Source organism: Oryza sativa, chromosome 7 (genome assembly GCF_034140825.1).
Source record: "Oryza sativa Japonica Group chromosome 7, ASM3414082v1".
Classification (NCBI taxonomy): Eukaryota; Viridiplantae; Streptophyta; class Magnoliopsida; order Poales; family Poaceae; genus Oryza; species Oryza sativa.
This window is the reverse complement of record NC_089041.1, coordinates 16,028,464-16,145,090: the sequence shown is the minus strand read 5'-3', so window position 1 is coordinate 16,145,090 and position 116,627 is coordinate 16,028,464. Positions and strand designations below refer to the sequence as shown.

General features: G+C 41.3%; 8 protein-coding genes, 2 long non-coding RNA genes, 1 other non-coding gene and 1 pseudogene across 31 annotated transcripts; 7 read left to right on the top strand and 5 right to left on the bottom strand.

The window, feature by feature from the left end:
* The first annotated feature begins 39,335 nt into the window (after positions 1-39,335).
* LOC107281508 (uncharacterized) lies at positions 39,336-42,248 on the top strand. Its single transcript, XR_010742337.1, has 3 exons — positions 39,336-39,762; positions 40,846-40,937; positions 41,887-42,248. It is a non-coding gene; the product is annotated as an uncharacterized lncRNA (long non-coding RNA).
* A 6,445-nt stretch (positions 42,249-48,693) lies between these two features.
* LOC107281553 (disease resistance protein RGA5-like) lies at positions 48,694-51,890 on the top strand (annotated as a pseudogene).
* Positions 51,891-53,199: 1,309 nt separating this feature from the next.
* LOC107276053 (uncharacterized) lies at positions 53,200-55,013 on the bottom strand. 2 transcript variants are annotated; one of them, XM_015790011.3, is made up of 4 exons: positions 54,733-55,013; positions 54,201-54,359; positions 53,903-54,118; positions 53,200-53,783 (listed from the first exon to the last, which is right to left on the bottom strand). In XM_015790011.3, exons 1-4 carry the CDS (start codon positions 54,952-54,954, stop codon positions 53,442-53,444), a joined length of 939 nt encoding a protein of 312 aa, XP_015645497.1. In that variant the 5' UTR covers positions 54,955-55,013; the 3' UTR covers positions 53,200-53,441. The 2 variants fall into 2 exon arrangements, with proteins under 2 accessions (XP_015645497.1, XP_066168605.1); XM_066312508.1 differs by having other exon boundaries at positions 53,903-54,058.
* Positions 55,014-57,654: 2,641 nt separating this feature from the next.
* On the bottom strand, positions 57,655-61,436 carry LOC4343150 (uncharacterized). 4 transcript variants are annotated; one of them, XM_015790009.3, is made up of 4 exons: positions 61,268-61,425; positions 59,024-59,202; positions 58,156-58,908; positions 57,655-58,087 (listed from the first exon to the last, which is right to left on the bottom strand). In XM_015790009.3, exons 3-4 carry the CDS (start codon positions 58,883-58,885, stop codon positions 57,906-57,908), a joined length of 912 nt encoding a protein of 303 aa, XP_015645495.1. In that variant the 5' UTR covers positions 58,886-58,908; positions 59,024-59,202; positions 61,268-61,425; the 3' UTR covers positions 57,655-57,905. The 4 variants fall into 4 exon arrangements, with proteins under 4 accessions (XP_015645495.1, XP_066168604.1, XP_066168603.1 ...); XM_066312507.1 differs by having other exon boundaries at positions 59,091-59,202; positions 61,268-61,407; XM_066312506.1 differs by lacking the exon at positions 59,024-59,202 and having other exon boundaries at positions 58,156-58,923; positions 61,268-61,436.
* Positions 61,437-62,494: 1,058 nt separating this feature from the next.
* Positions 62,495-67,576, bottom strand: LOC4343149 (uncharacterized). 3 transcript variants are annotated; one of them, XM_015789416.3, is made up of 14 exons: positions 67,349-67,576; positions 67,111-67,235; positions 66,805-67,006; positions 66,496-66,570; positions 66,317-66,409; positions 66,179-66,219; positions 65,635-65,748; positions 65,069-65,183; positions 64,785-64,975; positions 64,597-64,713; positions 64,221-64,301; positions 63,851-64,086; positions 63,557-63,596; positions 62,495-63,422 (listed from the first exon to the last, which is right to left on the bottom strand). In XM_015789416.3, the coding sequence occupies exons 2-14, from the start codon at positions 67,141-67,143 to the stop codon at positions 62,847-62,849; spliced, it is 1,914 nt and encodes a 637-aa protein (XP_015644902.1). In that variant the 5' UTR covers positions 67,144-67,235; positions 67,349-67,576; the 3' UTR covers positions 62,495-62,846. The 3 variants fall into 3 exon arrangements, with proteins under 3 accessions (XP_015644902.1, XP_015644904.1, XP_015644903.1); XM_015789418.3 differs by having other exon boundaries at positions 67,111-67,195; XM_015789417.3 differs by having other exon boundaries at positions 67,111-67,208; positions 67,349-67,529.
* A 1,154-nt stretch (positions 67,577-68,730) lies between these two features.
* Positions 68,731-70,916, top strand: LOC9268176 (uncharacterized). The gene is made up of 3 exons (XR_010742360.1): positions 68,731-68,972; positions 69,247-69,364; positions 70,379-70,916. It is a non-coding gene; the product is annotated as an uncharacterized lncRNA (long non-coding RNA).
* A 621-nt stretch (positions 70,917-71,537) lies between these two features.
* Positions 71,538-73,549, bottom strand: LOC107275504 (uncharacterized). The gene has a single exon (XM_015790487.3). It carries the CDS (start codon positions 73,506-73,508, stop codon positions 71,595-71,597), a length of 1,914 nt encoding a protein of 637 aa, XP_015645973.1. The 5' UTR covers positions 73,509-73,549; the 3' UTR covers positions 71,538-71,594.
* Positions 73,550-78,253: 4,704 nt separating this feature from the next.
* Positions 78,254-80,921, top strand: LOC4343147 (uncharacterized). The gene has a single exon (XM_015790920.2). It carries the CDS (start codon positions 78,342-78,344, stop codon positions 80,670-80,672), a length of 2,331 nt encoding a protein of 776 aa, XP_015646406.1. The 5' UTR covers positions 78,254-78,341; the 3' UTR covers positions 80,673-80,921.
* An 8,272-nt stretch (positions 80,922-89,193) lies between these two features.
* Positions 89,194-96,494, bottom strand: LOC4343146 (endo-1,4-beta-xylanase 1). 6 transcript variants are annotated; one of them, XM_066312460.1, is made up of 11 exons: positions 96,180-96,355; positions 95,606-96,085; positions 94,688-95,052; positions 94,471-94,612; positions 93,759-94,123; positions 93,522-93,681; positions 92,779-93,116; positions 92,500-92,677; positions 91,828-92,361; positions 90,587-91,639; positions 89,194-90,262 (listed from the first exon to the last, which is right to left on the bottom strand). In XM_066312460.1, exons 2-11 carry the CDS (start codon positions 95,711-95,713, stop codon positions 90,008-90,010), a joined length of 3,498 nt encoding a protein of 1,165 aa, XP_066168557.1. In that variant the 5' UTR covers positions 95,714-96,085; positions 96,180-96,355; the 3' UTR covers positions 89,194-90,007. The 6 variants fall into 6 exon arrangements, with proteins under 6 accessions (XP_066168557.1, XP_066168558.1, XP_015647402.3 ...); XM_066312461.1 differs by lacking the exon at positions 96,180-96,355 and having other exon boundaries at positions 95,606-95,795; positions 95,866-96,010; XM_066312463.1 differs by lacking the exon at positions 89,194-90,262 and having other exon boundaries at positions 90,362-91,639; positions 95,606-95,795; positions 95,866-96,085.
* A 2,515-nt stretch (positions 96,495-99,009) lies between these two features.
* LOC4343145 (phosphatidylinositol/phosphatidylcholine transfer protein SFH11) lies at positions 99,010-104,571 on the top strand. 3 transcript variants are annotated; one of them, XM_015790169.3, is made up of 13 exons: positions 99,010-99,637; positions 100,451-100,678; positions 100,853-100,952; positions 101,130-101,396; positions 101,744-101,821; positions 102,404-102,505; positions 102,599-102,648; positions 102,717-102,825; positions 102,930-103,007; positions 103,506-103,580; positions 103,809-103,907; positions 104,001-104,071; positions 104,165-104,571. In XM_015790169.3, the coding sequence occupies exons 2-13, from the start codon at positions 100,500-100,502 to the stop codon at positions 104,211-104,213; spliced, it is 1,257 nt and encodes a 418-aa protein (XP_015645655.1). In that variant the 5' UTR covers positions 99,010-99,637; positions 100,451-100,499; the 3' UTR covers positions 104,214-104,571. The 3 variants fall into 3 exon arrangements, with proteins under 3 accessions (XP_015645655.1, XP_015645657.1, XP_015645656.1); XM_015790171.3 differs by having other exon boundaries at positions 103,809-103,917; XM_015790170.3 differs by having other exon boundaries at positions 99,502-99,637; positions 100,456-100,678.
* Positions 104,572-106,327: 1,756 nt separating this feature from the next.
* LOC4343144 (uncharacterized) lies at positions 106,328-111,500 on the top strand. Of its 8 annotated transcripts, none has more exons than XR_010742586.1 (10): positions 106,328-106,452; positions 106,532-106,660; positions 106,794-106,833; positions 108,422-108,497; positions 108,570-108,764; positions 108,857-109,066; positions 109,947-110,338; positions 110,432-110,479; positions 110,579-110,655; positions 111,088-111,421. XR_010742586.1 is itself a non-coding variant. In XM_015792123.3 (8 exons), exons 1-7 carry the CDS (start codon positions 106,410-106,412, stop codon positions 110,298-110,300), a joined length of 1,047 nt encoding a protein of 348 aa, XP_015647609.1. In that variant the 5' UTR covers positions 106,328-106,409; the 3' UTR covers positions 110,301-110,338; positions 110,432-111,500. The 8 variants fall into 8 exon arrangements, 2 of the variants coding, with proteins under 2 accessions (XP_015647609.1, XP_025882821.1); XR_003243469.2 differs by having other exon boundaries at positions 110,866-111,421; XR_010742585.1 differs by having other exon boundaries at positions 110,432-110,655.
* Positions 111,501-113,694: 2,194 nt separating this feature from the next.
* TRNAP-CGG (transfer RNA proline (anticodon CGG)) lies at positions 113,695-113,766 on the top strand. Its single transcript has one exon. It is a non-coding gene; the product is annotated as a tRNA-Pro (tRNA).
* The last annotated feature ends 2,861 nt before the right edge of the window (positions 113,767-116,627 follow it).

Below are 116,627 nucleotides of genomic sequence, written 5' to 3'. Positions count from 1 at the left end.
TCTCCTGCAACTCTGTCTTGTTCTCCGGGGCCTTGATCTTCTTAATCGCATTAATACTCCTTTGAGTTATCTCAATTCCCCTCTCATGGACAAGAAAACCCAAGAACTGGCCAGCCGATACACCAAAAGCACACTTTGTCGGATTCATCTTCAAGCCATATTTCCTGGTCCTCTTAAAAACTTTTCTTAAATCGGCTATGTGGTCTTGTATCTCCTTAGAATTAACAACCACATCATCAATGTAGACCTCAACCAACCAGCCGATCAGATCATGATAAATATAATTCATCGCCCTTTGATATGTGGCTCCATCACTTTTTAATCCAAAAGTCATCACGACCCACTCAAACAAGCCGATTGCACCAGGATATCTAAAAGCTATCTTATGAATGTCTTCCTCTGCCATGAAGATTTGATTATATCCCGCATTTCCATCCATAAAACTTAATATCTTATGTCCCGAAGCAGCGTCAACCAACTGATCGGCCACTGGCATTGGATATTTGTCCTTTGGGTTAGCTTTATTCAAATTTCTAAAATCAATACACACCCTAACCTTACCATTTTTCTTGATAACAGGAACTATACTAGAAATCCATTCAGCATATCGACAAGGACGAATAAAACCAGCATCGTATAAGCATTGAATCTCAGCCTTAACAGGTTCGAGCATATCGGCTTTGCATCTTCTCGACGGTTGCTGGTGTGGTCTAACCCCCGGTTTAATAGGTAGCCGATGTTCAATGATTGACCGACTGAGCCCTGGCATCTCGTAATACTCCAAAGCGAAGCAATCTCTAAACTCTTTCAAGAGCTCTATAAGCTTGGTTCTAAACTCTGGGGATAAATTCTTGCTAATAAATGTCGGCCTTGGCCGATCGCCTGGACCTATATCTATTTCTTCCAAATCATCGGCCGACATAAAACCTTGACCTTGCTTGTCATCGAGATCATCTACCGTGTCCTCGGTGTAGACGTTTGAACCCTCCACGACGCCCTCAAAGTAATAGCTTCGGTTCTCCATCTTTGAGTGGCTGTATATCAGAATCGGATACTTTTAGAAAATCTCCATCCCAAACCTTTCCAGATAAACAATCAAGGCCATCCATCTCCCAAAGAGCTAAATCGGCACTGGCAACATTAACTGACCTGTCGGCTGGCACGATCTCTATTTTGTCGCCTTGCCACTGAATTAAGCATTGGTGCATAGTCGAAGGAATACAACAATTGGCGTGAATCCAATCCCTTCCGAGCAACAAACTGTAAGAACCCTTCCCATCGATGACAAAAAACGTAGTAGGAATAGTCTTACTGCCGACTGTCAGCTCCACATTTAGAACACCCTTGGTTTCCGATGGATTGCCACCAAAGTCCTTAAGTACCATATTTGTCTTGATGAGGTCCTCGGTGTTTCTACCCAACTTCCTGAACGTAGCATAAGGCATCAAATTTACCGCAGCTCCACCATCGACCATCATCTTTGACATCAGCTTCCCATTGACGTAACAATTTACATACAACGGTTTAAGATGCCGATTGTCTGTCCCCTCAGGTTTCTCGAACACTGCCTGTTCTGGTGACAGAACCAACTTAGCCGATTCCTGTTCCACTTCTTCGACATCGGCTTGATCGATTCCGAACTCAGCTGGCAAAGTAAAACCATGTTAATTGGTGCTGTTACAACACTCTTCCCTTTTGCCAACTTCTTCGCCTCATCAGCTGCAACGTCATCGGCTGCATGAACCTGATTCTTAACACGGCACTCATGTCATGGTCTTGCTTTCCTCAGCCGATGGTTAATTTCTTGTTCAACCTTCTGGAGGCGCTCCCTTCTCCTCAATCTTTGAACCCTCCTTTTTTGATTCTTCGTGAAAATACCAGAAGGACACCATTGATTCTTCCTGGTTACCTCATCCTCTTGGCCACGATCTTGATTCACAGGACCCAATCTTTGATGAACAGAAACTCTTGCCTGCCTCAGCCGATTACCCCTGTTATATGATCGGCTTGAACTCTCGACAATATCACTGCACCCAGGGCAATTTTCAATAGATGGCAACCTCATCCCTTCATTCCAGCAGAATCTAAAAAACTCACAACCCCAATGAGGATCAAAGCCATCATCGTGTTCTTCATAATGCTTGTCCTTCTGCTTGTCATATTTCCTCTGATATTTGTTGATAACCCTAGCCGAATTCACCTGAAAACCCTTTGCACGGATCCTGTCGACTGTCTGGCTAGCTGTATGCACCATATTAATAGGAAAAGGATTGCCATCGACCTTCATCGGCTTCTTGGAGTCATCGAACTTAATCTTGCCCCCTTCAATAGCCACCTGAATCTGCTGTCTAAAAACTTTACAATCATTAGTAGAATGAGAAATTGTGCCATTTGCAATACCTCTTCTTGCCCAATTCCTCAGCCGATGGGATCGTATGACCAGCAGGAAGTTGAATTTGCTTCTCTCGGAGTAGCAGATCAAAGATCTTATCAGCTTTAGTAATATCAAAATCATACTTCTCCTCTTTTTCAGAACTTTTTACCCACTGACATGGTATAACCTTTTTGCTCCTAACCCACTCGGCTGCAGCTATTTCAGAATCATCATCCTCATCATCCGACGCATACATATAAGGATAAACATGATTAATCTTCCTAGAGTTCTTCCTAGCTTCCGCAAACCTTTGTTCATGCAAAGATACCTTCTATATAAGGTGCGACAAGCTTTCAAAATATTCCAATGAGAACTTCTCCCTAATCGGAGCAATCATTCCCTGAAAAGCCAAGTCGGCCAACTGGGCATCGGTCAAGCTCAAGCTGTAACATTTATTCCTCATCTCCCTGAACCTTTGAATATACTCATGCACCGGCTCATCATGCTTTTGCTTGATCGACGTGAGATTGGACAACTTCATCTCATGGACCCCACTATAGAAATAATTATGAAACTGTTTTTCTAAGTCGGCCCAACTGTTAATTGACCCATGCGGCAAAGAGGAAAACCACGTAAAAGCCGATCCAGCTAATGACAACCGGAGCAATCTAACCCTCAGAGCATCTACAGCCGATGCCTCACCACACTGAGCTAAAAATCGGCTTATGTGCTCATAGGTTGATGTAGTATCTTGTCCGGAAAACTTTGAAAAATCTGGCACTTTAAACCGATGAGGTAGAGAAACTCTTTCAAACCACTCATGATAAGGTTGTCGGTACAAGTTTCCAGTTTCCTTTGGTTTGAGCCCAAATTGCTCCCTCATCACATTGGCTATCACATCGGCCCATGGCCGTTGCTGAGGTGTCCCCTGAGGTTGTTGAGGTGTAGGCCCGAACTGATTGTACTGAGGAACCAACTGGGGCTGAGCCGATTCGGCCTGCTGGTACTGGACTTGCGGTGATGTAGGCTGATATTGATAATTCAAATTGCCTCCCTGGTAATTGTGAAGGTTCGGTTGGATACCACGCACCAAATGCTCAGGGATCACTTAGGGTACTACTGTGTCATCTGGCTGCACGTGATGGATCAAGTGCTCTGGGACAACCTGATTTGGAGCACACTGACCAGCGTGCGATGCGAATCCAGCTGATACATCCATTAAGCCCTGCTGCCGAGTCGACTGAACGACCTGCTGTCTCAACGGCGTCTGCTGAATCGGCTGTACAACCGGCCGACTTGGTGGTGTTTGCTGGATCGGTTGCGCGACCTGTTGGATTGGGGGTGTTTGTTGAACAGGTTGCACAACTTGTCGCCTGGGTGGCGTTTGTTGAATCGGCTGCTGCTGAGTTGGATCAACCGTGTTCCGAGGAGGTAAAAACATAGATGCAACCTGATCCTGCGTTAGCTGGGTCACATTTGGTCCAGCATGGTGTGGTTGCTCTCTCACCAACAGTTGGGGATTAATCAATTGGCCTGGAGCTGAAAGTTGCACAGCAAGCGTGGGAGCCGACGCTGGTGCCGTCGGCTGAGCTGGTGATGGGATGGGAGGAACTGCCTGAATAGATGGCTGAGCGTCGGTGATCAAAGGACGATAATTTGGGAAGACGCCTCCTTGTAAATACACTGGGCCTGCAGCCTGATGCTCAGCTATTGAACCATCGGCTATCGACTTCATCATATTTGACAAAGTGTTAACCAACACCCCGGACTGATTGATCAGAGCATTGTGAACAGCATAGTCGACCCGATCTTGGAAATTGTTGAAAAAGTCTTGTGCCACTTCACTATTCTGATTAAGATTTCCTCCTTGCGACCCCTGAGCACCATCACCTTGAGCTCCATGCACTCCATCACCTTGTACTCCATGGACTCCTTGAGGGTTGTCACCTTGATTTCCTAAAGAGCCGTCGGTAGCACCTTTGATGCTTGGCTGAGTCGAGCCATCTGGAGCTTGTTTCCCCTCTCCATCTTTAGAAGAACTAGTCCCAGAATTATCAGCAACCACTTTTATTTTATACTTTTGAACAAGTGTCCCCTTACGGGTCTGCATGAATGAATTCAGGAACTGATCCCGTGCCTGCTGCAGAGTTGCTTCAAACTCCGCCTTCTGCTCAGGCGTGAATTTCTCTGGATCAATCAGCATGACGTTGTCATCAATAATGTCAGTCAATCCCTGCTTCAACACCTTGCCTTTAATGGAACCTGGGCTAGATGGCGGTGGTGGCTATTTTTCGGCCATGAGGAAGAACTGTCATCTGACTTCTTAAGCGTCCCACTGGGCATGCCAAAAGCGTGTTGACAAAAACACGAGGCCTGGGAGATCTGCTTAACTCCAGTGCAGGTCCAAAGCTCGCCTTCGGATGTATGAGCGTGCCAGTTGATTTGATCCTGCAATAAACAAGAAACGAAGACAAAGAAACCGTGGTTAAATCTATAAATGATAGCCGATCGGCTAGATGCCGATGACATATCATTTATCTCTGAGCCGATGTCATATGTGAATCGATCGGCGATCATCAATAAGTAGCAAGAAACCAAATCTACTCGATCGGCTGTAGATATTAACAATATATAATCTTTATATCGATGTATACTTAAATCAAGTGATTGGGATAGATCGGTCACCACGCCGAGACAGTATAAATTACTTAGATCGAAATATACATTAACAACAAGATTATATATATGTATAGCGTAGCCGATCAAATAGATCTAGCATGTATCAGCTAATACTCCGATACCACTTTATATTAAGATATTAAAGCAAGTATAATACTCAAGTAGAAGCTTAACGTATTTAGATGCAACAAGATCTTGATATAAAGGGCAGACTTAACATGTCAATTAAGCATATAAAACAAATATAGTTAAATCAGATAAGATCGGCTGAAACTCCGATACTACCCTAATCAGCAACCAAAAAGCAGGCTAGAGATTATACTTTTAAGCACGACTTAATAGATCAAACTCAACTGATGCAGCATTAAGTATGAAAAAAAGAACAATATCTAGACAATCAAACCGCTGGATGTTTCATAAGGTGTTAGACACCTTATATAATCTAAATCAACATTGGCGTCTAACCTAATCGGCTGCCTTCCTTAATAGATGTTGGCCGATTATAGGTTAGATGACGATATTGCCAGAGATTATGTAAGATATATGATAACTCGACAAATCACATAAACAAGATTAGAGTATCGTAAAGATGGAAGCACTAATCCCGAGAACGCAAGTCATCACAACAAGTTTTACCTCTTGTTGAAGATCGAAACCGATGCAGCTCAACCCGAAAGTAAGAACTCGTCAAAATAAAACTAAAGCAAAAGATGGCGATGCGCCGAAATTGTATTGAACGTGTGTGTTCTAAATTACATAGGTCTCGGGGTCTATTTATACCCGAGAATTACAAGATATGCCCATACCGGACACGACTGTTATCTCTAACAAACTCTAAGATATCACAAGTCTTTACGGCAGACTTTTGCCCACACTTATCTATAAGGAATTTACATAAAATGTCCTAATTAATAGATACAATTGTCTTCCCAGGACTCTATCCGTGCGTGGCAATCATCTTGAAGCACATCATCCTGAACCCAATGTCGTATACAAGTCATATTGTCGGAATCGGCTACACTGGCTTACCTAGCCCGACTCAGACTCAGCCGATCTCATCATAGCCGATCTGGACTCCAATCGATTCCTGCTCTGTTTTCAAACTCAATCTCCGCTTCCGACTTTGCTTCGATTTAATCCTCTTTCCCAACGCCGATGTTACCAAATTTGGTTGTTAACACAGCCGTAGACCCGCGATAGATCGGTTAGATCTCGGCCGTCCGTTTTGATTAGATTAGATATCGGCCGTTCGTTTCGTAGACCGCTTCCGTGTACCCGGTCCACCGTGAACCCGAGCCGCTGACGCAATAAATCCTTTTTCCTTTTAAAAAATAATTCTTTATTGCGTCATAATCCAATTAAAATCCAAATAACTGATTTAATCCGGTTTAATATTTAAAAAATCATAACTAATTCATCTTAGCTCGGATTTAGTTGGTTCAAGTCTCTAAATTTTTCTAAAATTGAGATCTACATGATAAAAATATTCACATGTGCTGTTTATGATTGTTTATGTACTGTTTTGGTGATTTTGCTCTTTTATGCTTAGATTCCGATGTTCCCGGAGAGTCCGATTTTGCAGGAGAAGACTTTGAAGAGTTCCAAGGCCAGCAAGGCAAGTCACATAGATCCCAAACAACCCTTTGAACATGTTGATCCCGTTTAAAACTATTGTTTCTATTCAACTATTGCATTTATTTTTGAATGTCACTGGGTGGGAATACCTATTGCCTTTGTCATAGCCTTTGTTATTGATTACCTATACTTTGTCACTTGGTTAATAATTGGATTAGCTAGAACAATATATGGTTTTAGCTAAAGTGATTAGGATGCTTAGCCATGCTTAGAGACATTAGCTCATATGAATGGGATAACTAATGATTAATTAAGATGCCAACTAAAACTTGATAATGGTGAGTTGTGAGCGCATGGTTTTGATGGTCGTGCTCATATCAATTAAGGACCGGTTCACGATTTTCGGTTGTGAAACATTAACCGTGCCAACCACAAGCCAGCGTGGGCAACGGCTTTACCTTTTGTGTAGTATGGTTCATTGTGGAGCACCAGACTGAGAAGTGGCAGAGCTAAGCCCACGGGGGTCGCTGGGGAGTCCATGCATTGTTTATGAGGGGGTGATTATGATCCAGGAAAGTGTTAACGACCAAATTTGGTAATATCGGAATCGGAGATGAAGATTAGATCGAAGCGGAATCGGGGATAAGGGTTGTCGCGGAAACAGAGTAAGAATCGGCTGGAGTCCGGATCGGCTACGAATGGGATCGGCTAAGTCCGAGTCAGACTGGGTTAAGTGATATGGCCGATTTCGACAATACGACCTGTGTACGACGTCGGGTTCGAGTTGGTGTGCTTCAAGATGATTGCCACGCATGGATAGAGTCCTGGGAAGACAATTGTATCTATTAAATTAGGATATTTTATGTAAATTCCTTAGAGATAAATGTGGGCAAAAGTCTGCCGCAAAGACTTATGGTATCTTAGAGTTTGTTAGAGATAAGAGTCGTGTCTGATATGGACATATCTTGTAATTCTCGGGTATAAATAGACCCCGAGCCCTATGTAATTATTAACACATGTTCAATACAATTTCGGCGCATCGCCACCCTTTTACTTTCGTTTTGTTTCGACGAGTTCCTGCTTTCGGGTTGAGCTGCATCGGTTTTGATCTTCAACAAGAGGTAAAACTTGTTATGACGGCTTGTGTTCTCAAGATTAGTGCTTCCATCTTTATGATACTCTAATCTTGTTTACGTAATTCGTCGAGTTATCATATATCTAACATAATCTTTGATAATATCGTTATCTAACTTATAATCGGCTAGCATCTGTCAATAGAAGGCAGCCGATTAGGTTAAATAACGTCGTTGACTTAGATTATGTGATATATCTACCACTCTATGAAACATCCAGCGGCTTGATTGTCTAGATATTGTTCTTCTTTTCATACTTAATGCTGCATCAGTTGAGTTTGATCTATTAAGTCGTGCTTAGAACCATAATATCTAGCCTGCCTTCTGGTTGCCGATTAGATTAGTATCGGAGTTTCAGCCGATCTTACCTGATTTAACTATTTTTTATCCTATATGCTTGATTGATAGGTTAAATCTGTCCTTTATATTAAGATCTTGTTGCATTTAAGTATATTAAGCTTCTGTTTGGTATATTCTGTTTGCTTTAATATCTTAATATAGAGTGGTATCGGAGTACTAGCCGATACATGCTAGATCTATCTGATCGGCTATGCTATGAATATATATAATCTCACTATTAATATATATTTCGATCTAAGTGATTTATACTGTCTCGGCAAGGTGATCGATCTATCCCAATCACTTGATTTAAGTATATATCGATGTAAGGATTATATGTCATTAATATCTACAGCCGATCGAGTAGATTTAGTTCTGATTTGCTTACTAATACTTGCCAATCAATGCACATATGACATCGGTCTAAAATAAATGATATGTCATCGGCACCTAGCCGATCGGCTATCATTTATAGATTTAACCACGGTTTCTTTGTCTTTGTTTCTTGTTGATTACAGGATCAAATCAACTAGCACGCTCATACATCCGAAGGCGAGTTTTGGACCTGCACTGGAGTTAAGCAGATCTCCCAGGCCTCGTGTTTTCTGTCAACAGAAAGGTGCACTACTTTGAATTGTGTTATGCAGAGAGTATTGTCACAATCTCTATTCGGGTACTTGTTAAGTATCGCGACGCATGGTTGACATGATGTTGAGGTTGTGTCTTGTGGGTACAGTGGTACACCTCTGGCCAGAGTAAAACTATTCGAATAGCCGTGCCCGTGGTTATTGGCGGGTCTAACAATGTCTTTCGTGATTAGTCTCATATCTCTCACCATAATAAATTATGATGATAATAATTTGTTTAGCTCCTGGTTTGGAATGGTATATTCCTGGTTTGGAGATAGAACTGTGCAGCCGGGATTGGTTGTTCAGAATGGTTGGGCCTATGCAACGGGTATATTGTATAGCGTTGGATTAATATTGTTTAATTAAATACTTTACTGTTTTATTAATTTCTGAAGTATTTATTAAATGCCATTTATGCAAATGAGACTATATTATGCCATCCTTTGTTATCCCTTGCATTTGCATATTTGCTGCATGGCTTGTTGAGTATGTCATATACTCACCTTGCAATCATTCATCAGAGGAGGAGTTCTACAGTGATGCTGAAGGTGTGGAGGATTAGGCGTAGCCTTGGTCAAGCTGCTTGTGGGTTGGAGTCGCCTGCGTTGTTTCTCTTATTTTCCGCTGCTTAGATATTTAATGTTTGAGAGGAACTATCTACCTCTGTAATGACTTTATATTCGCCTATTAATTAGATTAATAATTGCACTCTATTATCAATTTGTTATTGTGTCTCTCGGCTGATTCCTGGACGAGGGTTTTACACACATGTAAGCGTTTGGAGTTTTGGATAGAAATTCCGGGCATGACACGTACCCTTCTTCCTCTTCAAATTCCTCATTTTGCCCTAAATTCTCAGATAATTGACAAAGGAGCAAAGGAGAAAATCATGAATTTGAGTATTTGATCTCAGCTTCTTGCAATACCAAATTACAACAAATACGCATACCTACTAAGCTGAAGACCCTAATGAACATGTACTTGAATGTTGAATCTGAGGACATCCAAGCATCCGCGCGGGGGATCACGACTACTCACCATTGTGGTGACGACGGAGACCCCGGCGACGAGGGAGGTGGCGCCAGCCCACGTAGAGGGTGGCGACGGAGAGCGGCCAGTGGAGGAGGAGCTCCAGCCCAGTTGAGGCCGCGGAACTCAGCGGCGTACCACTGGTGGAGCCGCACGAGGGGCGGCGCGACAGCGACGGCAAGGGAGAAAAGCACCGCCGCCGTCGAGAGGAGGCCCATGGTCGCGGTCAACTTGGATGGATGGGCCCGTCCATCCGGACAAGTTGGGCCCACTTGAGATTGGTAGGGGCATAAGCCCAAATCTATACATTTGTCGATAAATTTTCTTCTAAAAATTTGTCAAATATAATTGTAGTGTAACTCTACACTGTAACTACAATATAATTACGCTGTAACTTACATATAATTACAATGTAACTACAATGTAACTTGCATGTAAGTAAGATATAACTTTAGAAAACTTCCGCTTGGACACCGCTCACGCAAAAGAGGAATCATGAACTCGCAACGTTTGTTTGGCTGAACTTGTGCATGCGGCATGCCATCGAACTAATGCTTGCCGTCATCTACCAGCATACAGTGCTTGGCCATCATTCATGCATGCCATGAAACATCAAACGAGGACATGTTCGGCTATGCCCTGTGCCACTTTATGCCTGCCCTTCGTCTGTCATCTACTACGCATGAATGAATCGTGCCTGTGGCCTGCGGACGTCGAAAGAAACATAAGCATGAATCCCGAGGTTTATCGAACGGTTCAAAAATCTTTGTCGCCAGATTTATAGCAAAATCGATTAACTTCTAGGGGCTGTTAGCTCCTAAAAAGTTCTTACATGGCACTAGTTGAATGTGAGTGCAAAATGAATATTGGTCCACTATTTTACATTGCAATATCATGCATATCTGTTTAGCCAAAGTCTGGTTGGTGTTATTGTGTCACTTGCAAAGACTTCTAATATATGAAGGGATATGAGAGACCACTTTTGTGTTATTTTAGGTTCGCACTTTTCATTCTCTATTGTTAGTCAAGGGTAGATTTCAGCCATGTTCAGCGGCACAAAATCTTCTTCATTTGCAAAAGTGCAATGTTTGATAAGATTTCTTTCAATGTTATGAAGGAGATTTAAGAACATTATAAGTTTTACCCACCTCTTTTTAGCCATGTTCTTTTGCAGGAAACCTTCCCTCTAGGGCTGTCAAAAAAAGCTTGAGGCTCGCGAGCTGCTTGAGCTCGGCTCGTCCTAGGCTCGATTCGAGCTCGGCTCGAGCTCCAGACGAGCCGAGCCCGAGCCTCTCCCTAAGCTCGCGAGCTTTGTCGAGCCGAGCTCGAGCTTCTAACGAGCCTAGTAATATATAATTTTTGTTGTTATTTAATAAATTAGGAGATCAAATATGATATTTGTGTGTCTTATATTGACATCATATATTTATTTTGTGACATCATATATTTATTTTATTCTTTTTTCCTCTTCTATTAATATGATGAACTATAAATTAATTATTTTTTTTAAAGATTATCTTAGAAATATATATTGTTTTGCTTAGAAATCAAGCTCGGTAGTTGAGCTCGAGCTTGATCGAGCTCGGGCCGAGCCTATAAAATCTCTCGGCTCGAGCTTGTATCGAGCTCGAGCCTAGACAGACGAGCTCGGCTCATTGACAGCCCTACTCCCCTCCACACGCAAAACAGAACGATGAATTAATGCATGATTAATTAAATATTAGTTACTTCCTCCGTTTCACAATATAAGACTTTCTAGCATTGCCCACATACATATAGATGTTAATGAATCTAAACATATACATATGTCTAAATTCATTAACATCTAAATGAATATGGGCAATGCTAGAAAGTCTTACATTGTGAAACGGAGGTAGTATAAAACTTGAAAAGTGGATTAATATGAGTTTCTAAATTTTTGAAAAAAATACACTGTTTAGGCACAGTTTGGAAAACATATACATGGAAAACGAGGGACATAAGTTGAGAAGTTTAGGCTAAAGAACACAACCTTGGACTCATAACTACCAAACTACACATTTCTCATGTACTACATGTGGATCGAAAAGAATCCCTCCGCTGATATTTCATATAGCTTGGACTCATAACTTCACAGGAATATAGTCATCTTTAGGCCAAGTTTAGTTCCAAACTATTTCTTCAAACTTTCAACTTTTTCATCACATCAAAATTTTCCTACACACATAAACTTTCAACTTTTTCATCACATCGTTCTAATTTCAACCAAACTTTTAATTTTAGCGTGAACTAAACACACTCTTAATTTGTATGTCCTATCAATATATTTTTTAAAAATGGAGACAATGGTTGCGTGCCTAATAGAAGAATATGGAGATACAAACCATTTCCTTTGTATAAAAAAATTAAATGTAGAAATACTCTACCTTTTGAAGTTTAGTTATGACATACTCAAAAGCCTATTCTACTGCAGTGAGGATATAGCTGCTGTTTTTTCTCTTTTTTTTTGAAGTCTTGCAGAGCATCTATATATAGCTGCTGGTACCTATAGCAAGGGCATTGCCTCGTCATCAGTGGAGCAAATATGTGCCAAATTTCTACTTGAGAGTTGCAGATGATAGGGATTGGAGGTGTTGGGAGTCGAATTGCCTCCATGAGGCTAAGTAAGTGCTCAGAATTTGTTTCAGTGCTAGAAGATGAAGTATTGTGAGCATCGATCGAGAGTGGTGACTAGAGCACTGGACTAATGCGTAATGGCGACTCGCTTTCCTTGGCCCCCAGAGTCCTTCTGTAGTCTGTAGACACTTATGTGTGGATGGCTTCATCGCTTCCTCTATCGATTTAGTTGGGCAGCATATCGATCGATCATGCCACAGATATGGATCTCTGATCTCCTGTCCACAGGGATGTATGGAGGAGCAGAAAGAGCAGAGACAAGAGACAACTACTGAAACAAGGAGCCCGGTAGATCAAAAGAAAATTATCCCTTCGTTTCTAAATATTTAACGCCGTTGACTTTTTTAAATATGTTTGACCGTTCGTCTTATTTAAAAAATTTAAGTAATTATTAATTCTTTTTCTATCATTTGATTCATTATTAAATATACTTATATGTATACATATAGTTTTATATATAGCGGTGCCTTGCTCTATAATTGTCTCTAGGGCATATCACCAACACCCAGCTCTCCTTCCATCCCATTAAAAAACATAAAGGAGTGAGGGAAGGCAGTTCTGGTGAGTCCTAAGATACATGTGCAAATTGGCCTAACTATCTTCTCAATTTTAATTATCTAAAGGGATAAGAAAAAACTCTCTCCGTTAGACCATGTGACTTATGAGATAATAAAAAACAGCTTCTAATAGCATGGGACCATAAGAACAATGAGCAAATTTTGTATCTATCAAGTTAGGCCATATGACTTGGGAGGTGTTGAGAATTGAAGTGTCTTCTCGCATAGCGTTTGCACTAAGAGCAAGGCTTACAAGCAAGCGAGATTAGCCACTACACATTGTTTCAATCTGACGTGGGAGAGAAAAAGCAGATGTGAGAGAAGGATGCCGGCACTTCCACAGTTGCCCACTCGGCACAAGAACTTGGACCATCAAGAGAAAGGAGGTATAGGCAGTGTTTAGTTCGTGTGTCAAAATTCTTTTAAGTATACGGACACGTATTTGAAGTATTAAATGTAGACTAATAATAAAAGAAATTATAGATTCCGTCTGTAAACTGCGAAACGAATCTATTAAACCTAATTAATACATCATTAGCAAATGTTTACTGTAGCACCACATTGTCAAATCATGACGTAATTAGACTCAAAAGATTCGTCTCGCTATTTACATGCAAAATGTGTAATTGTTTTTTTTCGTCCATATTTAATGCTCCATGTATGTGTCTAAATATTTGATGTGATGGAAAAGTTGAAAATTTGAAGAAAAACTTTTGAATCTAAACACGGCCATAGTGCAAATGAGTTGCATCAATGTCCCGATAGTGGCAACACTCTTAGCTCTTCTCTATATCATGCAAAGAAATATATAATTGTAATTTTGAGATAAGAGATTGGGGGATTATGAATTGAACTTCCATTGAGTTGGGTCTCAATGGCTTATATATTGTGTGCATAAGAGATGAAATACCTCAAAACTGTTATGTTTTTTATGGACCTGCTCCTAACTTGGCACGTGCTCTTTTGCATGCTGAGTTGTGGTGTTTAGCCGAGGCTCGTGGACTATTTCTTTTTTATTGCACAAGAGCTGGGTGGTTTGTGCCGTGGTCATTTTTTTTTCTTTAGTGTGTTTGGGATTGCGTTTGCGGATACGCATGGTTCCTAGAATTCAATGTGCGTGTTTGGTTTTGTACCTGTGGTTCTATCCCATCTTTCTTCTTCTTAATATAATACTCCCTTCGTTTCTAAATATTATGTTTAACCGTTTATCTTATTAAAAAACTTTTATAAAATATGTAAAACTATACGTATACATAAAAGTATATTTAACAATGAATCAAATGATAAAAAAATAATTAATAATTACTTAAATTTAAATTTTTTAATAAGATGAACGGTCAAACATATTTTAAAAAAAATTAACGGCGTCAAATATTTAGAAACAGAGGGAGTAATACTCAGATCTCCTGCACCTTACAGAAAAAAAATATCTCTAGTGCCCCTAGATACATATACATTTAAAAATAATTAGATCATAGATCATCACTTCACTGTCTTGGTAAGTTAATTTGGATAATCGGTAGGATATGTCCATTGGAATTATCGTTGTCACGTGATGTTTTAGTATCTTCCATATATGAAGCCTAAGAGCATCCCAGCAGCTCATTTAAATTTGATCCTCCATATGCTTATATGGATGGCCATCTAAAAAGATTCCTTATCCATATTCCTTCTCAGTCCAACAGATAATCTATATTGCATCTTCCATATCACACCCTCCTATATTTTACTAATATTTTTCAACTAACCATACATTGTATGTATTATTTTTTAAGAACTATATTTTAAACAACTAAATTTTAACAGTGTTATTTATTCCGAAATCTAAATAAGTTTATTTAATTGGATATATTTTTAATGGTCCGGATATTTTTTTTCTCCTCTTCTCTCTACTCCTTTTCTCTCCTCTTCCCCATTCCTCTTCTTCTCTCCTCTTCTATTCCTCTTCTTCTTCTTCTCTCCGCCCAGCGTGGAGGCGGAGGCTGGCGGCCGCGGTGGCGCGACGGGCCTAGCGGCACAACAGGCGCGGCGGCCGACGGGGGCTGCGGCGTGGCGGCATGACGGGTGCGGAGGCGCCGCGGCCGACGGGCACAGAGGCGCGACGGCCGGCGTCGGTTGCAGCTTCCAGATCTGCTATGTCTCTCCCTCTCCACCCTCAGTCCATAGTGAAAAATGCACATCCGACCAGCGACGACGACGAAATCGGGGGAGGTCGTGGCGGAGGGGAGGTCAATCCGGACTCTAGATGGGGGAGGGGGATGCTGGCGGTTACAGGATGTGGATGATGGTGACGTTTCTCTCTCCCTGGATGGAGGATAGCTAAATTTGGATGCTGGGATGGAGTATCTGCTGAAGCTCATTTTTCTTCTCCCAACCTCTATTTTATGGATAGAGGACTGGATGGAGTATCTGCTGGGATGCTCCAACTCAACTAGCCATAGTATAGAACCCGCCATTTGTTTTGTTTTTGAAAAAATGGCATGCCATTCTCATTGATTCGAGGAGTTTTTCTGCATGTGAAATCTCATCTTGTATAGAGTTCAAGCATGCTAATTTAATTAAGGCCATTGCCTGTTACTCCCTACATCTCATAATATAAGGCATGGTTAAATTTGGCACAGTCTTTAAAACTAATCTTTAACTTACAATTTCTCATATATTATAAGGTTTATTGCAACAAAATTATAACCATCTTAAAGTAAATTTAAATATCAATCAAATGATACTAATTTTAACAAATAAAATTTAATTTATATTGTAATAATTGTTGGTCAAATGTTTTCAAAGTTAAATCTTGAAATATGTGCACGCCTTATATTATGGGATAGAGAGAGTATATCTTTTTTTAATTCACATTGCCTGGTATATCTAACTAGAGATCAGAATTGTGGGGCGGTACAAACCATATGAAGTTCTACAAATTACCAAATTAAGGTTGATACGAATAGTCAGGTTAGAATTATATTTTATCTTTCCAATACATAAAAATGTACTTTCTGCCTCTGTAATTAATGATGTATGAGTTCTCCAGACCATATGTAGGTTTTTTTTTTCATACTAAACAATGCTTGTCCAAAACAAAAGGGCTACCCTGCCATTTGTGCATATATATGGAGGCACGCACTCCTTCTGTAGTTGGTTGAGTGTAGCTGGATATGAGTATTATCTACATTTCAACCAACAAAACACTTCAAGTATGGATGGTAGGCGCCAGTGCTACTGAGAACGGGAAATTATATAGTCTGTTTGTGTTTTGTTGATCAGTTAGTTTGATCATATGGATTGGGAGATGTCGGCGATTGCAGACTTGTAGTGATTCCTTGATCCACATTTAATTTACTGTACGCCGACGTGTAGAGCCCACTGGCAACCTCCCTTCTGCTGATGGTTATGATTTCGGTTGCCACGCTATGGGCCAGTTTGGTCATATGATCTATGAGACTGCTTGCTGCTTTCTGAAAGTAGAAAAAAATTGGAAAAATACTTTTTTTAATAATTTGCGTTTATATACTTGCATGAAAAAGTTTCACACAAATATACCTCTCCCGCACGATGGTAATGTGGGATTGCACCTTAAGCGCGGCGTGGGTGTGCGGGATTGGAGGCCATGTCGGTCACGCTGGGTGGGTGCGCGGCACAGTGTCGGTACCGCGTGCTGAACGGGCGGCACCCGTTCGGTGGTGAGGAGTGGGCGAGCAGGAACGTGGTGGAGCGCGGGACCGTGTCGGTCCCGTGGCTCTGAATCACGGGAACGGAGGAACACGCAGCGCCTGCTTCACAAGACCTGCTCGGTACCGCGCGTTTAGCCGGCGGGACCATGCTGGTCCCGCGCCTCGGTTCTGCGGGATTGTGTTGGTGCATGTTCGGTCCCATGCTGTACCCCACTGCCGCACTTATGGCGTGGGACCGACCCGGTGCCACTCTCCCGGTTTGCAGGACCAAGCCGGTCCCACTCCCCTGTTCCGCCCCACCTAATCCGCAGCCACTTCCGCGCCCCCACGCTGCGCTTTTCTCGCGCTCCCGCGTGCCCAATGCGCCAGAGAGATATATTTTCACTAATTCTCCCCACTCATGTATATAAACGCAACTTATTAAATATATATATATATATATATATTCAAATTTTTTCTGCTGAAAGTATATGCCTGAGAGCTACCTGCTCTTTAGTTTTGATAATTTTTAACTGTCTCGCTGCCAGCTTGGCATGTTTGACATGGTGGTGTTTGCCGTAGAGAAAATGAAAACATGCATGATTAAGCTTTCATGATTGCTTGTACTACAAACTTATTTTGGACAAAAAAATATTATAGTGGTATGCACAAAATTTTGTTTGCGCCTATGTCATAATTAAATCACACCTAAACGTCTTGCGATGATATGTATTCACTACCACCTTGATCTAGACAGCTAAATCAAGATGGGTTTCGTAAGATTAAATCAGCTAACGGAGTCAATTTAGATGAAACAAGGATAAACACAAGTCTCATGAGTAAGCGGAAGGTTTACGGGATAAACCTTCATAGAGATTTCGCATTCTCACAGTGAAGGCAGACGATTTAGACACAAATCAACAAAGATAGACAAAACAAGACTAAACCTAAGCAAAAAAGTAGTTGCGATATTGAAAAAGTGATTTAATTGGCTAATTGTGTTGAAAGTGGATTGTGTACTCAATTAAACTAGCCACTTAGTCGTGCGTTGCACGACTTTGGGTGCCCGTAATGTACAATCATACTTAATTTTGATTTTTTTTTCTTTTACAGAATCATACAACTTGATAAACTATTAGTTAGAACTATAGATTCAACTCAAGCTATATTTGAACTGAAGGTTCAAATAATATGTCCAGGATCAACCTCTTCCCGTATACCATCAAAAGATGAGAATGTTTACTCAAAAATATGATGCATAAGGCATAAAATAGTCAAACCTAACGCAATACACATTAGCAAAATAAACGGCAATCTAGTCCATGATTTGAAACCAACACAAATTGCTCAAAGATCATTTGACCTCTGAGTATCTCAAGAAAATAACATAATAAACATCCCAAAATAAAAATGCACAATTTTGTTATGAAGTGTAATAAAAAATCCAGAGTCATCACAATTAGTGTAGTTTGTCTGTTTGTGCATTGTTGCCAACCAAAAACCCTTCAGCCCAAAGCTAAGGAGGATTTCTCAACTCTTCCCTGTAGGCCTGAGAAAGTAGATATGATTGACATTTACTAATTACATAGGCTAAATGCAAAGTCAGAAATTACACTATTCAGGTGATTGGTGTACAACTAAAAAGGTGCCATCGATGTTTGTTGTTAATTAACAGGTTAAGGTTAAGGTGCCATCAGGCCTCATGAACACACCAGAGAACCAATAACATAGTGACCATGAGCTGTTTGCTTGGTTTTTAGCTTCAAAACTCAGAAGGCAAAAATATTAAAGTGAACAGGTAATAATAGATATTCTATCTGCTTAGCATTTAATTGTGTCCTAAACTTCTAATACATCGATGTCCTTGATTCGCATATTTGCACAACAGACTGACGCAGGGCAAGAAACCAAGTGTCTTTTACTGTCATCGAAGGCACATTAATGTCAAACCAAACCTTTATATCATTGCTGATGATGCTAAAAAAAACCATCGTCCAAGAAAAAAGAATCATTTGAGTTGGCTATCCGCCTTTAAGATTAATATTCCCTTGCTGAACAAAACACAACAACAATCCTTTTTTTTTAACAGAAACATAATTGTACATGTGTTTTTTAATATATTTTTATAGCATTGCTCTTTGTCAATCCATCCTATTACTGATATTTTTTTGACCTTATATGTAGTTCCCGGCTACAGTGTGAGAAAGCAAAGATAGGAGGTGATGGGATTATCTGAGTTTGTGACTTACCAAAATATTTAGTTGTGATCCGATGCTGTTTTGGAGCTGCGATTGGGATTGGGATCATGGGATGGGGATGGGGATGGGGATGAGAAAGTGAGTGGAGGGTGCGTGGAGGCGAGGAAGTGGCGGCAATGGGTGAGGGGAGGAGGCGGTGGACTGTGCGAGGAAGAAATGCCGGTTGCAGAGAGGGGGAGGGGAAACGACGCCGGGGGCGGAAAGGAGAAGGCGACATCATGGGAGTCGGGGTGGATGGAAAGGCAGATGAGGAACTTCGCCGGATGGTAGAGGGAGGATCTGAGGCGGTGGGGTTGCGCAAGCGACGTGGATATGGAGGGGGCGAGTGGGCGCGGTGGAGGAGGAGGCAGAGGAGGCAACGGCAATGGGGAGGCGGCGGCGATGGGTTTCGGGAGGAGATGGGTTCTGCGCTATTTTTTTTCTTTTTTGTATCCTCTTACCTGCTCCGTGGTTCTCTTTATCTTTATATACGTACACGACGCTTCGGCTCCATGGCCCATAGGCCGTTTGCCACAATCTGGAGGATTCTACCATTGACCAGATTTTATTTTTCAACTCAACTTTACTTTGCATCTGATGGCAGCTATTGATTTCCTTATATGTATCCAACGGTCTGTGTTTAATTGATGACCTGGCACAATCAGGATTGGAGAAACTTTAGTAATTTCACTACTTTAGATTGGCCTTGGCCTTTGTAAAGGAGTTGGTCTTGCCAAACACTACGTTTAAGCTTAGTTCGTGGTTATTGCGGTGTGTAATATATGGCGATCCCATGCCTCAGTGGGACATATATAGTTTAGTACTACCCACGAAAGACGATTACTTTTTATGGCATACTATATAATTTTGTTCATGCACATTAAACAGTCCTCTTTTCTGAATTTAAAGAAAAGAACACAAACTGAGTCCTCATAGTTTGGATTCACACATCGATGTGAACATATATAGTTCTTGGTTTGTGTCGCCCACCACATTGTGTTAATTGGAGACATTGGTTGGGTGCCTAACACAAGAGGCTAGAGATGCACACCATTTCCATTGTCTAAAAATAGTAAATAGTGGTGTACTAGGTGCCTTTTGAAGTTTTGCAAAGACATAGTCAAAAGCCTTTTTTTTAAGGGCAGTGAACACGATAGATGGTGTTACTTCTCCTTTTAGTAAGGCCATCTATAAATATAGCTGCTGTGGTACCAAGCGGCGAGGGCAATGCCTGGATATCATTGGAGAGTGTTTGATTGGATGATAGGGATTGGATGTGTCGGGAGTCAAATTGCCATCATGAAAGAAATTGATCGTTCGGTAGTTGTGCTAGAGCTAGAAAACTAGGAAATTGCACTGTTTCATATATTGGCGGTGGCTCCTATCTATTGATCCACTCGTACTACCTCCATATTTCAATATATATCGTCGTTTACTTTTCTTTTTATCAACGTTTGAGCATTCGTCTTATTCAAAAAATTTTGTAAATATAAAAATATTTAATTCATTCTTAAAGAACATTTAGTAATAAAACAAGTCGTAATAAAATAAATGATAACAAATGGTCAAACATATCTCAAAAAGTTAATGACATCATATATTAAAAAACAGATATAGTATATTGCACAAGAGGACCTTTTTTTTGGGGGGGGGGGGGGGGGGGGGGGGGGGGAAGCACGGTAGGGGAAGCCCCCACAGTTGTTTAAAACTTTATTAAAGAAAAGTAATTACAGCTGGTTCAACCAGTTTATAAAACTTGATCTCTCATCTAAACTTAAACGATGAGCAAGAAGGGATAGATCATTCCTAAAAGAATGTCATCCAAGAAGGAACAAAAGGTATAATATTATCAAAGATGTAATCATTTCGCTGTTTCCAAATATTCCAGGATGCATATAAAACCTTCTCCAGGAAATGCGAAGATCGATAGGAGGTCCTTGTTTGATTTAGCATATTTTCAAAAGACAAATAAATATCCCAAACTATTCCAAACTGTGCCTAACACTCAGTACTAAAAGAACAACTGAAGAAGTGGTGAAAAAGAGTTTCTATTTGGCCAGAGGTGCACAGGACACAATTTAAATCACTTCCAGCAAGCGCACATAATTTTCTATCAAGCATATCCTGTGTGTTTAACCTGTCAATCATAAGGAGCCAACCAAAAACCTTAACTTTCATAGTACACTTACTCTTCCTGATCCATTTTAGGTAAGCAGGAGGCTGCACATGCAGAAAATTTGTAGCATAAACCTTTCTTGATGAATACTTATCATTACCCCAAATATAAGACCAAATATCAGGTTCATTAGATAGCTGTTGAAAAGGGTCATCAAAGATTAAAGAAAGATATTCCTGATATGCCTGTTCTGACAAGGTAAGTCCTTTAGGGAGGTCATATGAACTGAATCCTTTTGATTCTTTGCAAAAGAGAAAGCTCTAGGATAACTGGTCTGTCTTATCTAGTTGTTCCAGAGATCAACCCAAAACAAGCAGGTTTTGCCATCACCAACTGTGCATTGAGAGAGACCCCTAAAGATATCAACAAATTGAAGAACATCTCTCCACCAAAAAGAACCTTTAAGGTATAAAGCATGTGGGACCTTATCAACATAGTAAGAGGACCTCAAGGTGACCCAAGGGATAGGATGTCTATTATAAAATTTATGCAGGTTTTTAATTAGTAAGGCATTGTTCTGTAGCCTGAGATCAATAACTCCTAACCCCCCTTTAGATTTAGGCTGACAGACTCTATCCCAAAGAACCAAAGATTTCTTGCTAGAATTGATATCAGATCCTCTCCACAAACAATGTCTTCTTACCCTATCAATAGATAGAATGATATATTTTGGCAATGAAAGAGTACATATATAATATGTGGGCAAAAAAGAAAGCACTGAATTGACCAGAGTCAGTCTATCCCCATAAGAAAGGAGAGCAGAAGTAGCAGACAACCTTCTTTCAACTCTATCCACCAGAGGACTGAAATCTATTACCTTGGGTGTAGAGATACCCATTGGTATGCCTAGATATGTAAAAGGCAAGTCTCCTACCATGCATCCAAACATTTTAGACAGATGCTCAACTTTCTCTCTGGCTGTACATTGAGAGGAATCATGCACGACTTACTGAAATTGATTTTGGAACCTGTTGAGGTTGTCCTCACCCATGTATGTAGCAAAAAATCAAGGATGCTAGAGTGCATATTACTTCCGGGGCTCCTGAAAATTCAAGCCCAATGTGGTGCTATAACTCTGCGAGACAAAGGAGCCTGATTGATACTCCCTTTGTCCCTAAATTTTTGACGCCGTTGAATTTTTTAAATATGTTTGACCGTCCGTCTTATTCAAAAAATTTTGTGAAATATATAAAACTATATGTATACGTAAAAGTATATTTAACAATGAATCAAATGATAGGAACATAATTAATAATTACTTAAATTTTTTGAATAAAATGAACGGTTAAACATGTTTAAAAAAATTAACGGCGTCAAATATTTAGGGACGGAGGGAGTATTTGGTAGTAAATGCTGTCTGCCAATTTTCTAAAAGGGTTACTCCATTATAAAATTCAATATTTGTAATAAAATTATTATCTTAGAAAATTGGCAGTAAGCAGACAATGTTAGGCTCATGGTGAGATGAATAATTTTGGGGAGAAATAAATGGCAGGTCGTATAATGAAAGATTCAAAAGGAGAAATTAAAAGAGGAGAGGAGGAGAATTTATATGCAATTGCCATTTTTTCCATTGATTTAAAGCTAGGAGTGACAGCCTAAAGCTAGGCAGGTTTTGCGTTGGGCTGAATGAGACACAATATACAAGGGCCAGCAAGGAGGCTCATATTGCTTGTTATGATGTGGCCACACTCCATATAACAGGTGGCAAAACTTTTGTTGTTTTTGTTTCGTTTGCGGTGCTAGGAGTAGCAGCTCTTTGTAATTCAGCTACTTCGGGCTAGGATGATATACTTTTTTAGAACTAATAAGACTTGCTCCAAATAAAATTCAGAAGTGATTCTAGCTAGGTTTTTTTTTTGGGTGTGTGGCTCACAATAACTATGCAGTTATCCTACTTGTTGAAGCATAGCTCAACAATTTGAAAAGATGGCTCTGTTTCATTAACTTTCAAAAAAGATAAATGTCTTTTCTTTTGAACACAAAGAAAATGAAAAAGTTTATATTTGTTCTTTACTGCAAATTACTATGTATATATATTTTTCTAGTTTCATATTGTATTTGCGGAGTATTTTAAACTCACACTTATGTTTTTTATTTGGTTTTTTTTAGTTACAATGTATCTACGGCATGCATGCGTGGACAAGTAGCACCCTTTGACCTTCACATTTATGACAAATTTGAACTAAACTTATTTTCGTAGCAATAAAATGGTACATATCATGTGTGGTAGTAGATTAGTTATTTGGTTTATTTTGTAGAAGTTTTTTATGGTAGCATATCTATGCATGATGTGTGGATAGTTATCATTATTTACTTCTTGTTGTGGATGTTTGGATGTTCGTAAATAAAATAGGTTTTCTGTGAAAAAATTCAGACTTCAGATTATTTTGTGTAGTAAGCTAGAATTTCAGATATGTTGACACCTGGGGCTTATATATAACTATAGTCTTCCTTAGTTTGTATCTCCTAGAAATGTTGTACTAATTGCAAAATTGGTTAGGTGCCTAATTAACATAAGAGGTTACGCAAACCATTTCTATTGTCTAAAAAAAGTTAAATGAATACATATTAATTCTGTTTTTTTATGAGTTATAACATACCCATAGCCTTACATGTCTCTACTACTTTAAAAGCGAAGTCGTCCTAATCCTCTGGTTCCCCACTATCGTAGTTCCCATACAGAAAACTGCACTTAAAAGACACCGCATCCAAAAAAAAATAGAGTTTGCACATGAAAATCAACGTACCAGAAAAACCAGATAGTATGTCATAAAATCATATCTATGCTTTCCTCGTAATTTCGTTGCAACGCACAAATATAAGACTAGTATGGTCTTAAAGAGAGTCCCTTTTCTAGTGTAGCGAAGATAGGATAGCTACTTTCTTTTATTTATTTTTGAGAACACATATAGCTGGACCTAGCTAGCAAGGGCTTCGCTAGAAATCATGGGAGAAAATTGGTGCCAATATGTTAGAAAATTAGATAGTATAGGGCTTGGAGGTGTTGGGAATCAAATAACACTGGACGTTCAGTAGTTGTGGCAGAGCAAGAAAAACTAAGAGATGTTAGGATGAAGGGCAATGGAGGCGTGTTATCCCTGTTGGAGACAGCAACAGTAGCATGGAGTTGTCTCTACTGAAGACGGCGAGAGCGGCGTGAACCTGTCCCCGCTGGACACAGCTCAGGCACCGTGGGAAGGAGGGGGGCTCCTAGCGCTCGCGTAAGTGCCAGCAATTTAACTGGCGCGCGCGTTAGCTGGGCCCCGTGCGCTTTTTTTTTCTTTTTTTTAATTTTTTACGATGTGTTTTTTTCTTCTATTTTTTTAATCTTTCGCATACCTCTTTATAAATATTGAATTGAAAGTTTTTAATTTTGACTTGAAAGTTTTGAAATTTGACTTAAAAGTTCTCAAATTTTGAATTGAAAGTTTTCAAATCTAGGTTGAAAGTGTTCAAATCTGGATTGAAAGTTTTCAAATTTTGAATTGAAAGTTTTCAAATATGGGTTGAAAGTTTTAAATTTGAATTGAAAGTTTTTCAAATTTGAGATGAAAAGTTGAAAGTTTTCAAAATTTGATTTCAAAAAATTCAAATTTTGAGTTGAAAGTTTTCAAATTGAAGTTGAAAGTTTTCAAATCTGGATCGAAATTTTTCAATTTGAGTTGAAAAGTTTTCAAATTTTAGATGAAAAGTTAAAAGTTTTCAAATTTTGACTTCAAAAAATTTAAATTTCGAGTTGAAAGTTTTCAGATCTGCGTTAAAAGTTTAAAATTTCACGTAATTTTCAAATTCCCAATAAAAAAAGAAAAGGTTAATTAATACGGTTATTATAGGAAGTACGATTTTTGCTCCAATACCGACGTCGGCATGTGCCTCCCAACGGTTTTTTTTTTGCGTGGAAAAGTAGGAGTTCTTTTTCGCTGGTGGGCCGGTCGGAATCACACGCGAATGACTAGGCCGGAAACGCACGCGAGATATCTAATTAGCGTGTCTGCGCTGATTAGCATTCTCGGGGAAGGAGGCCGAAGCCCCGAGTTCATGCTGATGCGCAGGGCCGTCCCTATGGGCGTGCAACCAGCGCGTCCGCATAGGCCTCTAATTTTCAGGGGCACCGTAGGCCCAAAACTTCAACACTAGATATACAACTCAATAAGTAAATTGGTAGCCTAACTAGTCCCGAAAATTTGTTATTTTTCTTGTGTTTTGGCTTCGATTACGTCTTTGCCAGTTCGCATAGTTGCGCCGGTTCGCAATCTTGAATCGCCTCCTACTGTGGACCTCACCAATCGCCAATCGCAACGAACGAGAGGAGTAAACGATGCCTCACCTCTTTCTCTCGTGCGGTCGTGCCGCCTGACACCTGTCGCGTCCCTAACCTAATTTTTTCTGGTAATTTCTAATCCGGTAATCCCTATTTTGGATTATCATTTTAGGCCATTCTAGATTGCTATGAAATATATTATGGAGTATAAATTATTTTCATATTATATCATCAATTAAGTTTTTATCCTTCAACTTTGCACGGGGCCCCCGAATTTGACGGGACGGCCCTGCTGATGCGGCAGCACGTCGTGGACGACGGGAGCGTGCGACGCAGGATGGAGGCCGAGGTGCCGAGCTATAGCCGTGACTGGGAGTTTGCAGCGGTTGTAGATTCTATCTAGATCTGGGACTAGGATGTGGGAATGGGACTTGGGGTTTGTTTTGTGTACATATGAGCACACTAAATGTGCCTTCGTTGGGCTTTATTTTCTGTTTCGGCTGTGAGATAATGGGGATGCAGACATATGATGGTGTACTCAGGGCCTCATGAGGATACGGGGACAAAGACCATGTGAACATCCCTAATCCTGCCCCCACACGATGAGGGGACTTTTTTTGCCCATCAAGAGCCCCGTGGAGACTGATTTAGTACTTATAGACCTTAAAAGGATTTTTTTTTCCACCGGGTATCAGGGTTATGGGCCCCATTGTCATCCCTAGTCCTATCAGGAACATTGTTATTGATCACTTCTTGGATTCATTTGGCATGTCAGCATGATGATCCTCCTACCACTATATGACGACTTCCCTCATCACCCGTGTATGGAGCATAAACACTCAATGAGACAAGGGAACACAATATGTTGAGGGAAAAAACGTCATTTGTTAATTGTAAATAAGTTTGGTCGATAATTTTCGAATTAAGCCTGTATTACTGCTTCTCAAATTGGTTTTAGTTGTAGTATGGCATGTGGGGTTAGCTCATGACGACATGAACAATTTCGGGGAGAAATAAAGAGAGGCCGCATAATGAATGATCCAAGAGAGAGAAAAGAAGAGGAAGATAATATATAAAAAAAACGTTGTGATAGATTTTGCAGTAGCCCGTTAGTGAAATTGTTAATTTTGTATTGTGTTTCAGCAAATGACATCCAAGTTAATTTGACGCAGCAGTCATCTGATAGGCAATAGCCAAATTTGCTATTTATTTAAATGGGATAAAGAGCAAGTGCATATATATCATTGCAGCCCAAAGTGGCTCAGGTTTTAGTTAGTGACAAAGCCGGATGAGAAACTGTATAACCTGTTAGGATGTAGCCACACTAACCTGTTAGATGGCAAAAGTTTTGTTGATTTCGTTTCTTTTGTGGTTCTAGCTAGGCATAGGAGTTGTTGGGAATTCAGCTAGTAACGCTGGCATCATAGGCTTGTCTACATCTAACAAGACAGCAGAGTTTGTTTGGTCTGGCCTACCACAACTATGCAATATCCCTCCCATTGTCTCGATGAACGTCCGTAAGGGCTCAATAGTGCCACTGTTTTCTACTCACTAGTATGGGCTTGGGGATAGTTCAACACAAGCTATATAGAAGGTCATTACGAGTTTCGTTGATCATATCCAAACTGTAGACTACTTGTACAGATGATTTTGAAAATAATAGTACTAATTAAGTTTTGGTGTTCTTTAGCATGGAATATTTGTTTATTGGTGTTTATGTATTTTATAGGAAGTTATTTGGATGTTTGAAATTCACCAATTTTATCTTGTACTACATCCAATTTTCTGAAATATTACTTAGTTCATAACATATATAAAGGTTCAAATTGTGATATATTTTTTGTCAATGTCCCTAGGTTGTATTTTGATACAAAGTAGTAAATGATCATTACGTATATATCATTTCGAGAAATATGTACTGAAAAGATTTTTTTTATACTGACAACAAATATAAAAACTATCTATATATCTATCTATCTATCTATCTACCTTATCCTTATCCATATCTCCCTCTGTCTCCGTCATTCGACATGCTCCTTGCCTCGTCCACCTCTCCATCCGCCTCCCCTCCATTTCCCATGCCTCCCCCCTCTCTCTCTCTCTCTGTGTGTTGTGTTACAGTTGGTGTGTGGTTTTCTCCTTGGGTTGGTGGGAAGCATGGCGGCGCCGTGATCCGGTGGCTTCTCCGTTGAAGGATGACAACGACGGGAAGCATGGTAGGCCACGACGACGGTGACAGCGAGTGAATTTAAAACCGGTGGGTGCTTTAACCCCAGGAAGATGAACCACTGCTACAAACTCCTAATGGGCTTCAGCTCATAGGTGTCAATTTATTTAAAACTGGCACTTAATGAACCTTTTCCCACCTTTCAACAACTACAAGTGTCGGTTCTAGAGGAAAAACCGACACCTATACTATATGTGTCAGTTTTCAAAAAGAACCAAGCCGAGCCAGCGTCGATCTTATCCAACCCTCTCCCCATCCACTCGATCCACCTTACCCTTATCCATCTCTCTCTGTCTCTGTAGGTCGACATGAACCTTGCCTCCTCTACCTCTCCATCCGCCTCCTCCTTCTCCTCTCCATCCGCCTCCCCTCCACACCTCGACAGTGGCAACTCCTACAGATCCGGCTATGGGAATGTTATTGGGTCGATGACGGTCTGGGTGTGATGAGTAGCGGCTTGATGAACCGATGAATCGAGCTGGCCTTTTTTGAATTCTTAGAACATCAAAGGTTATCGGTTCCTAAATTGGTACCTTTAATTCCTCCTCATAAGTACCACCTACGAGGTACCGGTTAGGAAATCCAATACCCATGTGAGGTTCCCAACCAGCACCTATTACCATTTATGTTGTAGTGAATGTAGGTATGCCACTGTATATTACCATGCATTGCTTTTCATGTGTGTCGTATATATGTTTGTGAAAATCACATGGTCGATCTCCATCATTTACTCTTGTAGTATTTGGTTCTGACCTCGTCCTAGAGCATTAATTTGCCATGCCTAACGCTCAAACAGAACAGTATATATATCTATGCTAATTATTACTACGCTCAAGCAGGCCATGTCTTTGGTTGGCCTTCATCTCCTCCAGAGAGCCCTGTCATGTGTCAACACCTCTTATGTATCTATGCTAATTACTAGGCATCAATGAGTTAACCTGTCGGTGTTATATCATCCTCTTAGATTCTGTCCATAGATGGAAAGAAACTTTGATCAACTGAGAATGGGTGGCGCTAGGAAGATTGCCACGTTCCTGGGTAGATCAGCATACGCCGAGGCCATCAGTTGCACATGTAATGCTGCTTACAGAAGAAAAATCTACCACTAGTATGGGTTTTCGACTCTGTGCTCTCTTCGGTCTTAGTAGTTATAGAGTCCATCCTCTCAGAGAGCCATTTGTGGTCTTTAGCTACCGTTGCTGCTTTTGGAGTTTATTGGGAGTGTACCGTGGCTCTGCCCCTTCCTGCTGTTTGGAGTTGCGTTTAGCCGCCGTAGAAGTTTTTTCCTAGCTTCAGCTTTTGTTTTTTTTTCTCACTTCCCTTGGCATAAGCCAGTCTGGCTGATTGTGTCGTGTAACAAAAACTCTTTTTCTTTTAATATATTGACATGCAATCTTTTTGCGCGTTCGTGAAAAAAATACAAGAATACTTATCAAGTTCATATTTTTCCGATACTCTATTTGGATCTTGTCCAACCATATTCAAATCGTACAAATTTATTAGTGATCTATTATCTTGAAAGAGTGTCATTTGGATGTTCATGCCTGGGGGTGGAAACGAGCTAGGCCAAAGCCTGCTCGGCTCAGCTTGCAGTGGCCCGCAACAAATTAGACTTAGCTTAGCCCGGCTCAGTTAGAGAAAGAAGCTAAAACTTAAGATCGGCTCAGCTCGTTTCCTGGCTTGCAAGCCTTCCTGTTGAAATACCTATAGCTTGGGTTTGGCTCTATTGACTTACAAGCCGAGCCAAGCCAGCCAAGCTCGAGCCAAGCCCCAGCTTTTTTCCCACCCCTATTAATGCCCCACAATTGTGACAACTGGCAACGTTAGCTCTGCTCTGTATCATTGAAAGAAATATATAATTAGATCATAGGACATCATTTCACTGTCTTGGCAAGTTAATCTGGACAATCAGTAAGAGAGAGATGCGAATGTAATCCTCATTGTATGATATGATGGGAGTGTTGTAATTGGTGAGATGCACTCCTTCGGGAGTTCTATTAATATAGCCTGCGTCGCAACTTTCCAAACCCTTCAAATATGAAACCACACGGTCCATCTCTAGCACACGCAAGGTGACAACAAGGTTTATGTATAAATCAATCTATAGGTTACTCATCATGGTTGGTTCTTGTTCATATGGATTCGGAGGTGTCGGGAATTGAGGAGGCTACTAGATCTAGATTTTGTGTAGGCTATGAGGAAGATCTGGAAAGCAAAATCAAAATTACTGGACAATCACTAGGACACCTTGTAGAGTCCACTGCCTACCTCACTTCTGTGCAATGCTGCAGGTTTGCAAGCCTGCAATGCTCTGTTTAGGAGATGACCAGAAGAGGGTGCCTGAATAAAATGCATGCGCAGGAAAGAGCCCTTCCGGATGAAAATATATGCCATCGGAGAGCTATTTTCTTCATGGTGGAATATTTGGCTTGAAAGAAATAGAAGTATCTTCCAACAAGATCACTACAACGATCTCTGGGATGCAAATCTTATTGTGATTAAGGACATAGACCAACGGCCAACGCACTCTAGCATATATTTGAACCACCCTGACGTACTCTTTCTTTTTTCACTTGTCGTTTCTATTTCATCTGGACTGTTATAACTCATTAAACCTGCTTTTCTGGTTTAACTCTTTTAATTTACTCCTTAATATATCAGGCGTAGCTCCTTTTTGGCTCATCAAAATATAAAAATAAAAATGTATGCCCGAGAAAGGACCTGAACTTTTTAATGATTTCTCTTTGCCTAGTTAGAGCAGGTACAATAGCATGCTATAAACCAGCTACAAACATATTTTAAGGAGATAAATAAGGAGAGAGAAGAGTAGCGGGCTACATATTTTTAGCCAGCTGTAGCACGGACTCCAAGACACAGTGTGTGTATGACAGGTGGGACCAGGTATTAATAGTGTAGTATGTAACTATTGTATGAATGAGCTATTAGATTGGCTATAGATTAATTGAAGCTAGTAGTTGGCTATACTATTAAACTTGCTCTTAGGCATTGTGATCGCTAGCGTTTGGTTGACTCCCAGGAGAAAGTTCATACATGATTGAACTTTCATGGTTGGTTAAACAATTAACTACATAATTATTTTCTGAAAAATATAATAACGTTAAAAAATAGCTACACAAATCTTCTTTTACCCTTTTGCCTGAATCTGTTGGTTTTACATTTTGTGGTACAGACGTACCTTGTTACAGTGCTACCACCCAAATTAAACAAGAATAATGTAAGATAAGCAAATCATGGAGAACACATCATGTCCTACACTAGTACAGAAATAAAATGCTGATCCCTAGCCAAATTAATGAAGCATACCATAGCTCATCCTCCTCTTTTATCTTGTCGTATTGCCTTCTCTCCTTATCATTATAGTCGATGATTCTCATTTGTTAGTTTCTCCGGTCAATTGACGGTGGGATATTTTCTAGTTAGAAATCCACTATTATTTTGTAGTGAAATTAGTTCATGCACCGGATTGATTAGCTCGAAAGTTTTTAACTAAATTGCACCTAACATCAAATTATTGCATTGCAATGCTTCATTAATTTGCATGTTGCTGCACTAAATCACATCTAATTACCAAATTATTATTGAATCCACGATGCAATTGAAAGAAATTAGAGAAACTAAAATTTACAGTTGAAAATAATATATTTTTTTATTATTTTTTGGAATTGGTATCGATACTGTCAGAAAACTAGTAGGTGCAGTTGGTGTGAGATTACGTGGAAATCTTGTAGATTTATCCACTAAATTATTATTGATATCTTCTCTTGAATAAATATATCCGAGGAATCAGAATAATGAGACTTAGATAAACGCCAAATTCATGGGAGAATTTCGCTGACTCATTCTAAAATATTTGATATAGAAAATCAAGCGCCCAAAATCAATGTAGAAAAATTGAACCAAAAATTGGGTGAATTGTACTCTTTTTTCCTTTGATAAATTTTACATGTAGTTTCTTATCAAGGTTTTTAATTGCAAGCGTATACTATGTACTTTTTTCTCCAAATATTTCCTACTAGGTTTTTATAGAGTTTTTATGAAAGATAGGCATCACGCAATGAGAGCCCAAGAAGAAGTGTTAGGAAACCGGCGACCCATGAAAACCTAGCCCGGTTACTCACTAATTGGGTCCATCACTAAATATGAAACTACCTATGGTATGCCTACAGATAAAGAAGAGAATAAGCTATTGTATACTATTGAATAAGAAGAGAATTAATGAAAGAGTGTCTCACCCCTATATTATATTTTGGGTCTCTACTTTTCTAGAATTGTTGCGATCCCTTTTGGATTACTCTCTAGTAGGAGTTACATGGTACTATAGTCCTATGGAGTAGAAAAACAAGGGAAATAGTGCATATTTTTTCCTCGCTGGATTCTGTAAATTGAACACCTACTCGGTGCTAAAACTCTGTGAGACAAGGGAACCTATATATGGTAGAAATAAAATGTCTCTGTCGTTTTTTTTTGTGAGAATTACTTTATTTTAAAATCAAATCTTCATAAATAATATAATTATATTTTAAGTTTTACTGGGAATATTCGAAGTAAGACGAGAATAACAGGCTCATGACAACATGAATAGTTTCAGTAAATACAAAATAAAGGGACAGTACACTATAAAAGATTCACAGGGAGAACAAGAGAAGAGGAAGAGGGTTAAAGGGAGCCAAAGGCAAGAGCATATTGTCACAGCCCAAAACTGCGCAGGTTTAGGCAAGGCCTCATTTGGCCTGAATGTGACACTATATTTGCCAAGGTGCCTAGGCTCATATTGCTTCATTGCCTGTTATTAGGATGTGGCCAAACTCCCTACACATCAGGTGGCAAAAAAATTATTGATCTTATTTGGAGGATTCTACGCGTCGGATGTCCGATATTTTGCAAATATCGGACGCCCGACCCTGCACTACCGCGCATCTATACATGCATGTATACCTATGTTCTATTATTTCTACTCTAGTTGATTAGCACGTATAAGAAGCCTATATGCTTGTGCATGCATGACTGTTGTTTCTACTCTAGTTGAGTAGCACGTGTAAGAAGCCTATATGCTTGTGCATGCATGACTGCATAGTTGCGGTACTTGCCTCAACCTACTTTTTATTTCTTTAAATTAAATTTCCTTTTAAATTAATTATCCGATTTATGATTTGATTTCACCATTAAACTCCTTGCAATTAAATCTTTACAACAAGATCTCAGACGGTTATATTTTGATGAGAAAAAATAAATGTTGTTTCACCACTTGTAAAAAATTGTTTCACCACTTGGTCAAATGTTCCAACTCAGTCTATAAAATATTTCAGACAAATGCAACATTCAAGAAATACTAAATGCAACACCGATAATGAATGTATGAAACATTGAGTCTCCATGAGTGAGACATAAAAATCTTGGTCAAATGTTCCAACCTAGTCTATAAAAATGTTTCTGAGAAATGCAACATTTAGAAAATACTAACTGCAACACCAATAATCATTTTATGATACATTGAGTCTCAATGAGTGAGACAAAAAAAAACTTGGTCAAATGTTCTAACTCAGTCTATAAAATGTTTTAGAGAAATGCAACATTTAAGAAATACTAATTGTAACACCAATAATCACTGTATGAAACATTGAGTCTCAACGAGTGAGACATAAAAATAAAAAAAACGAATGACATAAAAACCCATATGAAAGATATAATATATTTGCAAATATGAAATATTATTAAAATATTTTCATGTAATGTATAAAACATTAAGTTATTACATCTGAAACATTATAAAATACAAATTGGAACATTGAAAAAACAATATGTGCAACATTTACAGATGTATTAGTGAAACATAGCATACTAGTACTAGTTGACAGATTTAAAAGAATAAAAAATATTTTTTCATCGGAATATAGCCATGTGTGATCTTGTTGTAAAGATTTAATTGCAACAAGTTTAATAGTGTAATCGGATTGTAAATTGGAGAAGTAATTTAAGAAAAAAAGATCATTTAAATATAAAAATGTATACGTGCATCGGTGCATGATTTGGTAAAGTGCTCTACATAGAGCAAGGGAGTAGTAAAGTGCTTTGCATGGAGGCAAGACAGTGGATAGAGGCATGCACGTGATGAGATAATGTTACGTCCAATATTTCGCTGGAGCGTCGGATGGCCGACGCGAAGCATTTTCCATCTTATTTCGTTTGTGATGCTAGGAATTGGAGTTCTTGGGAATTCAGTTACTTCGGGCTCGGATGGTAGCTTGACATGTACTAACAATACCTGTGATTAAAAAGGGGAAATCTTTGGTTCGATAAGTAACTAATTCAAAGTCCAATCTATTGGCTAAAGGATAGCTCAAAGTTTGTAAAAGGTTGCCCTATTTTTTTTCTCTCCAAAATGAGAGAGAGCATTAATTCCACATGACATATAGATCAGGGCCATTATGAGTATCATCGGCCGGAATTTTAAGTTTATAAAGAGGATTTTGAAGCCAAGTTATCGTTTTTAGCATACAAGCTGTGAACTCAGGACTGAAGCAGGTTTTTGCAAAGTGGGGCAAATCTATATGAACTATATATAGACAGCTTGTATCGTTGGGCTAAGTGAGAAAAAATAACGCCCCATGTGGACGATAATTAGGCAATAAGTGGCAGATCGACTGGCAGACTGAAAATAAATGCCATTTAACTCAACAAACCATTTTTCTTTTTCTTTTTTGCACATCTCGATCACATTCTGGACATTTTGAGAAAAAAATCATTTCCAGTATCTACATACGTGATCGAACTCAAAATTATATCGTAGTTACATTCAAAAGTTTTTTGCCCCAAAAACTTGCAACATGTCTCTTTTAGCAATCCACTTGAAGAAACTACTGCTCTCTCCCATCACGGCAGTCTTGTTTTAATACCGATGTACTGGTTATGGACCAATAATTTCTAATAATACCCCAGCGTTGCACGGTACATAACACGAAGAATTGCTATGGACAATCCTGCCTGGAAATAATTAGGAGAAAAAACAAAATCAACTTTAGCAAATCCAATTAAAGCTGTGTAAAAAGAAAAAATAACAAATAATTACAACAACTATGATCACCATCACAGTTTCTTATGCTGCTTGAAGGCTTTTGCACCATTGCCAATCACAAACAATTGTGTTTTCTCACTGCTTCATAAGCTTTGCAAAAAAAAAAATTTGTTGCCAATTGGATAGCAGATCGGATTAACCGAGCAACGCCATGTCTGCCATGAAATTGATTGGCCATCTACTAAAGTCAGACCAATCTCCGTCGATTCGATGGTAACTTTTAATTCCACTGAAAGTTTTGGTTTTAGGGTGCATTCACCTCCTTTCTAGTTGGCTTAGTTCTTGTTGTGCAATCCTACAGTAATGTTACCAGATTTGGTGACATTACCCTTACTCTACTTTATATCTCCAAAGATAGGACGTTTTTTTACTATATATCTTGGTAACTAAATTCAGATAATCAGTAAGATATGTAATTTGGAATATAATGGCATATGATATTTTAGTATTTACTATTTTGAAGCCTCACTCACACAGTATGGTATAATGTAGGAGACACCAAATTACTCCCTCCAGTTTCATTTTAATTGACGTTTTGGACAATGACATAGTCTACAAAATATACCTTTGACCTTATTTTTCTATTATAATATACACAATGAATAAATACATGTTTACTTTTATTATAGTGTTTTGAAAGGCAAATCTATATATGTTGTTCTAGTTTCTTTAAACTAAATATTTTGAAGTTATTAATGGTCAAAGTTATAAAAGTTTGACCTCAAACTTGCCCAAAACGTCAATTATTATAGAACCGGAGGGAGTATCTATTTGATAAAAATAACAATACACACCTCATTAATTCTAATTGTTTTGAAGAGTTTGTGTATGTGAATTCTTCGGATTTTATGTTGTCCACATTAGAAAGGTCATTGACTGGTATAGCAAACTAGCTCTAGAGATCAGAATTATTGTGGATTGCTTCATCCCTACATCCATATGAAGTTGTACAAATCACGAAATTAAGGTTTATGAAATTATCATACTTGCTTAACAAGGTTGAATATAAATTACTGTAGCTGCATGACTGCATCTCATGATGCAGAGGTCAGGATTTTTGTTCCCACTATGTATGTAAAATGGTGCCCCCTGCCTTTCTATAAAGATCTTCCATGAGAATATATCGTTTTGATTTCTCAGACTAAACAATTCTTGCACAAAACAAAAGGACTACCGACCATTTGTGCATACTAGCTAAATGCCCGTGCTTTGCTACGGATAAAAGAAAACGTATTAATGTGTTACTCATCTTTTTTGCTATAGGGAATATTCATCTTACTCTAGTTTTTTATGTGGCTATCCATTTAGATTTAATCTTTTTAATATTAATAAGTTCAGGGGTTAACTTGCAAATTTACAATGGGAGTAGGTGTAGTGATAACTACACTGTCACCATCACTACATTCTTTTTAAAGATGTATATATATGTATGGATGTAAATGTGATCCTCAACTCCTCATATTGTATCTTCTCATGGGAGTATCTCAAATGAAGAAACCTGAACTCCTTCTGTAGTTGGCTATGTGTACCTCTACATTGCAACAAACAAAACCTCTTCATATGGCAATGTGAAATCATTGTCATAATTAATATTTGTGACGAACAATTGGCTATGCAAATGATTTAATCAAAGAATTGGTTTGAGAGTTTGTGTGAATGTTGGTGTGAGTGCGTGTGACTAATGTGGGTCAGGTTGTGATATCTGTGCCCAGAAACGGTTGTTTTGTCTAATTGTGTGCAGGTGACTTGAGTCCAGCCTTGGTCAATGGTGAGGACCGGGACTATGCTCAGGGAGGAGCATAGGTCTATTGCGGTCGGGATACCATGTGAGAAGGTGACTAGAGTCTGGATTCTTGGAGGTCAACTTCGGTCAACGGTGGGGATCGGGACTAGACTCAGGGAGGAGTTGAGTTCCAGACGGTCAAGGATACCGGTGACGAAGTTGGATACAAGATAGCATACAGTGGATGGACATCGTGTGGGAGAGATCTTCGCAACGGGCTTCACGAGGTGTGCGTGCAAGTGCCGGTGTTCGCGAAGAGAATTGTAAAGTTGGAGTAGTATATGGTGCTACAGTACACGAGGTACTGTAGCGTGCAGGTATGCATGCATGTACGGTGCTGTACATGTATGTGTGATCGATACATGCATGGTGAAGCATGTATGTGTGCATGACTGGTTGGCCGAGCAGCAGGAGAGCGGCTCAGTGGGCTTCGGTGGCTGTTGGCGGCATGCCAAGTCGGCCCAGGAGAAGTAAGGGCCCAGTTGGCAGCGAGTCGGAGACGGTCACGCGTGGACGTCAGCTTGGGAGCGAATCCGTTTTGGATTTCTGGTGCGGTCGGTTGTTTGCTGCACGTTTGGAAATTGTAAAACGTATGGAAACTGAAAGATGGAGTCCTATTGTGTATAGGAGTTATACACATACTTTGAGTAGGGGTTTTTTTGGTATAAATAGAGAGGGAGCGTGAGGCTTCCTATATCGCTTTAGAGAGCAATAGAGTTGAGTTTTGGTTTAGGGTTTCGAGTTTAGTCAAAATTTTTGTAAGGAGTGCTGTTGTTGCACTTTGTAAACACAGGGAGAAATAATAAAGTCGTCATCCACTTTAAGAGTTCTTCGATTTGTGTTTCACCGGGTTTCGGCGGTCTAACCAGCAACTCATCGGTGGTCAGACCGGCGGCATTGCGGCGGTCAGACCGGCGGCGGCGACAGGTGCGGCAGGCGACTTCGGCGATCAGACCGGAGATTCAACACCGGTCAGACCGGCAGCATCCACTCGGTCAGACCGGCAGATCAATCTCGGTCAGACCGACTTCCGTCGATTTCGAGGATAACTTTTATTTCCGCTAAAAGTTTTCGGTTTTTGGGTGTATCAACCATTCACCCCCTCCTCTGGTTGGCTTAGTTCTTATGATTCGATCTACAGGCACCATAAGGCACCATAAGAGGGAGTCGATCCATTGCTAGCGCTTGCAAGGTGACAACGTTTTAGTGAGAACAGAGAAGTCCGTGTGATTTTTGTTACTTGGTTAGTTTGATTATATGGATTGGGAGGTATTGGGAAATGAAATGATTCGTGGCAAAGGAATCATAGTAGATCTTGGCCAAACTGGGAAGCGAAAGCAGAACTCCCCACGGGCTATTACAAGGCAATCACACGTGTAGTCTACTGCCTACCTCCTTTCTCCTCAAGACTGCGCTTTTGCTTGCCTCTAAAGTCCTAATTGGCTGCAGAGGCCAGAAGAGCATGCCATGCCCCTGATGAAAATGCATGCCAAAGAGCTACCTGCAAGCCTGGCCTGACATAGTAATTTGGGCAATGTTCGGTTCATACCGGCGTTGAGAATACTAAAGCTCGATTGAACTTTGAATACTGCTATTGCTACAAATTATTTTCGAAAATAGTGGTATCCACAATATCAAAAAAAATTTCGCCTGTCCTAAATCATTTAGTTTTACTTTTAATACTACTTTGTGTTTGTTGTGATGTGTTGCATTGCGCTTATTTTTGTTGTGAAAATGAGAACATATAATCATTATACTTTGTTTTATATTGTAATATCCTGAAAATGTGTCATTTTCTAATCTTGCATCATGCTGATTCTTATTCTTATGTTCTTAATAACCTTCTAAACCTAGGAAAATATAATTAGTAGGACCTCCTAAAACTAACTTGCATAAAACCTCTCTGGTATTTAATCTCTTTTGTGTTTTTCATTTAAAAACATATTTGATATTTCTTGTTGGAATTCTATTTTTGAATATTAAACCTTCTTTCGACTAAAACTCTTTTATTCAAAATTTAGTTTGAAAACCATTTTTACTATAATGAATTATGGTCCAAGAAAACCTCCAATTTTGCCCTTGAACCTAGACCAAAGTAATTCCAATCTCATTAGAATTAATTGTTAATTCCATCCTTTGATCTTAAACCCATCCTTTGATTCTCGATCCAAATATCCAAATTCCTCCTTTTGATCTAGCCACCAATTTAATCTCTGTGGCTTAATTTCCTCTTCGGCACAAGAATTGTATTATTACAAATATTGTGAACAATTGCTCTTGTGCTAAGAAAATTCCAATTTATATTCTTCACTCAACTTCCCCTTTTAGCCATAAATATACATAACACCAATTTTAGAGCTCAAATCCTATTTATTGTCTTCAACTAATTCCCTTCTATATTCCCAAAAATATTTGAGGAATATTATTAATTTCCCTTCCTATTTGAGTGCTTCCAAATAAATTCCCTCAAACTCCACCTCTAAATATTGCACTCAAATAAATTAAGAAATCTCTTTTATGAATTCTCTCCGAATTCAAATTCTTCGCAAAATCTAGTTATCCAAATCAAGTATTCAAATTAGACTTCCTTTCTTTTTGTCATCGGGCCGAAACTCCATTCTTTCTTCCTTTTGGCCCAATCCCTTTTCTTTTCTATTTTTCCTCCTCCTTCTTGGGCTGCCGGCCCAGCTAAGCCGAGCCGGCCCAAACCAGCCCACATCCCAGCCGAGCCGTCTCCTCCTCCCGTGCGCGTGCCGTGCACGGCTCACGCCGCCGCCAACTCCTCTTCCGTCGCCGCTAAGGAAACGAAGCCGGCCGCCGTCGTTCGAATTCTCACGCTACCGTCGCCGTGTCCTTCTCGATCTCCTCCTCCAAACCGCCTCTCACCACCGCCTCTCACCCCTATAAATAGCCGGCCCTTCTCTACACACAAGCCGAACTCTCTCTCTCTTCTCTCTCTCCCATGCCGGCCACCATCTTGCCATGCCCAATCTCCTTTACCGGAGCAACACTAACCAAATCCTCGCGCCACCATACTTGCCTCCCTCCGACGAACCCATTTTTCTAGTTTCCCCTCTCCTTTAGCCATCCTATAAGCCACCATCACCACTTCTTTTACTCGCCAGAGTTGAGCTCTTGTCGTCGCCGTTCCGGCCATCTCCCTTTCTCTCTCCACCAGACACCGACCTCCCCGGGTGCGTCGTGCTCGGGAACACGCGTGGACGCCGACGTCACCGCCCTCCAGCCACCGGAGCGCCGCCGCCCCGATTGCCTTCTCCTCTCTCTTCTCTCGGCTCTCTCTGGAACAGAGAAGAAGAAAGGAACGGGAGGAAGAAGGAGAAGAAAAAGAAAAAGACTGACAGGTGGGCCCCTGCACAGTGACTTTTCTCATTTTCTAGATTTAATTCAAATCCTATTCTTTAGAAGCCCATATGTCCTAAACCGTAGATCCGATTCCAGTCAAATTTGGACCTCAATTCATCTAAATTCAAACTCTTCATTTTAATATCAAATTTGCTATTTTAAGATTTTATTTGAATTTCCTTAATTTATTCAAATACCATCCGAATAAATATTTGATTTAATCTTATAATTGAATTTACAATTTAAACTTATATTTGCTTTCCAAATATTTTCTTTTATTTCCAAAATACCCTTTAGCCACTAAAAAGCCGCCGGTTGGAACTTTACGCCTTCCATGGGGACGTTCGCGGTCTACGGACCTCAACGTCGGACCGTTGGTTGTAAAGCCCGGCCTAAACCAAACCCAAGGTCGAAGTGCTGCTCCTGGAACCCCACGCCTTGATGCGTACAGCGGTCGGAGCTTCACTATCCCCTCGACCTTTATTGCACGCCGCACAGTTAGCTCTCGGGCTCTGTGTGATCCTAGCCGCTCCGCCGCTACTCACGGTTGTCGGAGTAACACTTCCGCCCCACTAAACCTGCGCCCACCTCCTATTCTTCTAGCCGATATGCTGTCTATCGACACGTCTAGAAATGATACCAAACCTAGTCGTTATGCTGTCCAACTCTAGCAACGACTAGCAAACACCTAAAACCCTAGCCGATATTTATCCTACCTCGATATCGGCCTAAACAACTAAATCCTAGCCACTATTCTATCAAAGCTAACCTTGACCCATATTAGCCACATACCTATTTAACCATATCAACTATCTTGTATATTTCCTATCATCCAAACCACGAGAGCCTCCACATAAAATATAGAGCCTAGCCGATATGCTATCCTACTCCACAAATGACTCCCATACAACTAAACCCTAGGTATTATACTACCTAAACCTACCGCTAGCAAATACTAGCCCCATAATCCCTATACCCTATAAAAGAGATAGGTTATACATTAAACCCAAGCCCTCTTTACCGTTTATCGTTTTCTTATTATTTTATGGTTTTTATTGAAATTGGTTCTTCCTCTTTCTTAGTAGAGTCTATTGTCTTTTGGATGGCAACCTATGGTATTTCAAGAATTGGATAATCAGGTTGCCTATCTTGGATTTATTTGCGTTGGAGCAAGGCAAGTTATTATTCCTCCCCTTTGACCATAATTATCCTATATTCTACATTCTATTCTATGCATTTGCCATTCATGATTTTGAATGCATAATCTGAACATATAGCAAACCAGTTATATGCTAGCTTTTGCTTAGCCCTGCCTAGTTAAATTGCATAAAATATAATGAACTTAGATTGGGACAGTACGCAAGATTTGGTTGATTTCCGGGTGGCTAGTACTGTCTCAGTCGATATAAGTTTACCAAGTACTTATGTCAAACAAACGAGTACGACCGCAGCTTCTAGAATGGGGACAGACCTAGATATTATGTTAATTAACAATGTGGTACCTCCGTACAGTGGTTCTTATGTAAGTCCTCGCAAAGGAGACAAACTTATGCCGAGAAGGGCAAATGTGATATTTACCGAGGCGCAGGTAAATATCTTGATTATCGCGCGATGTGTGTGTGAATTTATGAAAACCTGGTTGAGATGACGTGGGGTCTCTCATCCAATTCTCTCTAAAAACCCCGGGAACGCCAGAACTCCTCTCGTTGCTGATAACATTACGTTCAGAGCGCATGGGGACTAGAGTTCATGGAACAGGTACCACAATTGTTAATAACCTAATACTGGGCCATGAATAAGCTAATGATTATTGGCATGTTATGGACTACAGGTAAAGCATACATCTACTGCAGAATGAATATCCTTGAATCTATTCGAATAGCCGTGCTCACGGATCTGAGCATTGGGACTCATATGGTACTTTGGTTAGAAATATAATTCAAGATTTTCTTAAATACTGTTGCATATATGAAACATTTCAGGATTTCCACCTTTTTATTCTCAGCTTTCTGCAAGTAAATCTACCTCTACACAGATATTACCTCTCATGCATTCATTGTTGAATAATATAATAGCTTACTGAGTACGTTGTACTCACCCTTGCTTCAACCCCTCTTTTTCAGAGTCTATTTGGAGTTGTTGCCGAAGCTGGGAGTTCAATCACATAAGTTAGTTCCCTTTAAACCTAATCTTCAAGTCTAGTATAATTAGATGGTTTAATTCTATAGTAAAACAGCAAAGTTGGATCATCATATAGCTTCTGCTGTAATAGTTAACCACAAACTTGTAAATATCCTATTATTTTATATAAAGATATCTCCTTTGGAGTCTTGACCAAATGTATGCGATGAAGATCTAGCTTGTTGAACCTGTATCAATCTACTGATCCAGGGTTTGATACAGTTAAACATGTCGGTTTCTAAATCGTTAGTTTTGGGAGCCGACATATATATAGAATTATAACTAGATGAAATAAGTTATTTAACTGTTGTGCCTCGCACAATTGTTTCTTTTAAAAAAATATAATACTCCGCGGCCCTCGTCCTGTCCTCGCCACACTCCTTATATTCATCCCTACCATTGCAGTTGCCTCCCTTATGTCCACCCAGTGCCGCCACCCTACCTTCACTGCCGATGAAAAGCACGAGCTAGAGGAATAGTGAGTGTAGCGTGATGATAAGCCAAAGTAGTGTCCTCGGTGCAGCACGAACCAGCTTTAAACTCTAGTCTCCATGTGACTTTTTCCCAACGCCAACAATGCCGATCTCCATCCACATGACTTTGACCTGTTGTTCAAGGCGCCGCTCCAGCTCGACCACCTACTCCCTCCGGCACCCACACCTTCGTCGGCCCCATGCCCGGACCACCGGCTAAGGCCATCGCCAAGCCCCTTTGGCTCATCATCCATTGACTGCCACCATCGACCGTAAGTTGTACAGCCATTGAATGCGACACCACTCAGACGTTGCCCATTGTCTGCTGCAGGAGCAACTTCTATTTGTCAGAGGTGCAGTATTAGACCAAAATCGATCGGTATCATGCCTGATACCAAAGGAGTATCAGCCTGGTGTCAACAGGGTATCAGCTGGTGTCGATGGGTATCAGTTAGTATCGATGGGTATTAGCTAGTACCTACAGGGTACTAGAGCTAGTACCTACCTAGTATCATCTCGTCCAAACATGATAACTTGATATAGCAGCCCCCTAATTAAAATCCATTATCTAAAAAATATATGATGTTGAGGTTGGTTGATGGAGCTAAGTCGTGGTGCAGCCCTAGCAACGCTTCGAATTGTGGCAGGAAGCGATAAATTGGAGCACGTGTTTAGGAGGCAGGCCATGGTGAGCGCATAGTGAAAGTGTAGTGGTTATGGTGAGTGTGACACTCCTCTGTGCGTGCATGATGCGTGGTGCGTGCGTAGTGAGATCGCGTTTGGCAGATCATGGGATGGAACGACAATTCCGGTCGTTTAGTTGGTCTTTTCATTCTATATGTAGAATGTTTACTTATGTAATTGATTCGAGGAAGAGAAAACCCCACAAAATTACCCCAATTTTTCTTGAGAAAATTCCTTGTATGCCCCTGAAATTTCGCTCCATCCCTTCTGTGCCCTTGAGTTTTGACGTATCTCTTATATGCACCCGAGTTTTCATTTTGATCTCCTCCAAGCCCATACCGTTAGTTGACCATCAGTTGACCATTAAGTTATTTTCAAAATGACTATATTACCCCTACTTAGAGTACCTATGCGCTAGCTTTTTCACCAACATAATTTTCGAGTTGAAAAATATTTTATTAGTAAACAACAAAAAGAATGTGTTTATTTGACCTCAAAGTTTGAAAAGTTAAATTTAAAATTTTAAAAATTTAGATCAAATTTCATAAAACATTCTTATTTATATTTAAATTCAAGTTAAATATAGTTTTAATTTCTAAATGTTCGGTGAAACTTCTATATGAGTTTCATTAATTTTGTTAAAGCTTGCTTGAAAATCTATTAAAAATATTTCAAAAAATAAATATTGGTTTTGAAATTTAGGCTCAACTATCTATACAAAATTTAAAAAGTTCACATTAAGCTTTATTTAGCGCCTTTTGAAGTGATCACATGACTATAAAAAGGGCAACATGGCCATTTTGGAAAAAAGATAACGGTGAACTAACGGTATGGGTATAAACGGGATCAAGACGAAATCTCAGAGGTATACAAGGGATGTGACAAAATTCAAGGGCATGCAAGGGATGGAGCAAACTTTTAGGGGTATGTAAGGAATTGCCCCATTTTTCTTTTGCAGACTTTGTTCTTGCTCCCTTTTTGTTATGTTCTTGTTCGTGCTAGCCAATTGCTTTTGTCAAATTCGCTGCAATTTCTGTGATATCCTGCCAATTGCCAATGATGGCACCTACTTATCCATAGGAATTTAAGAATGGGAGGTGTTGAGAATTCATCAGTCTCGAGTAAACTGGGATGAACATAGCATGTGCACTTCCAACAGGGATAGATACTAGATACTAGGAGAGTTATGGTTGTCAGCCCTTATTATGCGAGAGCCTCGAGATGAACGGTAGTCTCTGGTTGATCAAGATACACGCACCGATGATTCTTGTTTGCTGGTTTCTCTGTTTGATTCATGGCAGGACAATTTTCTAGTTGAAAATCGACAAATTTTTTTAGTCTCCGTATGATTTCCTTGAGTCGATGAATTTTCTGATTGACAAGATATTCTAGCTCAGACGAAATATGAAGTTGTGGCAAATCACCGAGCTAACCTTTATTTATTATTGTTAACTCCTTGCTAAATACGTGGATTATAATGAGAGGGGTGAATATATTGATGAGGGATAGAAGAGGGAGATTTTAAGCAAAAGTGCTTTACAATATGAGAATGACAAGTACTTTAAAAAAACAACATGTGAATACTTGTGGGGACACCCCAAGAAGGTCAAAGTGCCCCACGTATACGTAACTTCCAAGGAAGTCCATTTACGCATGAAACGATATAAAAGCACAAACTTCAATTATACATTATTCAAACCACAGAGGTCACAACACAATGGGAATATAAACTATAAGTCTTATTCTCACAAACAGTTTAACTAGTAAACTTAACCATAGGAACAGCCTGAGCATAGAGTGACCTAGAAACCGTAACCATAGGTCCTTCAAACAAATCATAGAAATCACCAACATCTACAGCATATCATCGTGATCTAAACCCATTTATGAGTACAGAAGGTACTCAGCAAGCATGCTTGTAATAACAAATATAATGCATTATTTTGGAATGACCATCTTAATAACCATTTGATTAAACATCATTATTAAACGTTTAATATAAACATCATTAGTAACTAACTTAAACAAATCTAGTTACCTTTAGTGATATTATTAACCATTTTATCTGATAATCATTTCAACCATATTAATTAATAGCCAACTAGTTTAACTTGCACCCTTACTCTAGAGTCACCCACAGACACATCTCCATTAACCGGGAACATGTCATATTCGAATACAATACGTATTTGCAGCGTCTACCCAGCTTTACCCGCATGATACCCTAGCTGGCCGGGCTAAAAAGTAAGAGGCGCAATACTATTCCAAGCTTTTCTCCATTCCACATAGTAGGTTAAAGGATGTAAATATTGGTATTTGGCCTAGGGTGATCCTAGCGCGGAGTGTGTCCTGACATACCTCAACATCCACTTACCATTGCAAGACTCAGGTATCCCATCACCAGAGAAAGCGCCGAGAACATTGTTGCTGCCCATTTTGTCACTGCCGGATAAGGCTCCACTCTCTCGCGCGTGCATGGAGGAACCGGCACTTGCCGCGTCGCCGCCAAAGAGGGTGCTCCCCTATCTCACGACTCTTCGAATGTTGTGATGGCATTAGATGGTGTGTTTCTGGCAACCGAAGGATGTGGTTGTGTTCAGTCACCAAATCATATATATAGCTCATAATTTCCTTCAACTCTGTTTAATGTTATTCCCATATGAACATTGCAGCCAGTTCTTGTCTCTACTAGAGGATTTTTGGTTAGATAATCTCTTTTATGTTTTCCTCGATAACCAGCACTTGAGCAAACAAACCATCTACTTGGGCCCATCTGCTGCACTTTTGTTATTATACTGCTTCCTAACATCAAAGCCAATCTTACCACCATAGCTAACCCAAAATTTCCAAGCCTCGTCTACACAGCTAAACTTCATTCCAGTCCTAGGCATCCAACATGGTGTGCTATCCATTCTACAAATAAATAAGAAAACCATCTGTGACATATGTTTGATTGGAAGATGCCCCAAAAACTGCTATTGAAAACCAATGAAATAATAAGAATAGATGCAAGCAACAAACCTTCACTTCTCTGCATTTTGGTTGATCCTACTTTCCTCCATCTCCTGTTGGCTCATATTTGTGGAAGCATCTTTGGCGCTAAGAGAAATTGGGAGATAAGTAGAACACATGATAGATAGAAATATGCCTCAAAATTTGTTACTGGAAGCCAAGAAAACCATAAAAAAAAATAGATGCAAGCAGCAATCTTCACTTGCCTCTCTAAAGTTTGGTTGATCGTACTTCTCTCCATCTCCTGTTCATTTATCTTCATAGATCCACTTCAGTGTTGAGAGAAATTGGAAGAGGTATGGCATGAGAGAGAGAAAATGAAAAGACTCATAGGAAGCAAGTCCGTAGAAATTGGAGGAAAAAGGAGTCCTGCAAAGGTTTTGGCATCTAAAATCAACCTGGGCCTACTGCTCTTCCCCTAAGGCCCATTTCATTTTTGCCTTATCTAATCCAGAGGATACAGATGGATGGACTGGATTGGAGCTAATGCCACCCTCTGCATTAGCTTCTCTAATGTAGAGGACCCAAATCCCCAAACTAGAGTTGAAAGGCCATATTTTGAGCATCGGTGCAAAAATAGGTTGTGGAGGATAGATTGCAAACTTCCTACAGTGACCACATGAGCAACGGAAACTCTAATGAGCGATCAATCGCCCTGGCTATTGGCTAGCAATCGCCCCATTCCCCCCTCCCTCCCTCCACCTGGTTTCCTTTTTTTGGCACCGCATTACTTTTCTATTTTAGTAAATTTATGCACCTAAAGTTTATACACCTCAAGTTTACACATCTAAAGTTTAGAGACCAAAAGTTTATAAGTCAAAAGTTTATATATCCGATTCAAATTTGAATTTGAATTCAAATATTTTTTTATATATAGTATTTCTATACATCTAAAATTTATACACCTAAAGTTTATAGACCTAAAGTTTATAAGTCAAAAGTTTATATACCCGTTTCAAATTTGAATTTGAATTATATCTGATTCAAATTTGAATTTGAATTCAAAAATTTTCTATATATAGTATTTCTATACATCTAAAATTTATACACCTAAAGTTTATAGATCCAAAGTTTATAAGTCAAAAGTTTACATACCCGATTCAAATTTGAATTTGAATTTGAATTTGAATTTTTATATATAGTATTTCTATGGGTGAATAGCCAAAGTGGTCCTCCAAGTTTCATCGAAAGCTCAGTTTAGTCCTTGATGTTTCAATCTATCCATATTAGTCATTCAAGTTTTCATCTTAGTTCAAACTTATCCTTGAACCAACAACTCTCTTGATAAATGACACTTATACCCCCATCATTCACATATATAACAGAAAATTGCATGCTTGATTTTTTTTTATAGAAAATGCATAGTAAATTATGTAAAACGAAAATAAATTATGTACTAGCAAATGTATACGATAGTAATTGCTTAAGTTTCATGTGCACATGTTGAAATAATAGGAAAAACATCTGCAATGTTATTTATTCATCTTGGTTTTCTCTTTTCTATCTAGTATATAGCTAAATACAAATTAAGGGCAAAAGGGACATTTTCTAATAGAAATATTGACTACAAATAGCCATATGGCATATTAAGTGGGCCCAAGGATGATTTCAAGCCAAAACAAATATTTAGAGGAGTTATGTGGACAAAATGAAACGTGAAGGACCAAATTGAGCCTTCGATGAAACTTGAAGGACTAAATTAGCTATTCATCCTATTTCTATCCATAATTTTTTCTAACTTTTGTTTTTTTAAAAAAAAATTATGGTGTACTGTAATAGGAAGAAAAGATGGGGAGGAGAAAGGGGGAGAAGAGGAAGGAATCGGCATAGGGGGAGGGGAGTGCGGGTGATCTCTCAGTAGGACCCCATGAGCTACTGATTGTTAGTTGTGGTAAATATAAGTACATATATTAAAACATTGTTCCGCGGTTGAGCTTTGACCCACCGGTCAGACCAATGAACCAATGAAAGCACTACTGATTTGACTGCTGGTCCGGTTATTTTAACTATGCTTGCAACTGGTAGCATCTTAATAATGTGTAGTAGTATGCATGCCTTTTGTGACCTTTTAAAGCCATGGTTCTCTCTCTTTCTCTGACCATTTAGGGCTTCAGTAAATGCTAAGTACTCAGGCAGGCAGAGGTACAAGAAGACAACATTTTTTTTCTAATAATGGAAAGAAAAAACAACTCCTAACATTTAACATCTTGCACTAGTTATTCCTTGAGTCCACTCTAAAGGAGATCCTCCACTTTCCCTAAAGTATATCTGTTAATTTTATCTTGTACTGTATGCGTGTAACAGAAAAAAGAAAATTGTTAAGTTAATCATGCACCAATCTAGAGGCGTATTAAGCTAAGTTTTTGGGTACCAAATATGTACTTGTCCAAAGTCAACAACAACTAAAGAAACGTTAGCAATAACGTGTTTGCAAAAGAGAGACTTGCAAATGGTGTGCATCTCAAGAAGAGAGACTTGCATAGTCTCTTCTAGTAATCATATAGTAACACTTGCTAGGACAACTCTAACATTGTGCCTACCTGCAGAATATCTCAGCTCAGCAGCGATATGGAGGGAGCCATGGTAAGCGCTCTGACGGGGGCACTGAACTCTCTTCTCTTCAAGCTCAATGACCTGCTCGGAAGCGAACACAAATCTCTCAAAGGGTTAAGGGGGGAGATCAGGTTCCTCGAGAGCGAGCTTCGCAGCATGAACTCGATGCTTGAGAGGCTCGCAGACATGGAGGAAATCGATGCCCAGACAAAGGAGTAGAGGGACAGGGTGCGGGAGATGGCCTACGACATCGAGGATTGCATCGACCTCTTCGTGCATCACCTCGGCTCCCTCACCGGGAAAGCCGGGGTCATCAAGAAGATGGCATGGAGAATCAAGGGGCTACAGTTGTCGCATCGGATCAGCGGGCGGATACAAGAGCTGAAGGCTCGTGTCATGGACGAGAGCGATCGGTACAGAAGGTACGACACGATGAACATCTCCAGCATGAGCTCTGAAGCACATCTGCACAGAGATGCCTCCGGTTCTAGAACTAGATCAGTTGATCCTCGATTGTCCGCTCTCTACACGGAGGCGGAGAGACTTGTTGGAATCGATGGACCAAAGGATAAGATCATCAAATGGCTAATGGATACGCAAGGAGGCATCTCACAACGGCTCAGAACAATGGCGATCGTTGGGTGTGGAGGTTTGGGCAAGACCACACTTGCAAACCAAGTTTACCTTGAAGTTAAAAATCAGTTTGATTGCAGCGCTTTTGTGACCGTGTCGCAAAATCCTGACGTGAAGCATGTTCTGGCAAAATTCCTCTCTGATGTTTCCGGGGCCATTGGTGGTGCATTGGCTGATGAACATCACTTAATCAACAAGCTAAGAGAATACCTCCAGGATAAAAGGTATGTTGGGTTTCAGTTTTGGATTCTAGAACCAATGTTTTCTTACGACAAAAGGAGCATAAATTAATCAATTTCTTTTACTATTAATTTTGGTGCCTTTTAAGTATTGAGGTACCGAAATGTAGAAACGATACAATTAGCATCCTTAGAAGATAAGTTGTAGAAACAATACAGGCTCAAATGATGTTCCCTTTCTATTGCTTTTTGGAACAAACTTTTCTGTATCAATACATCCTTGGTTGATAATTAAAAGTCATGTGAAACAGATATTTTCTTGTCATTGATGATATATGGGATGCACAAACTTGGAGAATAATTGAGTGTGCATTGGTCAAGAACAGTCAAGGTAGCAGAATAGTCACCACAACACGTATAAATGAAATAGCTAAATCTTGCTGCTGCTCTTATGGTGATCAAGTATATGAAATGAAAGCTCTTTGTGCTACTGACTCCAAAAGATTGTTTTTCAGAAGAATTTTCAATTCTGATGAAAGGTGCCCTCCTCAATTGAGGGAAGCTGCCAATAACATATTGAGAAAGTGCGGTGGCTTACCATTGGCTATTATTTCTATATCAAGTTTGCTGGCTACCAAACCAAAATCATTAGACCAGTGGGATAAGGTGAAAAGTCGAATTAATTATACACAAGAAAACAGTCCAGATATTGAAACAATGGCATGGGTTTTATCTCTCAGCTACTTTGATCTTCCTCATCATCTAAAGACATGTTTAATGTATTTGAGTATATTTCCAGAAGATTATGTGATAAAGAAAGAGCGTCTAATAGGTAGATGGATTGCTGAAGGATTCATTCATGCAAAACAAGGGGAAAGCCTATATGAGATAGGAGAGAATTATTTCAATGAGCTCATCAATAGGAGCTTGCTCCAGCCAGTAGACATAGAGGATGATGGTCAGGTGCATGCTTGCCGAGTGCACGATACCATCCTTGATTTCGTCGTGTCCAGATCAAATGAAGAAAATTTTGTTACTATGGTTGGTGCTTCAGATCTCACATCTACTCCAACTGGCAAGATTCGTCGCCTATCATTCCATAAAAACAGTGAAGGAAGTGTCACAATGCCAACATACCTGCTCAGATCCCATGTCCGGTCATTGACGACATTTTTGCACGCTGGACAGGTGCCTCCTCTTCTGGGTTTTTATGGTCTGCGTGTGTTGGACCTTGAAAATTGTAGTGGATTGAAAAACCATGATCTTAAAAGTATAGGAAGACTAATTCAGTTGAGGTATCTGAACATCAAAGGGACAGATATAAGTGATCTGCCATGTCAGATACGGGAACTTCAATATCTGGAGACATTAGACATCAGATCAACTCATGTGAAAGAATTGCCTTCAGCAATTGTTCAGCTTCAACGGTTGGCGCATCTGCTTGTTGATTGCCATGTTAAACTACCTGATGGAATTGGAAATATGCAAGCATTGGAAGAGCTAACAGGTTTCTCTGTTTTCATGTATCCTTCAACATTTCTGCAAGAGATAGGAAAGATCTCCAGTCTAAGGGTGTTGAGGGTAGTTTGGAACTACGTCGACTTTCAAGGAAATGCAGAAACTTACAGGGAAAATCTGGCCATTTCTCTCACCAAGCTAGGCACATGCTACCTTGAGTCTCTTTCTCTTGATATCCATGGACATGACGAGGAAGACGATTTCTCACTACATTTGTGGACCCTTGCTCCTTGTAGACTCCGGAAATTATACATTGGTCGATGGCATCCCATTTCCAGGATACCAAACTGGACTGAATCCCTTGCAAACCTTCAGTACTTGCATATATATGTCAAAAGAATTAACCAAGAAGATCTGAGGATGCTTGGAAGCATACCTTCTCTCCTCACTCTATACCTATTCTCCGATGAGGCCCCTAAAGAGAAGCTCACCATCAGTAGCCAAGGATTCCAATCTCTAACATTCTTTAAGATTCACTGCTATCATATGGGATTGGTTTTTGAGGCAGGATCTATGGCAAAGCTCGAGTACCTTCATATCCTGATCAGTGCATTTCAAGTGAAGTCTTGGGATGGCAGCTTTGATTTTGGGATTCAGCATCTCTACTGCCTCACCAAGGTGTATGCCTATATTAACTGTTATGGCTTGACCGCTGAGGAGGCTGAAGCTGCAGTGAATGCCATTATGATTTCTGTTGACACGATCCCTAATTGTCCCAAGCTGCAGATTGATAGGCGATATGCACCCTTGTGATGAAGAATAAATATTTTTTTTTTGCTAACTGATGCACATACTGCTGCTGTGATCTCAATTGTTACATCTATTTTTCACTTCCATATATAGCTTTGCTCCTGTAATTTCTTTCAGCAGTATCAAATTAAAGGGCTTGAGGTTTGGCAATGATTTGGTCCAAAGACTTCATTTCATTTAAATGGATGTTCCAATTAATCTTTCTTGCATATATTTGTTCAATAACCAAAGGGAGAGAACGGTTACAAAAATCAAAAAAGAAAAAAAATCAAACTACCAAGCCTGAGTTAACTTGAAGACCCTCCTTGTGGTCTGACCACAGTTAAACTTTTAAAAGTTCAGGACCACAATTTAGTTCAGCTAGACTAGCACTAGACAATTAGACCACCAGCCTAAAAACAGTCATTTATAACTCCAGTTGACTCAATATTTAGACTATAGAGAAAAGCAAGATGAAATGTTCAAAAACATTTCTGGTGTGGCGGATATCATTTGTACTGGATAAGGGGGCATCTGTTTGTTAGTAATTGTTTTTTTTCCTTACCTATCAACCTCATTTTTTAACTTGTATATCAACATTCAACATCTTACATGTCGATTTTTTTTTTGGGTTGAAACAACTCAAGTTACTTTTCTGAAGAATTGGTACTTTATTGTAGATCATGCTAATAAAAAAATTATAACATTTTTGGTAAAAGAAAATATAGCCTAGATAAGCATAAAAATAAATCTAGATTAATGTAGTAAATGAAAAACAAAGAAATTTAAAAGTCACACTCAATTTGTACTAAAATTTGCAGTTTTTTTTAACATTGTGCGTGTGTAAGGATGTTTGTTACACAAGATTAATTGACTAAGGCGCAGGGATTTGTGGCTAAAGCGCAGGGGGCAGTGGGAAACTGCACAAGAAAGAAAAGTTGCCTGAGAGTAAAGGAGCTCATTGGTGTGGGAGAACGGAGAAGAGGACCACACCTCCGACTCCTCCCCATCTAGCTAGTGTCATATTTTATCTCTTAGTCCTGCCGACACATGGCTCACTGGTTCAAAGTGCAATACATTGGTACCAATACCTAGCCATAAGTGAAAATTATTGGTTAGGGGTAGCCCAAAATGAAACTTTGGTAAATATGCCTATCCTTACATACAATTCACTCTTAGAACTTCTGAATTATTACTCTTTCCTTAGCCATCCACATGCATTCGTAGATTTTCTGATTCTTCTTTTGATATTTAAAAAGGCTACAAACATTTGCATCATTTTCCTAATCTTTAGTTATTCAGCCTTGCTTTTGAATTTTTTAAGAGTACCCTTTTTCTCAGATGGTTATGGTGTATTGGCATAAAAAGAATGTCCAGGACATATCATGAAGATTATCCATATTCAGCCGAAAACTAGAAAATACATGTGTGGAACTCAGAATAATAGCACTTCTCATAGCCTAACTGAAAGAAGGGTAGAAAGATATGTCATCAATCACCGCACGGTCGTTTGGTGTCACTGAAAAAAGATAGTTGACATTATTGGTATGTACTTAGGCCTAAAGGGAACAATAATTCTAAGATTACATCATCTTATTAACCACATATAGCACACTGATTTTAAACAATTTGGATTGTGAATAAAAAACTCCTACGTGTGAAGAAGCAGCAGTAAAGTGGGGAAACAATTAGCATGTACCTGAAACCCTAAGAAAGTTAAGACATCAAAGTCATATGCAATATTGCAGCATTATATAATGAATGGATGGTGAGCGGCGCTGCCAATGTACCAGTTCGAGAATAAGCTAACCCTGTGATACATCCGATGACAAACAACTGGAATGAATTATTTATGGAGAAGTGTGCTATGCTGAACATGAGTGAACTGACAATTACGGCATCCTTCCATTTCATTGAGGATGACAGGGCTGTTAGGAGGAATCCACGGTAAATGGTTTCTTCTGACAATGGAGCAATCACACAGTATAGGAAAACACACAATAGCCTAGAGGTTGGACTGTCAGAAAGTATTTCCCTTAACATAGGATCATATGTATCCTGCAGTAGAATCGAAACAAAGAATTAGCACCTTACTAATTGAAATATAAAAGTATGGTATTGTAATTGAGCAAGCCTGATAATAGGCCTGACGTGGAACTTCTTGAATTGCATCTGACCTCAAGACCTATCAATCTGTCAGCTACTACGGTTGTGAGTGAAACCACGGTCATCAGAAATATCAAACCTAGCACAGTTTCTTTTACCCAGCTGTGTTGTGGATAAAGCTTCCCTTGAAAGAAGGCCCAAAGTTTATGATCCTTTTTCGTGGAGTACTGCAATAGTGCTAAAGCCAAAGTAAGCTCTGTCAATTGAAGAACGACCGTGGAAGAAACCTAAAATGAACTAAGCAGTTAAAATAATGTATATTAAGATGAATCAATCAAAACGAAGTACTAAAAAATCGATACCACTTACTGTGGTGAGTGGATCAAGTGAAGGGCAATGTAGCAGTTCGGCCACTACACCAAGCCCTCCAAAGCTGAAAGGGATATGAAAGATAAAGAAATAAGCTGCAAATGTTCTCCATATATCCTCGACCTCCCAAGGAATATTTGGAGAGAGCACCGAAAACTCCTGAAATATCATCACAATGCATCATTTTACAATGATTTCTAGTTTAGAATCACAACTGCAATTTCACATCATAATTAATTGCAGATATCATAGCCTGGAGACCAAATTGAAGTTGTCAACCTTATAGAGGAAACTGGGCAACCAACCAGGCATCGGGACGTGTCAATCATACTAGACCAACAGAATCACGAATTTCACTCCAAGATCATTTCAAACCACAAGTATATCTCTACCATCCTATTTTTAGATGTTCATAGAGAAATTCTTCTAATGCGGTAAAAGCACCTCAAGGAGATGTCAAGAACTACCAAACATGATACGCCGGTAAGCAAGCAAAAAAGTCGATCATGCAACTACCCGAGGGAGGCATTACATCGAACAGTTGGCGGGCACCGTCCTCGTCGCCACCGGGGGAGGGAGAGGGAGAGCATGAGCAGCCGAGAAAGCGACGACGCAGGAGCGGGAGCGTGGTCGGAGCCCCGAGCTCCGCCGCCCAGATACGAGGAGGAGCCCCGCCGCCGCAGCCTCCGGGCCTGCAGTGGGGAAGGCGACGCGACGGGGCGTGAGCTGCCGCTGCCCCGGCGGCCAAGAGCATCTCGCAACTGAAGTGGCGCGCGCGCGTGAACCGCTCGTCTCTGAAGTCTAATCCTTCATGTCGCTGCTGCCAAAGGTGGGTCTTTTTTATAATAAAAAAAATCAATTTAGGCTATATTTTGTTAGCGATGTTTTAGTTTAGACCATCGAATTCTTTTCTCAAGCATATAAATAATCTCAAATATGTTGGCTTATAATCGACAATGAACTTTTATAGCTATATGTAATATCATTTCTTCTACGTATGACAAATAGGGTGTAGATGTATAAAAGAGTTGAGGAGTGGTCTAAGGCCCCGTTTGCTAGGGCTCCAAACTCCAACTCCAGTGAGAGCTAGCTCCTATTGGAGTTGAAGACTCGTTAAAAAGTGTTTGGCAAGTTTCAGCTCTAAATCTGAAAAAAAAGAAAAAAATGAAAAAAGAAAACCCAGCCGCCGGCCGCGCGTTGCCAGCCCGCCGGCCGTTCGCCGTCCCCAGGCGCTCCGCCGGCCGCCAGCCGCCATCATCCCCAGGCACGCTGCGCGCCGCCGGCCGTTCACCGCCCCCGCAGCTAGGTTGGATCGGGAGGAAGATGGGGGATGAGAAAGAACGGTAGGAGAGGAGGAGTGAAGGGTAGTTGAGTGGAATTTTTGTGTAAATAGACCAAAAAATTAAAGGGTAGTGGGTTTTTTGGGGTGGAGTAGAGTTGTAGAGCAGCAAAAACCCAGCTCCACCCACGTAGTTCATTTTCTAGGAGTAGCTCTGCTACCTCCACTTCAAAAAAGGGAGGATCTGGACCGTTTGTCATAGTTTCGGCTCCAGGTAAGTTGGAGTTGGGAGCTAGAGCTGTGCCAAACGGGGCCTAAAGTGCCACAAAGGTTAAAAATAAGATAAAAAAAACATTGGTTAAAGGGTGATTCGAAGCAAAACATCAATAATAAAAGATGATTCAAAGTGAAATTTACTCTTTTTCAGTGGAGCAAAAGGTGGTTATTTGGTTGGCTACTTGGCTCATTTGGTTTGAGGCAATATTTCTCATATTTGACACTTAAGAAATTTCATTGGAAAATGGCTACACTCGGTACGTTTGGCAGAGTACTAACGAGAAAAATAACAGATAGATAATTGTCAAGAGACACTTAGTCCTGGACAAATCGGGGATAAGCAGGAAAATATTTTTTCCCACCTATCCTAAGAATGAGATGGGTTTGAAATGTAAAGTCTAATATTTTGATATGAATAATGTGGATTTGCTGAAGACCTGAAGTTGATTCTAAGACATGTTGTCTGTGCATACTCCCTCTGTCCCCAAAAATAGTGATTCCTGGATGCCCGAGGTAATTTTAGCTACCATTATCAAAGACCAAAATACCCTTGTATAAGTACAACATCCATTCCATCATTCAAATAAAAAAACAAACTTCCGTGCACAAGTACTACTCTCGTGCAGAGTGCGTGTGTGAATGAGAGAGGGAGTAGACGAGAGAAACGAGAGAGAGAGGAGAGAAGTTTGCGTGAACAAGTGGGTAGACTGCTATCCTGGTTGCTCTGCTGTGACTGTACTGCTATCTCATTTAATGCATCACAGATCGCTTTTTTCTATGACAAATGCTCCTCTTCAGAAATTGATTCTTTTTAGGACAAAGGAACTAGATATTTAGGAGCGATACGAGGCTGAAAAGTTGTCTTGCACATGTTGTGGCATTACTAATATATATACTTGATTGAATTATGAACAATTCTTTATAAGGATTATTAAATAATATATATTTTAAAATTTAGAAATAGCTTCAAACAAGCCATCTATGCAATATCGGTGTAGAAATTTACAGATAGTATTGGTACTAGGGGCGGCGTCTAGGGATAGTTTGGGAACCAACCATAAGTCATAAGCTGAAAATAACATGTTATCCACTCATGGAGCATCCCACCAATCTAGAGGTGGTGGTAGGATAATATACTCATCACCACCAAGGGGGTGTTTAGATTCAGGGGTGTAAAGTTTTGACGTGTCACATCGGGTATTATATAGAGCGTCGCATGGGTGTTCGGGCAGTAATAAAAAAACTAATTACAAAATTCGTCAATAAACCACAAGACGAATTTATTAAGCCTAATTAATCCGTCATTAGCAAATGTTTACTGTAGCACCACATTGTCAAATCATGGAGCAATTAGCCTTAAAAGATTCGTCTCACAAATTAGTCGCAATCTGTGCAATTAGTTATTATTTTAGCCTATATTTAATACTTCATACAGATGTTCAAATGTTCGATGTGATAGGGTGAAAATTTTTGCGGTGGGATCTAAACAGGGCCCAAGTTCTTTCATACAGTAAAGATTGAAATATAAGTAAGAACACATCCATTTTCTTTGGGATGCTGAAAGCCTGAACTTACCAGCCATGTTTCTATCTCTTTTCAGACCTTTTCTTGGTGTTAACATCGTAAACAGAAAGGAACAGCTTTTAAAGTCTACTTCGTTATTAACCAGAGGTTTTGGAATCCGGTTACAGCAACAAAAATTCGGGTTCCACCAAAATGGACGAATTTTGGAAATTTTGGCTGAAATTTGAACCAAATGTGACAAATTTGACCAAAACCAAACCAATTTCAGATGAAATGGGAGTGAAATGGTGTCTCGAACCTCACAGAAATGGGCGAAATTCGCCCAAATTCGGACCTTTCAGTCCAAATCCCAGAACCGTTAAGAAAACAGGAAAGTTCACCGCAATAAACATACTCAAGACATTTACCACAAAGGGACAATCTGTTCTCCCACAAGGTACCGCATCAATCCATCACACAAATTAACAAACATCACAGGCAAATTATCTCCTTTCAAATCTACTACAGATGCCAAGTGCATCTTATTAAGTTTTCCCAGCTAATTTGTTTTAGAAGTAATTTCTCCCAGCTAATTAAGCAGATATGAGTTGCATCTCCACTTCATCCTGTAATTTCTTGCAGCTTTCCTAGGGGACAGAAGATCCTGCAATATTTGTGATGCTTTGTCTGAAGAACTCTTCAACTTCTGCGGCATCCTCAGGAAGTGGCATCTCATCCATCAGCAGCTTGACAGCAAATGTGATACACATGTCCCATTCGGACGGCTCTCCGTATATCGATGCTAGGGCTGCTTCTGCACCTGAAACACCTGAAACAAGAAAATTTTTACCAGGACTGTTTTGATCCAGAGCTGAAGTTGTTCAGTGTAAAGCTTACCATTGTCTGCTTTGTTCTCCATAGGATTGGTGGCACCAGTGGCATGCTGATCAAGAGCACTGGCAGCTGCACCATTGCTGTCCTTGAGGCCAGCTCCAGCATCATCAGCTATCAAGGCATCCTCCTGCTTAAATGCATCTGCACCTGAAAGTTTCTTGTCCATTGGAGTATTGAGAGTTGGCACACCGTCCTTCTGGTTTGTATTTTCACTAGTGCTGTTCTTCACCTCAGCTGAGGTATCAATCACTCGGACACCAGTCTTCTCAGTAACATCGTTACCGGTGCCGGTTTTCGCCTCTCCCTTGGAAGCTGTCTTCTTCCTCTTCCTTGAATAAACAGCCTGTTCATTACCATTCCTGTTCTTCCCAGTTTCAAATTTCTGGAGCTCATCCTGTGATGTCCACAATGCAGGCTCTTTTACCCTGTGGCGCGCCGAACGTTTACCGCGTGTTTTTGGGTCTATGCGTTCAGTGATCTCTGTTTTTATTTCTAGAAGTTTGTATTTAGTATCTTCACCATTGTTGTCCTTTAATTTAGGTGCCGTTTCAGATGCACTGCTTGACATGCTGTCTCTTTCAGTTGATTTCATCATCTTTGAGCCAACACTCCGATCATTCACATATTTTCTTATATTCCTTACAGAGTTCAGAAGCCCCTGAAGTGGTGCCCAAGGTGTATGATTCCTTCCCCTTGGGCGGTCCGAACGCTTTCCATGAATCTTGGGAAGCATAGGTTCAGAATCTCCTGATGATCCTGACAAAAAGTAAACTACATTCAATTCATTGACATTGAAACAGGGTTGTTGAGATATGCATCCAAATTACAAATTACTAATATCAAGGGGGGAAGTAAATACAACAGTACTGACAGAATTCAACTGATTTTTAACATGAATTCATTGCCCTTCTGCTTGGTAAACTAAGATAAACTGTTACTTTCAAAGGGGGAAGAGGTGCAGGCAAATGAATGACATATGAAAAGATTTCCCTTTTGGCATGATCTTCCTTTTGAGAAATTATTTCCCTCTAGTGTTTCTTCTGGTTATTCCTAAAACATAAATTAGATAGCTTTTCAGCACAATACCAAAGTAAATTAGAGTGGATAACTCATTAAAAAATACCTTAAAAACAAGAATGAACTAGTAGTGAAGAATATAGAAATGCAAGACACTGATCATCCAATAGAATTTCAAGGAATGGAAAGATGGATTAACACGCATCCAAAACTTTTCTATATATGAATTTCTTATTATGTTGTTTTAAATCTATTTTCTAACTTCATAATATTTAATCCGTTAGCTTGTACCCTCAAATAATCATCACAAATCATTCAGTTATTCAGCCATTCAGCACAGAAGAACAGGAGAATGCACAGCTTGGTATTTAGCACTATGAAATATATTGATTAATAATCAATAGTTTTAGTTGGAGATAACTGCTATTTAACAACCTATGTAAGGCATATTCTATTTGGCAGAAATTTTTCACGTTTTCCTACTGGAATTAAACTGTTTCTTGTAAAGTTCATGTATTCCAAAGGAAGCTTAAGTGATGGCTTTCATGTTTTGTCTTGATTATTGGAAGAACCATTATCATAAGTTTGTAAACAGCACAGGGATACACATTGTAGAAAGCCTGTGCACTGTTTTACTGCTGATTTCATGTTCAATAATAATCTACTGTTTAGGAGAAGGATATTTACAGTTTGCTGAATAATATACATTAAAAATGAAGTTTGTGTCTTCATCATTTTTCAATAAATACCTAATGCAATGATATGATTTACTCATACCATAGTCCAAAACAAATGAGAAAAGTTTTGGATGCGTGTTAATCCATCTTTCCATTCATCCAGGCAAAAACCTATAAAATCTCATTTGTTTTGATTGATTTTTAGTGGATTCATTATGTCCAGATAGATTAAAACAAAACAAGGTACAGGTTTCATATTGTCAGGATTGAAGCTAATTAAGCACCCCTATCGATGTAGTTGGACCATGGGTACGTAATCCTCAACCCCCATCCCTACCCTCATGAGAAAAACCATCATTCATTAGGTGATGTATATATATAGTTTTTCTTTCTCGAACACACTGAAGATCTGCGTATCATTTTATTAATAAGAAGAAGAAGATATACACAGGGAGGGAAATCCGAAAAATCCCCACCCTAAACATTAACACAAGTTACAAAAAACTCAAAAACAGGTAAACAAGACCATTTAACCCGCAAGGGCCATCGACCTAGCCAAGACCTCTCAGAGCTTTGAAGTTCTAGCTAAGCACCAAACTGTGCCTTCATATGCTACTGATTGAAGCACCATTGACACCCTCAGAATTGAGCCACTAAAAACACAATCATTCTGTGATTCCAAATTTCCCAATAAGCCACCAAAATTATAGGCGGGTTTAGCCATTTCTTCCTTTCTTTGTTGGTGTCATTCACTGCCCTAGACCACCAGCTTGAGAAACGATGTGTGTCAGGGGTCGGGGTGAGGCCAAGATATTTATAGTTTGAAGTTAGCTTTTGGGGTAGAGGAAAGTATGGGATGGGCCAGAATTACCTCTTATGGGGCCATGCCAAACCAAGTGGTGATTTTTGCATGCTAGGACAACTAGCCAAGTCCATCACACCAAACTATGTGGTGTAGCAACTAGTCGTGTTAGCCTACTTGGCAAGGATGGAAGGCAAATTCGCCAATCAAGTAGGCAGCTAGAATCATGAGGCCAGTTAGGCTGACATTATTTTCCTGCAGAACTCCACCAATTTTTCTTTTCCCTATAGTTAAGGCCACAAGTACGGAAATACCTAACCATGCCCTTAAAAATCCAGGATCTAGTATATTTTAGTTTAGTTATGGGGTTGCAACTTGTAATTTACTATGCCACATTCCTTTCTAAATTACATATGGAACATAGGTCTCATCTATTTCATCAACTTACGGAAAGAAAATCTAAATGAGTATACCAATTAATCCACTAACTATGACTTAAGCTATCGGACGAACAGAATTCTACTACAAATCAGTTTACCTTATGTCGTAATCACCCTTTATAATAACTAGCTACTTACACAGATTGAGAAGGAGAGTGATATGAAGAAATCTCTCTTACCAACTAGATCTGCGTGCATGTAGATGGAGATGTTGTCGAGGATATCGTAGAAACACAAGCGAAGATTCAAGAATATGTTTGACGAACCTAGAGATCTTCTCTTGAATTTTATCCCCTCAAAGACCAAGAAAGGAAGAGGAAAATACTAGAACTTGCTTGGGATTCCTCAATAGTAGCAAGGAGAAGGTTTAAATAAAATGTATATGGGGAATGGACTATTTGCTAGAATAAGGGTGAGGATCCCCTCGCTTCGTAGGTGAGAACTATTTATTGCGTAGAGATATGTCTATTCCCTTTCTATTTCTAAAATTAAATGACAAATATGGTTACATCTACACGCTCCCCTTGAGACCTCTAACGGGCATGCGAGTTGCTCTTAAGGAATTGCGTCATCCATCTATAAAGTGATAAAGGTTCAATATAGTATGAGTTGGTGTTGTCGCTATCTGTGGTATGTACCAGGTGTTTGGTCTTCTGCTTAGTCACTCTGCACATGTGTATACCCAAGTGACTTGAAGTGTTTATCTTCAGTTCCGTGTTGGGTATTGTTATGATAAATCTCGACTACTTTTCCTTCATGAATCGGACTCTTTATGATGGTGAAACACCTCTCTATTTCTCTTTTTTTGAGTGGGGAAAAATCCCCATATTGTAGTAGCATTGAGTTCTCTCGCTCTCTTCTAGCTTATTAATACATCTCCCACACTATAGTAGGATTGAATTTCGCTCACCCTCTCCCAACATATTATTTTTACTGGTTAATTTCATCATGTATGTGTATAGAAAGTGGAATGGTTGAAACAATGTTGATCTGGACTTGTTTAGATCAAAACAACACTTCTTTTTGGATGGTTTTCCACAACCTTTTGAAGATAAGTTTAGAATGTGGTCCCCACATTATGGCCAGTGAGCAGCCAGCCAGCAAAACACCTTATATTGTGCTATCAAATGATACTGTTACCAGGATGTTCTGTAGTAACAGATTTCACCGGCGAACAGCGTGCAATATATTCCAAATGTTCCAGCTATAGCTTTCTCTTTTCTTTTCTTTTCTTTTCTTTTCTTTTCTTACTATATATATAGCTTCTTCTTTTTTCTTTTTCTTTTTTTTTTTTGCGGCGAGGAGTTCCAGCTATAGCTTTCATGGCAAAACAAAGAGGCTGTGCTAGCTGCCAATTGCCAAAAACAGTAGAAACAAATTAATGGCAACAGCAGGACGCCAGGAAGAACGTAGCAACAGCTGAATTGATTTATTAGCCAGCTCAATCCAAACGGCATTATTCACAAACTCGATATCAAAGTAGAGTTGACTAATTTGGAATGGTACTTACTAATGAGAGATGACATCGAAGATTTGTTGGAACTCATTAAAATCTCATCAACTAATATAGCAACCAAGGTATGTCTTGGAAATGCACATACTTGACGGTTCTTGGTATTTTTCTCATGGTACATACAATAAGCGAATGCAGCTTCATGAAGGTAAAGGGATCGGTTCACCTCTGGCTATTTGCATGCCAAATTTTCAAGCTTCTAAAAGCCCCGGTCGGAAGCTACAGAACCAGATAGATATCTGCGATCACGGAGGCAAGACAACATTCTGGCACAAGATGAGATCTGATAGAGTTTTCCCGTGCCGATCAATCCTTCTCGAAGAATTCACACCGCCATCGAGGATATTCCTCACGACAACGTTCAGGGAGCTGATTCCTGGGACATCATAAATCTCAATACTTACATTCTCGAGCGGATCATACCGAACCTGATTTGCTCGATCAGCGGGAAACAAGGAGGAATCAAGAAGGGGTGAAACAGCATTCTTGACCCAATCTCGAGTGATCACTGCCCTCAGCCGACCAATGTCATCAGGGAAATGCGGAATGATGGAGAAATTCAAATCATTCCCTTTATCACCGGCCCTGCTGTGAGCTACGTGGTATAGAGGAATCTTTGTTCCAGATGGAGAAGGAACAGCAGATGGCAGTGTGTCCATGTTTGTGTTCAAGGGAAGAGTGCCCATTGCACACCTTCTTGGGCACTTGTGTTGTTGTTGATCACACATTTGACCCTTGTCAGCATTCGTAGCCTGATTCTGTGGAGAAGGAATACTTGATTTCTTCATATTTACTTGCCAAAAGATCTTCTCCCGATCAACCTGTACAAAATACAAATCTCAGTGTCATCCGTAGAAATCTATGTGTTATAATCTCTAAATGTTTTCTCTGGTAGAACCCAAAAATATGAACATTTGTAATCTCTCCTGGAATGAAGTACAGTGATTATCCATACCAGTATTTTCTGCAGAGTTATTTCCTTCTTCTGCCCAGTGCTGTAAATCATGAAACAAACATGTCAGATGGTTTTGCAAGTTCAGAAACAAGAGAAAATTGCAGACACCTTCTCCATTAAAAGTGCAAATACAGTAGTTTTCATGAGCTCTCACATGATTAGCTTTAGTATAGCGGTATAGCTCATCCATCTGAGCGGTGCATAATTCTGTGCATGAACTTATGCTATTCTCAACTACAAGGCAGCATCTAGATCTGAGCATTGTTGATAAAAGCAAAGAATACTTGTAAATACCTTATGCCGCCACCACCAGCCGGCCCATTTGTATAAAGTGCAATGAACTCTTCAACAAATTTGATAGCATGTTCTTCCAGCTCAAATAGCCCATCCATCCGGAACCTGACATCCATCACTTGTTTGACAGAACTGTCTTTGTTATCTCCAATGGCTTTCAAACTATCATATCCTATTATGTATGAGATAATTTTTCCTTCAATGCCAGGATATGTTTCATCCATCCATGACCTAACCTAATTCCAGAAGAAAAGATGCAAGTGGTTAAACTGCCTTTGTGTTATCACTTGTAGTGTAAAACATATATTTCAATTCTTAACACATCAGGGGTTATTTGAAGAAAATATGGGAAGTACTTTCATGGACTTACGAGGTATTCTGCTGCATGAGCTCGCTTCAAACATTCTTGGCCACCGTATGATATCTCTCCCCAGCCTTTCCATCCGCTCTCCTATATAAAATATGTGGATTAAGTGACCCACTTGACAAACTATCTGTAGCTGATGTTAAAAAGTACTATTTATCCAAGCCATTTCGGAAACACTATTGTTTACTTCAAATATAAAAAGACCATAATCAAATTTCAGCTATACGACAACTAATTCAAATACTACGCAAACCTCAAGGCAGTGCATTTATGGAGTTTAAATATTATGTCACATGTCAATACTATGTGTTCAGATGCTAAGTTGAACAAAAAGTTAAATGAAAAAATTCAAATAACTGACAATTAAAGTAAAACATACAGTAGGAAGCAATTGGAGGAGTTTCTCGGGCCAGCAAGGATTGGATGGTTTTGCTCCTTTGCACTGGACCTTGTCTTTTGATATTTGCTGGAACTTCACATCACGGAAATCTACAACCTGATCCAAGAAAATATTATAACTGTTCAGAAAAGAAGCTACCTAGAACTGAAACCGGCATTTGGTCTCACCAGATCAGGAGTAATATAGTTTGCAGGATCTCCAACTTCGTACAGAAGCTGTTCTGCACATGTGCTGTAGCTTAGAAGACCTCCGCTGCCCTCTGCCTTTCCAACAAACACTTCTCCTTTGTAACTGACTTCGGCATATGGAAGAGACAAATCCAGAAGCTGTTCAAAAGAAAAATCTCGATATGCATCTCCTGCTCTTTACCACAAGTAGAGCATAAAATGAACATGAATCATAACTGTAGTGAAAAATCATCATCCTAGTGATTTTGAAAGAAGAACTGTACCAGGGTGCATGAAATACCCTCCAGTGAGTTGGCATCCACATTCCAAAAGATGGCTAGCCAATGTCCCTTGTGACAACTCCTCAAAGTCATTCCAATTCCAACCTAATTCATATACCTTATGTTGAAAGGGAGAGAGGAAAGGATTAACTAAACAAATATGGTATTGGAGAAAATCAGCCTTAATTGCATTACTACTTTGCATAATCTAAAGAAAATGAGCATAACAAAAAGCTGAGTAGCTGACAAAATGACAGGGTCAGCTTTTATATATCAAGGAAACCAGAAGAATCTCCAAACTTATGCATCATGTTTAATTTGAGCCAGTTACCATAAAACATATGTCAAATCTTTGTGTATTTATCCGCAGGATAGACATGCTAATAACTGAGCTTTCGAGATTTCCTAATCACATATTTTCTTTTACATGCATGTTGCAAAACAATTCAGAACACCCTGTTCCTGAAGCAATATCCACTTTAACATTTACATTGGCACAAAGAGAGTTAAAATAGTCATTATATTGTTTGCGAACATAAGAACAACTGAACAAGCTATTCAAAGCATACCATAGGTGCTAAGAACAGCGCAGCATCAGCAACCCGAGAAGTAATAACAACTTGTGGTTTGCCATTTTCTAGGCAGTGTACAATTGAGGCCACACCAAGATATGTGCTTCCGCCCTTCACATACAACAAAACTACCATCAAATAGATAACCAAAATAGGAAATTTTGGTTGAACATAAGCACATTTGAGTGAAAAATGGTTAAAACAACACCTGTATCAAAATAAGGCAAGAGAAATATATGTTAATAATCAAAACTAGGGCATAGCATCTCCTGATGAGTAAATTTCTATTTGATTAAGTTTATCTACATCTCCCAGTAATAATCAAAAGTCCACCTCATGTGACCAAAGTTTTCTATGGCTGAACCACATGGCACGTACATTAAAAATAGGTAACTCGCATAATGTAACTTCAAAATTTTGGATGCTACTGAATACTGATCAATTGTGGGTAATTGTCGTATGTTTAAAAAGCATTAAGGTTGTTAGAAGGAAATGGACTAACATGATGTCAAAACGTGTCAGAGAAATCAAAATAGATTACCTGTCGCACCCCAGTTGATTCATTAGAAAATACAGAATTTCCTGAAAAAAGAGCCAAACTAAGCTTGAATCCAGCTTGAACGACTGAATCATGTAACCCATGCTAGGCCTTACTAGCACAAGAAGAAACCAAAAGTACCTGAAGATGTTTCATAAGCTACAGCGACTGTTATTTCCAATCCCAAATTAGATGCCAGCTCCAGAACTTCTTCTTGAGCTCCAAGTGGATCCACTGATAAATTCCAAAGGCACATACATTATCTAAACAAGCAAAAGAACAAATTAGGCAATACCAAACTATAGTTTGCAATGTCTTACCAGCGCCCATGTTAGTTATTATGCAAACTCCTCTATCCAAGGCTAAGGGTAGAAGCACAGACAGCCACTCCTTAACTGCATGTGACCATATTAAGAAAAGGTGCACTAAAAAAGAAATCTTATCTAAAATACTAAACACAACACAGTAAAATAAATTTCTAGTCTTCTCCTCCAGAGAAAAATACACAAATAAGCTATACAGTACAAAAATCACATAAGCTTCTCTATGATTTGGGGCAAAGTACTCTCCACAATCTCAAAAACAGAGAAAACAGATACTGCATACTTTTAGAATTGAAAAGTGTATACCTCGGGGATCATATCCTTTTCCTCCCGACATCATGATTTGGTAGCGATCCACGAGAGTTCGCTCGGCCAAACACTCGAGCACAAGGTAGTTAAGTTCCTTGACTCTCTCCAGCAACTTGAGAGCAGCCATGGGCCGGTCACCCCCAAATCCAGCACCACAGCCAACATAAACGGTGTCCCTGCACCGCTGAGGATTGCTCCTCTATCAACCAATAGCAGTATCAGCCGAACTGAACCATCCATTTCACTAACTCGCATAATTAACATTTAACAGATTTTTTTTCAAATTATATAGCAAGCACTAACCAACTGGACCACACAGTCATGAAGTTCTTCCATTGTTACTGATGCATCCCACGGCAAATTATTCCTCAGTGAACCAGGAGCGGAACTAACAGATTGCTCTTAATCAGAGAAAAATCCGGAAGAAGCTGGATGAGAAATCAGTCCATGTAAAGGATGGAATTCTCAAATCTATGCCACGCCGAGACATGAAGTGGCGTGGAGTGGGGAGTAGGAATACGAGAGAGGAGTGGATATATACCTCCGATTCGATTCGAGGACCGCGATGGGGGGGCCGGCCGCGCGCGTCGCTGCTCCAGACCTGCTCGCCGGCGGCCGTGCTCGCGAGAGAGGAGGCAAGGGGGCGGGGCCGTCGCCGGCGGGGAGCGCGCGGAGGCGAGACGACGCTGGAGGAGGGGGGAAAAGCTGCACGTGCGTGCCTCTCCTCCGGCACGGCTATGCTGATCGGAGTTCGGAGATGGTTGGAGGCAAGGGCATTTTTGACATTTACTATTTTTAAGTCTATTTTTTAAAATATTAAAATGTACGAAACCATTTAATTTCACGTAACATTTTACACGTTCAATCTTATTAAAAATTTAGTTTAAATATGTAAAAATATAAGCTAATTTTATATTTTCTTTTTATGATAAAACAAGTAAAAATAAATAATATTTATGTTTATACTTTTAATAAAATAAACGGTTAAGCGCCGGGTTAAAAATCAGTAGTGTTGTATATTAAAAATAGGAGGGGGTAATATTGAAATGTTATAAAGGGAAGATTTTAGTCATATGGTCCGTGATAATTTAAATGCTAAGGGCAAAAACAACATAAATTTCTCAATTAGTAAATAAGGATTTACTCGTGAAGTTATGTTGAAAGAGTATGAACGAGAGAGATTTTGGGAGAGAGTACGAGGAAGGAAATAAAAATAAAAGAATTACCTATTAATCTATTTGACATTTGGCGGAAACACACAATTTTTTTTTATAAATTTGAATCGTTTTAAGATTTATACAGTACCACAATCTTAATTTCTATCTCCTCCCTCCTAACTCTCACAGTCCCACATGCTGCCACTTCTCCACCTCCGCTTCCTCACTAGGTCATTGTGTGTGGCCTCGCTAGTGTTAGCAAAGCTTATGTGTGGCTTCGCTAGTGTTAGCAAAGCCCATCATACATTCTCTCCCTCGTCCCCGCCTATCCTCCTTAACCCGGTGGTGTATTCCTGTTGTCTTCCTCATCTTTGACGGCTCCCCTCGCTTGTTGCATCGTCACTGTCTCTACCTGCTAACCACTCACTCTATTTTATCCCTATCATCAATACCGACCCACTATAACACCACTCGCAGTCGACTCTTTGGCTTAATCATCGCCGCCGTCTCACCGCCCACTACGAGGCTACCGCCACTCACCGCTATCTCTTTAAATCCGAGTAACTTTCTCTGTCTCCGCCTATACCTCATCCCTGATAGCCAACCGGTCGGGGTCGCAGTCGTTGAAAATCAACGAGCTTGCCAGAGTGGAAAGAACGATGTAATGTGCACGAATCTCGGAGTGTCTAGGGTCGAAAATCTGCCGAATCGGGCTTAAATTCAAAAGAAAAAGATAAAAAAAAGAAGAAGAAGAAGAAGAAGAAGAAGAGAGAAAATGGCGATTACCCCCGTCGATTCCCCCTCCCCTCCATCTCCGATCAGCAGAGCCAACCTGCACTTCTCCCGCCTCCTCGCGCTCCCGGCCGGTGACGGCGAGCTGGCTCTCGGTGTTAACACGGCGACCCCCCACCCTAGCATCCTCCTGTGTGTGCGGCCTCCTTGCGAGCAGGTCTGGAGCGGCGGCGCGCGCGGCCGGCCCCCCATCTCGGTCCTCGAATCGAATCGGAGGTATCCATTCCTCTCTCATGTGATGGCTTGGCATTGGTGGGGATTTTGTGCTCTGCTGATGCTAATTGGTAGTAGTAATTTGGTACTGCGCACTGAACTACTGATGATGATGTTGGAAAACCATGACGGCAGTTTTATCACTGAATTGAACTAGTAGTGTGTGGCAACTTCTGCCAATCTACCTGGAATGTGAAGTTTCTGCAGATAACTAATAACTTCGCTTCTGCCAAATTTCTTACCCTCACATTGATTATATTTGTTTGCTTAATTGTAGATAGTACTTCAGTTTGGAAAAATGTCAGGAGATTAAAATTGGTGGAAGCCACTTGGCGCAAGTGCTACTCTTCACTCTTCAGTCACTGAATAATGAAGTATCCCTGTACAATGAAAAGGTATTTCTGGCATTTTATGATGAGAGGATAATCACCTTTTTTCAGGAATAAGTAAAAGATTTGGGCATCATTGCATCAAGCCGAACAAAAAGGTTTATAAAACATCAAACACATCCTGTGTGTTGAGCACAATGGTCAAACGACTGGAACAAAGGAAAAAAAAACCGACAATTCGACCTAAGCTACTGACAGAAACTAAGGAATCAGACTACTAAATGAGGCAAGCTCTTACTGTGCGACCCACTAATTCGCTTCTTCTGCAATTGACGCAATGATCCAAGAACAAGCACTTTTGCAGAAGTGGAGGTGAGACATCTTTGCAGGGGTTGGCCTGTTGACAGGAAGCCTATTGAGTTTACAAAATGGTGGCATGGTGTAATGTTGTAATATTTTGCTACTCACTTCAGTTTGCAGTTAATGAGTTTTGGAGTAATCATAGCATTAGCCAAATGTTTTCTGACATAGCAAAGGTCTCCAAGGTCTCAGGCTCTCAGCTTACCATGGCAGACCTGGTCTTACTGATTGTGCACTATTTCCTCATAGATATTCCCCTTCTAGCAGTAATAGCATAATTCCCTTCTTTCTGTGGAATTTCGTATGTTCAAATTATTTCAATATTGCCTCAGTTTTATACTTTGCTGGTGTTAATTGCTACTGAACTACTGATAATATTGGAAAACCTGGCCTTATATGGAATTACTGAAGTACCTTCCCTTCGATCTCAGTTTACCATGGGAGACCTGGCCTTACTAGATTGTGTACTAGTTTCTGGTCATAGATGTTCCCCTTTTATGGGCAGTACCTTATTAATAATCCCTTTTCTTTCCTTTTGACACTGACAGTCTTTAAATTACTTCAATACTAACGAATTTGCTAGTGCTAATTGGTACTGACAATGTTGGAAAACCGCAGCAGTAATTGGTGTGGCATGTTCTGCCTGAGATGTTCAGTTAATAACGTTGTTCCAGTCTACTTTGTTACACTCAGATTGCCTTTTTGTTTGTTTTACTTTAGGTAGTACTTCAGTTTGCAAAAGACGATGATATTGGATTTGGTGGAAGTCACTCGGCACAAGTGCTGCTGTCAAGAGACAGGAAGCTGACCCCTGTACAATGTAAAGTCATTGCTGCCATGCACAGGAATCCTGTGCATATATGATCCAAGATGCAACACTTTCGCACAAGCGGAGATCAGGATTCAGGAGATAAGTTCAGCTTACTGAAGACCTGCTGAGTTCAGCTTGAAGTTGACAAGTTTTGCAGAAATAGCTGACTCTTTTTTCACATTGGAGCCTGTGAAACTGTTGTAAATTCTTGATGACGCTAGATCTTTTTGTTTTGTATATTCTTCAGTAAATGTAAATATAATGTAAGATGCACTTTTAAGTACGAATCCTGATATAAGGGGCACAGCAGCTCTGTTTTGCAGCTGCTAGTATGGTGGTCATGTAAATCGATGCAAGAAAAGCACCAGGGTGTCAGTGGCACTCGTGCTATAGTTGACATTTGCAGTTTAATAAAAAGATGAAATGATTGTTCTATATTCTCAGTCATACCATATGTCATCCATTGAGGTTAAAAAAACTTTTGTGATGGATGATTGTGAGCCTTTTGTTGCATGTGATCACTTCAGTCAATAATTCAGTAACAATGGTGCATGCTTATAACCATTGCTCATGGTGAATCTGAAACTGCTGTTTTTGGAGCCTGTTGTCAATTCTTGCTCATATGTAAACCTGAAGGATGACAACATGCTGGCTTGTTTGCTTCACAACCTGCTGATTATATCCATACTGGGGCAATAACTGATTGTGTACTTCAGTACTTCAGAAGATACAGATAAGGAAACAGAGAAAGAACTCCACAGCAACTGTATTTGTGACTGTCCACACATACAGAGAATCAACACTTCATTGAATCTGAAAGAAAGAACTCCAACTGAATGTGCACCACTCAAGAAGTCTGACAGATCAATGAATAGAATTGGGAATATATTTATTGAACAGGGAATATCGTTACAATAATGTTACTTACATTGAATCCAACCAATCAACAAATAACTCATCTTTGCATAGATTAGTCAATAAACTAAGGGACATCTATCTACTCTGCCCTACATACTACACAAGAATATCAACAAATATCGCCTCTGCACTACAGATTACAGCTCTTCTTAGAAAGACAATGTCAATGCCAGTGTTCTTGGTGGCTAGCTATCTCCAGGATGCTAGCTAGTCTGCAAGATCGAAGAGGTCGTCCATGGAGAAGTCGATGCAGCTCGTGTCATCGGTGCTGACGTCGATGTAGCTGAGCACCTCGTCAATGCTCTCCGGGAAATCCGAATCACACCACGCCGGCACCGCCTCGCCGTCCATGGAGGAGGAATACTTCTGCTTGTCCATGAGGTTCACCGCCGCTGCTGCACCACCTCCGGTGTCAGCTTGCTCTAGTGGCAGGACGATCGGTTCGGCGTGATCACGGAACACCGTGTCGATCAACGGGCCGGAGGAGCTCTGATCGGCGCCATCAGCATCCATCGGCAGAGGATCGTGCTGTGGCGGAGACCCCAGCTGCTCGAACATGGCGGTCTCTGACACGCCACCGTCGTTGTCAGTGTGGGCGCCGGCAGTGAAGTCGATGTAGCTGAGCGCCTCATCAGTGCTCTCTGGAAAATCGAAATCACACCACGCCTGCGCTGCCTCGCCGTCCATGGAGGAGGAGTATTTCAGCTTGTCCGTGAGGCTCACCATTGCTGTGGTAGTCTCTGCTCCGCCTCCGGTGTCAGCTTGCTCTGGTGGCAGGACGGTCATGTCGGGGAGATCACGGAACGCCGGGTCGATCACGCCAGAGCAGCTCTGATGATCGGCGCAATCGGCATTGCCAGGAGGGAGATCCACCATTGCCACGGGCGCGAGCGGAGGCTCCTGCTGCTCGAACGGGGCGCTCTCTGACATGGGAGGCCAGCGCTGTTGCCAGGAGGGCTCCATGCCGGCGGTGAAGTCGACGTAGCTGAGTACCTCCGGAAAATTGAAATCACACAACGCCATGGAGTAGTTCTGGTTCACCACTGCTGCGGATACGGTGGTCTCTGCCTCTCCGGCGTCGGCTTGCTCACAGAACGCCGGATCGATGACACCGTAGGAGCTCTGATGATCGGCGCAATCAGCATTGCCAGGAGGCCCTTGCTGCTCGAACAGGGCGGTCTCTGACATGGGAGTGCAGGGCGTGGCGCGTTCCATGCCACCGTCATCTGGCTCAGGTGGCAAGACGATCAGGTCAGCAAGATCGCGGAACGCCGGATCGATGACACCGTAGGAGCTCTGATCGTCGCCATCTGCTGCTAGCGGAAGAACGGGCTGCTCGGACATGGCGTCCGTGAGGTTCACCACCGCTGCGGTAGTCTCTGTAGTGTCTCCGGCATCAGCTTGCTCCGGCATCATGTCGGGGAGATCGTGGAACACAGGCTCGATCGCGCCGGAGAAGCTCTGACCAGCGGATTCGGCGCAATCCACGGCGCTCGGCTGCACGAACAGGGCGGTCTCTGTCACGGCGCGCCGGGGCGCGGCGCGTTGTCCACCGTCGACGTCGTCGTCATGGACGCGGGCGCCCAGGCGTTCCGGCTCCCGCTTGCGCTTCTTGCCGTGGCCGCTGAAACGGACGCGGTAAAGCCGGATCGGCCACGAGGCGAGATCATCGGGCGCCGTGATGGCGTACTCGTGCATCACCCACCCCGAGCTGCCCCTCTCCCCCTCGGCGAAGAAGCTCAGCATGTACTTCCGCCACTCGATCTCCAACCCGCCGCCGACTTCGCCGCCGCCGTCGCCGCCTGGGACGCTCAGCCTCTCACCGTCGACGCAAACCCGCTGCCCCTGCCAGAACCCCCCACCCTCGACGGTACGCTTCTGCCGCTTCCCCTTGACGTTCTTGGCGCGCGCCTCGGCGAAGAAGAAGGCCTCGTCGCCGCCCCGGCCGTGATCGGCGAGGAGCATCCATGGCGGCGCGCCGAGGGGATCCGCCTCGTGGATGACGCCGTGGAGCGGGATGGGCTGCTTCCGGAGGCGCCGGAGCAGGTAGCGGGAGACGAGCTCGTCGTCGGCGGGGTCGAACCTGACGCCCGGCGGAAGCCCATCCGCCGCCGCCGCCATAGCCGCCTCGATCGCTCGAATTCTAGGGTTTTGGGGGTGAATTCTAGGGTTTGGGGGGAAAAGGAGGGAAGGAGGCGAGGAGAGGCGGAAGCGTGTGTAACGGGGCTGGATTTGAATTTATCAGATGGGGTGACGTCAGCGCGACGCGAGGCCAGCGTTTTTCTCACGCGCGCGCCTTCTCCTCTGCCGCGCGAGCAACTTCAGGGCTCAGTTTGATAAAATTTGAGCGATTTGGTTTTGGAAGAAAGTTTCTAAAATTCGAGCAGAGGTTTCAACTATCGCTGATGCTATGCTCCATGCGCCCTGCAAGTACTTAGTCCTGAACTTCTGAAGATTTGGTACATGTTTCTCAACTTCTGAAGGATTTTGTCCCTGTTCTGATCTTCTGAAAGTGAATTTGGATAATTGAACTTCTAAAGACAGTCAAATTACAGGAGAAAAAACAGAGTATTCCTGGAGATTTTAACAGAGCATCTCTTGAAGAATAAGTTTGATTTTGAGCGTGTGTTTTTTTTTAACTAGGACTCCCATTTCTCTTACTAGAAATGAGATAGCGATTACAAAGGTCTCGTAATATTTTGAGCGTGTGTTTTCATTCAGTTTCAAATATATGTCGTGATGATGTGATAGATCTGACGAGAATAGCCTTGCTCTCAACATTGTCAATGTCCCGCTATTTTTACCCTTCTCAGGACTAAAAAGTTCAGAAATGAAAACCATTCAGAGTCATAAGAATTCAGAGAAGTTCAGAGACATTTTGTAAGGGACAATTTCTTATTTGACCCTGTTTTGAACTGTAACTGCCAATTTAACCATACTTTTTGAAGTTTGCTTATTTGACCCTCCTTTTTGAAAACGAAGCTGCCGTCTGACCCCCCCTTTCCACTACTCCGTTAGGGTTGAATAAAAGAAAAGAAAAGAAAATGCTACTAATATTCCTAATGCCCAAAATACCCTCAGAAACCCTATCCATCTCTCTCATGTGACACTCTCTCTCTCTCGTTCGAATCGTGAGTCGGCGGCGATCTGCTCCTGCGGCGGCGGTGATCTGACGGGGCGGTGGAGGAGCTCATCTGAGGGGACGGCGGCGGCGCTCAGAGTGCGCTTGGAGGAGCTCCGAAGGGGCGGCGGTGGGCGTCGGCAAGGGGGCGCTCGGCCGGCGTCGACGAGGGGGCTGCGAGGGGGCCGCGACGGGCGTCGGCAGCGGAGGGACGCGGAAAGAGCGGGTCCGTGCCGGCACCGGCTCGTGGAGAGAGGAAGCGGCGGCGGCGCACGGAGGGGACGACCGGCCGTGCCGGCTCGTGGGGGACGGTAGCGGCGGCGGCGGAGGGGCTCGGAGGGAGCGGATCCACGCCGGTGCAGCCTCGTGGGGGGATAGAGCGGCGACGGCGGCGGAGGGGCATGGAGGGAGTAAATCCGCGGCGGCGCCACCTCATGATGGGAGGGATCGACGGCGGAGGGGCACGGAGCGAGCGGATCCTGGCCGGCGCCACCTCGTGGAGGGAGGGAGAGGCGACGTGCGGGAGCTCGGCGGAGGAAGCTGCGGCGGCGTGCGGAGGAAGTTCCGGCGGCGGTGATGTGGCGGATCCGGCGACGGTTCGATGGCGATGAGGCGGATCTGGCGATGGCTCGACGGTGGCGGCGGCGGCTGCGCTGTTCCTCGATCTGGACGCGGAGGACGAGTTGCGGTGGCGATGCTCCTTCTCGCTTCGAAGAGGACAGAGACGCGGTCTTTCTTGTTCCGAACAAGGAGGAAGACGACACAAACGTGTGAATAAGAAGGGCACAAACGTCATTTCTTGTTTAAGTTAACACCGTTACGTTGATTTAATGGAAGGGGATCAGATCTGATCTTCAGTTTTGAAAATGAGGGTCAAATAAGCAAACTTGAAAAAGTAGGGTCAAATTGGTAGTTAGTTAGGTTCTAAAACAGGGTCAAAAGCGCAATTGCCCCTTTCTGTAACGGAGTGAAATCTGCATGCATTTCACCGGTTTAGAGATTTCGATTCTGATGGCCTCATGGGCACTTTACACATACCAGATGAAATGAAGGGCAGAGTCTATTAGTGCTCACTTTTCTCATGTTCCTTATCATATTTCAGCTATAAGGGTTTGATATGTTAATGCAATATAATACTACCTCATATGTCATTCCTATTGCCCAACAGAAAACCTCTATTTACATTAAAAATACAATCAGCTGTTTATTTGCAAAAACTATCTTGACACACTATTGCAAGTCAGACAAGATCAGCAACTCCAACGTGTTTGCAAGAATATTATTTATGATTAATAAAGCTCTCTCTTTCTTATTAAAAAAAATCTTCGCTCAATGGAACAATAAATTTTTGAAAAAACCTTAAGTATTCGAGACCATTTTCATCATATGCACTTAGCCTTCCTTTTGGAGAAAAGATTTTCTTTTCAGTTTTGCTATTTCACTTGCGACGGATCTTTAGGCTCCTGTCTTTCAATTTTTCTTTTGTAGGATCTTGTATCAAGATTCGTGTTCACGTATATTCAACTTGCAGTTAAACATAGTTACAGTGCACCAAAATTAGATTTTACAACTGTTGTCTCTAGATTTATGATTTTTTTACATGTTTGTCCTTTTTTATTTGATTCAAAATGGGTTGTATCTATTGGTTGAAAATTCTACAAGATTTGAAGTTCCAAATCCGTCGAAAGATCATAGTCCATTTTTTTCCCCTCAAAATCGTTCTCCATTCACATAGAAAATCCTCCAAATATCACCCTTTCCAAAGGACGCTTGCTGGTGCCGGCCTACGTTGTTGAGGCGCAGGTGGCAGGAGTTAGAAAGGGGGCAGAGGGGTATGTGTCGCGAGAAGAAAAGAGTTCTAGGGCTGTGTTCGGTTGGTAGTGTTGGGAACTAATCTCTCACGCATTAAAAATGGAGTGACTCGTTAGCGCATAATTAATTGAGTATTAGCTATTTTTTTGAAAAATGTATTAATATGATTTTTTAAAGCAACTTTAGTATAGATTTTTTTTAAAAAAAAATACATCGTTTAGTAGTTTAAAAAGTGTGTACGTAGAAAAGGGGCTCGGGACTGGTCGTGCCCAGGCTTGGCCGGGCCGGGCTGCCCATTTGGCTACAATCTCATTCTAGAATTGTGGGCAACTTGATCCACGCAATGAAACCAAATCAACACCCTCTAGGAAGATGGAAGAATCTGTTGGCCCTTTGGATCAGACGACACCTTGCTGATCTTGTCTGACCTGCAATAGTGTATCAATATAGCTTTTGCAAATAAACAGCAGATTGTATTTTTGGTGTACAGAAAAGTTTCCTGTTGTAAAGCACAAAAGGATATAGTTGCGCAATAGGAATGACATATGAGGTAGTATTATTTATATTACGGACCTCTTCACTTTGATGCTAAAAAAACCTTACTAAAATTTGGCAATGCCAAAATTTTGGTAACTATACCAAAATTTTGGCAGGATTTCTTATATAGTTATAAAAATTTGGTAGCAACTAAATGTAGCTATTTTTTTGGCAACTTTACCAAAATTTGTTAAGGTTGAAAATGACATCAAAGTAAACAGGCCCTACATTAACATATAAAATGCTTATAGCTGAAAATATGATAAGGAACATAAGTTTTTTGTTGTTGTTGTTGTCGTCGTCGTCGTCAAGAAGCCTTCTTTGAACTTCTCTGAATTCTGATGTCCTTGAATTGAAATCGCCGAACCGATACAAGTCTGAAGGCTTCATTCCATTTCTGAACTTCTTTGAATTCTGATGACTCGGAATGATTTCCATCTCTTAACTTTTTGGTCCTGACAAGGGTAAAAATAGCAGAAGGACACTGACAATATTGAGAACAAGGCTATTCTTCGAGAGATGCTCTGTAAAAATCTTCAGCGATACTCTGTTTTTCCCCTTCCATTGAATTATCCCAATATAATTACCGAAGTTGAGGACTTGGATAGGATAAAATCTTCAGAAGTTAAGGAATTGGTACTTGCAAGGTGCACCGAAGCATAGCATCAGCGGTAGTTCAAATCTCTAGTCGAATTCAGAAATGTCTCTGAACTTCTCTTCGTTAAAAACTTACAATCCCTGCAGACTTCACTTCATTACAGAAAGACAGAAATGTCTCTGAACTTCTCGGAATGCTGATGACTCTGAGTGGTTGAGATCAGAAGTACTTCAGACAATACTCTGTCCCCCCTCTTCTTCAATTACCCTAATTCTACTTTCGGTATCCTTCAGAAAGTTCAGAACATGGACAAAATCTCCATAAGTTCAGGACTTGGTAAAAACAGCAGAAGGACACTGACAAACCTATTCTTCAAGAGATGTTCTTTAAAAGTCTTCAGCAATAGTATATACTTTTTCTCCTGCAATTTGACTGTCTACATAAGTACTAGCAACACTCTTGTCATCCCTCCAATTGAATTGCCCCAATGTATTACTACTATTTTCAGAAGTGCAGGCTGTACGGAGCTTATCAGCAGCAGCGATAGTTCAAACCACTGCTTCGATTTTAGAAACTAATCAAAACAAGTTCCAATTCCAAAACCAAATCGCACAGATTTCATCAAACTTCCAGAAGAAGAACACAAAAAATCCGCAACCCAGACTCAAATCCCCTCAACCGTCGCTCGCGCGGGAGGGGGTAACACGCGCGCGTGAGAAACACGCTGGCCTCGCGTCACGCTGACGTCATCCCCCCATCCGATAAATTCAAATCCACAGCACCGTTGCACACGCTTCCGCCTCTCCTCGCCTCCTCCCTTCCTTTCCCCCCCAAACCCTAGAATTCCCCCCCACAAAACCCTAGAATTCGCGCGATCGAGGCGGCTATGGCGGCGGCCGCGGATGGGCTTCCGCCGGGCGTCAGGTTCGACCCCGCCGACGACGAGCTCGTCTCCCGCTACCTGCTCCGGCGCCTCCGGAAGCAGCCCATCCCGCTCCACGGCGTCATCCACGAGGCGGATCCCCTCGGCGCGCCGCCATGGATGCTCCTCGCCGCTCACGGCCGGGGCGGCGACGAGGCCTTCTTCTTCGCCGAGGCGCGCGCCAAGAACGTCAGGGGGAAGCGGCAGAAGCGTACCGTCGAGGGTGGGGGGTTCTGGCAGGGGCAGCGGGTGTGCATCGACGGCGAGAGGCTGCGCGTCCCCGGCGACGGCGGCGGCGGCGAAGTCGGCGGGGAATTGGAGATCGAGTGGCGGAAGTACATGCTGAGCTTCTTCGCCGAGGGGGAGAGGGGCAGCTCGGGGTGGGTGATGCACGAGTACGCCATCACGGCGCCCGCTGACCTCGCCTCGTCGCCGATCCGGCTTTACCGCGTCCGGTTCAGCGGCCACGGCAAGAAGCGCAAGCGGGAGCCGGAACGCCTGGGCGCCCGCGTCCACGACGACGACGTCGACGGTGGAGAACGCGCCGCGCCCCGGCGCGCCGTGGCAGAGACCGCCCTGTTCGTGCAGCAGTCGAGCGCCGTGGATTGCGCCGAATCCGCCGATCAGAGCTTCTCCGGCGTGATCGAGCCTGTGTTCCACGATCTCCCCGACATGATGCCAGAGCAAGCTGATGCCGGAGACACTGCAGAGACTACAGCAGCGGTGGTGAACCTCACGGACGCCATGACCGAGCAGCCCGTTCTTCCGCTAGCAGCAGATGGCGACGATCAGAGCTCCTACGGTGTCATCGATCCGGCGTTCCGCGATCTTGCTGACCTGATGGTCCTGCCACCTGTGCTCGCGCAGCAGGAGCCTCCGCTCGCGCCCGTGGCAATGGTGGATCTCCCTCCTGGCAATGCTGATTGCGCCGATCATCAGAGCTGCTCTGGCGTGATCGACCCGGCGTTCCGTGATCTCCCCGACATGACCGTGCTGCCACCAGAGCAAGCTGACACCGGAGGCGGAGCAGAGACTACCACAGCAATGGTGAGCCTCACGGACAAGCTGAAATACTCCTCCTCCATGGACGGCGAGGCAGCGCCGGCGTGGTGTGATTTCGATTTTCCAGAGAGCACTGATGAGGTGCTCAGCTACATGAACTTCACCGCCGGTGCCCACGACAACAATGACGGCAGTGTGGGACGCGCCGCGCCATGGCGTCCCGTGTCAGAGATCGCCATGTTCGAGCAGCCGAGCGCCGTGGATCTCCCTCCTGGCGATGCTGATTGCACTGAATCCGCCGATCAGAGCTTCTCCGGCGTGATCGAGCCGGTGTTCCATGATCTCCCCGACATGATCCGTGAGCAAGCTGATGCCGGAGACACCGCAGAGACTACTGCAGCGGTGGTGAACCAGAACTACTCCATGGCGTTGTGTGATTTCGACAGCGGCATTGACTTCACCGCCGGCGCCCACGACAGCGGCATGGAACGCGCCACGCCCTGGACTCCCATGTCAGAGGCCGCCCTGTTCGAGCAGCAAGGGCCTCCGCTCGCTCCCGCGGCAGTGGTGGATCTCCCTCCTGGCAATGCTGATTGTGCCGATCATCAGAGCTCCTACGGTGACATGATCGTCCTGCCATCAGAGCAAGCTGGCGCCGGAGGCGGAGCAGAGACTACCGAGGCCCTGTTCGACCAGCCCGTTCCGCCGCTTGCAGCAGATTGCGCCAATCAGGGCTCCTACGGCGTGATCGACCCGGTGTTCCGCGATCTCGCCGACTTGATCGTTCTGCCACCAGAGCAGGCCGACGCCATGGACGGCGAGGCGGCGCCGGCGTGGTGTGATTTCGATTTTCCGGAGAACATTGATGAGGCGCTCAGCTACGTCGACTTCACCGCCGGCGCCCACGCTGACAACGACGGTGGCGTGTCAGAGACCGCCATGTTCGAGCAGCCGGGGTCTCCGCCACAGCACGATCCTCTGCTGATGGATGCTGATGGCGCCGATCAGAGCTCCTCCTCCGGCGCGCTGATCGACACGGTGTTCGGTGATCACGCCGAACCGATCGTCCTGCCACTGGAGCAAGCTGACACCGGAGGTGGTGCAGCAGCGGCGGTGAAACTCATGGACAAGCAGAAGTACTCCTCCTCCTCCATGGATGGCGAGGAGGCGCCGGCGTGGTGTGATTCGGATTTCCCGGAGAGCATTGACGAGGTGCTCAGCTATGTCGACTTCAGCACCGATGGCGCGAGCTGCGACTTCTCCATGGACGAGCTCTTCGATCTTGCAGATTAGTTAGCATCCTGGAGATAGCAAGCCACCAAGAACACTGGCATTGACATTGTCTTTCTAAGAAGAGCTGTAATCAGTAGCGCAAAGGCGAGATTTGTTGATATTCTGGTGTAATCTGTAGACTAGAGGCAGAGTAGATAGATGTTCCTTAGTTTATTGACTAATCTATGCATAGATGAGTTATTTGTTTATTGATTGAACTCAATGTAAGTAACATTATTGTAAGTAATGAATATACTCCCTTTTCAATCATTATATTCCCTATTCAAAATCAATATACTGCATTGATCTGCCAAACATCTTGAGTGGTGCACATTCAATGAAGTTCTTTCTTTCAGATTCAGTGAAGTGCTGATTCTTTATGAGTGGAGTCATAAATATCCCAAATATCCCAAGTAAACATTCAGTTATAACTCCGGTGTTGTTCTGACAACACCTAATGTTGTCAGTATGGATATAGCCAGCATGTTGTGATCCTTCAGGTTTTGCATAACATGGATATAATGAAATAATCCTTCAAGAATTGACAACAGGCTCCGGAAACAGCAGTTTCAGATTCACCATGAGCAATGTTTATAAGCATGCACCATTCTTACTGAATTATTGACTGAAGTGATTACATGCAACAAAAGGCTCACAATCACTCATCACAAGACCATCTTGACCTTAGTGGTGATATGTGATATGATTCTGACTTCTGGGAATATAGAACAAATATTCGAATCACATCCTTTTATTTGCACTGCAAATGTCACTTATAACACAACGACCACACTAGCAGCTGCAAAACAGAGCTGTAGTTCCCCTAACTTATGTCAGGTACCAGGATCAACACTTACAATTACATCTTACATTATATTTGCATCTACTGAAATACTGAAACGAAGACATCTATCATCCTCAACAATTTACAACAATTTCGCAGGTTCCAATGCAACAAGAGACAGCTATCTCTGCAAAACTTGTTAATGTCAAGCTGAAGATATGACAATGCCGGACCATTCACTGTGCCATCATTTTGTGAACTCAGTAGGCCTCCAGGTCTCATCTCCTGAATCCCAATCTCCACTTCTGCGGAAGTGTTGGATCTTGGATCATAGATGCACAGGGTTCCTGTGGATGGGTGACTTTACATTGTACAAGGGTACCTGCCAATCTCCAGTCAGCCTCCTGTCTCTTGCCAGCAGCACTTGTGCCAACTGCCAAGTGACTTCCACCAAATTTAGTATCATCATCTCTTGCAAACTGAAGTACTACCTACAATTAAAGAAACATAAATGCAATCTGAGGGTAACAAAGTAGATAGAACAAAGTTATTAACTGAAAAAATCTCAGGCAGAACATGAACACCAATTAGAGTCACGGTTTTCCAACATTATCAGTACCAATTAGCACGAGCAGATTCGTGTGTACTGAAGTAATCCAAAGATATAAAATTAAAAACGAAAGAGAAGGGATTATAAATAAGATATTTCTGGTAAAGGGGAGCATCCATGCCGAATTTCATTATATACTTATTCATGATTCATCCTTTCCTGTATTACCAAGAAACAGAAAGTCTCATGACAGTGAGTTTGCCTAACCTCTGTAGCCACAGAACATGCCATCCCCAATTTGGTAGGATTACTGGGTCAGAATCAGTAACGGAATAACACCAGTACACCACACCCTCAATGAAGCCCATTAGGCTATGCTTCCAAGGCTGCAGTTAGCTGTTCACATGAAGCCACCAATACGTCATACGTTAGAGGATATATTAGCTACAAAGCAATGATAACTCAAACTGGCCCCCACGAAACTTTGAGTTTCGCAAGTTTCAAATTCAATGAAGTATGATATTCAGCAGTAGGATCACAACGCATTCTGCATCCAGGAACTAACAAACTTTTTTCCAGTCGTTTTTGACCTCTGTGCTCAGCACATATGGTGTGCCTGATGTTTCATAAACCGTTTGTCCGTCTCAATGCAATGATGCCCAAATCTGTTGCTTATTCCTGAAAAAAAAAAGATGACTATCATCCCATGTTCTAATACCAGCAATACCTTTACATTGTACAGGGGTACTTCATTCTTCAGTCTTCAGTGACTGAAGAGTGAAAAGCAGCACTTGTGCCAAGTGACCTCCACAAATTTTAATCTCCTCACCTTTTCCAAACTGAAGCACTATCTACAATTAACCAAACATAAAAAATCAATTCAATTTGAGGGTAAGAAAGTTGGCACTAAAGAAGTAATTAGTTATCTGAATTCTGAAGAAACTGGGCATTCCAGGCAGAAGCTGCCACACACCACTAGTTCAATACAATAATGATAAAATCGCCGTAATTGTTTTTCCAACATTATCGGTAGTAGTTCGGTACCAGAGACAATATTGTAGTAACTTTAAAATATGCCAAATTCAACAGAGAGAATGGGATTATGCATTTATGCTCATGCCTGAGATGTTATTACTGACAGAAGGGGAATTTTAGAGTGAATTGCACCTTGAGCCACCTTTGATTACCATTGTTACAATTTGGACTAGGTTAAAGCCAAACTTTTCACTTTGGGCCAGATATCTTTACATGATGTTTCAATTTGGACTCCCTTCTTCTTCCTCCAACTCTCTTCCCCCTCTCTCCCCTTCAATCTGTAAAGTCTTCCAAAGAATTCAAAGGGTAGTTTGCATTTTCAATCATCGACTACCTAGTGCTTGTGGCTTAATTTCAAGGACAGCGGAGGGTGCACAACAAGTATTCCTACTGGTAGCAACTAGCATACGAAGAAGCTGGCCGGCAATGACAGACAGTTGCTGCTACTTTCTGAACTGACGATAAGAACTAAGTCAAGTAGCAGATAGCCACGCTCAAGCTCATGCTCGACCTCCGCTAGTGCTACATGTTATGCTGCACGCCTGCGCTAAATTTCCACATGTCGCTCGAGCTTCAACAAGTTTTGCAGCGCTCAAGCTCCGCCTTCGTAGTGCCGCCTGCATTTGAGCTCGAAATCAACTTTGGCGGGTGGCTACCCTGTGAAGGGTTTTGCTTCTTGCCTTTTCATGCACTACACCTGATCGAGAAAGAGACCTTGAGCTGTACAAAGAAAAGAGAGGAAGAAAGGGAGCTGGAGGAAGAAGAAGAGAGTCTAAATTGAAACTTTGTGTAAACATACCCGGTCCAAAGTGAAAAGTTTACTTTTTCACTGGTCCAAGTTACAACACAGGTAAGAAAAAATAGCCCAAGATGCAATTTACTCGGAATTTTATCTACTGTACGAGAGAAGGAAGGAACTAGTGCATAGCATAATCAGTAGGGGTGCGAGGTCTCCGATGCTAAGCCGAGACCGAATCGAGGGGAAGGCTACATGGGAGAGCGTCAGGGTTGGGGGGCTGGGGGCATTGCGCAACATCCCGCCGGCTTCCCAGTCCGGGTTCGCGCCCCCACGGGCCACGGCGTCGGCGGCGATGGTAGCGGCGGCGTTGAACAATGGATGGAAGAGAAAGAGACCAAGTAATACCGGATTAGGTGGAAACGGAGGGGGAGAGTAGTAGGATGTGCACCGGAGTTGGAGACCGGCGGCGGCGCGGCGATGGCTGGAGCACGGCGGTATTGGTTGGCTTCGGCTCATAATAAGCCAAAAAAAATAGGAGTATAATAATAACGAGGCAATGGTAATTTTTATGTTTCACCTATTGGCGGTTTAAAAGCTAATATTAAAGAAAAAAACCATTGAAAAAGTGACTAAAATAAATTAAAATGAATTTTGAAAATATTTAATTGTGTGTGGTGTGTGGGGTGGGGGGGGAGAAAAATTATATGTTTAAGAGTATTTGTATACTATTTTGCTTCAAATCCATCCAAAATTCCAGGCAATAATCGTGATGATGAAATTTAAATAAATTTGCCTCCAAGATCGAACATACCAAACGGCAGAATTTCGGTTTTTATTTGATTACCAGTAGTCATGCACGTGCAATGCGTGTTTTCATATATGTTGTTTCAAAAATAAAAATACTGGATTGTTGCTTCATTTCCATCTCTAATGAGAATTATAGTTACAAAAGCGATAAATTTCTCCTAAACAACTGAAGTTTACTTCATAAATAAATGACAAATAAGGGTCTTTATTTGAAAACAATAATTTGAGTATCAATCGTTGTTTACATATGAAAGCCATCACAAGTTCATAAATCTGTGAGGTATTAGTTACTAAAGGTATTTTTCACGTTCATACTGTCGTGTACTTTTAAGCAACCTAGGAAACAAACAGAGCAATGACATGATCCATTTTTCTTGTGTGCTTTTCAGGGTAGATTCTATAATTCAGTGATTCAAATTCCATCACAACCAACTTTCAGGTTTGAAGCGTGATTCAGATAATACCATATACACGTTAGGAACTCCACACCATGTTCTAATATTTTCTTCTTTAGACAAACAAACACACGCAAGTTTTAGGTGAGGTTTTTTTCTCCTAAAAATGAAGATGAATATAAAGATTAAGTTTTTGACATAAAACAAGATGGTATTAACGTATGATTGATTGAGTTTTAATTATTACAAACGTAAAAAAATAGATTAATATGATATTTTAGAGCAACTTTCATATAGAAAATTTTTGCACGAAAAGCACCGTCTAGCGGTTTGAAAAACGTGCCACGAAAATCTTAATCTTCATTAAACTCTTGTTGGAGAAAAGAACGGGACATAATTAATACCTCACCAAGAACACCTGTAGTTTCTGCTACACAAGCAGGAGCATGCTTAGCATTATATTATCAAACATGATGAAGGGCTCACTGCTGTACTGTTGAGCTACCGTAGAGCACTATACTTAGCCATCTTCCAGATTTTTTGCTACTACAAATCTGCTATAGCAAAGCAAGCATAACTTAAAAAAAAGGGGAAAAAACCATGGTGCTGTCAGGATTTCTCAAATCTCCCAAGAGAACATCCCTGCTTTACCCAGATATTTTTTTTAACTGATACCGGCAAAAAAAAAAAAAGGAGTAACTGTAGATATCCTCTCGCCATAGCAATCTGCAACAAATATATTTGCTGTAAGCTCAAAAATGAACATCTATCTGCTTTCAAAAGGGAAAAAAAACAGCTAATGAAATATAAAAAATCTGCATATCCTTTCTTTTCCCTGATCAGAATATTTTTCACAATGCTCTACCAATCCCGACTTTCTCATTGCCATTTCTGATGGTGCTATCAAATCCACGGTTGCTGTCATCCATATCAAGCCACGCAGTGCTGACAAAGGAAAAGATTAAAAAAAATAGAGTAAAATACACCAGTGGTCCTTAAACTTGTCAGGAGGTTTCACTTGTTGGGATACGCGTAGGCTACGATAGCATAAATCAAAATTTTCTATCGCGTAAACCAGGAACCATGCAAGTATTAGATCATAAATCGTTACCGCTCGACGCGCTGCGCAGCGGAAGAAGACGCTGAGAAGTCGAAGGAACTCTCACGAAGTAGCGCGCGTCGATATAGAGGAAGTAGTCAATCGCACCGGCTCGACCTTCTCCTTCTCGTGCGTTCTCCTCGCCGTACTCCCACGCTGATCAACACCGCAAACCAGCGGCGCCTCTACCGGTATCCACACGTATAGGGACAGAACGCTACGCGCAGATGTGCTAGCACCCGCGCGCGGCTAGGGTTTTGCTCGGGGAGGGAAGTGACGGCTAGGGTTTCTCACGTAATGCAATACCTCCTCCGGTCACACCCCTCACGAATATATAGGATCAATCACTCGGGCCTCGAAGGTCCGTAGGACTCCTATCTGAATTAAGCTCATATTGGATCTCTATACAATCCCCTTATTCCGGCCCATTAAGCGTGCGACCCTATAGGTTCATATATACTCGACTGTAACCCGAAAACTCCTTTTCGGTCCACGCGTCAACAGCGGCCCCTAGCAGAACGTATTGACCCACCGGGCATACATAAAGATCATATCGGCTGAACCTCTAGTGTATACTTGTATGAACCCCTTTGCCTCACAATATCGATTAAGCTCAAGGCTAGATATGTGCCATTCTCTAATAGCTCAATCATTCGCTCGAACATGTTGATAGATTATATAACTTGTGATTGACTCCTCAATCACCTTTGGCATGGCCATGCACTTCCATAATCTACATCATCGAGGAGCCCAGAGATATCTCTCCATAGGAGGGGCAAATCCCATCTTGATTATTCATATCCCACTACATGTTTCATAGCATACCCGAAAACTACTTTTATAACTACCCAATTATGGAGTAGCGTTTAGCAGTCCCTAAGTAAGCTACTACACATGTTGAGAACCATGATAATCTCAGGTCTAAGGATTCAACACCAACACTCAATGAGATCACTGATGACACAACACATATGGCTCTTGCAATGTCTCATGTTGGGTCTATCCAACAACATGTTCACCAACATGTGTCCACATTATTAATTTGGTATCTCTATACCATGATCCATGAGATATGATTATCAATTAATACATGTGCTGATCATATAAACATATTTGTTCCACATATGATATTTGATCAGGGATCCTTTAAAAATAGTAATAAACAACATAAAGAGTCTCATGAAATAATCACATATTCATTAACCAATAAGGAGTTATCTATTTCAAGGAACAATGTCGGATAAATATGTAAACATAGTATGTGATACATATCATCTCTATGATTGCCTCTAGGGCATATCACTAACATCACTTAGGTCCACAAACTTGCATAGTGCACATCGAAGTCCCTAAACTTGGTTTATTGTATCATCCCGGTCCAAAGCCACGTTTGACTGTGGTTGACATAGAATTTTTTTATATTTTTTCTCGCTTCTTCCTTCTTTTTTCTCTTTCTTCCTTCTTTTTTCTCGGTGGTGAGAGGCAGCACGAGGTGAGGGGCTGTCACAGTGGTGAAGAGAGAAAAAAATAAAAAAATTTCATGTCATCGTTCACGTCGCGTGCCACGTAGGCAAGACCGCGGTCAAACGCGGCTTTGAACCGGGATGATACAATAAACCAAGTTTAGGGACCTAGATGCGCGCTTTGCAAGTTCATGTACCTAAATGAAACCTCCCAACAAGTTTAAGGACCGCTGGTGCATTTTACTATAAAAAAATAAGTTGAATGAAGGATACTGTATCTGAGTGAGCATTCCATCGAGCAACTTGTGTGCAACACACAGAGGGACGGAGAGTACCGTAAGAACATGTGGAGAAGAAATGGGGGAGGAGGCAGTGTTGAACATTGGCGGGGGCAGGCACCTCCTCGGAGCATCTCCTTCTCCGAGGATTCAGCGAGCTTCAGTTGTGTGAAATCGTCCATGAATATGCATTCCCAGGTTAATACATGGCCAGAGGGAGCTGCGAGAGGGAGCGAAAGCGAAAGGAGACGCACCAGAGAATCTGATGGCTGTGGAATGTTTCTTGAATCTTTCCTGCTAACACCGTGATTTTACGTATTCGCTATGCATTTACGATTAGTCTTGTGTTTTTTTTTAGGAGATCAGATAGCATTGTCGTGTATGCTTCGTGCATCACCAAACTAGTATCATTGATATGTCACGTGCAATTGGAGTACCGTCAGATGTCCTTTAAGCAGGCTAATAAATAGCGTTCGTAGCGGCCGCTATAGTGGCAGTGGACCTCTACCGCTACCGCTACAATGTAGCATACTGCAAATAGCGTATTAGAATTTAGCGGCCGCTATAGCACTTCATGACCGCTATAGCAGCCCGCTATAGCGCTTCACGACTGCTATAGCAGCCCGCTATTGATTTTGTTGGATTGCTATAATGATTAAACGGTGTGCTTCACATATGGATAGAATAACTTAGCATTGTATACCTTCTTTTATCTTATATATTTATATGTTACTAGAAAAGTTGCCCGTGCGTTGCAACGGGTGAAGGTATGCGGTCGGTAGTACATTAAGGTGAAATTTACTGTGGGAATTCACTTGGATATACATATATTTTTAGAAAATCATGAGTGCAGTTAGGAGTCCGATAGTCTAAAGTTACCATGTGAGTTTTTTTAGTGAGATGTCATATACGACGACTTCTATATTTCCAAAAGCGAAATAACTTAAAAACTAACTCAAATACGGATATGTATTATTTCCAAAGCGAATGAACTTAAAATCCGACTCATACATGGATAACATACTTAAATACCGACAAAAACATCTTCAATTTTTATAATAGTAGAGATTTCATAATTTTTATGTTATGAAATGTAGGAGTAATTAAACATGCAGTCTAAATTTTAAATTTTAAGTGAAACTTGATGTTAATATTGATATACAATCTTAATTTATGGTCATTTTTCTTAATTCTGTTATTGAAACTTAGCGTCTGCAATAGCGCCTGCTCTCCACAATCCGCTACCTAGACACTAATCCGCTAGCGACTCGCTATATGCTATTTATTACTTTGCCTTCATGTGAAATCGCTGAACCACAACGATGCCTACACACTTCGCTCTGTTGAGGAAATGTTTCTAAAATATCTATCTATTTTTTTTTAACGATCAGCACCACCAGACAGCACAATGGTTCATTGAATAGAGTAGGGAAAACCCCTGAAAAGCAGTAGCCAAGAAATAAAAAAAAAACCACTACCACGCATCGGCAATACCTACACACAGCCAAGAGAAGATTAGCACTGTACCCGCTGCCGCTAAGCGTGACCGGTTACCACTAGACCAACAAGGAAGCTACATCGAGACCTCCTAACACCAAGCCATACGCAGCCAAGCACCGAACTCAACTCTAGCCATACCTTTGAGATTGAGGGGGAGAGAGTGACAGAAAAGAATGGATCATTCTTTCCTCTAAGGCCAGCCAACATGGCCAACTTGCAAAAGGTAGGATTGCGCCACAAGAGGACAAGATATCTTCAGAAAGCTTGCACCAGCTGTCTGAGAGAATTTTTGGCAAAAGGACCTCCTAGATGACATCTCCACGGAGAAGAGCGACGATGAGCAATGACACCGCTGTCCGTCAAGATCTCGGGGAGAACCAAGACAGGGTTTACACTCAGTAGCCCCACCAAAAGAAAGGGGACGACTCGATAATGCCCCAAAGAGGAAAAACGCGCTTGAAACGCAGTTGTTGCTAGTCTGGCAAGACTGAGCTAGGTTTACACCCGCCTCCCGCCTCCCGCCCCCTAGTCGATCCACAGCTAATGCTCCATTGCTCCACCTTCGGCTATCCTCCGTCAGTGCGTGGACACTGCTGCACCGAGACCCCCGACCAGCCTCCGCATGCTTCCACGTGGCCTCTCGCGGACAGCCGCCGCCAGTTGAGCATCCTCGCACCGCGCCGGCTGTCCCCCTGTAGTGCCAATGCTACTCGGCGCCACGTCTGCTCCCGCCGCAATTAGGCCCCACCACCACCATGTTGGATCGCCGCCCTGCTTTCCATCGGTGAGGTGGGGGAAGGGGGGAAAGGGGTGGCAGCAGGGCTAGGTTTCGCCTCCTGTGCCGCCCGCGCGTGGTGACACAGGGTGGGAGCAGGTCTAGCTGTCTGCTTGTATACAGATTGAAGCTTGTTCCCATCTCTGAATTCTGATCTGAATGATTTCTGTTTCTGAACTTTGGGTCCTTCAAAAAAGATAAGGTAAATGTAAGTATGAACTTTGGGTCCTTTAACAAGGGTATAAGACAGGAGGAGCAGATCATCGGGAGACAGCAGAAAAAGGATAAAGGTAAATGTGAGTATGGCATTAATAAGTGGCATGACAGCAATTTCAGCAGTTCGTATACATGGTAAATTGTTGACAGAAAACAGTAAACTCTAATCATCCAAAAAGACATGTCGCAGTATATATATACCTCACTCTCCATAAGAACATATCTCACAAGCTAAATGTTCAGGGTAACCACCTGAACAGCGTTATCCTTGTCAACAACAAACGATCTGGTTACCTTTCCTGAAGGCGTTGCTACTTCTACCGTGTATGACCCATGGTAGCCTCTGAACTTCAACTCTCCATGGTGATCCACGTTGCCAGTAATGCTGGTTAGCCACTCTTGCTTCAGTGCAATGTACCTTTTGCCAGCCTCATTGATCGTTCCATCAACATCAACCAGGTGAGCGTGTTCTCGGAACATGAACAGCTCCCAGAATCCCCAAAGGATAATCCCCTCCACGGAAGGATGCGCAAAGGCTTCGCGAAGGTACACCTCCAGATCATCGGCTCGGATGTGTTCATTCTCAGCCGTGACATCCAATTCGGTGATCCAGATAGGGAGACCCAGTATGGAGAGCTTGTCCAGGGAATCGCAGATGATGTCACCCACTGGATGCGTGATATGACCTTGCAAGCCAATCCCACCAACTGGAGCACCCCTTTCTTGGAGATCAACAATCTGTTCAATTAATTTTTCTGGTGTAGATTTTGAGTCGCATCGATCTTCAACATTGTAGTCGTTCACAAAGAGTACTGCTGAAGGGTCAAGTTTATGTGCTTCCCTAAACATGTGAGCTCTAATATCATTTCCCAGTCTATCTTGGTAGAAAGACCCATGAAGCATCTCGTTGTTTACATCATGATGTTTAAACTGACCTTTGTACCTTGACAACAGACTTTGCAAACGATTCTGTATAGCAGCCATCAGGTGGTGACCATGTAATGATCGAATCCATGGCTGGACTGAATCTTCTACTTCCCAGAATAAGCAGTGACCACGAACTTGAATGTTATGTTTCCGGCAAAATTCAAGCAACTCATCAGAATCTTTATAATTTAGTCTCCCTTGTTCAGCCTCTGTCCAGTACCACTTCAGTTCATTTTCAAATACAGCCCAATTAAAGTTCTTCATGAAGAAATCAGCAAGATCCTCATTCTCAATGTTACTTCTCCCTATGCATGATCCAAATGGAAAACTGTTCTCGGTCTGTTGTATCTTGATAGATGAACCAAAAAGGTTTGCAGCATCTGATCCCTGGAACTTCAGGATGACATCACGCTTCCTTACCTATTTGGGAAAAAGAAGGAAATGTAACTTCAATGTTGCCCACAATCACTATTATAAGCAAAGCAATGGATACTTTATAGAATAAAATTTTGGTCTAAAATTGCCATGAAGAAAATAAAGATTCTTTTCAAGCTTCTGCAGACATAAATTTATCATCTTAACATACAAAAGAAGTAAGGAAAGTTTACCTTGTCAGTTTTCTCCTTCAGATATTCAAAACGTGCTTTTCTATCAACAGCATAAATTTGGAACCCCATAACTCTGAGATCAACACCTGGAGGCGGTCCCTGAACATATGCAGTAACTTTGGATGGCTTCTTTTCAAGCTTGAATGCTCCTTTGAGTTCATACCATTGATCGCCATCAGCTTCTACTTGCCCACCATTAACCCACTGATGATCTACAGCAAGACAAACATTTACATGGTAACGTCCATGTCCTCCAGACCCAGCACGTACCCAAGCAGAAACTCTGTAAGTGGTGTGCAGCCTAAGCTTGTCAGTTATCAACTGGGAAGGGCCCATCCACACATCAGTGCGGTTTGTGGCAAGAATATAAGAACCTCTTATATGTTGCTTAGCTGAGGGGTCCTTCAAGATGGCAGAAAGCATATGGGGTGATTCAGTATGGATACTCAATCGACATGACCCCATGGGACTCCACCCAGAAAGCCCATGACTGAAAGCACTGTTATGTATTACATTAGCTCCATATGAAACATTCTGCAGTATAAAGAAATTATCCTTGATTCAGAATTGGTGTTCAAAATTTCACTGTCCATCATCATGATTTGATAAACTTCTAAACATGTATCAAGATCATTTAAATAAGAATGTTAGTCAGAAGGAATTAGTTTAAACCTCAATTCTTGGGCGGGGTGCAGCATGGAGTTTTCTTGCTGGAGATAGGACAAGGCCATCAACAAGAATATCAATGCCTGCAGGTGGCCCCTCTACGAAAATAACAGCTTTTGAAAACGGGGCATGGAGGAGGAACTTTCCTTTTAGATGTGTCCATTGCTTATCAGATGCCGGGTTCCTTTGTATACAAGAATATGTTAGTAAACCAGTCTATGTTTACAAAAATAACGCTGCCACTTGTCACAGAAAGTGTAACCAATGAAATAAGCATATACTTACTTTGCAAGGCTTACATATCGCTCACGGCCATATTCTTGTACCCACAGAGTAACGCAGACTTCTGTATCATTGGCACTCCCAAATATGCGGACAGCAGAACTTATCTCATAAAGAACTTTTCTCTGTACCCTGCCAGTGATATCTTGCTGGATACCGTTCCAATTGTGGACCCGTCCAGTGGCTGAAGCAAAATAGCTGCCATTTAGAGGCTTGACATTTCCATAAGCAGTAAGCTCATGCCTACAGATATTGCATCCTCTTCCAGACCAATTGTTTAACCCTTCGTCAAAGTGAGGATTCTTAACGATGGTATCAACTCCACTTGGTACTTTTACTTCCTTTGGAAAGAAAGATTAAGAAGTAATAAGCATCGGCTAAAAAGGCAATGTTTGTATTATATAGCAGGAAAAGCATGAATGAACATATGATGAGATAAATCCACTGAAGGTAGAAGCAGACATATTTAAATTTGTAAAAAAAATCAACTATGTGTTACCCCTTTGCACTAAAAAACCTATTTGGGAATACATTAGGTCAGAAAAATAGCAATGGTTCAAAACATAAATTTTGGCTAAGAAGAATTTTAGCACTCTACATTCAATAATCAGTAAATTCAAGCTAGTTGCTCAGCCTCCTAATTATACTTCCGAGAAACATGTATCACGCCAAGATTCACATGAAGAAAAAGTTAATAACGTTTCTTAGAAAAAGGTTAAAGCAAATGCTGGTGGAAAAGCACTCACTTTTAACTGCTGATATCCAGAGCAAGTTACATTTACGGAATCAATGATAAGGTCCACGCCAGCAGGAGGTCCTTCCAGGTAGAATACTACACGTTTTGGCATATTTGTCAAGCAAAAGGATCCTTCCATCTTCTCCCACTTTTCTTTTGAAGCTAACAGGCTATTAAATCAAGAAGGGAAAAATTAGAGGAGAGGTGAGAAAAAATTTGATCGTTGAACAACTTTTATGAAATGTACCTTCCAACTGGACTGTAGTGCGTTGAATCATCTGTGTTATGCAACCTCAAGGTTGCTTTAACTTCAACTTTCGTATGGATATTCCCATCAACTCTAACATAGGCTGATACTGCATAAGCAGTACCAGCAGATACTTTATCTGTAATATCTTGTTCAAGACCTTGCCAGCTTTCAGTTCTCTTCGAAACTACAGCATAATTTTCTCCTGAGCTCCCTCTAATACCATCAAGGAAACCAGACCATTGAGATGCCACATATGCATGACAGCAGATAGGGTTCCACAAATGAAGGCCTTCCGAAAAATCATAATTTGAAATGATGTTTTCTGTTCCACTAACCAGTTTGGATGCAGCCCGCTCTGTTTTCTACAGAAACTCTGAAGTAGTTAGAAAATGGTAGCTTAGAGTAACAAATCCAATCGAATAATACAATGTCAACCTTTAAGCACCACTGATAGCTTGATGGGGAAAAAAACATGACATGTCTCAACTACGCATAGCAAAAACTGTAGTAGTATGTACTGGCATGTTAAGAAAAATATATCATGATCACAATTAGTCTTAGTGTATGATTTTTCCTCTTCTTTGCTATGACTACTGAGAAATATGGTGTGGACATATTAAGACAGCATTAAATCAGACTTTTAGAGCATGATTCATATATCACAAGATTGCTCTGACATGAACATAAGCAAAGAGATTTAAAAGCATACCTTGTAGGAGATGGTGACTGAATCTATGAGCAAGTCTACACCAGGAGGGGGGCCTTCAATGTAGAATACCAAACGTCTTGGTAGAGTTTTTAGTTCAAATGAACCTTCCAACTTCTCCCAACAGTCTTTTGATGCTGAGATCCTGGTAAAACAACTTCAACTGATAAATCCATGATGGTGTATAATATTCTATAAAATCACCTTCCAGTTAAAATACCTTGCAACTGATTGATAGTTCGTAGAAGAACCATCGCCCTCAAGTTTTAGAGTGGCCTGAATTCCAACAGGCTCATTGAGTTCACCATGGACTCTGACATGGGCAGCAACAATGTACTCAGTACCAACAGTGACCTTTTCTGTTATGTCCTGCTCAAGCCCTTGCCAATTATGTGTGCGACGAGTAAGTACGGCATAATTTGACCCTGAGTGAGGCCTTATTCCATGATGATAACCTGATCCTTCAACAGCCACAAATCCATGGCAACCATTAGGATGCCACAAATGTAGACCTTCCGAAAAATCATTGTTTGACAGAATGTTCTCCATGACAACTTTATCGGAAGCGCCGTGCTCCTCTACTTCCTGCTCAACATTGTATGATAAATAAATTTCTGCATTGCTAGTCCATGTCATTGGGAGAGGAACTGAAATTCATGGACAGCTAACATCCTATCACACATGTAGATTGTTAGGGACTCGTGGAACTATAGGTCTCAAACCATATTAGTGTGTATCACTGGATCTGTATGTTTTTTAGTGGTATCTAGTTCATCCTTTCCTACAATGTCAAACTCTACAACTATACATATCTTGCATTCCAACCTTGAAATTTAACTCTTAGGACTATATATCTTGCAAACAATCAAAATTCCAACCATGAAATTAAAAGATAATTCCATTTCTTATTGGTAGGATCTCCACCACCATTTTTCATCAATCACACTGTAAACACGCCCTGACTAAACATTCCTTGCGCCCTTTGCGGTTGGTACGCAGTCAATCAGCAAGGGATGGCACCACCAAGCAAAACTATCCTGGATCCTTCCAGGTCAGAGAACTAGCAAAACTCATTTACCCTTGGAAGTTGGAAAGAAACAAAGGCACTAGCTAGTAGCTACGGATGATATATAGATACCTTGGACTCGAGACGCGGTGGATCTGGCTGCGGGAGCGGGGCCGCCGCCGCGCGTCCACCCCGGCGAGGGCGGCACAGGGAGGAGAGGCACCCCCAGCGCCTCCTCATCTCATCTCATCTCAAATCCGGCAGCGGCTGAGGAGGAGGAGCAAGAACCTGCCGGTGGGTGGACTACTGCCTACCGGGCTCGCTGGCAACCAAGAATTAAACCCCAAGGAAATGAACAGAAAGAAAGGCGCGTGAGAAAGCCGGTGGTTTACCTTCACCTAACCACCGACCACCGAGGCCCAGCTTGAGGAGGAAGGGAAGCATACAGAGAGAGACAGCAGAGACGGCGCTGTCCGCAGCTTGGTCGGTCGGTTGCGTTGTCCACGGGGGGGAAACCCGACGTGCGCGGAGAGGGGAATAGGATCAGATGCCAAGGAGACGAACGCGGCAACGCGAAACCGCTGGCGACGAGGGAATCGAAGAATCTCTCCTCTGCGGCATAACGCCGAACACCCCGTGGGCACCCAAGCCAGTCAAAATAGGAGCGAGAGAGAGAGAGAGAGAGAGTCTCGCGAGTGGGGTTTACCTCGCGGAGAAGACCGGCGGCCGGCGGGGAGTGGCGGGGTGGGGAGGAGAAGCTGAGGCGTCGACGTGTAGACGACGTGAAGGCTGTCTGTCCGACGCCGGGGAACGCGAACCGATCGAATCGGAAGCGTCGCGACTCGCCGAGGTGGGGGAGGTGCGTAAATTGGACCGTGGAGTGAGTGGAGTGGAGTTGACCATCCCTTTTTTGTTTTCCATGGACCTGACACGTAGTACTACCACCTTTCCTTCTTTCTGAGCAAAATGTGTTCCTGTGCAAAGTACCGGCAAAAGGTACAGACCTGTACGTGTTCATGGCGATTTGGTCGGTCCGGCGAGCTTTAACTTTTAAGCACACTCTCCATCGTTGACGGATCAGAAAATCGATTATGTCATAACGTATCTATCGGTATCATAGTATACTAAATTACTAATTATACTTAGATCATAGTGTTATAACATATGGATAAACAGTTTTGCTATAGGTTTTACCGAAAATCGTCGATGTCACCTGACACCGGTCCTTCTACTGTAGATTCGCCCTTGCCCTCCGTCCCAGAAGGGACGTCGCTTTATCAGGTAGAAAATGTCCCAAAAAATTTAACGCTTAAACTCTCCTGTCATCAAAAATACTAATGCAAAAATGTACTTGAAATAAAACGCATAGGAGTGGAGTTGTCTAGTATACTTTCGAATGTTTCTGCTCCACGCGAATTTTCCTCCCAAGCACTACCTTATCCTCTCTTGTTTTCTCTTCTTCCCCATTTCTCATCTATCGTGTTCTTGTTCTTTTACAGTTTCTATGTTAAAGATCAAAAGCTTTCTCAAGGTGAGATCAAAAGGATGTATAGCCCCAGCATGCCTTCCTTCTTCCTCTATATTGACTTGTGTTTTACTAAGGTCAGGTAAACCCCATCCATCTTCCTCTTCATGTGCTAGTTTGTTTAAATCTACCGTCATTGTGATATGTGGACATGGAGTTGCTTTACAGGTTGATGAATGGAATGGCAAGCGGCTGGTTGACTGCCTCCTTAAGGATTTGTAGGGAATAGAGGGGCACCCATTGGCGGCAAAAGTAGCATCCACCATGTATTTTGAATTCATGGGTCTGCTGGATAATTGTGCCCCATGTAATGGGAGTGTTTTTGCCGCTAGTGAACTCAAAATAGGTGTATGTTTTGCTGCCTTATTGTCGGGACAAATCATTCATTAGTTAATTGTAGACATGAAATATTCCTTGTATGACAGGAGTGGCATGTGTACTCTTTGGTTTGAAATAATTAACTGTAAGTAATAGATTGGGAGCAACATGGTCATTTTCACCTAAACATAATTTGCTTCAACCATCCTAGGACGTCAAACATAGTGGAACAGAGGGAGTATATTGCACCTTATCTATACATATTATGCAACTTAATTTCCCACAGCAACGTGATAGGGTATTCATCTACTTAGAAAAGAAAAGGAGCATGCTGCATAAATAGCGGCAAGAAAAAAGAATCTTATATAAGAAATCTAGCTATCTTAGTAAAACATTTTTTTTCTATTTATAAGTTAGCAAGTTAAAATTGGTTAGAGGTGTTGTTTTATGAACTTATATTACCAAAATTGTCTGGTGTATCACGTGCAAAAAAATATGGTTTTATGCAATTTAATTATAACACGCAGTAGGAGCCTCCTACTATTTTCCCGTAAAAAAATAACTATAACACCTGGGATTTTATGTGATCCACTCTGTTTCAAGGCTAATCTCTAATATGAAACTTTCACATCTTAAATTCTTCTATGAAAACATATTTACAAGGGAATTCTTGCTAAAATTTTAAAATGGACCAATATGTTACTACTCCACGCGTTTCATATTATAAGTTATTTGATTTTTTTTAGTAAAACTTCTTTAAGTTTGACCAAATTTATAAAAAATATAATAACATTTTCAATACAAAATATACATTCATAAAAATATATTCAATGTTAAATTCAATAAAACTAATTTGGTATTGTAGACGTTGCTAATTTTTTCTATAAATTTAATCAAATCTAAAGAACTTTGAGTAAAAGAAAAAGTCAAATGACTTCTAATAAGAAACTTGGGAGTAACATTTAACTGTATGGCATCAACATATAACATATTAGTGCCAATCCCATGAACTGGACCGGCTAAGGCTCTGTGCAAGAGTTGGTTCCCTACCCAAACATCCCTACCCAAACAGTACGCACGAAATACGGAACGGTCTATTAACATATGATTAATTAAGTATTTGCTATTTTTTTTAAAAAATAGATCAATATGTTTTTTAAGCAACTTTCATGTAGAAACTTTACGTAAAAAACACACCGTTTAGCAGCTTGAAAAGCTACGTGCGGAAAGTTGGGAACAACTATTGCGAATAGAGTCTAAATCCTCTTCAATGGAACCCATCGGTGTGTAGTGGTACGGATTGGAGTAAGGTTGTCGCCAATATAACTTCAACGTTGGCTCATTGCCACTGTTTGTCAAATCTGTTTAATCCCGGTCACAATAAGCTCTCTCTGAAGTGACAAAAAATTAAATTATTCCTCATTAGAATATTTTTTTCTAAGAATATACCACTATTTTGTAGAACAATTTTGATAAAAGTACCAATTACTGCATCCGCTTTCATAAATTCTTGACGTTTCTCCATTGTACACTTCTACTTATATTATACTTTTTAAGATAAATCTTATATTGTTTTAATGATTTTAAACTAAATATTTTTTAAAGTTTTGGTAGTTCAAATTATAAAAGTTTAATCTCAACAGAGATTAGAATCGGAGGGGGTACAAAATTTGCAGCCGTAGTAACAGAGATTAGAAGGAAAAATAATAAAAACAACAGTCTGTCAAGTACACGCCTGCCTTGCCGGTTGCCCCTCGCCGGCGGCCTCGTAGCCGGAGCCCGTCCTCTCCGCCGCGCCCGCGTCTGCCGGCTTGCTGGCGAGCTCGCGGGCCATTGCCGGAGCCCGTCGCATTGACCGAATCGCGGGGCAAAACCACCACCATCCGCGCCATTGCTTCCGAGCGGCGGGAAAGGATCGAGGATCCCCTTCCTTCTGCATATTGCGTTGCTTGCTTGCATCATTCTCCACCGCCACCGCCGCTGCTGCCCCCCGCCTTTTTCTCTTCCCTTTTGCCGCCGAGGCGCGGTGCGGGCCACCGCCACGTGATGGAATGGAAGAGGAGCATACCGCCGCCTCAGGTTTTTGCTTCTTCCCCCGCGCGCCATCTTGGTGCGGACGGCGGGAGATTCTCTGCGCACCCTATCGCCGCCTGCGGAAGCAATCTGACTGGGCTATGCCCATCATGTGTTCGACGGAGTGCCGCAACGGCAAGAAACCTTAAGACTTCGTTTTTATTATATCTCCCCTAGGACAGAGGCGGAGGAGGATCAGGATTGGTTATACATCAGGCCGTACCACGCCCTTGTATTCAAAACTTTAGGTATGTTCATCGATTCATGCCCCCAACAGCCTTCATTTTCCTCTAGTCCGTGTTCTTGTTCCGTTCATGCTGCCGGAATCTCACAGCTCGACAAACCGGTGTCCCAACTGTCCTGTTTGCTGGTTCTTGGCACTTCAAACTTAGCGCAAACATGATGTATCATGTATGTATCGATACATAGTAGCTCTGGGTTTAGCGGAATTGTATGTACATGCTCATCAAGGGGATGTTTTTGGTTGCTAGTCAGTAATCACCAAGTCACACCTACAATTTTTCTCTCTCACTTGCATTGTTGCCTTAAATTGTAGCCACGCCAATAAGCATCAGGAGAACCTTGCAGAAGTGGAGTCGTGTGCAAAATTATGACATTATTTGTGGTGCGGCCCAGATTAATATTTAAATAAAAGGAAGCCTCACTTACAAAGAGTAAAAAAATGAAATGTATATCTAATCATTTATTGTTGTGCTTGTATCTGCTACCTATTTTTACATTCAGGTTAGGGGACCTTGCAGGGCAAACAGAGATCACTGCAATGACATTGGATTTCTTCTTAGTGCGCTTGAATCTTACTTTCCAAACATTTGCTGCCTATAATTACAAGCCTATAATAACTTGTCTAGTCAATAGCTAGCATTGTAGTAATTGGGTATCTTCATCATTTGTCCTAAAAAAGTTACTTATCGAAATCTTCCGTCATCATCCACCCTTTTATAATTAAATAAGTATTCTCCACGAAAACAGTGTGTCTCACTCTTTTATGAGGGCTGGCTATCATAATGTTAGGACTAACTTTACTAACTTTCCAATTGAAGCTTAGTGGTTTCTCCGGCAAGTTGACAAGAAAAACTGATCATATCAAAGATGAGCTTCAAATCTATTGACCGGTTAATTAGGAGGAACAGTAAGACCAAACTTTCTCGGAATATTGTTGATGGTATTTATGACCAGAAGGAAGAGCAATATGTGCAATCCTTGAGGGAGTTGCTTCTTGCAAACAACCAGCTTCCCGAGAAGTTTGATGACTATCATGTCCTACTACGGTATGCAAATTTGTTTCCTATCCAGAAACTTTGTCGTGTACACAGTTACTGCACTAGAGTTATCCATCTTTGTAACTAAAAGAAGATATTTTACACCTCCATTCTCTTAGCTCTGATGTATTCTGCTTTTTCATTGAGGATGAGCTTTATCTGATTGCTTTCTTCATCATGCAGCTTTCTGAAAATGAGAGGATTTAACATAGTAAAGGCAAAAGAAATGTTTTTAAATATGCTAAAATGGCGTGAAGAATGTGCTGTTGATGCCATTGCAAAGGTACGATGTGCTTAGTGTTTTTTATTTTTCTGTACAGGTAAAGGTTGTCCAAGACTGATGCTTAAAATATTCCTGTATCCTTCTACTTTGTTATCCATGAAAATTGAATCATGGAATGCCACGATATTATGTAATATTGTTGAAATATTAAGAGTAAATGATTTTTCTATGTTACAGGATTTTAAATTTGAAGAGTACGATGCTGTAAAAAGATGCTATCCTCATGGATTTCATGGAGTTGATAGATTTGGCAGGCCATTGTATATCGAAAGGATTGGCTTGGTTGATCTCAATAAGCTCATGCAAGTATCTAGCACTGATCGATATGTAAAGTATCATATATCAGAACAAGAGAAAACTTTATCCTTGAGATATCCAGCTTGCTCCCTTGTGGCTAAGAAGCACATAGGCTCTACAACAGCCATATTTGATGTGAAAGGATTGGTACGTTATTGCTACACGAAGTACTTTCCACCTACTATTCTACATTAATACAATTGACAGAACTACCATTTCTTATTCTGTAAAACTGAGGACCAAATATGTCTTGAAAGCAGAATTGCAATGGTTGCACTGTACCTTGGTCCTTCCTTAAGGCCATTGCTGTACGACTTGTAAGGTTGTATTTCAATTACACATTCATAGCTGGAATAGAAATTCACATTCATGGAACAATAATATTTGCAGGGAACTTCCATACATCTAATCTGTTTGTTTGAAGTGCTCTCATTGGCATATGTTGAAGTTATGTTTTTACTGTACTAAGTTCATTGTCTTTACTCCAAATTCAGGGTATGAATAACTTTTCAAAATCTGGAAGGGACCTGTTCATAGAGATTCAAAAGATAGACAGCAATTACTATCCAGAGGTTTGTATGCCATGTCTAAACTTCAACGTCTTATCTGTCTCTTATGATATTATAAGTGAAAGTTTTAGACAATATGCATGCAGGAGTTAGTTCAATATATCCAGATGTTCATGGTTATTATTTGCAAAATGTGATATTGCTTTGTAAATTACTCTTCCCTCTTATATAACAGTATAAAATTATATGTAGGGGACTCCACTAATGTTCTTTGGTTAAAAAAAAAAGTAATATTGCTATATCTTTCAGTTCAAACAAATAAATGTAAACAAAACACACTGATAAGGTTGGTCAATAACATGTCTGATAGAGCAGAAATAATACCCACTATATATGTCCTCTAGCACCCGTGTGCTCTGCTACAGTGTGAATTCTAGAATAAGAAATGACAAAGTTATTGCATATGTTCAAAGCCATTAATCACTCCTGTTTGGCTATATGGTGTCATGTATCAACGTAGTAAGGAATTTCATTGGAGACATTTTTGTACCTTCACTTTCATCATATAGCTACTGATCTATTTTCTTGCCTCACAGCAGTCAGTAGTTTCCACTCTCTATTTATGTGGTCTTGCTTCTGATACAGACATTAAATCAATTATACATAATCAATGCTGGTGCTGGATTTAGAGCACTGTGGAAAGTATTAAAAGCATGCATGGAGGCAAGAACTTTAGCAAAGATTCAGGTACTGCATGTCTGCATGCCCTTTCTTCATGTGCTACTTATTGTTGGACAAATAGATTGAATATTTTTTTCTCACTTATATCCTTCTTGTTAGGTTTTAGGGACCAATTATCTTAGTACAATACTAGAAGCAGTTGACCCAAGGTAAAATGCTTAAAATTTTAAGCAAAATTTGCGTATATCACAGATTGAATGTTTGCTCCTTTCTGCAGTAATTTACCAGACTTCTTAGGGGGAACATGTACTTGTTCTGCAACTGGAGGATGCTTGCTCCAAGATAAAGGACCTTGGACTGACCAGGAAATTTCTCAAGCTTCTAAGGTGAGGTATGGTGCTTCTTTTTATAGTTCTTTGAATTTTTTTGGGGCGCTGAAACTGCAAGAAGTATATCATTTTGATTCCTGAAGCATATTTTTTTTTCCTAGGGAGTGTTTGGTAAAGGTCAGAAATCTTTCGATGAGATAAGTACTACAGTTGCCTGCGAAAACTTTCCAGGTCACCAGGTATTAAGGGTTGAGATGCCCAGTTCTTGTTGTCTTTTGCACGTTGGCTTTAGCAGGGTGTGTCCTATTTGTGTTTGGTCGGCACTCACTAGTATGGCACTGCTATGCTTTGCAGTTTTTCCTTTTTATGGATTAAACATTTCAGGTTTATTCGATTATTAATCTCTAATTTTATATAATATATCTATTGGCCAATTTTGTTGTAATAAATTGGCAGCCTGTCTGTGGGATTTGTGTGCTAAGTGTCCACCTAAAATAGGACAGTTTAGGGAGAAAAATAAAATTCATCACTTCTCATTTTATCTACCCATGTCATCTTCATTTGGTTCTTTCTTGTTTTCATTTCTAAATGCCATACCGAAAGAAAAATAAACATATTATTTTTGTTAACAGGAGCTTTCTTTCCTTAGTTCTGTCATGACTCTGCACTATGTCTCTCTCTTCTCCGCCATTCCTGTTGTAAAGGAACAGTTATGTATTCTTGATATTTAATTGCAGGAGCCTTCTGTAGGAAAATTGCATCCCATTTCTGGCTGGAAACGTACTCTTGGCATGTTGTTGAAGGATAACCAGGTCTGATGTTTTCCTTTCCCTTCATTGATTTTTGTTTCTGTACTAATAGAATTCAATCAATACTTTGAACGCTGCAACTGATAAAATATCACAAGTTTTTTCTGCTATGATTTGACTGTGTATGCATTTCAACTTAGTAGTTTAACGGTTTAACCAGATGGTCCAACTCTTCCTTGGGCAAGGAGAATTCGACAGTTGACGATTTTTTGATAAACTTCTATGGAACAGGTTGGCGATACGAATGAAAATATTCAACAGAATAAAGTGAATGAACAAATCTCAGAGAAGATCCAAGAACTTGAAAATTGCTCTGCTCAGACCCAGGAGGTGAGCAAAGGTACTCTCAGCTTAAAATATTGCAACCCACATGATCTTCAACAGTAGCTGAATGGCAATATTGTTGTTATGTTGTATGTTCAGACCCTTCACGCACTACTACAGAAGCAGAATGAGCTTGCGAACCACATTGAACAGTTGAGGAAGCTCCTCCGGTGAGAATCTGACATCTACTTTTGTTCTTTTCTCTAATTACAGCATATGGGATATTAAAATGTACTAAGTATCTGCTATTTTTTTCAACACAGGGAGGCCGCAAATGCAGACAACAAAGCAAACGTCCTAATCTTGAAGTGAAATTGCGTGCTTTCCAGCAGGAAGTGAAACGAGAAAATTTGAACCAGCATCGCATGGTAGAAATATTGCAGCATGGTAGAAAAGAAATACAGCAATAGACACGTCGGATAGTTCTCAGTAATGATTCCTTAATCGTTAGTCCCTTGGCTGGTAATCTAACACGAAGCAAATTAAGAAAGCAACCGTACACCATGATGATTTCAAAACGCAATGCAACTTCTTTGTACACATGCTGCGTTCTGTTGTACATTTGTAACGCATCTTTTCAGAAGGGAAAATGTTGTATGTACCACATCCTTTCAGAAGGAAAAAATGTTGTATGTGTTACTTATGAAACTACTTCTCCATCTCCTGCTAAGTCACTTAATGAGCGCGAAAGACCTACCCATTACAACAGCATCTAACACTCTGAGGATATATTAGTAAAATCAAAACGAACAAGTATAGTAATGTTGTACAATCAATTGAACCCCCAAACACAACCCAGCCAAAAAAATATAGGCCTATACCTGACATTGGCAAGAAAACTCAGCTCCGACTCCCCACTCTCTTTGTGATGGGTCAAGCTTTTTCAAGTATTTTTTTTAATTTTGGGGGGTTTCCGTCCGCAAAATGTGAGCTCGAGCCCAACCTGCTGCATTGTCAAGTGATCAAGTCGGATGGGGCCGAGTTTGAACAGGCCTAGCTACAACAAAGATAAATTGCTGTTGCAACATTCCCCTAACAAGTTCGCAACAGTAGGAAAAATAAACGAACAATATCAATTATGTAAAAAATTTAGGAACGGAAAGGAAGTGGTGGACAACAACGATGGTAACAAGAAGCGGCACGGTATTAACATCAAACTAGTAGGATGAGAGATGCATGTGTTACAGTTCTGTGAGCAAGTAGCATCATGGTAGGCGGAGCCCTAAAAAACAATATTGACCATTATCATAAGGCTTAATCTTTTGGTGTCACTTGCTGTAAATTAGGATGAGCTAACTGTAATAGGCCCGTGGTCGTTGGGATTGGGAGTAGAGCCATGCTAGCCTTGTTTCTAGTAGGAGGAAGAGGCGATCGATTCTAGATGTACCTTAACAATGCCATGTTTGACCCAAGCAATAGGGAGTGCAGCTGGAGTGGGAGAGAGATATATGGAGCATCTAAGGGAACGTTTGATTCTTTTGAACAACTTGCTTAGCTAGGCAATAGCATACTAGCTCACCTAGGCTATAGCCACAGGAGCAAGCTATCTAGTTGGTTGTTTTGCTAGGCTTAACGTTTGTTCGCTATTACATGGGCCTCAATGCCTGAGTCCTATGCTTGCCGTTGGAGGACAGCCAATTATGTTCTCCTCCCTAGGCAAGGACTTTCTTGCCTTAAGTGACTTCTCTCACCTAGCAAAGCTAGAAATTTTATTGCTCTACCAACATCAAACCTGGTTGAGCAAGGCTAGAAATAATCTAGCCTCGGATCCAAACGTACCCTGGACAAAGAAAATGATGGGAACGCAAAAACGCTAAATGAAACTTGTGGACAAAGAAAATGATGGGAACGCAAAAACGCAAAATGAAACTTGTGGACAAAGAAAAGAATGGGAACGTAAAAACGAGTGACAGTAATAGCTAAGAGGAGCCCACATGTGGAGGATCTGACGTGCAGAGATGCATCAGACATCTGATTTGTCGTATTTGTGGTGGATTTTACTTCTAGCTATATATGGATATCAGCAATGCCATGCATCACCCATGCAACGGACGTAAAGTTTAAGTGATATCTGTGTGCATAAGTAAATATATATGTAAGGGAAAGAAATTAGATAGTAGCATTAAAGTGATACTGGTTTATACGGATAATATAAACAAAAATTTGGTTGAGAAAAAAATTAATACGGATATCGATGTGGAGCTTCGAAGAGGAGAGAGGCATTCGATGTCCAAGTACATATATGGGTACCATATAAATCACCCATCAATATTAAAATTCCAACATAAAAGTTTTGAGATTGGGATATACTTAGAAAAAAAATACAGTTTTCACAAAAATCACCAAATTACCCTTTTAAAAGAGGGGCAGCCTAACCAGGTTAGGGTTCTCTATTTACATCTCCCAAGTCCCAACCGGATCGAACCAAAATCCCAAAACCGAAGGGAAACATAGCAGCCGGCTAAGGTTTCTCCCCCCTGCCGCGCCGCGCCGCCTCCCTCCAACGCCATGGATGCGCAGCGAGCTCTCCTCGACGAGCTCATGGGCACAGGTACACCCACCCACCCAGTCTCCCCCTCCCGCGGAAACCCTAACCCTAGCCTGACCGCTCCCTTTTCTCCTCTGCGCAGCCCGCGACCTGACGGAGGAGGAGAGGAAGGCGCACAAGGAGGTGAGGTGGGACGACCCGGACGTGTGCGCCGCCTTCATGGCCCGCTTCTGCCCCCACGACCTCTTCGTCAACACCAAGAGCAACCTCGGTATAATCCCCAACCCCTTTTGGCTCGGTTTCCGTCTTCTGGTTGGATCGATTTTGCGTGGTTTCGTGGTTCGGCCGGTGTGTTGTGTTGTGTTTTGGTTGCTTGATTTGTTGTTCGGTTTTGGTGATTGCAGGGCCGTGCATGAAGATCCATGATCTGAAGCTTAAGGAGAGGTAAGGCCCGATTCTCGCCCCCCTCAGAATTATCTAGGTTTTGGTGCTAAACCTGCGCCCATTAGTATGGGGGAAAGGTGATTATTGTTATGAGAAAAAAAATGGTACCATAATGTATGCTTACACCTAAATGGTATAGATAATTGATGCTTTTGCGCTATAAGATGTTATTTATATCATTGCGCGACTAGGTTTTGTTTAGTATTGAGGAATGAGGATTTCGGCCTTCCGCGTTTCCGTTGAGCTGGTATGTTGTACTTTCAGTTTCCCTGCATGTTTCCTGTTGTGATTTCTTCATGCACCTTGCTATTGAGAACTAAGATGCTGGATTACTTGCATCACACCATGTCTTGTATGTGAATACTGATGCCACGGCACTCTACGTAGTGTCTGAAGAAGCATCCAGTTCCAGATGTATTACACATAAGAAGCTTTACATCTTAAAAGATGTGTTCTCAATAAAAACAACATGGCAGAAAAAAAATCTTGTAATTTTGGGAGAAACTTGTTCAGCTGATAGAAATGCAAGGTTAAATGCATATTGAGAAGAGCAATGTAGGAATATACCTATACATCTTACAGCAGCTAATTTTGTTAACTAATTCATAGGTGGAACACTAATTTCTTTTGGGCAGAGGGAGTCTGTGCATGCCGCTTCTCAACAACTTTGATGCATAGGAATGGATATTCTACTTTTTCCTGCATATAACTTTGACTTTCGTACTACTGTACAAAAGAGTTCTTTAACAAGTTACGTTATATGGACATGTTCTTGTTTTAAGTTTGTGCATGGGCTTTTATTCGTTAATGTGACCGCATAGTTCGAATTAAGTGGAAATCAGGACGTTTAGAAGTGCTATCTGTGACTGTGGAAATCAGGATCGCTTAATTGTTGCCGCTAGTTCCGGACCAACCTAGTTTTATCTTATACGTTTTTGAAGATCCTTTATTAAGATATATCTGCAGGATACACACAATAATTGTCCAGAATGAGCATAATTTGTTTATGGGGAATATTGTTCGTGTAGGTCAGTGCAGGGAATATTGTTTCCTATGCAGTCACATAAGCATCACATGGCGAGGGTGAAAGGGATATACCTTTTCTCAATCAGACATAAACAAATTATTTTGGAATGACATCATTGGTTTGCAACATGTACTAGATGCACCCAGCCTGCTTGCGTCGTTATGAATATTGGGATGAGGGTTATCAAAGTTATTTTGGTCAATAACATTAAATGTATGCTGTATTACGCCCAATTTATGACTTCTTTTAATAGAATATGTTGAACCAAGAACATCTTTTTGACTGCTGGTCTGTCCCTTTATATATAGGGAGGACTGACTTGACATCCAAGGAACTAATCTGTAACATTATAGGAAACCAGTCCACATCTCTACCTCTAATTTACTATCGGAACTTATCTGTTTATTCCTAATCTGCCTTGCCTAACCTGCCAAATGGGTCTTGCGCATTCCCATAACCTATTTTGAATAATCAGTCCAGCTCAGTTGTTCTGTCGTGTACCTATCTGATATAGGGAGAGCAATTTATGCATTTAATTTTTTTTTCTCTGGGCAAGTGCAGCTTTGAGAGTTCTCCCAGGCGTGAAACTCACATGCGAAGGTTTGAGGCGGAACTTGCTCAACAATGTGAGAAACTGGTAAGTTGTAGTTGCAGACTTGCTTTGCAAATTCCGATAACTAGAGTATTTAATATCTTTTTTCTATTGCAGGTTATAGATTTGGATAGAAAAATAAGGCGTGGTCGAGAAAGGTTGGCTCAAGATGTTGCTGTGCCACCTCCCGTCATAGGGAAAACATCTGAGCAGCTTTCAATTATAGAAGAAAAGGTCAAGAAGCTGTTGGAGCAAATTGAGGAGCTTGGTGAAGCTGGTAAAGTAGATGAAGCTGAGGCACTTATGAGGAAGGTACTGTCATTAAAGATCCATTTTGATTGTGTACTTCTGTCAAATGCTTCTTCACTAACTGGTGTACCTGTCTCTTTATTTTTGGATTGCAGGTTGAACTTCTAAATGCTGAGAAGACAGCTTTAACGAATCAAGCAGATAATAAAGTGGCTATGCTTCCACAAGAGAAGAAGATGGAACTTTGTGAAATATGTGGATCATTCTTAGTTGCAGATGATGTTCTTGAGAGGACACAATCCCATGTGACTGGGAAACAACATATTGGCTATGGTTTGGTCAGAGATTTTCTAGCTGAACACAAGGTGAAGTATCATTTCAATAGAAGTACTAATGTTTATATTTGTATGTTTACTAATTGGAGGCTCCTCTAGAAGTCTCCATATTAGAATATGTGATTTTTGCCGCTTTTTTTGTCAGAATATGCTCCTAGAAATAATAAAACTATTATTCTTTGATATTTTCTGATTTGAGAAAATTCTATCTGTAGCACAAATATTTGGCCACTACCAATAAGTACTGCAAAACTATTCCACCTTCACTGTATACCATAATGTGGCCCAATTCCTTCCAAAAATGCAGCATAACTGGATGGAAGTGGACTGGGATGATGTTGCTACTTCTCGGGACGGAAATTGCGGCTGATGCATGGGGTTGCCAGGGCAATTTCGTCTTTTGAGAAGAAGCGCCGTCTGTCTCTGTTGACTTTGATCCAATTTTGTGGTACATTTGGAAGGTGCAGTTATCTTGCGGTATTTATTGGTACAAGCCAAATTGTTGTGCTATAGATGGAATATTTTTCATGTTTTTAGTCCAACACACCTGAAAGGTATTATCATGATGTGTATTTATGAGGTATAACGAAAATACTGCAATTTTTCTGAACTTACATTACGCAATGTTTAGCTTTCAAAGAAATTTAGTTCCAATATTCTCATTTAACTCTTGTTTGAGTGCTACATGCCATTTTCAAAGGGTGTTTGGACGTACTTGGAACTTTCTTATATTTTCTGTCCACTTGTTTTATGCATATGATGGGCTTAGACAACTATTATGAAATGGTGGGATTGTTTTGATGGATTTAAACATAATAACATTTACGAAATCACTAGCCCATGCAGGCACATGGGTTGATGGATATTGTACTGTTGTTCTAATTTATTATATGATTGCTTTTCTGTTCAGGCTGCAAAAGAGAAGGCAAGAGACGAAGAGAGGATTGCAAGGGAGAAGAAAGCAGAAGAACGTAGGAAACAGAGGGAAAAAGAGTATGATGTTGGAGGCAGGGACGGTGGTTCTAGAAGAGAGAAGTCTGGGGATCGTGACTATGACCGTGATCGTTACTATGACCGCAATCGTGGAAGAGAAAGGTCTCATGATCACAGAGATAGAGGATCAGAATATAGAAGCAGTTCCTACAGAAATGGTAGGGATTCTGAAAGAGACAGACACCGATATAGGAGTGATGACATGAGAAAGGACAGGAGTAGAGTGAGGAGCAGGTCTCGTTCTCCAAGCAGGCATGGCCCAGATCAGTGAACATATAGATAGTTTTATTCCGAGTTAAAACTCATGAGGTAGACCATTATGTCCCTTTCGCCATTTAACCTGTTGTACAAATGAGTTTTGCGATGTGTTGCGCTTGTTGAATCTCTGTTCTGCTGTAACAGCTCTGTTGGGACCCTACAGTCTTCCTTTTAGAGGGGAAAAAATATCAGGTAGGTATTGTTTACCTTTCCTAGTATTTTGAGTTACCTATATTAACATACAGTGAGGTTTTGTTTCAACATTTGAAACTGAAAATTAGTCTAATAAAGCTGAAAGCGTACAACAACGCTAGTATTGGACTGCAAATCTGGATATGCAGACACGTTCAGGTTCAGCCCTATTAAAGGTAACTGATCATTAGTGTGCTATGTCATGTGTTGCATGTTACCTATCTTGCCATATTCCCCTTTATGAAAATTACACGAACATTTTGGATATGGTTATGTTTAGTTGCCTTCATGCTAGGTTCGATTTTTGCCCTAATTTCCAAGTCATTCGCTAGGTTTCATTCAATTTCTTGCGACATTTATGCAACATTTTGAGTTAAAAACTGCAGGACTTAAGAACCAGCGTCTTCTTTCCTAAAGATTCAGTGCTCATGGACAGTTTATTCTCTCTCGAATCACAGTGCTTTCGTTATGACTGATGATAGATCTGCCGAATGTTTGGCTTCAGTTGCCTTGCTTGGTTTCATCATGTCAACATAAGGTCAACTGATGTTATTATGATCGTTTCACATTACAATTCAATCATGTACTGCTTGATCTGTTTTGCGTAGCTTGCATGTATGTCATCTGGTGCGAGGGTGGGGATCTCATAGCAAATGATGATTTCTTCAAGAAAGCATTTCCGAAACATGCTTTGCAGGATACACCCAAAAAAAATCGTTGTTCTTGAACGGTAACCTCTGCCTTCCTCTCATAATAACTGTTATGTTAAGAGAACAAAGGAACAATTAGTTTCTGTTGAGACTTGAAATCATAGAACAATGACCTGTGCATCTGTAGAATTAGGAATGAGGATAATTGTATGGTATGAGGAGAAAGGAACACTTAATTTCTATTGAGACTTGAAATCATAGAATGGATCTGTTGAACGAGGAACGAGAATAATTGTATGTTTAAAGAGGAAAAAATAACACTTGATTTCTCTCGATACTTGAAATAAATCATGGAGCAATTGAGATATGCATCTGCACGATCATGTCCATGAATGATAGACATAGAGTCTGGCGACCTGCGGCGACGTATGCTGGAGACTGAAATACTGCACCATCAGATGCCGCTCTTGGCGTGCTCGTCCAGATTTCTCCCCACGGCTCAGATTAATGTCGAAACGTCGGTAACTTGAAACAAATATTGTTGTCATCGTGTATTTTGTGTATGTAACAAATCCATAAGATTTACTTATTCCTGGGTTCGTAAATCCATACGACTACTTATTCCTGGGTCCGTGTATTTACAAGCTATAAATCCATAAGATTACTTATTCCTGGGTCCGTGTATTTACAAGCTACTAATAATAGTACAAAGAACACAGATCAAGTCTCGGATGATCATTTTATTTGGTCGTTGGCTGGCGGTGGTCGGCGATGCTGGCGTCCACCTTGTCCTCCACTTCCTCCCTCGCCTTGTGCTTCTGCTCCCGACCTCTCTCCACCGCCGTTTCCACCTCCTCCTTGTTCTGCATATATATGCCTCAGCAGCAAACGAACTGAAGCGACAGCTAAAATTAAGTAGCTGAGACGCGCGCGCGACTACGTCTACGTATACTCCATCCATACTCATCATAAAGTAAGTCGTTTAAGACAATGTTTAAGTTAAATCTTGAGAATATAAATCATGAATAACTCTCAAGTTATTAAGTTTAAAAATTTAAAAATTATATGAATAGATTTGTCTTGAAAAATACTTTCATAAAAGTTACATATATCACTTTTCAATAAATATTTTTATAGAAAAAAGAAGTCAAAGTTGTGCTTTGGAGACCGTGGCTGTCCTAAACGACTTCCTTTACGAGTACGGAGGGAGTACTTACATGGAGGGTGGTCGTGGCCGGCGAGCGCGAGCCGTGCACGGCGGCGCGGGTGGTGCCCTTCGCCACCGTCCCCATCGGCCGCGCCAGGGGCAGAGCCCAATAGGCCCAGGGGGGTGCCCAGGAACCCGGCCCAAAATTCGAAATATCTTGTAACCCCTATATCTCTACCACATGGGCACCCCTCTAGCCCAAACCAAGGAACCTTTCTCCATTGTCTAGCCTAAAACTTCCACTCGACAAGGCCCGGTCGGCCAGCCCATAGATTTCTTTATTGGTGGAGAAGGCCCAGCTGAGAGGAGATGAGGAGTCGCATCGCACGTGTTTTGATCGATTCATGCGCGCGTGACGACGAATCAGGGAGCCAGGGTAGCGAATCGGCGACCAGAAATCAGAGCGGCATTGTTCCGTCTTCCACAAAACGCGCGACTCGTCCCTCACCTTTCAGTCTCTCGCCGTCTAGATCTATCCCTGATTATGCCCGACGTGGCGACATCGGCTGCCCCTATCGCCTGGATCAGCCCTGGACACGTGCGGCAGTGCGGCCTGCCCTAGTGCCCTTGCCGTGCCTGCCGCTGGCCGCCGGTATCGCCTACTCCTACCATGCCCAACATCGGCCAGCAGTTCACTGTTCGCCACCAACTCCACCACTGCAGGCCGCAGCATCAAAATCCAATCGATAAGTCAAGTCCCGTTGGTCCCCTCTTTTAATTTTGCTAGACTATCCATAACCCATGATTATTGATTAAGTTAGTGTTTGTTGCTTGCATTGAACGGAGGGGAGTAGGATGACAGCAAGTGGCTAGTTATAAGATGGTTTCTTCATTATGGTACGTATATTTTTCATTTTTCTATGCATTTTCTTGTTGTATATTGACATCAATTAGAGATATGTTTCTTATATGTATTGGGTACACAACTATTTAGTACAATATCACTTTAGTACAATATCACTTCAGAATTATACATACCGGTATTATATTATAAAGAGAAAGTCAGGAAGCCCCTCATCTTTTCTTTAGCTCCGCCCCTGGGCCGCGCGCTGCTGGCCGGCGCCACCGCGGCGAGGAACCGGGCGCTCATCCTTGGACCCACCAGCAGAAGCGACGACATCTCCCGCAAGTATAGTTAGTAAACGATCGAGCGAGCGAGCGAGCTTGGGAGGATTCATCGCTCGGTGAAGTGGTTAAAGAAGGCGGTGGGCTGGACGGGTCGAGACGTGGGCGCTTGCATGCGTGCGAGCTGTTCAGGCTGTTCCTGTGTACACACGTAACGTTCTTGGTTACCGCCTTAGCGAATCTGTCCAGGAGAATGCATATATATATCTTGGTTCCACTAATCGATTGTTGCCGGGTGTTTGGTCTAGTGGTATGATTCTCGCTTCGGGTGCGAGAAGTCGCGAGTTCGATTCTCGCAACACCCCCATTGTATTTTTTTTACCTTTTAATTTGGCCATACACTTGTGGTTGTGTGGGCAGCCAATATAATGTTCTAGCTCGATCACCTGAACCCAGTGCTCAGTCTCTTAGATAGTTAGACGTGTCACTCCGTCACTGACATATGAGGTTTCTATCGGTAATACTACTATATTTTGTTTACATACAGGGTCACCGAATATATATATATATATATATATATATATATATATATATATATGTTATATTAAAAAATTCTGATAATACATATAGTTTCACTGGTATGTGCTATCGTAGAAATTGAACATGCACACGTCCTACAGGTGTTTTTTGAAAGAAAATAATTCACACATAACGTTCAGCTTGTTTGTGTTTGGTTGGTCCTTCAACTTTGGCCTGGTTTATTTCCCCCAATTTTTTTTTTCAAAAACATCACATCGAATCTTTGACACATGCATAGAGTATTAAATATAGATTAAAAAACAAATTACATAGTTAGGGGGAAAATCGCGAGACAAATCTTTTGAGTCTAATTAGTTCATGATTTGCCATAAGTGTTACATTAACCTACATGTACTAATGAGGGATTAATTAGGCTCAAAAGATCGTCACGCGGTTTCCAGACGAGTTATAAAATTAGTTTTTTCATTAGTGTCAAAACCCCTTCCGATATCCGGTCAAACATCTTATATGACACCAAAAAATTTTGTTTTCGCGAAATAAGTAGGCCCCCTGAGTTTGCTGTCCCGTTTGCTTTTCATTTTTCGCTCTTCTAACGCCCCCCTGAGTTTGCTATCCTTTAAAAGAAAAGGAGGGGGCTCTAAGGCACTATGTTACACAATTCTTTCGCTCCTGTCATGGCCCGAGTCTTTGGCTCCTATTTGTTCTTTGCGACCAGACATGTTGCTGACGGTTCTTTGCGTCTAAAAATTGCTAATTTTGCTCCTTCCAAATCTCCCATGATACTAGAAGGATAAGGCTACGCAAGCCTTTCTTTGGCACCCCAGGATTGGAGGCTAGACCCATCCACCACTCATGGCCTGTCGCATGGTTGTTCCAATTTGCTGGCTTAATTTACTCGTGGGAGATTCAAGTTGATATCAATCCCCAAATTCTCTTCGTGTACCTACATTCCGCCGTGAGGTGCATAGCCATCTCTAGGGTATGCTAGCAGAGTGGATGTTGTTCTGCCATCAGCGGGTCTCGAGGCGATCTGACGTCCATACTCTGTTTTAGATGATAAGCTATACAAAGAACTTGCATTTTCTCGGTGCCCAGGACTTCCATATGATTGTTGTGTAGTTTCTGCTTTGGATCTAAGGAACCACACTTTGTATGCAGACATCGTTATGTACTCTCCATGGGTTGTGAGTTTCCGTGTGATTTGATCTAGTTCGGCGTCAACGAGTTGCACATCTTGGACTATGTTCTATAGGGAGACTAGTTGGTCTAGGAGCTCAACTAGCATGTCACCATTGACTGAGAGGTCAAGGTTTTGTATGCATGTCTCACCTTCGAATGCTTTCTTAAGCGTTCTTTTTTCCTTGTGGATGTTGTGTATACCTGTGGTGCCAAGTCTTTCGGCCTTCTTCTTGGTAGCCATGCGGAGTCCCAGAAACGAGCTATGGATTCGTTCCCTAGGGATATTATGGTTGTCGCCACAAATAGGAGTATGTTCGTGTAGTCGCATGGTGTCCTAGTCCCCCATCCAAGTCTTTTCGGGGGCATTCCATTACTGATGAGGACTAGGGTCCCGATCTTCCGATAGGTACTGATAAGACAATTGTGAAGACTCGGCATTGCTGATCCAAAGGCTCCGCTCAGGCACTGATATGTATGTCATTTAAATAGTTATGAATTTTTTTAAAGAAAAATTAAGAAGATTTATTAACATATGATATATCACTCCACAGACATGCAATTTAAAATTCAACTTATACATATCGCAGAAAAGATAAATTTGACTATAAATGTATTTTTAGTTTATACGTTAACCCAAATGCAGATGATGGTTTGAGCGGTGGCATCTAGGAGCGGCACCGATGGCTCGGAGGTGGCGAGCTCCACCTCTGCCCATCTGCATCATCGGACACAACTAAGGGCCTGTTTAGTTCGCCAAAAGAAAATTTTTGGGTGTCACATCGGATGTTTGACCGGATATCGGAAGGTTTTTTCGGACACGAATGAAAAAATAATTTTATAATTCGCCTGGAAACCGCGAGACGAATCTTTTGAGCCTAATTAATCCGTCATTAGTACATGTGGGTTACTATAGCACTTATGGCTAATCATGGACTAATTAGGCTCAAAAGATTCGTCTTGCAATTTTCCTCCTAACTGTACCATTAGTTTTTTTATTTATCTATATTTAATGTTTCATGCATGTTTCTAAAGATTCGATGTGATGTTTTTGGGAAATTTTTTTTAATTAAACGGGGCCTAAACATAATCTTAGATAATTTTATTTTACTGTTCAATTTGGATTTACTATGTTTCATTTTTCTACTTTTTCATCTCATTAATTTGTCAATGTTTTTTTAAGTAGGAACTTAATGTTTTATATATGAGAGTAAAATGTTTCAATTTGAATTTAACACTGTTTCACACTCACATTTTTCCGGTTCTCAAGATGTTTAATGTTGTTTTATTTGTTGTGCACTACATTTTCATCCTTTCAAATGTTCAAATAACTGAGCTCTTTATTTACGACATATAATTTAACATTTCGCATACGGCAAACTAAAATATTTTAACTGCCCATTTTTAGATCAGATCGGGCGTTCAATCCTCTTGTCCATATACTATTTACTGGTCAGCGGTTTGGACACAGACCACATGAGCTTCGTTAAATAAGGCTGTGTTTAGATGA

Coding starts and splice junctions, on each gene's coding strand:
- LOC107276053 (XM_015790011.3), bottom strand. CDS start 54,954: ATGCTCTTGGCCGCCGGGGCAGCGGCAGCTCACGCCCCGTCGCGTCGC. Junction 54,360..54,732: donor GTGCCCGCCAACTGTTCGAT/GTAATGCCTCCC, acceptor ATGATATTTCAG/GAGTTTTCGGTGCTCTCTCC. Junction 54,119..54,200: donor CACTTGATCCACTCACCACA/GTAAGTGGTATC, acceptor AGTTCATTTTAG/GTTTCTTCCACGGTCGTTCT.
- LOC4343150 (XM_066312506.1), bottom strand. Junction 58,088..58,155: donor GGAGAACAAAGCAGACAATG/GTAAGCTTTACA, acceptor TTCTTGTTTCAG/GTGTTTCAGGTGCAGAAGCA.
- LOC4343149 (XM_015789416.3), bottom strand. CDS start 67,143: ATGGAAGAACTTCATGACTGTGTGGTCCAGTTG. Junction 64,976..65,068: donor AGGGTATTTCATGCACCCTG/GTACAGTTCTTC, acceptor GGTAAAGAGCAG/GAGATGCATATCGAGATTTT. Junction 63,423..63,556: donor TAACTCTGCAGAAAATACTG/GTATGGATAATC, acceptor TATTTTGTACAG/GTTGATCGGGAGAAGATCTT.
- LOC107275504 (XM_015790487.3), bottom strand. CDS start 73,508: ATGGCGGCGGCGGCGGATGGGCTTCCGCCGGGCGTCAGGTTCGACCCC.
- LOC4343147 (XM_015790920.2), top strand. CDS start 78,342: ATGGCGGCGGCCGCGGATGGGCTTCCGCCGGGCGTCAGGTTCGACCCC.
- LOC4343146 (XM_026026956.2), bottom strand. CDS start 96,491: ATGAACACGTACAGGTCTGTACCTTTTGCCGGTACTTTGCACAGGAAC. Junction 95,053..96,179: donor CCGCCGGTCTTCTCCGCGAG/GTAAACCCCACT, acceptor AATGTTGAGCAG/GAAGTAGAGGAGCACGGCGC. Junction 93,117..93,521: donor CTGGATATCAGCAGTTAAAA/GTGAGTGCTTTT, acceptor TTCTTTCCAAAG/GAAGTAAAAGTACCAAGTGG.
- LOC4343145 (XM_015790169.3), top strand. CDS start 100,500: ATGAGCTTCAAATCTATTGACCGGTTAATTAGGAGGAACAGTAAGACC. Junction 102,506..102,598: donor GAACTTTAGCAAAGATTCAG/GTACTGCATGTC, acceptor CCTTCTTGTTAG/GTTTTAGGGACCAATTATCT. Junction 103,581..103,808: donor TGTTGTTGAAGGATAACCAG/GTCTGATGTTTT, acceptor TCTATGGAACAG/GTTGGCGATACGAATGAAAA.
- LOC4343144 (XM_015792123.3), top strand. CDS start 106,410: ATGGATGCGCAGCGAGCTCTCCTCGACGAGCTCATGGGCACAG. Junction 106,834..108,421: donor GATCTGAAGCTTAAGGAGAG/GTAAGGCCCGAT, acceptor GGGCAAGTGCAG/CTTTGAGAGTTCTCCCAGGC. Junction 108,765..108,856: donor CTGAGGCACTTATGAGGAAG/GTACTGTCATTA, acceptor TTTGGATTGCAG/GTTGAACTTCTAAATGCTGA.